This window comes from Ailuropoda melanoleuca, chromosome 5 (assembly GCF_002007445.2).
Source record: "Ailuropoda melanoleuca isolate Jingjing chromosome 5, ASM200744v2, whole genome shotgun sequence".
In the NCBI taxonomy this organism is placed as follows: domain Eukaryota; kingdom Metazoa; phylum Chordata; class Mammalia; order Carnivora; family Ursidae; genus Ailuropoda; species Ailuropoda melanoleuca.
In genome coordinates this window covers 2364395-2508573 of record NC_048222.1, presented here as the reverse complement: position 1 = coordinate 2508573, position 144179 = coordinate 2364395, and the positions used below count along the sequence as shown (strand labels likewise).

At 42.4% G+C, this 144179-nt stretch overlaps 7 protein-coding genes across 10 annotated transcripts; 3 read left to right on the top strand and 4 right to left on the bottom strand.

The window, feature by feature from the left end:
* Positions 1-5579: 5579 nt before the first annotated feature.
* On the bottom strand, positions 5580-6291 carry LOC100482328 (histone H2A type 1-A). Its single transcript, XM_011220444.3, is given in 2 exon segments — positions 5580-5925; positions 5927-6291. Coding segments are annotated over 2 exon segments (393 nt in total). The 3' UTR covers positions 5580-5897.
* A 266-nt stretch (positions 6292-6557) lies between these two features.
* On the top strand, positions 6558-7001 carry LOC100468404 (histone H2B type 1-A). The gene has a single exon (XM_019795911.2). The coding sequence runs from the start codon at positions 6615-6617 to the stop codon at positions 6996-6998; it is 384 nt and encodes a 127-aa protein (XP_019651470.2). The 5' UTR covers positions 6558-6614; the 3' UTR covers positions 6999-7001.
* An 8262-nt stretch (positions 7002-15263) lies between these two features.
* LOC100468151 (histone H2B type 1-A) lies at positions 15264-15664 on the bottom strand. Its single transcript, XM_002915831.4, has one exon. It carries the CDS (start codon positions 15650-15652, stop codon positions 15269-15271), a length of 384 nt encoding a protein of 127 aa, XP_002915877.1. The 5' UTR covers positions 15653-15664; the 3' UTR covers positions 15264-15268.
* Positions 15665-15764: 100 nt separating this feature from the next.
* Positions 15765-16310, top strand: LOC100482073 (histone H2A type 1-H). Its single transcript, XM_034660187.1, has 2 exons — positions 15765-15768; positions 15916-16310. Exons 1-2 carry the CDS (start codon positions 15765-15767, stop codon positions 16308-16310), a joined length of 399 nt encoding a protein of 132 aa, XP_034516078.1.
* A 22904-nt stretch (positions 16311-39214) lies between these two features.
* On the top strand, positions 39215-65498 carry SLC17A4 (solute carrier family 17 member 4). 4 transcript variants are annotated; one of them, XM_002915830.4, is made up of 12 exons: positions 39215-39282; positions 46420-46543; positions 56251-56456; positions 57054-57287; positions 57375-57462; positions 57625-57711; positions 59651-59769; positions 59890-60051; positions 62180-62312; positions 62395-62542; positions 63392-63482; positions 64456-65498. In XM_002915830.4, the coding sequence occupies exons 2-12, from the start codon at positions 46456-46458 to the stop codon at positions 64588-64590; spliced, it is 1491 nt and encodes a 496-aa protein (XP_002915876.3). In that variant the 5' UTR covers positions 39215-39282; positions 46420-46455; the 3' UTR covers positions 64591-65498. The 4 variants fall into 4 exon arrangements, with proteins under 4 accessions (XP_002915876.3, XP_034516131.1, XP_034516130.1 ...); XM_034660240.1 differs by lacking the exon at positions 62395-62542 and having other exon boundaries at positions 64456-64591; XM_034660239.1 differs by lacking the exons at positions 62395-62542; positions 64456-65498 and adding an exon at positions 62738-62894 and having other exon boundaries at positions 63392-63473.
* A 3474-nt stretch (positions 65499-68972) lies between these two features.
* Positions 68973-108906, bottom strand: SLC17A1 (solute carrier family 17 member 1). The gene is made up of 12 exons (XM_019795910.2): positions 108873-108906; positions 103085-103257; positions 97592-97825; positions 97420-97507; positions 96967-97053; positions 91550-91668; positions 91287-91448; positions 90184-90316; positions 89937-90084; positions 83613-83703; positions 76297-76436; positions 68973-69234 (listed from the first exon to the last, which is right to left on the bottom strand). Exons 1-11 carry the CDS (start codon positions 108904-108906, stop codon positions 76299-76301), a joined length of 1407 nt encoding a protein of 468 aa, XP_019651469.1. The 3' UTR covers positions 68973-69234; positions 76297-76298.
* Positions 108907-115564: 6658 nt separating this feature from the next.
* On the bottom strand, positions 115565-133172 carry SLC17A3 (solute carrier family 17 member 3). The gene is made up of 12 exons (XM_002915828.3): positions 133091-133172; positions 127569-127780; positions 127130-127363; positions 126957-127044; positions 122038-122124; positions 118025-118149; positions 117745-117906; positions 117326-117455; positions 117088-117235; positions 116709-116799; positions 115712-115848; positions 115565-115628 (listed from the first exon to the last, which is right to left on the bottom strand). The coding sequence occupies exons 1-11, from the start codon at positions 133170-133172 to the stop codon at positions 115714-115716; spliced, it is 1494 nt and encodes a 497-aa protein (XP_002915874.1). The 3' UTR covers positions 115565-115628; positions 115712-115713.
* Between the last annotated feature and the right edge of the window lie 11007 nt (positions 133173-144179).

The following is a 144179-nucleotide window of genomic DNA, read 5'->3' as shown; positions in this document are numbered from 1 at the left end:
TGATCAGAGTTCCCATGCTGAGCTCATTATTCACTGGTCCCCAGAAATAAATAAAGGGGGACGGCTCTGGTGGATACTGGAGCTGAATGTACTAAAATCCTCTGAAACCCTCGGAAGTTTCCTGGCCTCTCAGTGCCACTGATGGTTAGGGAGGGCAGACAGTCATGCTCTGGAAGGTCCTTTGGACACAGAAAATTGCCCCACCCCACAGGAGAATACCAGGTTTTTATCCAACCTGACACCAGGTTTTTATCCATCTGATAGAGAGCACAGAGGGGATTCATAACCTGCATGGTCAAACAGAAAATCTCTATCTTTGAATTCTCCTTCTGGGTTAGGAACCAGTGCGGAAGGAAAATACTGACTAGGAACCCATAAGCCTGGCTCCCTCATGAAGAGTATTAATTGTTCAACAATAAAATTGCTTGGGGTGGGGGGCTTGAGGGACCAGGAGGCACTATCTGAGAAGGGTGCTAAGTAGCTCAATCGTACTCCCTGCCCACAGCACTGTCAACAGCCCCAGATAGCTAGTGAAAAAAACCAAACGGGAACTACTGAGAATTGAACAAGGTGGTGCCCCCCCATCCATGCGGCTGTGCCCAACATGGCCACCATCTTAGGTACCTTGGCCACGGTTCTAGTCGTGTACTACGCTGTGCTGAACTTAGCAAATACCTTTTTCAGTACGTCCCTGGACATGAGTCATTAGCCAAAGTCCCCTTCGTGTGGGAGGGGCAACAGGGGCCTTTCAGGTGCTTCCCCAAGCCTACCTGAACAGTCACAGCACACGTCATGGTGATGTGGAAATGCTGGGGTTCAGAGCTGGCGGCCAAGAAAGAATTCTTGAGATGTTTTCGTCGGAAAAAGGTGTTTTTTCATTACAGCACTGGGACACGACCCCTGGGCAGAAAGGGTAGCCCTGGGGTTGTGAGGAGGGATTGATTATATACTTTGGAGTGGAAGGAGGTAAAGACAAAGGGAAGTTTCCAAAAGGACTTTCATCTGCTAAAGAAGACTCCCAGGCTCCTGGAGGCCTAGCTGTTGTCAAGCTAAGGTTGTTTTCCCCTCTAGCAAAGGAGTTTCCTGGAGGAAGGTCATAGTCTGCCTGCCTCAAGTATTTGTCCGTGGGCTGCAAGAGGTAAGGACATTGAATTTTACCTACATTTCCTTTTTGCCTCTGCTCTTCACATCAATGGGATAGTAGACAGAGACCTGTCCCTGTTCTCCCTCCCCACATCAGTACAATAGGCCCATTACACTGGTGACAAATGTGAAGACTTTCTCTACCGCGGGACACCCTGCAAGCTTTGCCGGAGCATCTGCAAGGGAGAGGGTGGGCAGAAAACTCAAGTCGCAGGCACCACCGTGAATATCTGGGAGTCAAACAGTAAGGTAAGACGCACATTGTCCCAGGAGCTGGGACTGATAAGATACAAACCTATCCAACCCCTGAGAACGTGAAAGGGGTGTAAGCCTTTTATAGGGATTTGGGGGTTTGGGAGGACTTTTATTCGCCACTTGGCACATTGCCTCTGTCCCTTATACCACTTGGTTAAAAAAAAAGGTGGGGGGCACAGACAGGAGTGGGGGTGAGAGCAGCAAGCTGCCCTTAAGAAGGCAAAGCTACCAGTGAAGCTGGTTAGAGCTCTGGGCATCTCCCAAGCAGGGTTACCATTTGCATTAGCTGTCTCTGTGACTCCAGAAGGTACGGGCCAGTCCCTGTGGCAGAGACAACAGGAGAGAGAACGCTTAGGATTTTGTTCCCAACTCTGGAGGGACGTAGAAAAAAAGCCACCAAACACGAAATGATACCTCATCTCACTATTTAAAAAACAGAAATTCACTCAGGCTAAGAATGCTGACAGCAAAGTATCGCCTTCACTTGCTCTGGTGCTAGCCTGGAACCCCTGCTGAGCCAGGACAGGGTTATTTCACACAGGCGAAGATAAGCAGTTACTGTACCACTTCAGGAAAAACTGGAAAGTAGACAGTCCTCCTAACACACTGATGTGTCCACCCAGACGCACTGTTTGCCAAGATCACTGTCCTCCCTCTGTCTAATCCTGATGGACAATGAGCGGACATATGACTCGACCTGGGCCAGCTCCCTTCCTCTGGGAATGTGGACCTTGGAAAAGGAAGTTGGTCTCTCTCCAAGAGGCTGAGGCCGAAATCTGCAAAATTAAGCAGCCATGTGGGGCCCCTCTTCAAACTGCTCTTGACCCTGGCCCCAGGTGACAATCTTCTGCTTTCTGAGTGGTCGATGCAACTAAGAGTACAATCCAATCAGAGCAGACCTGACGTATCTCATTTACATTCATTTGCATCTTGATTCTTTTTCCCATCAGAAATTGAGTTTACCCAATACCTCAGCTGAATACATGGTATAGTAATAAGCCCGTGGCTTCACGACCTGATACTCTCTTTTCCTCAAGCACTGTGTCTTTTATTTCCAAGTCTTTCTCTAAGTTGCCCATCAGGTCCAAGAAAGGCTCCAGGAAACCATCATCGATACCAGAAGAATGGCAGGAAATGCCAGAGATGTTACAGACACCCCTATTACATGTATCACAAAGTAGGTCTTGAAGAAGGTTCACCCCAAAACTGGCATCTCTACAGAAACCCTATGACTGAAGAACTTGTTAGTGACTTTAGAGCACCTCACAAGTCTACTTGCCTGGCACATTCATCACAATGGGCTCTTGACTATTGTGTACAGGGAATTCCAGATGGCTACTGCGTGCTGATGCCAAGAACACTATTTCCTGTCACCAAGTACCCAAGCTACAAATGAGGGGTTTTTTTAGAGAGAGAAAGCTCAGTTGGTGCAGGGGGAGGGACGATGGGGGTAGAGGCAGAGGCAGAGGGAGAGAGAGAATCTTAAGCGGGCTCCACGCCCAGCACAGAGCCCGACAAGGGGCTCGATCTCACCACCCTGAGATGATGACCTGAGCCAAAATCAAGAGGCAGGTACTAAACCAACTGAGCCACCCAGGTGCCCCTCAAATGAGTTTTTTAGGAGGACATGAGCCTCCAAAACTGGGGACTCTTTTCAGAGCCAATTATATTGTCATGTTAAGAGTTTTATTTCATCTGTTTTTAGATTTAGAACTCTTCTCTCATTTTGTTTTTGTTTTAGTAAGTTTGAGTTTAATGTCCTGTTCTTTTCAGTAAGTTTTCTAACTCGGAATAATTTTAGATTTACAGCAAAGTTGTTAAAGTTGTTAAGATAGAGTTCCTGCATACTCCTCACCCAGTTTCTCCTATTGTCAATATTTGTGCATTTCTCACAAAAAAGGAGCTAACATTGGCACATCGCAGTGAATTGAACTCTAAACTTTGTTATTTCAATAGGTTTTACCTAATGTTTTGTTTTGGTTTTTTTTTCCTGTTCTAGGATCCAACCCAAAATATATGACATTTAGTGGTCCTGTCTGCTTAGCCACCTCTGGGCTGACAGTTTGTCAGAATTTCCTCGTTTTTGATGACTTTCACAATTTTGAGGATTTATTGTCAACTATTTTGTAAAATGTTCCTCAACTTGGATTTGTCTGATTTTTTTCTCATGGTTCAATTGGAATTATGGGATTGTTGGGAGGAAGACCAAAGAAATGGAATACCTTTCTCAACATATCATATTAAAGGCACGTGCTATCGACAGGGCTTATCACCGATGCTGTGAACACTGACCACCTGGCTGAGAAAGTGTTTGCTAGATTTCTCTACTATGAAGTCACTTCCTTTCTCCCCTGCCTTGGCAAGGCTGGGGACTTAAACTACCTGCTTGATGGAGGTATATCTATATAAATTATTTAGAATTTTTCTGTTTACATTTTTCACATAGCCCTCATTTATACCATTATTCTTCCTTGATTTTAAAATTTCACATCAAAAAATTTAATTGCTCTGTTTGAAGCATTATTTAATTTTGTTCAGTATATCTGTGCAATTTTTCAGTCTTCAAAATTTTTCCTGCCTTTTGGGCCCCCTCAAATTGCATGCCTTCATTGATATTTATGTACATTAATTCAAGAGATGGTTAACTCTTTCATAACCCAATTTTCCCTAATCGACATATTATGTACTTTATTCTCATCTTTTAACCCTTACAGAACTTTATATTCTTCTTCATATCTGCTTCTATACATATTCTATGTGTAGATCTCAAGTGTGTGGAATGGCTTTTTTTTTTTAAAACCATAGAGATTCTTTTTTTCTTTTAGACAAGGTGGACTACTGAATATTTTGTAATTTTGCATTTAAAAGTCTAACTAAATGTTCGTTTTCCAATTTTTCTTGGTGTTCACAGTACAAACAAATCAACTGAAACTGTTCTGTGTTTTTTGTAGCTAAAATTTTTGAAAAGCTTGGCCAAAATTTGAAAATTTCAAATAATTATGATAGACATTCTTGTCATATTCCTGCCTCTTATGAAACTGACACTAGTATCTCTCCATTACACATGATACACCAAGCTTGGTTTTGAGATAGTTGTTCTCTATTTTAAGAAACGATTCTAGTCCTATTTTTTTTTAAGATTTTATTTATTTATTTGACAGAGAGAGACATCGAGAGAGGGAACACAAGCAAGGGGAGTGTGAGAGGGAGAAGCAGGCTTCCCACCAAGCAGGGAGCCCAATGCGGGTCTCGATCCCAGGACTCTGGGACCATGACCTGGGCCAAAGGCAAACACTTAATGGCTGAGCCACTCAGGCGCCCCATCTAGTCCTTTCTATTAAGCATGTGTATAAAACCACACACATCAAATATTCACATATGCCCTAAATTTTAAGATTAACTTGCTAACTTTTGGTTTACTAATATATGTCTAAAGATTTCAGGATACCAAATGATGCTAGCATGTTTGAAAGGAAATTCCTTTTCAGAAGATACTTTAAGAAAACCATGCATCCTTGCTGGATTGATGTGCTGTAGGACTGCCACCAGTTAAACTGGAAGCTATATTATACCTCTCCTGTTCGTTCTTCTTCATTTTTTTAAAGATTTTAAGTAAGCTCTACACCCAGCATGGGGCTGGAACTCACAACCTCCAGTGAGTCACATGCTCTGCCCACTGAGCCAGCCAGGCACCCCCTCCTGTTTGTTTTTATCCAATCACCACTTAAGTATAGTCCTTAACTCACTAAAATATTAGCGTTAAAGTTGCCGGTTTAGGGGCACCTGGATGGCTCAATGGGTTAAGCGAGAGATTTGATTTCTGCTCAGGTCGTGATCTCAGGGTCTGGAGATCAAGCCCAGGAGGGGCTCAAACTGAGTGTGAATCTTGCTTGGGATTCTCTCCCTCTCTGCCCCTCCCCCCCACTCTCACATGCATGTCTCTCTAAAATAAAAAAGTCACCGGTTTACATTAGCTCACAAACTGAGTGGTGGTTGTAATGACAGACTAATTATAGCTCCTCCTCCCGATAGCTTCAGTATGTGACTAAACTTTTTGCTGGCTGGGGTGCTGGGATGGCAGTGGGTTAGGTGAAGGGCTCGATTTCCACTCCGGTCATGATTCGGCTCATGAGATCAAAGTCTACAGCGGGATCTCCACTTAACGTAGAGACTGCTTCAGATTCTCCCTCCTGCTCTCTGCCCCTCCCACTGCACTCTCAAAAAAACCTTCAGATCCTTGCTGACCACTTACCAGGGAAGCTTGTTGAGCCTCAACAGCTTTACAACTCAAAAGAACCCGTTAGTAGAACCAAAGGTCATTTTGGAGCGCTGGGATTTTTACTAAGATTCAGGGCATGTGTACCTATATATACGCGTAAGCATCCCACATACATGGCAGCATATGCACAGTCTTCCCTGATCATTTGAGTGGCTCTGAAAAGAGCTTTTGGTTTTTCTTCCCCGAACATTGTCACTCATCGGGATTCATGACTTGGGAATTACTTGCCCTGGACTTTGTGGTGGTGACTCGGTCTTTTTGGGTAGCAGCATGGCCTGGATGTTGGGCAGGACGCCGCCCTGTGCGATGGTGACACCGCCCAGAAGCTTGTTCAGTTCCTCGTCTTTGCGGATGGCCAACTGTAAATGGCGGGGGATGATGCGCGTCTTCTCGTTGGCACGAGAAGCGTTGCCCGCCAGCTCTAGAATCTCGGCTGTGAGGTACTCCAGCACGGCCGCCAGGTACACCGGTGCACCAGCCCCAAAGCGCTCCGCATAATTGCCCTTGCGGAGCAGACGGTGGATTCGGCCCACCGGGAACTGCAAGCCGGCTCTAGATGAACTGGACTTAGCCTTAGCGCGTGCTTTGCCACCCTGTTTCCCGCGCACAAACATAGCTGGACGCACCGCAGGAAACTACAGCAACTAAAAAAAAAAACTACGGGGCCTATTTATAGCCTGACAGTAGGCTGTGATTTGTTATTTGATTGGCTGATGGCCATCTAGCCAATCAGAAAGCCTCACCAGAATCACCTCATTTACATTCACGCCACTACCTACGAACCAATCAGACCCTGTCTGCTCAACACGTCACTTCAGAACTGTGCGTATAAATACTGCTCTCGTTAACGTTCAGTGCTCTTCGCTTACTTGGTGCGGCTTGGAGCGGTTAGAGCTGTAACTGGAGAGCTGTAACGCTACAGAGCTGTACACTCATCATGCCGGAGCTGACTTCAAAGGGCACTACCATTTCCAAGAAAGGCTTCAAAAAAGCTGTAACCAAAACCCAGAAGAAAGAAGGGAAGAAGCGTAAGAGATGCCGCAAGGAGAGCTACTCTATTTACATCTACAAGGTGCTGAAGCAGGTGCATCCCGACACCGGCATCTCGTCCAAGGCCATGAGCATCATGAATTCTTTTGTCAGTGACATCTTCGAACGCATCGCAGGCGAGGCGTCGCGCCTGGCGCATTACAACAAGCGCTCGACCATCACGTCCAGAGAGATCCAGACGGCCGTGCGCCTGCTGCTGCCCGGGGAGCTGGCCAAGCACGCCGTGTCCGAGGGCACCAAGGCCGTCACCAAATACACCAGCTCCAAGTAAACTTGCCCAAGTAAGCGTCTAAACCTAAATTTAACCCAAAGGCTCTTTTCAGAGCCACTTACATTTCCTGGAGAAGGGCTGTGGCTCTGCTGATAGGGCTTGGTCCCTACATTGGGGCAAGCTCCGAATTCAAAAATCTGTTTGTAAAACTGGTAAAAATAGGTGCTAGCTCTATAACAGTGCAAGTTGCTCAGTCAGCTTAGGACCTGGCCGTAAGTACTGTTTCCAGTGGTGCCAAGATTCACATTTTATTCTAGGGCTACTAGTATTCACGGCAGTCCTGAGTACAGCCTGAAGCTGTGGAAAGCTCTTGGGACCCTAGGAAAAAGTGGCCTGGAAAATGTTAGTGGTTTGTTTCCTGTTTACTGCTGTGCATGAAAGAATTGGTCCTACAGCCTAACCTAGCTGCCCTCAAGCTGCAGAGTTGAAGGTGCCGAGTCTCTTGGTTGGAGTTAGGCTTCTCTGTTAGATGTTTTAGGCTGTTATTGGTAGAGGGCATGTTGACATTGGAACGTGTAAATGTTACCATGTGAGATACTCCGTAGTGGAACTAACTAACCTGGCTAACCACAACCAACTGGTAGACGGTAACTTTAACTGAATCTCCTCCTTTTTACATTGCTTTTCTACACCTTATGATCACTTGTTCTGTTGTAGGATTGATCATTAAGTGGTACTAGAAGAGACCAAGTATTAAAATCCATGCATGATTGAATTCAATGACCTTAAAACAAACAGATCAAATTACTTCCAGTCAACCTGTGATTTAACTGGAATCCTCAACTTGACTTAATTTTTTTATGGTTTAGAGATGTATATATGTTTTCTTTGCATTAAATAAACTTTAGTACCACCTGATAGTGCCAAGCCTGACACAGCTTTTACCTCAGATTATGTTTTGGCTGCAAGTAACAGGAAGTACCAAATGAATGAGTTGACACAATAAGTAATACCCACTAATCAGGATGCCCAAAGGCAGAGAAATTCCAGGAGTGAGATGACCAGAATCCTGGTTCCATTGCCCTGATTGCTTCAGCTCTTCTCCACACCCTGACTTTACCCTCATGCGGGCCACAGGTCCAAGTGTTCATGCAGATGGGAGGAAGTAAAGGCAGGAAGAGACAGTGTATTTCACCGGGCCTCTGACAGAGCAAGAAAAGCCTTCCCTGAGGACTTCCTTATCCTTTTCCTTCTTTTTTCTTGAGAGAGAGAGACTGGGGGGCGGGGCAGGGAGGGGTGCAGAGGGAGAGGTAGAGAGAATGTCAGACTCACAGCCCAGCATGGAACCAATGTGGGCCCCCATCTCATGACCCTGTGATCAAGACCTGAGCTGAAATCAAGAGTCAGATGCTTGACTGAGCCACCCAGGTGCCCCACCTTGTCCCTTTTCTAAACCTGAGTCTTGTCACAAGCTCTGCTTGAGCCATTCACCTAGGGAATCGGACCACGTGACTGGTATGGACAAATGAGTTTCTTTCATATAAATTTGGCATATTTTTTATTAAATATACTACTAGGGATTCTGGTTTTGTTCTTATTGTAAATGGTGTATTTCCCTATTCAAATCTAGCATTTAATTGTTCTGTATGGAAGTATTGATATCCATGCATCATTTTCATATCCTATTATACCTTGCTGAACTGACCTATATTCTTGTTGGCTTTCTGGTAAATTCTGTTGGGTTTTACATTTTTGTGATAATATCTGAAAATAAACATTTTACTGCCACCTTTTAATTAGTTTGCTTCTAATTTCTTTCTCCTGTCTGATTTCAATGGCTCATAGCCTTCATAATGATGTTAAATAGAAATGAAGAGAGTAGGCATTCTTGTTTTTTTGTCACTTTGCTGAAGAATCTTCTGGACTATTTCTCATTAGATATATTTCATAATAATGAGAAAGAATTCTTCTATGTCTACTTTATTGAGAGTCATAAGTTAAGAATGGATATTGAGTTTTAGAAAATGCCTTTTCAGCATCACTGGGGATTGATCATAAACCTTTCCTCTTTAGACGTATTATGATGAGTTATTTTTTTTTAAAGACTTTATTTATTTATTCGACAGAGATAGAGACAGCCAGCGAGAGAGGGAACACAAGCAGGGGGAGTGGGAGAGGAAGAAGCAGGCTCATAGCGGAGGAGCCTGATGTGGGGCTCGATCCCATAACGCCGGGATCACACCCTGAGCCGAAGGCAGACGCTTAACCGCTGTGCCACCCAGGCGCCCCTATGATGAGTTATTTTAATAAACTTCCTAAAACTGCATTATCCTTACATTTCTGCATAAAACTCTCCTTGGGCATCTTGTTCACTTAATGTTCTGCTGAATTCCGGTTACCAATATATCATTTACAATTTATGCTTCAATATTATAAGTTAGATAATCTCTATTTTCCTTTTTTGTGTGTAATCGTGTTCCACTTTTGGTATAAATTTTTATTCAATTCATGAAAATAATATGGAAGATAATGATATTTTTATTCTTTTAAAGATGTATTTATTTATTTTAGAGAGAGAGAGCATGCCCATGTGCGCAGGCACATATGAGCTGGCGGGGGGAAGGGGCAGAGGGAGAGAGAGCATACCAAGCAGACTCCCTGCTGAGCGTGGAGCTCGATCGATCCCATAACCCTGAGATCATGACCTGAACTGAAACCAAGAGTCAGATGTTGATGGACTGAGCCGCCCTGGCACCCCTAGAAAATAACTGTCTTTTTAATATTCTGAAACTGAACACATTGGAATTCTCTTGTCTTGAAAACTTTGATGAAATTCCTCTTTTAAAACAATTGGTACTTGGTGTCTCTTTTTCAGTTGACAGTTCTTTGCCCATTTTCCCTATTCTTTTATGAAACTGTTCTGCTTAGATTTGCTAATAATTTGTAATACATTTTGGTAAATTATATTTTACAAGAAAATCATTTAAAGATATCCTCTTAGAGATAAGCAAACTGGTCTCTAATGATTTTATCTCCACTGTGTTTGTAACTACAAGTCCTTTATTATCCCTAATTTTGTGTTTGTACTTTCTCACTTTTCACAAACCCTATCAGTTACAGGCTAATCTTTTAATTTTTTAAAATGTATTTATTTGCTATTTCTTTACTTCTGCGTTTCTTACAGTTTTACTGTACTGGAAAATTTAAAAACAGTTTTGCCATTTCTCTTTTTCCTAAGTATTTTTTTTCCAGGTTTTTCATTTTTTTAACCTTAGGCCTTCTACTGACTCACTTTATTTTTGTTTTTCCTAGCTTCTTTAGTGGGGTGCTTACTTCATAGAGACAATTCTCACACTGCATGGTTTTGATATAAATGAATTTCAGTTGCGACAGTTCCGTTAAATTACACCAATTGTCCAACGACACAGTACAAATTTCAGTAGTGAGTAGTTGCATAAATTACAAACTTCAGTGCTGGGTCTTCAGTTCACAAGTCACTGCACAAATAACAAATGCACATCGTGTTCTATCATGACCTATCACCTCACTTATTGTATTTATTTATTATTTAAAAGATTTTATTTATTTGTCAGAGAGACAGCACAAGCAGGGGGAGTGGCAGGCAGAGGGAGAAGCAGACAGCCCGCTGAGCAAGGAGCCTGATATGGGGCTTGATCCTAGGACTCTGGGATCACGACCGGCGCTGAAGGCAGATGCTTCACCAATGGAGGCACCCAGGTGCCCCACGTCACTTATTTTAAAATGTTCTGGTTTCTGGACACTGCATGTGTTACTCAGTTTACGCACAAACAGGAAGCATGTACTTTTAGTTGCCGCTTTGTCTCCCAGTGATAAATGTACATGACAAGAACTGATCAGCAAAAGTGGGATGTGGCCATCAAGATGAAAGTCTAATAAAAAAATAAAAAAGAATAATCCTGAAAGTGGAATTCAAGTTGAATATAAAAGGAGTTCCAGAAGAAACAGCTGGCAGTGAGACTGCTGGTGCTGTCACTATCGAGAGACTAGCTGTACGACCAGAGGAACTCAGTGACAGTGAACCCGCTGACATAAATCAGAAAGTGTTTGTGTCAAAAAGGATGAAGATGTTCCAGGGAAAGTGACCCTGGCAAAACGCTTTGTGCTACAGGATTTCTCAAAGATATTTCACAACATTGAAAATACAAAGAATAAAATGATGGAAGCTGATCCGAATTTAGAAAGAGCCATCACAATTCGCCAAGGTATAGAAAAGACGCTCCCTGTATCGGAAGGCGAGCGTGTTCAACTACTTGCAGTAAGTTCATAAAAAAGAAATGAGACTTTAATTCTTTAATGGTGTTAATATTTCAAATTACAATGTCCTAAGTATTTTTTTCCACTTCCCTCTATAATTATAATAGACGGTTAAGGGAGTTTTTAAATGTCTGGATAAAAATGTTTAAAAATTATGGAGTAATGATGATTTTTCCCATTGATTATTAACATTGCTTTGCATCATCATTTTTTAGGTTTTACACTACCTCAAGAACTGCCTGTATTTATGCTTTCTTAGTAATGTAAGCATTTAAACTATCTTTTTTCCTCTAAGCCATGCTTCCCCTTATTCCCACAGGTTCTGTAAATATTCTGAACTCTCATTAATATGTAAGACTTGCCGAGAGATACGAATTTCTTCATTCTCCACTAGGAACTTGGAAATGTTTGTTATTAGAAAAGCAAAGCTGCTGCCCAAACTGTCTTTCCTTAGATCAGACTTGCAGACCAAATGTGGACCAAGAACCCAGCTTTAGGGAGCTTGGTGGCACAAAGCACGTCGGAATGGGTTTGTAACTTCTGAAGACTTCCGTAATGTCAGACAAATAAGAGGAAAGCTTTAGTCCAAGACAATGCGTGGGAAAGCAGCTAAAACACAGGGTTTCTTGTTGTTGTTTCAGGTTTTTAAAATGTGTGTTTTAAGAAAGGTGCTATCTGCCTGTGGCCAGCACCTCAATCACTGAGTAATAGAGGATTGGCATGATGGAATTTTCTGGGGAAAGGGCCACAGCGCAGCTAGGGCTCTGCTTTAAATATAGTGAGGTTGGCTTTGGGAATTGGGGAGAGCAGACCCTGCAGGTGCTCCCCTCCCTAAGCACTTCTAGATGTTTACTCCACCCTGACATCACTGCAATGATTACCCGTTGGCATTTGCCCTGGAAGCAGGGCAGGTATTCGCTATCTCTAATTCTAGGTTGTGATGTTGTTATGCCACAGAACAGAAAACATAACAAGTGGCAGGAAGATGAGGGCTAGAAAAAGGACAGAGCACCTACGCCTGTTGGGAAACCCAGATGCTGTCATTGCCCTCAAGCTATCGTAATGCCTCTGAACCCAAAACAGGAGAAAGACCTCTGCTGGTGCAACTGTCAAAGGAGAAGCTTCCCAGTCTCATCTCAGATGGGACCGTGAGGTTTGCGGGGCAAGGGAAACCCTTCCGGGGAACGGGGCCAGAACGAGCCAGACCAACTTAAGTCCTCACCCTACTGCTCCAGCAGGCAGGCATTGCTCTTCCATGTGAACGGGATGGCACCATGGATACAACAGAACATGGAGATAGAAAGACTGCGAACCATCAAGAGGGACTGCAAACCCTTGTGGAGCGAATTTTGAGGTGGCTGCACAATGTCAGAATGGTGATGAGAAAGCAGTTGAATTTACTGGTTTGGAATTCATGGGGACCCCTACACTGCAGATATAAATTTGTGAGTCTGCCATAGGTATTTAAAGCAAGGGGTGTGGTTGAGGCTACCTAGAGTAGATTTAGCGCTATAGTGTCCAGTATGGTAGCCGCTAGCCATATGTGGTTATTGGGCACTTGAAATGTTGCAAGTCTGAACAAAGACACACTGTAAGTGTGAAATACACATTGGATTTCAAAGACCTAACTTTTAAAAATCAAATTATTATAATTTTATCTTTATTACATGTTGAAATTATAAAGTTTGATATATTGCATTAAACAAAATATTTGATTAAAATTAATTTCACCAATTTCTTTTTTCTACTTTAAATGTGGCTACTGGAAAGTTTAAAGTGACATATGTGGCCAATGTTTGTGGCTTGCATTATATAGAAATTGGACATTTTTGAAATTAAAGACCTATGCTCTGCTAAAGACACTGGCAAGAGAATGAAAAGACAGACCACAGGTGGAGAAAATATTTGCAAATCATGTATATGATAAAGGACTTGTAGTCAGAATACATTTTAAAAAATGCTTGAAACTCATCAGTAAGAAAATAAGCCCAATTAAAGAATAGGCAAAAGATCTACACAGATATCTCACCAAAAAGATCTACAGATGGCAAATAAGCATATCAAAAGATTCTCAATGTAACTGTTATTAGGGAAACGTAAATTAAAACAATGAGCTATTTACACACCTACTATTAGAACGGCTAAAATCTAAAACATGACATTACCAAATGCTGACAAGGGTATGGAACAAGAATTCTCATTCATTCACTGCTTGTGAGAATGCTGAATGGCACAGCCACTGTGGAAGACAGTTTAGCAGCTCCTTATAAAGCGAAACATACAACCCAGCAATTGTACTCCTCGTGATATTTACCCAATTGTTTGAAAAGTTGTTTCAACATAAAACCTGCGCAAAAATGCTTATAACAACCTTACTTACAACGGCTAAAAAATGGAAGCAAACAAGAACCCCTGAAATACGTAAATGGATAGACCAATTGTGGTCTATCCGTACAACAGAATTATTCGGTGATAAAAAGATAGTAGTCCACATAACAAAAATGGATGAATCCTAAATACATGCTACTAAAGGAAAGAACCAGCCAGAAAAACAATACTTTTCCACTCTAGAGTTGATAAGTATTTGGAGCTATGCAGAGACATGCTGTTTCATAAGGCCTTATCAGGGCAGCTGGGACCCCTGACTAGAGATGATTCCCCCTTCCCATACAATGTGGCACAGATGTCCCATCTATTAGCTCCTTCGAGGACTCCCAGCTAAAGCATTCTGGGATTCTGCAGGGGCATGTGACACTTCTTTACTACGAATTTTTACTATACATATTCAATCAAATGGTATTACAGTTTGTTTTAATTTTTGTTTTTTGTAAAGAAGATGTATATACATTAAATCTTCTTTAAAAGGGAAGAAAATAGAAATCAACAGTCCAACAGGATTCTAGCTGAACCACAGGTTTCTGGGAAGTAGTCATAATAATTTGATCCCTTCTTTTTTGTCAATTTCCATGGCCTTTTTCAGTGATTTTTAAAAAATGCTTGTGGGCTCTCTCAGAAGAGTCCAGACGATTATGACAGATTAGATCTTGTACCCAATGTCTTCTGCCGTGAATACTGGGCATCCTATTTTGATAAAAACCATTTGACCCGATTTAGAACATCACGGTATTCGAGTCCAGTGATATAAGGCACAAACGCAATTTAATGGTCTAATCACAATATAAAAAACAAATGACCTTATTAGAACTTGTAAGTTAAATGCAAAAGAGTTAATTCAGTTAATGTCACTTGTTTGCCAGTTAGCCACTTATCGGGTTTCAGTGTGAACCAGCTGGCACGGCAAGATCTCCACACTCCCATCAACCTGTTCTCAATAAACAGCCCAGTTTAGAAACCACAATAAATGTTCAGATGAAATCAGACCAAGAAACTCTGGGCTTTGGGCCTCAAACAGCAGCAGCTTATGGGCAGCTAGCCGGATCCATGAGTTTTTTCACACACCACAGCCAATGTAAAGAGGAAGTAAAACGGCTGTGACTAATGCTCCAATACTAGACCGTCTTAAGGTCTGTAAGTCTCAAGGTCTATAAACTCTGTCCACTGCTCCAGACTTTCACTGTCATCTGATACAAAATACTTTGAAAATTTTTTACAGAAAAGCAAGCCATATTCCTTATGGCCCTCGGGCCCGTGTAAGGACCTCCCTGAGGACACAGGATTAGTGGAGCCACTTTCTGTTCAAAGGACTCCCTTCTCTGAACTGCTGCCCCTAGATCTCAAGTCTAACTGAAATGCATAAACTAATTCAGTTAGGTATTTGGAACTGAAAGATAGTCATACAACCACCCCAGTGAGACCTTACCTACTCTTATTTCTCAAACATATTATATGGTGTGAGCAAAGCGAACTTGGCAAACAGACCAAGAAATCTATTTGCTTGTTACACCAGCAGCTTCCAGGTCAGAAAACCTACCCACGTACAGTTCACAACTAAGCGCCTACAGTCTTTTGTAAAGTGTGGGTGGCTCTTAAAAGAGCCTTTGGGTTATAAAGCTTGTCTGGTAACTGGAATCGTTTTACTTGGAGCTGGTGTACTTGGTGACGGCCTTGGTGCCCTCGGACACGGCGTGCTTGGCCAGCTCCCCGGGCAGCAGCAGGCGCACGGCCGTCTGGATCTCTCTGGACGTGATGGTCGAGCGCTTGTTGTAATGCGCCAGGCGCGACGCCTCGCCTGCGATGCGCTCGAAGATGTCACTGACAAAAGAATTCATGATGCTCATGGCCTTGGACGAGATGCCAGTGTCGGGGTGCACCTGCTTCAGCACCTTGTAGATGTAAATAGAGTAGCTCTCTTTGCGGCATCTCTTACGCTTTTTCCCTTCTTTCTTCTCAGTTTTGGTTACAGCTTTCTTGAAGCCTTTCTTGGAAATGGTAGTGCCTTTCGAAGTCAGCTCCGGCATGGTCGGTGAACAGCTCCAATGGGGCTAACAAGTGGCACTTCAAGAGGCCAACCGTGGTATTTATAGGCACAGCGCTCAATGACGTGTTAGGCAGCCAACATCTGATTGGGCAATGGGTAGTGGCGTGTTTGTAAATGAGGTGATCCCAGGAACGTTCTCTCATTGGTAGACTATCGGCCAATCAAACAGCACCTCACAACCTATCACCAGACTATAACGGACCTAACGGAAATTTTCTCCGTTATCACACGGCAGTTTTTAAGCTATATCTGGACGCGGGAAGCAGGGCGGCAAGGCTCGCGCCAAGGCCAAGACGCGCTCCTCGCGGGCGGGTCTCCAGTTCCCGGTGGGCCGTGTGCACCGCCTGCTCCGCAAGGGCAACTACGCCGAGCGGGTCGGGGCCGGCGCGCCCGTGTACCTGGCGGCCGTGCTGGAGTACCTGACGGCCGAGATCCTGGAGCTGGCGGGCAACGCGGCCCGCGACAACAAGAAGACGCGCATCATCCCGCGCCACCTGCAGCTGGCCATCCGCAACAACGAGGAGCTCAACAAGCTGCTGGGCCGCGTGACCATCGCGCAGGGCGGCGTCCTGCCCAACATCCAGGCCGTGCACCTGCCCAAGACTGAGAGCCACCATCATAAAGTCCAGTGGAAGTAATACCTCACGAGCAGTAAAGCTTAGCAAGTGAAAACAAACCCAAATTGAACCAAAGACTCTTTTCAGAGCCACTCACGTTTTCTGAGAAAGCTTAGATTTACAAAAAAGTTAAAAGAATGGTAACAGATTCACCCACAACAAATAAGGATTTAATTGGCCACAACTCTTTTAACAGGACGCTGAAATTATCTAGTTAATGGTGGCAGAGGCCTCTGAAGCAGTTCACCTTAATGCACAGTAATTTTTACAACGGAACTTTTTCAGCCCTCTAGATAGGGCAACCATCTTGCAGGCACTTGGGGGGCGGAAGTGCCATTCTCGTGGGGAAAAGAGCAAACATAGACTACAGCTGTTGTGACAACAACAAACTAAGCACCAAACAAGGGGTATGGTTGGCTTTTTGAGAGTTTGTGGATCATCAGAACACTGACTTTATTCCATTGGGTCATCAACCCAATCCCACCCTCTGCTGCTAGAATCCATAAGAGGGCAGTCAGACAGACTGGTCTGTCACTTAAGGTTTCTTCTCTTGCCCCACGAGTCTTCTAAAATCCTGAAATTTGTCAGAACTGGACTACATTCAACTTTCTACTTAGTATAAATAAAACTGACCTCTATCTTCCCATCTTAAACATTCTGGGGGGTTTGTACATTCTTACACAGTCCAGCTGAACTCACTAGTATGTTAATCAACCAATAATATAAGACCATCCTATAAGAATGGCACCCCGATAACACAATGCTGGCACTAATAACTAAAATTGTTGCAGTCACTGGAATATAACAATATTATTGGATCACTGACAGTTTTCTCTTTAAAATCTGGTGGCAAAAATTTGGGATTCCCCAGATGAATCCCTTCTTCCTTTGTTATCACAGAGAAATTAAATTCTACATGATAGATGTCATTTCATTCCTAACACCTTTCTTCTGATTCTCCTTAATCCCAGCCATTCAGGTTCTGCCTAGATTCTGGGCTATCTGTGTTCTTTCGGGGAAATTTGGAATCTTGTATCATCTTAAGGGCCCAGGTAGGGCCTAAATCCAATAATAAGTGTCCTTGAAAGAGACCAAAGAGAACACACAGAGAAGGGAAGATCATGTGAAAGTCAAAGGCAGAGATTGGAAGTGATATGGCTACAAACCAAGAAACACTAAAGATTCCTGGAAGCCACCAGAAACCAGGAGGGAAGCATGGGACAAATTCTCTCTCTGAGCATCCAGAAGGAACCAGTTCTGTTAACATTTGATTTTGACTTCTTCCTGCCAGAACTATACAAGAATAAATTTCTGTTTTAAACCCTCCAGTTTGTGATAATTTGTTATAGCAGGCATAAGAAACTAATACCCTCTCTTTTAAGAGGATGCAAAGACAAGCTATAGACTCAAAGAGAATAGCTGCAAAGCACATATCTTACAAAGGACTAGTATCTAGGATATATAAAGAACTCCAAAAACTCAATGGTAAAAAACTACTCAACAATCCGTTTAGCAAATGGATGAAAAATGTAAATGGACACTTCACCAAAAAGGATATACAGATGGCAAATAAACACATGAAAAGGTGTTCAATAAGATACGTCATTAGGTAATTTCAAAGTGAAACCACAATGAGATGCCACTACACACCTACTTGAATGACCAAAATCCAAAACACTGACACCACCAAATGCTGGCTAGGAGCTGAACTAACAGAAAACTATTGTTCATTGCTGGTTACAGTGAAAAATGGTACAGCCACTTTGAAAGACACAGTTGCTTATAAAAGTAAATGTCAGCCATCTAGATCTATCTAAGATCATATATATATGAGCTATCTAGATCTATCTAAGATTATATATATATATATATATATATATATATATATATATATATAATGCCTCCAAAACATTTATAGCAGTTTTATTCACAATTCAGTTCAATAGATGACTGGATAAATAAACTATAGTACATCCATATAAGGAAGCATTATTCAGTGATAAAAAGAAATGAGCTATCAAGCCAAGAAAAGGCAGTAGGAAAGTGAAAGAAGCCACTCTGAAAAGACGACATACTGCACGAGTCTACGAACATCCTGGGAAAGGAAAAATAGATAAGAACAGTAAGATCAGTAGTTTTCAGGCTTTGGTGGTAGAAGGGGGCAGAGATGAAGAGATGAAGCACGGAGGATTTTTAGGATGAGGAAACCATTCTCTATAATACTATATGATGGGTATGTGACATTATGCATTTGTCAAAACCCACAAAACTAACTGCACAACACAGAGTGAACCCTACTGTAAATTATGGATTTTCATTAATAATAATATACCAATAGAGATCATTAACTGTAACAAATGTACCACACCAACACAGAGGCAGACGAGGTATTTGACATATACGCACTTTCTGCCCAAGTTTTGTCAACTTGAAACTGCTTTTAAAAATAAAGTCTATTGGGGCGCCTGGGTGGCACAGCGGTTAAGCGTCTGCCTTCGGCTCAGGGCGTGATCCCGGCGTTCTGGGATCGAGCCCCACATCAGGCTCCTCCGCTATGAGCCTGCTTCTTCCTCTCCCACTCCCCCTGCTTGTGTTCCCTCTCTCGCTGGCTGTCTCTATCTCTGTCGAATAAATAAATAAAATCTTTAAAAAAAATAAAGTCTATTTTTTAAATTTTTTTAAAGGTTTTATTTATTGGAGAGAGAGAGAGATCATGAGCGGGGGGGAGAGGTAGAGGGAGAAGCAGACTCCCCGCTGAGCAGGGAGCCGATGTGGGACTTGATCCCAGGACCCTGGGGTCATGACCTGAGCTGAAGGCAGATGCTTAACTGACGGAGCCACCCAGGTGCCCATAAATTCTATTTTTAAAAAAACAATCCCAAAAGATTACCTACTATATAATTCAATTTACATAACATTCTTGAAATGACATAAAGAAACAGGAACTATATTAGTGGCCCAAGAGTCAAGAGGGAGTGTGGGTAGCAGAGAAGTGTCTGTGCTATAAAAAGGAAACATGAGGGATCCTTGCCGGGGTGGAAGTATTCTATATTGATTATATCAATGTCAACATCCTGGTGGTGACATTGTACTAAGCTTTGCAAGATGTACCTTTTGGGAAAACTGAGTAAATGCTACATGGTATCTGTAAAATTTTTTACAATTGCATGTGAACCTACAGTTATCTCAAAATAAAGTTCACTTAAAAATTTTTGTAGGATGCAGTTAAAGTCATGCTAAGAGGGAAATCTAGCACTAAATGTTCACATTAGAAAAGGAGAAAGTTCTCAAATCACTACCACAAATTTCCACACGAAGATATAGAAAAAAAAGAGCAAAATAAGTTCAATGCAAGAAAAAAGAAAGAGAAGAAAAGAACTCAGGGCACCTGGGTGGCGCAGTCAGTTAAACATCTGACTATGTTTTGGCTCAGGTCGTGATCTCAGTGTCATGAGATCCAGCCCAGAGTTGGCCTCCATGTTCAGCACAGAATCTGCTTGAGTTTTTTTTCTCTCTCTCCCCCTGCCCCTCCCGCTCTTGCTCTCTCTAAGATCAATCAATTAATCAAAAAAAAAAAAAAGAGAACTCAATGAGATTAAAAACAGAAAAACAATAGAAAAACCGTAGCAACAGAACTCTTTTTAAAAAAAATCAAGACAATTGAGAAGCTCTATCTAGACTGATAATAGAATAGAGAAATTACCAATCTCAGAAATAAAACAGGGGGATATAACAGATCATTAAAATGATAATAAGGGAATACTGCAAGCAACCACAAACTAGAAGAATTCACCTGAGACAAATTAGAAAAATGGAATATTCTTATAACTTTTAAAGAAATGGAAATAGTAACTAAAAACCTTCACTCAAATAAAATCTGTAGACCCAGATGGTTTCACTGAAGAATTTTACCAAATGTTTAAAGAAGAAATAGCACTGATTTTACACAATCTCTTCCAGAAAATGAAAGAAAAAACACTTCCTAACTCAATTTATGATTCCAAAATTAGCCCAATACTAAAATCATATAAAAACAGTACAAAATAAAACTATAAACCAATATCCCTTATGAACATAGAAAAGAAACAATAATAGCAAATCAAATCCAACAGTGTATAAAGATCAAGGAATGCAAGACAGGTTCAATGTTCAAAATCAATCAATGTAATCTACCATATTAACAGTATAAAGAAGAAAACTATGATCATAGTACTGAAAGCAGAGAAAATGTTTGACAAAATTCACTATCCTTTTCTGATTAAAAACTCTCAACAGAGTAGGAATAGAAGAGAACTTCCTGGGTCTGATAAAGTACATCTTCAAGTATCCTACAGATAAATCATATTAATAAAGAGAGAGTCAGTGCTTCCCCACCTAAGATCAGGAACAAGGCAAAGACATTCATTACCACCATTACACTCAACTTCTGAATTCCTTCATAGCACAAAAGAAATTAAAGGCATATGGATTCGAAAGGAGTAAATAAAACTCCTTCTACTTGAAGATGACGGGATTGTCCATATGGAAAATCACAAGGACTCTACAAAAACAAAACAAAACAAAACAAAACAAAACAAAACAAAAATCCACAACCAAAACTCCTAAAACTTAATACTGAAATGTAAAGGAACTATAATATCAAACAATTTTGAAAAGAAAGAATAAACTGGGAAGAATCACTCTCCCCAGTTTCAAGATTTATTATATATACTATGGTGATCAAGACTGTGTAGTAAGAAAGGGATAAATAACCCCCCTAAAATAAATAAGAAAGGGATAAATAGTTTTTGACACTGATGAAAAAGAAATTTAAAGGAGGAGAATAATCTTTTCAACAAACAATGCTAGACCAATGAGCAAAAATAGGAAACACAACCTAAGCCTCACACCTTTCACAAAAATTCGCTCAAAACTGATGGTAGATTTAAATGTAAAATGTAAACAGTAAACCTTTTAGAAAGAAAGATAGAAAAATCTTTGGGATCCAGAGCTACGCAAAAAGTTCTTAAACATGAAACCAAAACCATCCAGGAGAGGAAAAAAATTGTCAAATGTCATCAAAAGTAAAAATGTTTGTTTTGTGAAAGTCCTATAAAGAAGATTAAAACGAGAAGAATATATTTGCAAACCATAAATATGACAAATTTAAATTTAGAATATATATTTTTCCAAGCTCAATAGTAAAAAAAAAAAAAAACCCCCCAAAAAAAGTATTCCATTAAAAATGGGCAAAAGTCACAAAGAGACATTTCACGGAAATTAATAAACATTAACACCAACAACCATTAGGGAAATGCAAATTAAGACTATGGTAAGATATCAATATATACCTACCAGGCAACCGAAATAAAAAATAATGACAACACTGAATGCTGGCATAAATGTGGAGAAATTCCACGTATTACACATTGCTAGTGAGAAAATAAAATAGGTATAGTCACTTTGGAAAATTTCTTGGCAGTTTCTTAAAAAGTAAAAGGTATGTTTACGTATGTTCCTGTACTCCCAGTGCTGAGCATTCTTCCCAGTGAAATGAAAACCAACATTTACACAAAGACCTCTGCTCACAGCAGGGTTTTGGTTTTTTATTTTTTGCTTTGTTTATTCTGTAATAGTCAAAACTTGGGAAAAACCAGAATGTCCTTTAAAAGGTGAATGTTAAACTGGCTGTTCTTTATCTCTACCATGGAATACTACCGAGCAACAAAAAGGAAAACCTACCGATACATGGAACAACCTAGATGCGCATCTGCGGAATTTTGCAGAGTAAAAATACGGTAGGATTTCATTTATAGGACATTTCAAAATAAAATTATCAAGTGCATATTAATGCTCGCTCCTATCTCATGTCCTTGATGGTCATCACATGGGAAACACCCATTTGATGAAAGAACTTCAAGGTCTGAAGAAAGCCTTCGCTTCCAGTGAGACTGCCCAACACGACCCTGGGCTAGCAGAAGCAGCATGCCTCCCCCAGCTGCCAAGGTTACCCAGGAGAACCGACGCCCTCTACCATCGCTGAACTCTCAGGGCAAAGTTGCATTAAGATCTCGCCCAACAAACAAAACTCCTGTTTATAGGCCTCGCATTTCTCATCGCCTTCCCTAGAGACTCACGAAAACCCCTTTGAGAGTCAACCACTGGGACACGAGTTGCCCTCTAAGAAAGCCTGGGGACTTTCAGGGACTTGGTGGAAGGGGTTCACGTATAGTCCATGCATTCAAATGAGGTTTGAAATAACCACGTCTGATTGGACGAACGATAATAACAGAATATACGTAAAAGAAGGACGGCCCATTCGACACTCTGGTTGGACAGATGCCTAGACGACCTCAGCCAATCAGAACATCTCCCAGTGAAGTTGCCCGAGGACCCTTCCCTTTAGTTGTGCCTTATGTGCTCTTATTTCTGTTTCCCGTTTTGAAGGTGGAAGCCAGCAGGCAAGGCTGACAGCAAGGTGCGCTGTGTTCCCCCGGCGCTGGCGAGCGGCGAGCCCGTGGGGATGAGGGTGGTTTCAGGAAATGCCAACATCCCGGCAGCTGCCAGGCCAGCGCCGTGCAGGGCGGGCGGTCCGACCATCACCAAGAACACCAAGGGCCACCACCGCAGAGGCAAGTTAGTAAAGTCCAGTGAGTAGTACACACTTCGGGGCAAAGGACACAACAGCAAACCAAACACCAAATCCTCTTTTTCAGAGCCGTGCACCCAATTTCAGAGAAAGAGCTGTGGCCAGATTCCCAAGAACAACATACATTTCCGTAAATCAACCCATTTAGTTATGTTTTCTTCAGAACTTTCCTGTAAACTACTCTGTGAGAATGGGTTTTACTTGAAACTTTGTCATCAGATTTTAAATCCTGTTCTAACTTTTCTCATTTAAAAAAAAAAAATGCTCTAGGTGACCACTAAATTGATTTCAAGGTGGGGTAGAACTCGGACTTGAAAAACGCTGGGACAATCGGCGCCAAAAGAGAAGTGCCCATCCCCCAGCCTTACAGCCTGCAGAACTGCTCTCCTTGGCCCCAGCTATGCCCCCAAAGATGGGAACGCAGCCTGAGTCGAGCCTAGGAAAGAACTTCCGAGATTTTCAGCTCTGCCCCTTGAACACACTTTTTCTTTTATGAGGATATGAATAAGATTCTGGAGCTGCTGAGGAAGGGTTTCCTGGCTCTCTGAAAATACTGAAAAGAAAAGTGAAATGGAAGGGAACAAGAAAAAGGGATTTGGGACGTTTGGGAAAGAGAGAGGGCAGCATTTTAACCCAATCTCAGCCACCGTGCTTGTTCCAAAGACCCTTAACTTTTGAGCTGCCCCAGTCTACTTAACACTAAATCTCCCCTCTGCTTTTGGCCCTTTAAAAACTACTATTTCAGGGGCGCCTGGGTGGCACAGCGGTTGAGCGTCTGCCTTCGGCTCAGGGCGTGATCCCGGCGTTATGGGATCGAGCCCCACATCAGGCTCCTCTGCTACGAGCCTGCTTCTTCCTCTCCCACTCCCCCTGCTTGTGTTCCCTCTCTCGCTGGCTGTCTCTATCTCTGTCAAATAAATAAATAAAATCTTTAAAAAAAATGAAATAAAATAAAATAAAAACTACTATTTCAGTCTGACTGCAGTCACTTGCAAGAGACTGTGTCTGACAAATCAAAGCCAAAACTAACTCTGCCCGTGGAAAGTTCCGCTCCCCATATGCTAGCATATTAATTCATTCTGTCTTTAATTCTGCCCCTTCTTTTTTGTAGCAACAATACTGATGCCTTTGCTCTTAATCTTTATGTTTCATTCAAAGAGAGGTGAAAATTAGAGTGGGAGAGAGAGGAATCTGAGGCCTTGAACCCATTGAAAAGCTTTAAGATAAATGGTTGAAGCAGAAAGTACTCACACAGAGTCTGAAACTATGCCTGACATTCCTCAAGAGAATACTGGGTATTAGGAAAAAAGAAACGACTCTTGCTTTGGTCTCCAAGCTAAGATTAGAATGCTGAAGTGCTTGAACAAAGGGGAAGGAAAATAAAGAAAATTTAAGGGAAATTTTTCTAATAGATGGCATTATGGCTTTAAAAAAACCATGAATGTACCTTAATTTAAAAAAATACTTTATTTCTAAAAAATGCTAACCATCATCCGAGTGTCCAGCGAGTTGTAATCACTGATCACAGATCACCGTAATGAATATCATGATACAGAAAATGTTGGAAATACTGCAAAAATTACCAAAATGGAGACGCAAAGTGAACAAATGCTATTAGAAAAATGGCGCCAATAGACTCACTCCACACAGTATTGCCATAAACCTTCAATTTGTAAAAAACACAGTATCTGTGAAGTGTAATAAAGTGAAGCACAATGAAATGATGTATGTCTGTTTGCAAAACCTTGAGGGAAAAAAACCGTAAACACTCCTAAAAGACTCAAACATGGGGGGCGCCTGGGTGGCACAGCGGTTAAGCGTCTGCCTTTGGCTCAGGGCGTGATCCCAGCGTTCCGGGATCGAGCCCCGCATTGGGCTTCTCTGCTGGGAGCCTGCTTCTTCCTCTCCCACTCCCCCTGCTTGTGTTCCCTCTCTCGCTGGCTGTCTCTCTCTCTCTGTCAAATAAATAAATAAAATCTTTAAAAAAAAAAAAAAAGACTCAAACATGGACTTGAATAAATAAGACAGCATCCTGTACTTGTGGACAGAATGACATAACATCCTACAAATGCCCAATTCAGCATATTCTTATTTAACTAGATGAAAAGAAAGTTCACTGGGAGAAAGCAACGCAAATGGCCCTTAAATAGGAAAAAAAAGTTCATTTATAAGCAAAATAAAGGGCAAATTTTAAAACTATATAGGGAATATCCATCCATTCCTGCCTATCCGAAGGTCAAAAATCCCACAACCCACCCAGCTGAGGAGAAATGCACATGCTTACACATTGCTGGTGGGAGTGTAAAACAATGTAATATGTACAGTGGAGACATTTAGTAAAATCAAACAACATATGCCTTAACCTCTAAGAATCCACCCTGCAAACACAATTGCACACACGTGAAATAACAAAGATGAACCAAGTTGCTTGTGTACCATTATTATAACATAAAATATTGGAAATATGTTAATGTCCTTCAGGGGAAAGGATTAACACTCTCCAGGTCAGACTCACACTAGAGCACCTGGGAAGCCGTAAAAATGAATGGGAATCATCTTGAAACTGGGGATGCAAGCCCCCAGAGACCCCACAGTTTAGACGTATGGCTCCTAGCTGCCTCTGGCCAGAGTCACGTAGCCCTGTAAAAACCCGTAAAATTGCCACAAGAAAAACATAAAGTTGACTCCCCCAAAAGTCTGTGGGATGCGTTTCTGCCTGAGATAACAAACGTCATGCGCCATGTTTGCAAGAAAAAACAAGAACACTGCAGCTTAATACTAGTCACAGGATATAGAACTCCTGCCCTGAACCTCTAGCTATGACGTCACCACAGCAATCTGCCAAGAATGTTCCCCAATTTTGGGTCCCTAAAGTGCAAGGACCAGGCCCTGAAGCAGAACGACCACATCACTCCAACCACACGAATACCAGAAAGGAAGATGCCACAAGGGACAAGATGATGAAGAAAGGAAAAGTTTCAGCTGGCCTAATCCCTGATGAATCAAGACATTGATCCAAGTCCCTGACACCCTCACCCTGAATTTTCACCCTTTAAATCCCCTGCTTATAAGCCAACGGGCAGTTCAGGGCTTTTGAGCATTAACTCCCTGTTCTCCTGGGTGGCACCACACCAATCAATAGCTTATCTTCCTTTGCTGCAAAAGCTTCATGTCGGTTTTTATTGGCTTGTTGCGCATCACGTGGATGAACTCTCCCCTGGTTGGGATCCCTTCTTGTGCTAGTAGAGAAAGAGCTCTATGATATATTGTGAAGTGAAGAAAGAAGGAAAAAAAACTGTGTATCAAGTGCTACTTTTGTGTAAAAACGAGGGAAATGTGAACCATGTTAATGTTTCATACGTTCAAGAAATAAAATTAAATCAAAAGGAAAATAAGCAAATTCTGAAATGGAAAACAAACTGAAATGAATAAGACTAATTATATATCGTATTGGTAACACGGTCACACAGAGAATAGATTATTTGTAATGACTTTTGAATTCAGTTCTCTGATGATACATTCTTGGTCAGGTGTCTTCTATTTCTGCTGGAAACTTAAAAAAAAAATCCCAGGTTCTGTAAACCAATAGAAAAATACAGTAACTTCTATCTAGAATGTCTTGAAGAAAGTATGGATTAAACTTAAAAGTAGGGCGCCTGGGCGGCTCAGTTGGTTAAGCGTCTGCCTTCAGCTCAGGTCATGATCCCGGAGTCCTGGATCAAGCCCCACATCGGGTTCCCTGATCAGCGGGGAGACTGCTTCTCCCTCTCCCTCTGCCTCTCCCCCTGCTTGTGCTCTCTCTCACTCACTTTTTCTCTCGAATAAATACATAAAAACTTTAAAAAAAAAAGTAGGATGTATCTGTAGCTATTACACTGTAAATAACCCAAAATATTTTAAAAATATTTCTCCAGTATTCAAAAACTATCCGATTCAGCAAGGTAGTTGCTCATGTTATTGACATCTGAGTAATATTCTGATATAAATTTTTCTGATTTGGTGAAATTTTTAAAAAAGAAATAATAGAAAATAACCAACATTCATGCCAGCACTAAACTCATTGGTCAGTGGTGTGAATGATTTCTGTGATGAAATGGGTGGTAGTCAGAAGCAGTTATCAGTAGTTTGATTTTGTGACACTCTTTTTGGCAATAAAATTGTAAAAATGATTAATAGCTTTTGCAAGAAATAGCAATTCATTTGAAGTTATATGTCTAATCTGAAAATCAAGGAAACACTTTAGCTTAAAATTTATTTCTAAACTATATAAAGAAATATTTAATAGAAATTTTTGCATCAACCTGCAAGCAGTATCAGGAATTTTATTAACATGTGTGTGTGTGTGTGCGCACACGCTTACTTTTCTCATAGAGCCAGTCATTAAACATTTACCAGCACAACCCTGTCTAAACTATGAAACTGAGTAAAAAAATACTCATTTAAAAATGGAGTCAGGAGGCCAGAAGGGGGAACTCTGATGCTTTATCTATTCTGTTCCATTGCATTCCCAACAGGAAGAAGCATACTTTACTACTCCTACAGGAGGAAGGAAGAATTTCTCCTTGCCCAGCAACAAGCTCAGCCAATAAGAAAATACCACAACTAGCCAATGAGAAACTGTCACCACCTTGAACTCTCACTTTCCTCCAATGGGCTTTCCTTTAAAGCAGGACCTTCCAACCTCCTCCTTTTCTCTACCCAGTAATATTCCTCTCCTTTGATTGCTGGATTTGCCTATAGTTTGCCACAGCTTGTGTGTCCCAAATTACAATTCTTCTGCTATGCCCAAATAAACTGATTTTTCTGGTAAAATAACTAGCTGCTTTACTTTTAAGGCTGACAAAACCATACGTTTGAGAGCATCCCCTAAGTGAAACACACAACGAGAGAACAAGGAGAGGCAAAAGAATACTTTTAACACTCACTGTTCTTTGGCTTCAAATCCCAACATGTTTCCTGAGAGGAGGGAGGCCAGATCATGGGAAGAACTCCTTTTCCCTGTACTAGAGAAAACAGAGAGGAATTAAAAATCTGCTCATTATTCCTGTTATAGCCTATCCTTTTCCCCAGGCTCCAAATCCTTGTATCTCAGACCCATGGAATAACAATCATTTAAGTAGAAAAAACAGATGATATGGCCCCTTTCCAGAAAGGACTGATTCAGGGCTCACAATACTCCAGTCTTGCAGCTGAAAAATCCTAAAGAGCAAAGTGCATGGGCACCATGAGGGCATTTATCGGTTTTTCTCCTTAGAGCTCCTCCTTTATTTGAGAAACTGCCTCTCTCATACCAGTTAACAAATCCTCAGAGGCTTTCTAGAAACAGTGTCTTGCATAAGACTGCTTTGGCAGAGCTAAAAGACATGCCTGGAAATAAATTCACATGTTTGACTTAAAGACAGAGGGGAGCACTCACGAGCATATTTCACAACCCTAAAACTAAGTAGAATTAATTGTAATCAACCTGGTGAAGTCGAGTGTTTATCACATCTGCAAATAATAAATTCAACAAAAAGATGCATCAGGTCTTATCAAAGGAACTGTGTGATTCAGAGCCATTATAAACAAGGAAGACATACTTAATCACAGCATGTATTTTGGAAACTCAGTTGTTATGAGAACACATTGGTTTCCGATGATCTTTAAGTAGCTTATCTGCAGCTGGAGGCCTTGAGAACTGCCTCATGGGGTTCCTCCCCAGAACACACGGATAATTCAATACTGGTACATCCATAAAGATGATTCACAGACTTCTTAAGTCAATACGCTACAGCACTCTAGTCCTAACAATGGTTACTAAGAATACATTTGAAAATGATCATTATGGGTACTTTAAAGTTAAAAACCCTTAATAAACTGAGTATACTAGGATAAATTCTAAAAATTATTGAACGGATTAAAAAAAAAAGCCCAACATCCTATGTTCAATAGTGAAATAATAGTTTCATTGTCATCAATGTCAAGAACCTGCAAAAAACAGTCCTTGTTCCCACCATATGTCTTGTGTATATTAGACACAATTATTAAGTATAGCATTTAACCATGGTCAACTCTAAGGCAATATCATCCCTTCCCATGACTTAACTGTATACCTAGTGTGGTAGCCAGCTTCCAAGATGGCGGTGCTTCTTTGGCGAACAGGTTGTAATAGATAAAGCAGCTTCTTTTAGTCAGAAAGGGTCAGAACATAGCAACTGTCTGATTCCCGGCAACACACTACCAATATGAAGAGATACTTTCATTTATCACAACTCTTATTTTATAAATTCACGGTACTCTATAAAAACAATCTCTAATTTGCATGACAAGGGTCTCCTCTCAGTTCACTGGGAATATCACCAACAGAGGAACTCCTGATGTCCATGGCTGCAGAGGATGCGGGTAGGAAGTGAGCCCACCCAACAGTCGTGAGCAGCACTGCCACCCCTTTCAGTTAGGGCATTTGTGGGGCTATCCTAGGGTAACAGAGCAAAGTACAGCTGTTTTGGCATCATGACAACAACACAGTGCTTGATAAAGAAAAATAAATATGTAGCTAATAGTGGCTGTGTGGGGGACCTTATTTTAGCGCTTGTCTTTCAATGATGTAAGGAGCTGGGCTTACAAGGTAGTGGGATTAGTAGCAATAGAAGGAGGTGGGTAAACTTTCAGCCTTCAACTCAACTGTCTCATGGCAGAGTACCCCACAAGGTGGTACATGGAAGTCTGTTGCTGGGAATCAATCAGTTGCTATGTTCTGACACTTTCGGACTAAAAGATGCTGCATTATCTATTGCAACCTGATCGCCAAAGGAGCTCCGCCATCTTAGAAGCTGACTAGCACACTAGGTGAGGTGGTACATGACAAGTACCACCTTACTCCAAGGCTGTATAATTTCTCCAAGTATCTTCTAGTCAGGAGTAACCTTCCAAGAAACCTAGTATAATAGGGGACTTATGATGTATAATAGGGGACTTATAACATGTAACCAAAATATTTCCTTTCAATTCATCACCAATCATATCGAGAACCCAGAGTTGGTCCTTATTCCCCTTTTTATTCATCATTCTTCTTCATAAAAATTAATTTTGCTCTGGCCTATGGCTCTTGAAACAGTAGTCAAATGAATTATATGACTGTTTTGCTTTGGGTAAATATTCGAATGTAACAACTCTGTCTTATAATTTTGATATACTGGTCATCAACTTCCAAGTTTGAGAGAGAATCTTATATTTAAGAGGTCTCAAATTTATGTAAATAAAATGTACTTCCTTCCTACTGAAAAAAAAGTGAAAGATTAGTGATTTGAAGAGAAGCCATAGCATGCAAAAAGCAAAACCCTACAAGCAGTTAAGAGGTATAATGAAATCACAGGTGACTGTAGTGTGATTATAGTTTATCGCACTTGGTCCAAAGGATGCAGTAATATAAAATCACACAGTATAAGCCACATTACCGAGCTTTTTCCTTAATGAGATTTTATTTTTTGCTCTTTCAAAAAGAATCCATTTTATTAAAAATTTGAAACTGTTTTTACTAAAAGTTACATGACAGTAATTTCTCTGACATAATCTCATTTGAGAGGGAAGTGACTGGGGAGCAGAGCAGTCAGGGCAGAGCTGATATGGAAGGTCAGCAAGTACAAAGACTTCTCAGTTCTTCTCTAGAACTAACATTTGGGAAAACTCCATACTGTTTTCCAGAGTGGCTGCACCACTTTGCATTCCCACCAACAGTGCAAGAGTTAAAAAGAGCCCTACTACCATCCAGCAATTGCACTACCAGGTATTTTACCCAGAGAATACAAAATACTAATTTGAAGGGGTACATGCACCCCAATGCTTATAGCGGCATTATCTACAATAGCCAAATTATGGAAACAGCCCATTCATCAGCCATTGTCTGATGAATGGATAAAGAAGATGTGCTATATATATATATATATATATACACACACAATGGAATATTACTCAGCCATCTAAAAGACTGAAACCTTGCCATTTGCAATGATGTACAGGGAGCTAGAGAGTATAATGCTAAGCAAAATATGTCAGTCAGAGAAAGACTAACACCATGTGATTTTGCTCATATGTGGAATTTTAGAAACAAAACAAATGAGCATAGGAAAAAAAAAGAGAAAGGCAAACCAAGAAACAGACTCTTAACTCTAGAGAATGCACTGATGGTCACAGAGGGGAGGAGGGGGGATGGGTGAAGTAGGTGACAGGTGAAGGAAGGCACTTGTGATGAGCACGAGGTGTTGTATGGAAGTGCCGAATCACTATTACATGTAGGTTAACTGACTAGAATTTCAATAAAAACTTGAAAAAAAAAAAAAGAATCGCATTTGGTAGAAAGATTTTCATAAATTTTGGGGTTGTTTTACTTTAACAAATTGTTTCTGGAAGGGTTTGCTCATTTTTTTCACATGAATGCTACAGTTCCTGAGAATACCCTTCTCATCTTCACAAGTCATTTTATATCTTAAGTTGCACACAAATAAATCATTTATTTCATTGCCTTCCAATACAATGTCCTGAAGCCCACTGTTCAATGAAGAGGGGTTATCTTTTTGACTATGAAGTACTTTAATATTGACTTGATAGTCTATTTTTTCCAGAAAACAAATTGGATATATATGTATAATGTATGAAATTTACATAGAAATTTCAAACAGTACACCACAAAAATTACATCTAACCCAAAAATGTCATGATCAAATATCTCCTTCCCAACATTCTTGTTAATTTTTTATGTTATCTTATTAACTATTTATTGTTAAATAAAAAATAAATTAAAAAAAACATAAAGTTTAACATAGATTTTGCTTTCAAATCAAATGTAACACTTGTGCTAAAACAAACACAACAAAGACCCAAAAAAGTGGTAAATTCAAAATTTGCTCAGAGGGCATATGTGCCTACTTATTACTTATTTTACTGAAAAAAGTGCTTAGTAAAACAAGACTAAGGGTATTCGTAACATATGGGCCAAATATATCTCAACCTTAAGTCCAGTATCATGTTTGATGACAAAATATTACACTGTTTCCAGGAAAGATGAGATGTAACACGAAATCTTTATATCACCGTCATTATTTGATGACATTTTGTGATTTACTTAGAAATATTAGTCAAGGAATTTTCCAGGTAGGTTATTTATTGCACAGTATACAAACACCTAAAAAAAAAAAAAAGTGAAAACAGAAATGACCATTTTAGCAAAGCCGCCAAAGACATTTCTGACAGAAAACAAAACAAACAAACAAACAAAAAGCTTTTTAACTATGAGGCTATGAGGTAAGACAATGTAATACATACACCCAGTAAATTACCATACACTTCCAAAGTTACAGATTAGGGGCACACATAACAAAAATGTATAGTAATGGGAAGAAAAGTCTCCAGCTCTTTAAGAGGATTAACCTAAGAGGGGCCTGGGGGACTCAGGTGGTGAAGCTTCTGACTTTGGCTCAGGTCTTGGGATCCAGCCCCAGGAGCCCTACACTGGGCTCCCTGCTCAGCGGGGAGCCTGCTTCTCCCTCTCCCTCTGTGATCTCTCTCACTTTCGTTCTCACTCAAATAAATAATAAAATCTTTTTAAAAAATGAGGATTAACCTAAGATGAGAAGAAACGACATAATTTGATAGCTAGGAACAATCACGTTTACAAAAGTAACTTGTTCCTTACATTAAGCACATGTGTGCTCTCTCCCTTTCTGTGTGTGTGTGTGTGTATGTGCATGTGTGTATGTGCGTGTGTGTATTGGCTGTGGGTTTTTTCCCCCTTCCCCCAAAAAGTCAGAAAAATTCTGGAAAATATGAAGAGAAAATGCAATCACAGCTAAATTACACAAAAATATATTTTATTTTTATTTATGTAGAAAACATAATAGTATGGTCAACCCTAAATGAGAAACATACCCGAAATTGATCAATATCTATCAATGTATTTCCTACATTAAAGATTAGATGTCAACTCTGGAAGACCATTAAAAATGACCAAGTAAGGCCAAACTATGATCCAAACGGTTTGATATTCAATAATAGGCAAAAAGACAAGTCTATGGTTGTATCAGTCCATCCAGTCAGGAGAGAGAAACCACACAGTGAACTGAATGAGGAAATATTAGTATGAAGAATTACTAACTCAGCACACTGGAGAAAGGAGGGGGTGGCATGTGAGAAGTAAGAGCTCTAAGTGACAGAAGACGAGCTGCCCCCCCTTGGGCTGAAGGGAGGACCAAGCAAGGGGATCCAGACCTTACTAGGGAGGGTGCCTGTGGAGCTCACTGGGTTGCAGAGAAGCTTTCGGAGCTCTGCACCTGCAAGACTGGCTGGAAATGCAAGCCCAGGAGTGTGAGGGAAAGCTCCCCACTGGGAAGGTTCTGCAGCGGCCTGAGAGAGGGCGGGCTGAGGGCTGCAGGCAGCTGTGCCCTGAGGGAGCCATAGTTCAGGAGAGCAAATGCTTCTCCTCCATGGTGTCTCTCCAGCGCCCCTGTCTGATGAAGCTTCAGTGTCAGCTGACAAAGGCCTAACATTTAATGAGGGCCAAATCCACTGCCCAGAGCAGCCCAATAGTAATTGAAGCTGAAAGCCAAAAAATCAATTACTGACACAATGGTCAAACACGGGGCAGGTGGGCCCATCTGAGGACAAGTGTGGGGAAGCCTCACAGCATTCCTGACCTCATCTCCAGGGGTCCCTCTCTCCAATTCTTGCCACCGCAGCTCAGAATGACCCAAAGAGGTGAGACCCACGGCTTCTTTGTTATCATCCTGTTACCTTTATAAAACTGCTCAGAACTGAACATTAGTTCAACTAGGTTTACTTCCAAGGCCATTCTACAAAGAAGAAATAGAAGCAACCCTCTAACACATACCCCACGGGAAATGCTATCCTTTACCCTGGCCATTCCCAAATCACCAGCACTACTCTGTCAGGTCCGCCAGCCAAACGTAAGAGAGCTACAGAGTTGTTCCTTTCCGATTCTATTTCCCAACTCAACTGAGAATGTCCGTGACTCTCAATTATTGTTTATGGACGTAAAAATTAAGGTCCCCACAACAGAAGGTCCTCTCCTTATTGCTTGTCACAGAAACCCAAGACCTGCACAAGCCACGGCTGCTCTGAACGGGCAAACTAGAAAAAATACATCTATTCACCTGCTCAGAGAGACAAAAAGCTTTTCTCTCTTGACCCATATTCTAGATGGTAAAAACAAAACAAAACAAACCAAATAAAAGAAACAAAACAAAACAAAAAAATCTTCCTCCCAATAAAATTAATAACTCCAGGCTTCTGCATATGTTAGTTTTAGATTCACATATATGCTATTTACATAGTCCAAGAAGACTAATGTCATAAAATGTACATAAAAGTGGCCTCAGGTCGGTATTACTTAGCAGAAGCAAACACAAAATCTCTCTGGAGGAATAATACCTTAACCCCCGACAAGTTTCCCTGGAATAAAGTTACAAAACACAGCCAGAAACAATCCAGGGTGAGCAAGAGTCAGGCGAACAGAAACAGGATAGAACACCCTTCCCCAGAACTTCAGATAAGAGAACAGCATGAGAAATTTTACACTTTAAGAAAATAGAACGTAAGAAAGCACAGTAAAGACCTGGCCAATAGGTGGGAAAGGCAGGAGGAGCAAATAAAACCTAAAAAAATGGGAGTCACTGAAAATAAAACTCAGTAGAGGTGAGTTTCGTGCCAGATTAGGCCCTGCTCAATTCTCGAGCTGTAAAGAATGACTCAAATGGAATTCTATTTTTTTCCCAATGTATAGGCAAGTCCAGAACTGGTACTAGTTCAACGACGCCAAAGCAAAACAGGCTTTTCCTCTTCTTCTCTTCTGCTCACGTGGAAGAAGACGTAATTGCTCACAGATATTTGCAACCTCCCTTGGGGGAAGGATTGTAGTTCTCTGACATGTGCTGTCCGTCTGGATCACATGACTTGCCTGGATCAATGGACTCTGAGCAGAAATGACATGTTTCATTTCCAGCCGTAAGTTTTTCCACATACTCTGTTCTCTGCCACGACACTGGCAGTATTTCAGAGAGCGGTTGTCCGTCAACCTGCCCTCAGCAGGGAGATCACGTGGAACGGAGCTGTGGCCAGTCCATGCCACACACGTGACATGAAGAAGGAAATAAGACACCACGGGTGGAGGCTTGACCTGTGGGCACAGCATAACCACACCTTTTCTAGTCAATACAGAAATTAATGCAGGACATAAGACAGGATGTTGCCACAGACTGAATACAAAGCCAAACCAAGCATAAACAGTTTTTGGCATTGGCTTCAGGGATGGGATGGGGACAAAAAGAAACTGTTATTAAGGTTTAAAAGGACAGTTGTACTTTATACAAGTGAAACATTTAGAAATGTTTACTTATGATAATTTACAGGTAGTTTCCCTATTGAGCTTATTACTTTTGGTGAAGTTTTTGGCAAAATACATGCAAATTGTGTGATCTGCTGCTGACTACCTTTGACAGAGTACTATAGAAGAGGGCAATCTGGAAAGCTATCAGCTGGTTGGCGAATGGGAATGAAAGAAATTGAGAGAAACTAAAAGTTCTAGACTTGCTGAGTTGAAAGAAGCTACTTCTTCTCAACTCCAACCATGAATAGGTAAAATAGAGAAATGATTTGAATAAGAAAGTCCTTTTTAAGCTTGGCCTTGTGCAAATAGCAAATCAAAGTGTGACCTTCTCGTCAATTGTTAAAAAAAAAAAAAGAAAATCTCTCAGTGGACTAGGATCATATCCTGTAAATAACTTAAGTTGGCAAAATGGCCCCAAAAAATGAAATTAAGGTGACGGTTTTCCTATTGAAATGTAATAGGCTCAAAGTATCCAAAATCAAGAGGGGGGGGAGAAAAGGGGAGGGGAGGAGAGAGAAGGAGAGCACATTGAGAATCCAATGTCAAGAGGAGTTGTAGGTGTGACTGTTGGCATGTGTAACCAAATATACAAGAAACTGATTAACATTCTGAGTAACAGAACACCAAAGGGCTACCAACCTGGATAACAGAGGCTAAAGGAGGCTATGACTGATCATGTGTTAAAGTGTCACTTGGAGTCCTCCCCTTTTTTTATTATCAGAGGTGGGCCGAGAAATCTCAGTCTGCAAGGACTCTTCCAATATGGCCAAAGAGGATAACAGAAAAGGAAGAGCCACCCAGAGGGACGAGCCAAGAGCCACGAAGAAAGACATTCTGGGGGCACTGCTGTCCTCCCCAGCATATGCAGAAGCATCATTGGGGACCATGCCCCAGCTCTTGTTTTTTTTTTTAAAGATTTTATTTATTTATTTGACAGAGAGAGAGACAGCCAGCGAGAGAGGGAACATAAGCAGGGGGAGTGGGAGAGGAAGAAGCGGGCTCCCAGCAGAGGAGCCTGACGTGGGGCTCGATCCCATAACGCCGGGATCACGCCCTGAGCCGAAGGCAGACGCTTAACCGCTGTGCCACCCAGGCACCCCTATGTACCAGCTCTTGAAATAGCCTCACAATTTCAGACTTCTTTGAACTAGCAACTGTGTGTTCCCCCTGTTGGCAGTTGCCTTGTCTGTATTCTAGCCTCACACACTGAGTGTGTGTTGAACAGAAGACATCTTGTTAATTCATGGGTTTCTGGAACAAGAGAAGCCACATTCGGACGGATGAGAGAGTATCATAAAAATCGTGAACATCAGGCCCGGTGCTATGGTTAAATGGGACTTTTGAGTTGGCTGTCCTGGGAAGGAGGGAAGTATATTTAATGTGCAGAAAGGAGAGTTCATTGTTCACAGTTTAAAAGAAACCTGGACTGTGATATTAGTGGTCGAAAATATTCCCTGGCCTGCCTTTGAAAAGGATTGTTATTTCTCTACCTCGGTTCTGCTTGGCTTGGCCACATGACTTGCTTTGCCCCATGAAAGGTGCATGGAACTGACATCCAGGCAAAACTTTTACAACTTTTTTAAGCCAGGACCCAGTTCACCATAATTTATCTTTTAGTTCGACCATGAGACCATCCATGTTCCAGATAAAGCTCATTCATCAAACTGAGTCCCAGAGTCAGGAAAACATGGTAGAGAGCTACAGTCAGACTACAATGGACGTGAACCTCCAACATCACATTAACCTTTGTTGTTATAAGCAACTGAGATTGGGGGCCATTTCTTCTCACATTCCAATCCAGCTTCTCCCGACTGGTAACAGCCACCAGCTTACTGGCTTTCATCTGCACTCCTGTTATCTCGTGGTCCTCCCACAGTGCTACACGGTCAGAACTCACGTCTACAGTCAAGACAGAAAAAAAGGGACAAAAAAGATGAGGCACAGGCCTACTCTTTTAATGCGTCCATGGCCAGAAATGTGTGGTTCCAAGGAAGACACAAAAATGAGGTTTTTGTTTTTATAGCCGTCAATGGTAGAGATGAAATCAAGGACATAGAAATTTAGAAACTCTGCCTATAAGTCATAATTTTTATAATTCATTAGAAGTAATTTAAGTAAAATTCTGTGCTCAAATTTCCTCTCCAACACTTCCGCTACTATTTCAGAGTTCTCAAGCAGTTGTCCCACACATCCTGCCCAGGTCACAAAGGTGCGTTCGTGTGGTTTGAACCTACCTCTTTAGATCTGTGTTTGGAGTTGTGCTCTTCAACCTTTTTTCTTCTTTTAATAATCTTTTGGGATTCCTATCCAAACATCCTATTAGAGGTTTCCTAGAAAAAAATATTTTCAAGTGTTTTACTTTTTAAATAACATCATAAAACATTTGAAATCAGCTTGGGGATTTGGGCATCTTGGAAGGAAGAACAGTAAATGTAAAGGCCCTGAGGCAGGAAAGAGCTTCATGGGGAAGGCAAAGGGAAAGTGGATGGAACAGAAGTCAGCAAGCAGCATGGCCAAGTCTTGAAGTCTGGAAGCATGTTAAAGAGATGGAATTTGGTCCATTTTGACTGAGAAGGCTTTGGAAGACTTTAAAGCAGTAAGCGATGCATTTACATACATACAGATTTATGTAAGTTACAATATACGTATTTACATTTTCAATATTCTGCCTGACGTGTGGAGATGAACTGAAAGAGAGAGGTGAAATGGTGGGGCCAGGTGAGGGTCTGTTTTATTTACCCTAGCAACAGGTGATTGCATTAGGAATGGAGGAAATGAAAAGCAACGGGATTTGGGAAAAGGTCTGAAGGCAGAGCTGATAGGACATGCTGGTAGAGAGAACACTCGCCGAGGGAAAGAGCAGACCTATTGAGGGAAGACTCCAAGGTTTAGGGCAAGATGAACTGGTGAAATAGTGATGCCATCGGCCAAGATGGGGAGTCTGGGGCAGGGGTGGAGATGGAGGGGGTTCAGGCCTTCTTGCGGTCATGTGAAGACTGAGATACCCACTGGATACCCAAGGAGAAATGAGTGTGGCTGAAGAGCTGAAGTTCTGGCTCGGGAAGGGGTCCGAGGAAGGGCAGGTAAAGAAAGGAGACCATGTGGGTTCACCTGGGAGTGAGTTTGAACTGGGAGGAAATTCAAGGCCACAGTACTGGACACACCAACATGAGAAGTTAAAGAAAACATAAGAACCCGCTAAAAGGATTCAGGAGGACCCAATAAGGCATGAGGAAAATTGAGCCTGAATCATGGGTGACAATCCAGGGAAACAGTCCGGGGAAGGAATGAGTGATGAAAGCTAGCAGGCTTAACAGATAAAGTCTTGGGACTGGCCACTGGATTTACCAGAATGGAAGTCAGTGATGGCTTTGCCAAGAGCTTTCTTGTCTTGAGTGGGGCAGGGGGACAGAGTACAGTATGGGTGAGTCTTCTGAAATGTTCTGCCATGAAAGGGAGCAGAATCACAGGCTGTGACTGTTCCCAGAAAGCTCAGTGGTCTTTGCGCCAACAGCTATAATCAGTAAACCACAAGTCACTTGAGTCAACCAAAATGGGTGTTACGTCTCCACTCTGTGGAGAGCCTAGTTCTACTAAACAGTCCTGATGGAGACAGGACTCAAAAGGGACAGGATGTACCCCATCCTAATAAGAAGCATAATGAACAGCACTGCAAACAGAGGGGATGGGGTGTCAGGATCCTATAAGCAGGAACACTGATCCTGGCTGGAAGATTAGGGAAGATGGAAGCGACCTCAGTTGGCCTTGAAGCCTGAGGAAGATCTAATGAGCTTGGTCTACTTGTCAATTAATAAAAGTTAAAAATTAAACCATTCACTCCAAACAATCTTCCCATTGGGTAACATAAAGGCTAAAGGTTTTGAGGTAATCATTTACCTGCTCAGGATGTAGGGCAATGTAGAAAATTTTGAAAAGCTTAAAGGAATTTATTGGAAAGGAGCGAGGACCCCGCACTCTAACTCCCACAGGTTAGCCTTCTCTCTTTCCCCCTAATTCTACTTTTGATGATGGGAGTGGGCCTTTCCCTCATTTGTTGCCCTGGGGTGGATGTTGTGGGGTGGGGAAGAGAACTCCTCTTTCCCACGATAATTCTGAAAAGTAAGAGATGATAACACCTTATCCTAAAAGAAACAAGAGCTGCAGAACTCCAGAGAATAAAACTTCAGGGAATCAATTCATCCAAAAGAATAGTTGCCGAGACAGAGAGTCTGAATTATCTGAAGCATGCGGAAGTGAACCAGCAATTTTAAACTATGCTTTTAAGGGTTAATATCACCCAAATATTGGGACCAGACTAGATACCTTTAGCTTAAGACTGATATATTGGGCTTATTTTTGTGGGATGCGTTAATAATAACAATAGTAATAATAATAATAATAAAACACTGGCTACATCTGTGATGAGACAGTAAACGTAAAAACTGACTTTTGGCAAAGGAAGATTTTTATCAGGGCTAAAAGATTAAGTTAATCAAAACAGATGAGACCTCTCCAGTGAATTTATGCAAATGGAATCCCACGGCTTTGGGCAGTGGTTATTAGGTGAAGATTTGGGGGCAGAGGACTCTGATTTTGGAGCTTTGAATACAAGCCACAAGCCGCTTCTTGTATGGAGGAAATGTTCAGGGCTGAGACCAGATATAAAAACACGTGAGCTCCTAATAGCCCATCACGGGGCCTTAAAAGCCTCACTCCACAGTGAACTAGTGAAGAGCAGACGAGCAAGACAAGGAAGGGTTCATGCAAAGAATAAACACAGAATCAGTCTTGGCCATGGAATCGGACAGTAAGTTGATAGAATGACTCATTCAGTACCTTTGCAGGTTGTTCCTCATTTTCTTAGTCGGTACGTAAATAGATAAAAGGGATGACTTTCAAATTTATATTTCTCCCTGGGCACCCTGTCTCAAGCTACAGATTCACAGGCACAATGTGTACTGGGCTGTCTTCCCTTCTGAGTCTAACAGGCATCTCAAACCCAACAGCGCAGAGTGAAACTCTTCTTTTTCTTCTGGAAACGTACTTCCCTCCCACTCACTTTCCCATCTCTATGGTGCATAACACCATTTACTCATTTGTACAAGCCATAAATCTAGAAGTCTCCAGGGATCTCCCCCATTCTCTCCTCCCCTAACCACCTCATTAGCGATTCTTGTTGACTTTCACTCTAAAACAGATCCCCAGTCCAGTCTTTTGCACCATGACCAGCCTCTCCCATACATCAGCTCTTGCCTAGGTGACCACAACAGCCTCTTCCTGACTCTCTTGGTTCCCGGTCTTGCTCCGTAGAGACCATGCATCACCACCCAGCAGCCAGGTGAATCCAGTTTCCTTATCCAGCCTGTGGGACCCCACATGGTATGGCTGCTGACCACCACTTTGGTCTCCTTTCCCATATCAACTTCTCACTCACTCTGCACTGGCACTGGACAAACCTGCTGGCTCCTTTGCCAGGAAGGCTTTTGCTCAGAGCTCCTTTCTTCTCATCATTCCCAATTTAGCTCAAATAGATCTTTCCCAAAGAACCAGGTAAAGCACTGCCCTCTTCTTGCTAGTTACCTAGTGGCCATCACTGTGACTCTCATTTTCTCCACAGCAAATGACATTCTCGTGTTTTCCTTTTCATATTGTACCTCTCCCAGAGGTCTCGCTGGGGTTGACGAGGCAGTGGGAGTTGGCAGTGGAGGATGAAGGTAGGACAAATCCGACATAGGGCAAGGGATCCAGCCGTGGACAGTATGTGAGACATCACTGCTGGTTACCAGACAAGCTGGCATATGCTTCTGTCATAGTAAGTATAGACGGGGGCAATTTAAAGAGAACTAAGCGCTTGAGCCATAAATGCACGAGAAAGAGCAAAGATGTCTGCCTTCGGCTGAGGTCATGATCCCAAGGTCCTGGCATCAAGCCCCCTGAAGGGCTCCCTGCTCAGCAGGGAGCCTGCTTCTCCCACTCCCACTCCCCCTGCTGGTGTTCCCTCTCCCGCTGTGTCTCTCTCTGTCCAATAAATAAATAAAATCTATTAAAAAAAAAAAAAAAGAGGAAGAGCTAAGGAAGCATAACATTCCATTCACTGGTTCAACAAATATTTACTGAATCAATGAATGAACTAGTGGTCAGTGAGTTCTCAGGCCCTGGTATGTGCGGAGTCCTTACAGTTATCACCGTGGCAAAAAAGTTAGTCTGAAAGCTAGGACTTCAAGTCTTGTGACTGATATTCTCCTTTCGGTTCAACTAATTGCCCTAAATGTGTACAGACATGATAAACAAATCATTTTTACAGCAAAATATTCCATCCCTTCATCTGACAGACTTCTTTTCAGAATTACCAGGGTGACTCAGAATAAAAAGTCCATTGGTTACTTTCAGATTCCAAATAATCTCATGTTGTGATCAGTAGGTCCCGTCTGATGAAAAGCACAAAACTCCAAACTTTATCTAAAAATAGAGCTTCTCGGGGTGTCTGGGTGGCTCAGTCAGTTAAGCGCCTGCCTTCAGCTCAGGTCATGATCCCAGAGCCCTGGGATTGAGTCCCGCATTGGGCTCCCTGCTCAGTGGGAAGCCTGATTCTCCCTCTCCCTCGGCCCCTCCCGTACCTCCCACTTGTGCTGTCACTATCTTTGTCTCTCTCTCTAATAAATAAATAAAACCTTAAATAAATAAATAAATAAAGTAGAGCTTCTGTCTAGATAAAGGGGATTGAGAGCACACTTATTGAGATGAACGCTGAGTAACAGAACTGTTGAATCACTACATTATACACCTGAAACTCCAATAACACTGTATGTTAATTATATTTTTTAAAAATAGAGCTTCTCTCTATCTCCAGCTTGGACCTCGGTGGGGTTGGTGGTCACTTGGTTTGGCTTCTTGCTCCCTTTCTCTGTCAGCTCCTGCCCTCACCCCTCTTGCTGGCTGAGGCTTCTGATCCTTCTAGGCCGGGGTTAGGGAGGCGGAGGGGTGGCTGGAAAGAGGGGGAAGTGGCTCCTGACTGGGACTCTTGTGACCTGGCCCTGGCGCTCTGGGCTCGGGTGGACGTTCATGGCTCCATCCTTTAGAGATAGCTCCCCACGGGGGACACCCCACGGTCTCTCCCTTACTGTGCCCCTGTCAGCCGTTGGGCTTCCTACCATCCCTCCATCTCTTCTGGGGCCATGTCCCCTATAGACCGTTCCACTGGGTATGGCTGGAAGCTGGGTCCCTCCTGCGTCACCCGCATCTGGCTCAGAAGGAATCCGCCACTCTCTGTGTGTCTCCGCACCCGCCGCTGGGGGGACAGAGGCGTCACGAGGTCTCAGTGTGGCGTGGGCCCTCTCTCCGCTCTGCACAGCCTCGTGCCCGTGTATTCTCAGGCCGGTGTCACGCGCCAGCCCCCTTCTCTCTCTCACACACAGGTGCACACACGAGCCTCCAGGGGACAGACGTCAAGCTGCCTGGGTGACCCCCCTCCTTGCAAGCAGCCCCTGGTGTGTGACTGAGAGTGAAGGGCAGTGCCCTCCCCCTCTTCCCCAAAGGCAGGGTGAAGAAGTGCCAGGCCAAACTGGCTGCTCTCTCTAAAACAATTCTCTCAGGGTCTTCATCTCAGTCGGGTTGTGCCCTGGGAGTGGGCTCAACAGCCCTCTTCTCAAGTCCTGGAGGGTGGTCTCCTACCTCTTTGGGCCGGAGGCAACACTTACTGTTTTCCTCTCGAAATAGTCTGGGGGCTTCCACGCTAAGCAGGAAGTGCCATTTTAACATCCAGTTACACACACACGTACACACACACGTACACGGACGCACATAAGGCCCCAGACATTGTGATCACAGGTACTTTTTTCTGTTGTTGTTTTAAATGCATTTTTTGAAAGATTTTGTTTATTTAGTTAATAGAGAAAGAGAGAGAGCGCGCAAGCAGGGGGAAGGGTAGAGGGAGAGGGAGAAGCAGGCTCCCCGCTAAGCAGGGAGCCCTACGTGGGACTTGATCCCAAGACCCTGAGATCACGACCTGAGCTGAAGGCAGACGCTTCACCAAGTGAGCCACCCAGGCGCCCTGTGTATCTTAATTTTAAAACCAGCGCTAAGGACAATGTACAGGAGAGCTGTCATTGTCTCAATGTTGTGATTTTTCTTTTCATAATTTTCTACTCACTTATAAACACGTAAATTACATAATGTGTGTATACAATGTTTTACTTATTTTATTACCTTGGTACTCACTGTTCTATAACTCACTATTTTCTTTTTTTGTAAGTTTTTGTTTTAATTCCAGTTAGTTACCATACAGTGTAATACTAGCTTCAAGGGTACAATACGGTGATTCAGCACTTCCACACATCACCCGGTGCTCGTCCAAGCACGTGTCCTCCTGCATCCCTGTCACCTGGTTTCCCCATCCTCCACCCCCTCCCCTCTGGTGACCATCAGTGTGTTCTCTGTAGCTAAGAATCTGTTTCTTTCTTTCTCTCTCTCTCTTTTTTTCCTTTGCTTGTTTGTTTTGTTTCTTAAGTTCTACATACAAATGAAATCATATGGGTTTTGTCTTTCTCTAACTTGTTTCACTCAGCATTATATTCTCACATTGCAAATGCAAGATTTCCTTCTTTTTTATGGCTGAGTAATAGTCCATTATATATATATTATATTATACATTGTATATATATACACAATATATATATACTATATATATACACAATATATATACTATATATATACACAATATATATATACTATATATATACACACAATATATACACAATATATACACAATATATATACTATATATATACTATACACACACACACACACACACCACCTCTACTTTACCCATTCATCAATTGATGGACACTGGGCTGCTTCCATATCTTAGCTGTTGTAAATAATGTTGCTCTAAACATCGGGCTGCATGTATCCCTTTGAATTTACAACTTGCTTTTTTCACTTAATCTGTCCTTTAAATCTTTAATACTTATATAGATTTTATTAGTTCTTTCTGATGTATAGTATTCCAAAAATATATGTACTTTAACTATTCAAACATTAATGACCATGAGTTAGCTGCTAATTTTTCACTTTTACCAACACCACTACAAGGACTGTCCTGGGACATGCTGTTGTGTGGCTGTTAGTTTACTCCCTGGTGGACACCTGACGCAGCAATACCAAGTGGAAAGATGCCCTGACTCCCACAAACAACAGCTTGGTTCCCCATACATTTGCCTAAACTAGGGATAAGTCTTTCAAATATTTATGGAAGGGGACAAGTAAGAAATAAGATCTTCTTCTAATGTTCATGTCTTTGAGAGTAAGGCAGGGTGCATTCCACCATGTCTGTTCTTCATCTGTCATTCTACTGGTGGTTACATACTCTCACCCACTTTCTTATACTTTGTCTTTTTTTTAATTATCTTGAAGTTTAAAAAGAACACTGCTCCCTTATCTGGTATCATACTGTAATTACTTTCTACCCCCCCACCATCAATGACCTCTTACGGCATGTATCATTACCGATAAGGTTCATGCTTTTTGTATCCTGCAGGATTCTTATGATATGTCTAGGTATCGCTTTAACTTCATTTCTCTGGCTTCAGACTCATTGTGATTCCTGAATCCGAGAAATCTTATTTCATCTATTCCGGAAAAGCCCTAACCGTTATTTCTTAAAGCATTGCCTCTCTGCAATTCTGTTCATTTTCTTTTCCCAGAAGTCTTATTCAACATATACCAGACCTTTTAACTCTATTTTCCAAGTCCCATAACTTTGCTACCATACATCATCTCCCTCAGCTTTAAATCTGTGTAATATACTTATTCTGTTTAATATTCTGTATAATTATTCTGTATAACTTATTCTGTATAAATGATTTTATTCTGTATAATTCTGTTCTACCTTCTATTTCACTAATTCAGTCATTATCTTATTGTCTAATGACTAATGACTTCGTTTCTAATTTCAATGCTTAAATTTGTTTTTTGTATTTCAAGTAGTGTCTTTCTTAAATATGCCTGTTCTTTTGGGTATCTTCTTACGTTTTAGTCTGTCCTTTATTTCTTCAATTATTTTAAGCATGCTTATATAAGGCATTTATCAGTTTATCCGACCCTTGGAAGTTCTCAGCAATTTGTTCCTGCGATGTGTTTTGTCTGAGGACTTGCCTCGGATGGCTGCTTCTGTGAGTGCTTCTAATTTGGGATCTGGAGTCACATTAAGTGGAGCTTCACCTGTAATTCTGTGTGATCTGCATTAAGGAAATTGGCCTGGGCCCAGTTCTTGGTTCAGTTTTTCAGCCGACAGAGTTCTCAGACAATGAAAACAGTGTGGATTGCGACCCAACTCCTCATGCCAGTTATGAATTTTCGGAATTTTAAGAAGAGGCTCTTTCTTTTCAAACCACAGCTCACGACGATGTAAGCTATCGCTGTCTCACTGTTGCAATGGACAAAAAGCCTCTTTAATTCAGTTTCGAGCCCCTTTGAGGGCTCTGGCTCTATCACAGGATCTCCATTATAATCGCCTTGCTGGCAGAGGTCTAAGGCTTCCTCCCTCATCCCAGGGACCTAGATCTCAAGACCCTGCATCACTGAAGTTGATGTCTGCTCCCCACCGCAGTCCAGGGTCACTGAAGAATTAGCTCATGCCCCAAACTGTTCATTACATCCACGGGGGTATCTCTTACTATCTTTGGAGCTATGTATTTAAAAAGATGTTAGCCATATTTTATCTGGTGTATCTAGATGTTTATAACAGGCAGTTTTCCAGGTAATTTAAGAAACTGGAATCTTCCGGATGAAATTTCAAAGACGACTGTCAAGTTTTAACATCCAGTTGATACATATATCAGTTGAGAGACAAAGGAACACAGAACTGGAAAGAATATTACAATCCGTTAAGGTGATCCAGGACACACCCTTCATTTGAGAGAAGCAGAAACTAAGACCCAGGGTAACTGTGACCCTCCCAGGGCCACACAATTGGCTAGTGAGTCTGGGCAACAAATCGGGTCTCCTGAACACCAATCTAGCACTTTTCCCACCAAGTATCTCCTCCTAATTCATAGAACTGGGGCAGTGCCATGTGTGATATGGGACACTTGTCGCCCTGCATTTGCTTTTGCATTCTTTTATTTCAGTTGGTGAATACCAGTCCCTGGGAGAAAAGAACCAAAATGTCTACTAGAGCAGAAGCCAAGAGAGTAGCTGTTATTTCCAGTGATGGTAATTTAAATACGGCTCACGCGCAAGCCTCCAGGAAAGGTAACATCATGTACTGGCTACGGATAAAAGTGGTATCTATGTCACCTCGATTTCCCTTTTGGTGGTATACAGCACGATGCTCCCACCAAATGCCAAGGGCTCTATATAGCTTTAAAGCTTTTTTTATGGAGAATTATTTCACTTCTTGTGAGAAACCTTGAAGGGATATAGGTATCAAGACATTATTTATAGATGAATGAAAAAATTCAGAGCAGATGCTAAGTAGAAAATAGGGAAACTGGTCTTGGGTTTTCTGATTCTAAGGCCAGGAGCATCCGATTAGATTTCTCTGTTCACATAGATCCAGCCCCGCCTCAGACAGAACAGGCTTTTCCTCTCCACCGTGTCATAAAAGTCACTTTTCCTCCTCCACGTTGTCTATATCGCAACTTGGTGCTTTTCTATAACATGTCCTAAGAAAATCTATCGAACACCTTATTTTCTGCTAAACTCTTAATGGTTCATAAGTACGTGATTCATTAATTTGCTTATGGAAATAGGCTTTTCATAAGATAACACCTGTCTTAGCCTTAAGTATCCCAAGAAGACATGACAATTAAATGTACTGTGCTATCCTGAGTGGGGTTCTGGAACAGAAAAGAGACATCAGGTAAAAACCAAGAAGTCTGAATACAGTGTGGACTTAGCTAATAATCCTACATCCCAGTAAGTTCATCAATTGTGACAAACGTACGTAATAAGAGAAGGCCCATAACAGGGGAAAGTGGGTGTGAAGTGGACAGGAACTCAGTAATTCAGGGGCGCCTGGGTGGCTCAGTTGGTTGAGTGACTGCCTTTGGCTCAGGTCATAATCCCAGGGTCCTGGGATCGAGTCCTGCCTCAGGCTCCCCGCTCAGCAGAGAGCCTGCTTCTCCCTCTCTTCCCCACTTGTGCTCTCTCTTGCTATCTCTCTTTCTTTCAAATAAATTATTAAAATCATAAAAAAAAGGAACTCAATAATTCTGGAAGTCCAAAACTGTTCTAACATAAAAAAGTGTATTAAGAAAAAAGAAAATGAGGGGCACCTGGGTGTCTCAGTGGGTTAAGCCTCTGACTCTTGGTTTCAGCTCAGGTCATGATTTCAGGTTCATGAGATCGAGCCCCGCATCTGGCTCTGTGCTCAGTAAGGAGTCTGCTTGAGATTCCTGGTCTCCCTCTTCCCCTCCTGCCCTCTCTCTGAAATAAATAAAAAAATCTTTAAAAAGAGAAAAAGAAAGTGACTACATACCTAAAATACTTCAGGCTGTAGATTGAGATGGAAAGCCTAAAATCTTTCTTTACAAAGCTAGCATGTCAAAAATTACACGCACACACATACTCAGAATAATATTCACCCAAATTCAATTATTATGCTAATGTAAAATTCTAGCCAAAATATTAGCAAAATAAATCATGTGTTTTCATTACAAAAGCCTATTAAAATGAGATCATTTCAAGAATGTAAACACAGGGGGAGGTTAAGATGGCGGAGGAGTAGGGGACACCTTTTTCAGCCGGTCCCCTGAGTTGAGCTGGATAGGTACCAGAAGCAGGAATATCCACGGAATCAGCCTGAGACGCAGGAAGATACATCTGGATCTCTACAAATGAACATCTCCAGCGCTGAGTATCGAGGTACGAAGCGGGGAGCCGTGAAACCGCGCACAGATATCGGAAGCTAAACAGAAGGGGGAGGGAGCCGCCGTGTCAGGGCGCCGGGAAGCGGTAGCCACCTGCAAGGGGGAGTGGACAGACCGCGGACCCGCACGCTTGAGACAGCAGGCTGAGAAGGGAGCTCCGGGAGCGCACGCGGGACGGCTGGCGGTTGGCGGGCCACCTGCACGGGGGAGCAGGCGGACTCGCGGACGGCACCCGCGAGACAACAGACTTAGAACGCGAGCTCCAGGAGCGCGCGCGCAGGGCGGCTGGCGGGCCACCTGCACCGGGGAGCGGGCGGACCGCGGACCCGCACTCTGGAAACGGCAGACTGAGTCCGTGAGCCGGGAGCGTGCACCACCAAGCATCTCACGGAGCTCCGGAGCTCCGGTGTGCTCACTGGATCGAGGCTGAGACCGGGAGCTCCGGGAGCGTCCGCGGGGCGGCTGGCGGCTGGAGGGCCACCTGCACGGGGGAGCAGGCGGACTCGCGGTCAGCACCCGTGAGACACCAGACTGAGACGGGGAGCTCCGGGAGCCCGCGCGGGGCGGCTGGCGGCGGGCGGGGTTGGAAACACAAAGGACAGAGACGTGCCGGCCCTGGAAGTGAGGGCTGGGACGCCGGGTGTGGGGCGCACAGCCCGGGATGCTGCAGGGTTGAGCAGCACCAACAGAAACAGAGTTAAAGTGGCCAGAACATCAGTGGAGAACGATCCGCGATCCCTCTGTTCTGAGACAGAGGCTGAATTTCAGCCGCTGCTGCTCTCTCAGAAGAGGCATAGCAAACCGCCAGGGAAAGCCGCCAGAGAACAAAAGCCCGGAAATACCGGCTCACAGGGTGCCCATCCCCATCCCCCCTCGCAAGGGACACAGAGACTCTACCCAAACAGGGTTTTCTGAGTACCTGCAGGCAGGCCCCTCCCCCAGAAGGCAGGCTGAAAAATCAAGAAGCCCACAACCCGGAGCGCCTGAGTGGCGCAGTCACCAAGCACCTGTCTTCGGATTAGGGTGTGATCACAACGCTCCGTAAGGAGTCCTTCATCGGGCTTCTCCACCGGGAACCTGCTTCTTCCTCTCCCACTCCTCTGCTTGGGTTCCCTTTCTTGCTGACTGTCTCTCTCTCTCTCAAATAAATAAATAAACTCTTTAAGGAAGAAGCCCACATCCCTAAGATCTCTATAAAACAAGGGCGCACGGCCTGGGTCCCAGTCAACACTTGGGCTCTGGACAACCCTGCAATCTCTCTTCATCAGAATGACGAGAAGGAGAAGTCCCCCCCAGCAAAGAAAAGATAATGAGTCTGTGGCCTCTGCCACAGAATTGGCCTCGGCCACAGAATTAATACATATGGATGTATCCCAATTATCAGAAATGGAATTCAGAGCAACAATGGTCAAGATGATGAGTAAACTTGAAAAAAGCATCAGAGAAAGCGTTGCTGAGAATATAGAATCCCTAAGGGCAGAAATGAGAGCGAATCTGACAGAAATTAAAAATTCTATGAGCCAAATGCAGTCAAAACTAGAGGCTCTGACGGCCAGGGTCACCGAGGCAGAGGAACGCGTTAGCGAATTGGAGGATGGGTTAGTAGAAGAAAAAACGAAAATAGAAGCTGGTCTTAAAAAAATCCACGCCCACGAATGTAGATTACGGGAGATTACTGACTCTATGAAACGATCCAATGTCAGAATCATCGGCATCCCTGAAGGGGTGGAGAAAAACAGAGGTCTAGAAGAGATATTTGAACAAATTGTAGCTGAAAACTTCCCTAATCTAGCAAGGGAAACAAGCATTCGTGTCCAAGAGGCAGAGAGGACCCCATCCAAGCTCAACCAGGACAAACCTACGCCACGGCATGTCATAGTGCAATTCGCAAATATTAGATCCAAGGATACAGTATTGAAAGCGGCCAGGGCAAAGAAATTTCTCACGTACCAAGGCAAAGGTATCAGGATTACGTCAGACCTGTCTACAGAGACCTGGAATGAGAGAAAGGCTTGGGGGGGCATTTTTAAAGCTCTTTCAGAGAAAAACATGCAGCCAAGGATCCTTTATCCAGCAAAGCTGTCATTCAGAATTGATGGAGAAATAAAGACGTTCCAAAATCGCCAATCATTAACCAATTTCGTAACCACGAAACCAGCCCTACAGGAGATATTAAGGGGGGCTCTATAAAGGTAAAAAGGCCCCAAGAGTGATACAGAGCAGCAAGTCACAACCGATACAAAGACTTTAAAGAGAAATGGCATCATTAAAATCATATCTGTCAATAATCTCTATCAATCTAAATGGCTTAAACTCTCCCATAAAACGCCACAGGGTTGCAGATTGGATAAAAAGACATGACCCATCCATTTGCTGTCTACAAGAGACTCATTTTGAACCCAAAGATGCATTCAGACTTAGAGTAAGGGGATGGAGTACCATCTTCCACGCAAATGGACCTCAAAAGAAAGCTGGAGTAGCAATTCTCATATCAGATAGACTGGATTTTAAACTAGAGGCCATAGAGAGAGATACAGAAGGGCACTATATTATTCTTAAAGGAAGTATTCAACAAGTGGATATGACAATTATTAATATATATGCCCCCAACAGGGGAGCAGCAAGATACACAAGCCAACTCTTAACCAAAATAAAGAGACATATAGATAAGAACACAGTAATAGTAGGGGACCTCAACACCCCACTATCAGAAATAGACAGAACACCCTGGCAAAAACTAAGCAAAGAATCAAAGGCTTTGAATGCCATACTCGACGAGTTGGACCTCATAGATATATATAGAACACTACACCCCAGAACCAAAGAATACTCATTCTATTCAAATGCCCATGGAACATTCTCAAGAATAGATCATGCTCTGGGACACAAAACAGGTCTCAGCCAATACCAAAAGATTGAAATTATCCCCTGCATATTCTCAGACCACAACGCTCTGAAATTGGAACTCAACCACAAGGAAAAACCTGGAAGAAACTCAAACACTTGGAGGCTAAGAACCATCCTGCTCAAGAATGACTCGATAAACCAGGAAATCAAAAAACAAATTAAACAATTTATGGAGACCAACGAGAATGAATACACAACGGTCCAAAACCTATGGGATACTGCAAAGGCAGTCCTAAGGGGGAAATACATAGCCATCCAAGCCTCACTCAAAAGAATAGAAAAATCTAAAATGCAGTTTCTATATTCTCACCTCAAGAAACTGGAACAGCAACAGAGGGACAGGCCTAACCCACTGACAAGGAAGGAGTTGACCAAGATTAGAGCAGAAATCAATGAATTAGAAACCAGGAGCACAGTACAGCAGATCAACAGGACTAGAAGCTGGTTCTTTGAGAGAATCCATAAAATTGACAGACCACTGGCAAAACTTGTCCAAAAACAAAGAGAAAGGACTGAGATTATTAAAATTATGACTGAAAAGGGAGAGGTCACGACCAGCACCATTGAAATTGCAAGGATTATTAGAAACTTTTATCAACAGCTATATGCCAAAAAACTAAACAATCTGGAAGAGATGGAGGCCTTCCTGGAAACCTATAAACTACCAAGACTGAAACAGGAAGAAATAGATTTCTTAAATAGGCCAATTAACTATGAAGAAATTGAGTCAGTGATAAACAACCTTCCAAATAATAAAACTCCAGGCCCAGACGGTTTTCCTGGGGAATTCTACCAAACATTCAAAGAAGAAATAATACCTATTCTCCTAAAGCTATTTCAAAAAATAGAAACAGAAGGAAAGCTACCAAACTCATTCTATGAGGCTAATATTACCTTGATCCCCAAACCAGGCAAAGACCCCCTCAAAAAGGAGAATTACAGACCGATTTCTCTAATGAATATGGATGCCAAAATCCTCAACAAGATCCTTGCTAATAGAATCCAACAGTACATTAAAAGGATTATCCATCATGACCAAGTGGGATTCATACCTGGGATGCAAGCATGGTTCAACACTCGCAAATCAATCAATGTGATACATCATATCAACAAGAAAAGACTCAAGAACCATATGATCCTCTCAATTGATGCAGAAAAAGCATTTGACAAAATACAGCATCCTTTCCTGATTAAAACCCTTCAGAGTGTAGGAATAGAGGGTACATTTCTCAATCTCATAAAAGCCATCTATGAAAAGCCTACTGCAAGCATTATTCTCAATGGGGAAAAGCTGGAAGCCTTTCCCTTAAGATCAGGAACACGACAAGGATGCCCACTCTCGCCACTATTATTCAACATAGTACTAGAAGTCCTTGCAACAGCAATCAGAAGACAAAAAGGGATCAAAGGTATCCAAATCGGCAAAGAAGAAGTCAAACTGTCTCTCTTTGCAGATGACATGATACTCTATATGGAAAACCCAAAGGAATCCACTCCCAAACTATTAGAAGTTATAGAACAATTCAGTAAGGTGGCAGGATACAAAATCAATGCCCAGAAATCAGTTGCATTTCTATACACGAATAACGAGACTGAAGAAAGAGAAATTAGGGAATCCATCCCATTTACAATAACACCAAAAACCATACGTTACCTTGGAATTAACTTAACCAGAGACGTAAAGGACCTATATCCTAGAAACTATAGATCACTTTTGAAAGATATTGAGGAAGACATAAAAAGATGGAAAAATATTCCATGCTCATGGATTGGAAGAATTAACATAGTTAAAATGTCCATACTACCCAGAGCAATCTACACTTTCAATGCTATCCCGATCAAAATACCGAGGACATTTTTCAAAGAACTGGAACAAATAGTCCTTAAATTTGTATGGAACCAGAAAAGGCCCCGAATCTCCAAGGAACTGTTGAAAAGGAAAAACAAAGCTGGGGGCATCACAATGCCGGATTTCGAGCTGTACTACAAAGCTGTGATCACAAAGACAGCATGGTACTGGCACAAAAACAGACACATCGACCAATGGAACAGAATAGAGAACCCAGAAATGGACCCTCGGCTCTTTGGGCAACTAATCTTTGATAAAGCAGGAAAAAACATCCGGTGGAAAAAAGACAGTCTCTTCAATAAATGGTGCTGGGAAAATTGGACAGCTACATGCAAAAGAATGAAACTTGACCACTCTCTCACACCATACACAAAAATAAACTCCAAATGGATGAAAGACCTCAATGTGAGACAGGAATCCATCAAAATTCTAGAGGAGAACATAGGCAACAACTTCTATGACATCGGCCAGAGCAACCTTTTTCACGACACATCGCCAAAGGCAAGAGAAATAAAAGATAAAATGAACTTATGGGACTTTATCAGGATAAAGAGCTTCTGCACAGCCAAGGAAACAGTCAAAAAAACTAAGAGACAGCCCACGGAATGGGAGAATATATTTGCAAAGGACACCACAGATAAAGGACTGGTATCCAAGATCTACAAAGAACTTCTCAAACTCAATACACGAGAAACAAATAAACAAATCATAAAATGGGCAGAAGATATGAACAGACACTTTTCCAATGAAGACATACAAATGGCTAACAGACACATGAAAAAATGTTCAAAATCATTAGCCATCAGGGAAATTCAAATCAAAACCACACTGAGATACCACCTTACGCCAGTTAGAATGGCAAAGATAGACAAGGCAAGAAACAACAATTGTTGGAGAGGATGTGGAGAAAGGGGATCCCTCCTACATTGTTGGTGGGAATGCAAGTTGGTACAGCCACTCTGGAAAACAGTGTGGAGGTCCCTTAAAAAGTTAAAAATTGAACTACCCTATGACCCAGCCATTGCACTACTGGGTGTTTACCCCAAAGATACAGACGTAGTAAAGAGAAGGGCCATATGCACCCCAATGTTCATAGCTGCATTGTCCACAATAGCCAAATCATGGAAGGAGCCGAGATGCCCTTCAACAGATGACTGGATTAAGAAGCTGTGGTCCATATATACAATGGAATATTACTCAGCTATCAGAAAGAACGAATTCTCAACATTTGCTGCAACATGGACGGCACTGGAGGAGATAATGCTAAGTGAAATAAGTCAAGCAGAGAAAGACAATTATCATATGATTTCTCTCATCTATGGAACATAAGAACTAGGATGATCGGTAGGGGAAGAAAGGGATAAAGAAAAGGGGGGTAATCAGAAGGGGGAATGAAACATGAGAGACTATGGACTATGAGAAACAAACTGAAGACTTCAGAGGGGAGGGGGTGGGGGAATGGGATAGACTGGTGATGGGTAGTAAGGAGGGCACGTATTGCATGGTGCACTGGGTGTTATACGCAACTAATGAAGCATCAAACTTTACATCGGAATCTGGGGATGTACTGTATGGTGATTAACACAATATAATAAAATAAAATTTAAAAAAAAAAAAATGTAAACACAGATATTATTTAACGATAATTATAATGAACTTACATAAACATAGTCAATTCTCATCACAGCATCTTGAGGTAGGCTCTATTTTTTTTTTTTTAAGATTTTATTTATTTATTTGAGAGAGAGAGAGAGAGCAAGAGCAGAGAGCCTGATGTGGGGCTTGATCTCAGGACCCTGAGATCGTGACCTGAGTGGAAGGCAGATGCTTAACCGACTGAGCCACCCAGGCGCCCTGAGGTAGGCTCTATTATTGACCCCATTTTACAGGTGGAATACTGAGGCTGCAGATAGCTCGGTAATTTGCCCAAGAACACATAGCTGTAAATAGAGCAGATCCAGGTGTCTGACTCTATGATTCAAATACATTTCATTAAACTCATGCATTCACATCAAAATAAGAAAGAGGAATAGGAAAGCTTCGTACAGTAAAAGCGCAAGTCCCACCAACAAGCAGCACACTTAATGGTGTGATATGGGGAGCATGCCCGGTAAATTCAGATATGGCAGGGGTGCCCGCTGTCACCACTCCTATCTAACATTGTTAATGAACTGCCAGTGAATAATTTACCCAAGAGGATGAAATGTTACGAATGACAAAAATAACCATGTATTGTTTCCCACTGTTAGTACTTAACACGTGTGTGGGCTTGGCTTTCTGCTCTAAACCCAGAGGAAGGAAACATGAAAATAATAGAGAGAGGACTCGGTTATAGAAACAAAAAAAATCTCTTAAGAAACTTGTGTGGGACTTAACTGATGAGAACTAACTCTAAGATTCCAGCTCGGACTAGAGAAAAGATGTGAATCCACAGGGAGCCACCCCTGTTCTCGGCTAGGAGAAGACGGCTCTTCGCGGGGCAATCCCTCGCAATGTCATCTGCCATAGCTATACAATGTTGATCAAAACTCCGAAGTAAATTCATGTGGATGGGGGAGGGGACAGTCTCAACTGAATGCCCCCAGAGTTAAACCGAAGGTGGGGGTCTGTGCTGCCGTGTCACCACACAACAGGAGACAGTGCTGCCCAGGAAACAGGGCACCCACAGGCCTTGAGGATGGGATCATAAATTATACCTCTGGAATTTCTCCAGAGGGACAATCGATCAATCCTTCTAGTTGTTACCAAACTAATGCACCTGGACTCAAGTCCAGGGATAAACCCAGACCCCTCACAGATCACTGGCAAATTTCATGCAAGCCCAGATTACGGTATCCAGATGAAGCTGAAATGGCTTCTGGAGTCTAACCTACCCGACCTTTCGAGTCTCGTCTCCTCCCAGCCCCTAACCTGTTCATTTGTGCGTTCTCTGTTAACAGGGTGGGGCCCTTGGGAGTAATTCCCAACAATCCCTCGCTCTTACTACCCGTATCCCACACAGCACTGCCTCCAGCTGGTTCTCTGGCCAATTTCACCTCTTTCCAGTCCATTCTTATGAGCTCACCCCAGAGCCCTGCCTCAAAAACCTTCCTAACACTCTTTCTGGCCAGTTCCACACTTTCTTCAAGTCTCTGCTCAAGTAATGATTCTGAGGAGGTTATGGAGCCCCTCACCCCCTGGGGGACAGGTGTCCACCAGCCACCTGCAGAGCAACACCTGCCCTGTCTCTATTTCTCCTCCCCACACACACTGCAGTCTTCTCCCTCTTCCAGACTTAGGAAAGGGGGAAGAAAAGCGCCATGATTATGACTTTCTGTGCCCCTCCGTCTCAGGCTTTTGCTCAGTCCGACATGGGCTAGCCGTCATCGTGCATCTCTGCAATTTCTCCGTTAACTCCCAGAAGATGAGCCTGAGCATCGCCATGCCCGCGATGGTGACCGGCACAGCCCGGCCCGGCCTGCTCAACGCCACCGCGGGAAGGCCTTCCACCGACTCCCAGGACGGCTGGAACGAAACCCTACAGCAGCTGGAGGCAGTGGTAAGTTTAATGAGACTCCAGAGCCTTTCTCTGACTCACATGGCTTGACCTGAAGGGCTATTTATGAAGCATCTACTATGTTCAGTGAACTATACTACACAAGCACATGATACGCAGCTAAGGAGAGTCCATCTCTCCTCTTAGTGTCGAGGAGTGGAAGCACTCCTAGAAGTAGGATGTAGGAAACTACTTTCCTCTTTAGTTGACATACATTCCTACCCTACAAGGATGAAAATCACAAAATAAGTTTCACAGATGTTTACTTTTACTTTCTTCCTTCACGTATTTTTAAAGTCACCTTACCTATAACGCTTTCTTCTTTATAGCCTCTCTTTCTTTACGGGATCTCTTACATTTTAATGGGTCAGTTAATTGTGTAACTAGGGAAACTGTGTGAAAGGAAAGAGTATGTTGGGCATATGTTTGGGTTTTGGGTTTTTGTTTTTTTTTAATGAAATTGGTAGACTGGAGGAACTGGAGAGAAGTAGGAGGAGAGAGGACCGCCAGTTATTTTATTTTTCGCCTCTCAGGTTCACATGATAAAAACTGTCAACTCTCTGGCCAAAGATCAACAGTGAGATTCTCTTTGTCCCCTAGGCTCCTATGTATGACTGGAGTCCTGAAATCCAGGGGATCATTCTCAGCTCTATCAACTATGGCTCATTCTTGGCTCCAATCCCTACCGGCTACATAGCTGGAATATTTGGAGCCAAGTACTTGGTGGGCGTCAGCCTGCTTCTTTCCTCAATCCTGGCCCTCTTGGTTCCACTGGCAGCTGATGCAGGAGCGGTCTCGCTCATCGTCCTTCGGATTGTTCAAGGCATAGCCCAGGTACCAAGAAGCTTTCTAAGTGTAAGTGGAATATTGGTTCCAAAAATGACCTCAGATAGTCAAGAATGGAACTTTTTTTTTTTCCAGGTTATGGTATTAACAAGCGAGTATTTAATTTGGGTCAAATGGGCTCCCCCACTAGAAAAGAGTCAACTCATCAACACTGCTTTATCAGGTAATCGATACTCTAAATTGTCAGCTTGGGTGCACTGTCCCAGAGTACTCTGCAATGGCCTCGCAACACAAGCAAGACCTTATCCTCCAACTACCCTGTCTCCCTGCTCGAAAGCACGACCCTGACTCTCTCACCCAAAACACCCCTATGCCTTCTGTTTAGGGGAATTGACGGGATCCTTCATTACTTTGCTCATCGGTGGTTTCCTCTGCGAGACCGAAGGGTGGCCTTCTGTCTTCTATATCTTTGGTGAGTTTGGGCTTCGCAAAGCTCAGGATTTTGTGTTGTGACAGAGGATGCGGGGCATGATTTTCGTGATCCAAGTCACCTACGGTTAACCAAACTCTAATAGATGTGAGCATTTCTATAACTATATAACTAAAATTGATAACGTTCAGAGCTAAGCATGTGGTGAATCTTGCAAAATGACATTTAAATCTCAGGAGCCTGGATGCATAGCTAGAATGACCTAATGACTTCAAAGGCATCATAACATTCCGTCCTGCTTCTAAACTGAACACGCAACAAGCCCCAGAGGGATTTCTTTCCTAAGACGTTGAAAATGGTACCTTGGGGGGATGATACTTTTCATTATGCTTATTTAATTCATTTTTTAAAATTCTATTATTACAATCAAATAATTGTAAGACTGTGACTTAATCGTAAAATGCTGATTGGCGCAGAAACCTGCAAGACAGGGTAGACGGTGTGAGGCTCAAGAGTGGACGTAACGCATTACGAAACGCTGCAGAAGGTCCCAAAGACACACGGAGCGTTCCAGAGGCTACGTTCTACTTCTTCACAATTTGCCTTTACCCAAAATAAGATTTTATTTATTTATTTGACAGAAAGAGAAACAGCCAGTGAGAGAGGGGACACAAGCAGGGGGAGTGGGAGAGGAAGAAGCAGGCTCCTAGCGGAGGAAGGAGCCCAATGCAGTGCTCGATCCCAGGACCCTGGGATCACGTCCTGGGCCGAAGGCAGACGATGAACGACTGAGCTACCCAGGCGCCCCTGTGTTTAAGTTTTAAAACATTCTCTGAAGTCCCATCTGCAACTTGTGTGATCCAGTAAGACCAGTGAGCACCACTCGTGCTTCCGTTAGAGGGTAATGCTCTTATACCAAGAGTTCCTGTAACATCAAGTCAATATATTCACTAGAAAAAATTGTGTGAAGATGGGTTACTTTAAGCATGGTGACCTGCAAAGGCTTTCTCAAAGGGCAGGTTACAGAAACTATTCAAGCAATGAGAGAGGCTTACTCTGCTCATGGTTTCCAGAAAGGTAAGCTACAAATGTATATCTACAAGGAAGGAACTCAGTACAACATTTGTGGACATCCTCCACCCGCGATCTACAACAGCGGTAATTTTCGTGTCTATGCCTCCCTACTTGATTTTAAGTTCCTTGATGGCAAAATTCCATCTTTGTATTCTTATACTCTCAAAACCTCACAAACGCCTGGTGTAGGGTAGTTCTATACTCTATGATAGCTCTTCAGTCTCTATTTGTGAAGGAGTGTGTGAAGGACAAGCTACCTAGTAAAAAGAGCTATTAAGATTAGGGCACGTGTGGTGATGAGCACTGGGTGTTATATGCAACTGATGAATCATTGAATATGGCTACATCAAAAACTAATGAGGTATTATATGTTGGCTAACTGAACCTAAGAAAAAAGTATTGGGAAAATTGGTGATGTTTATATAAAATCTATAGATTAAATAATATTTTCATTAAAAAAATAAATAAAATTGGGGCACCTGGGTGGCTCAGTCGGTTAAGCGTCTGCCTTCGGCTCAGGTCACGATCCCAGGGTCCTGGGGTGGAGCCCCACATCTGCTCCTCCCCCTTCTTGTGCTCTCTCTCTGACAAATAAATAAAATCTTTAAAATAAATAAATAAATAAGTAAAATCTACACTCTGCTTCAAAAAAAAAGATTTCTTAAGATCCTAAAAAAGAAAATTTTAAGATGAATTTTATTTCCGCTCAATACTGGTAACACTGGGCTGTCCAACGGTGTCGCAATGTGCACGCAAGGGGTGGAGAAGCACCCTCCACACACATACAGCACACATCCAGGCAGGAGTGGCGTACGGGGTCAGTCACTCTGTCAACCACAGGCATCATCTCAGTGCAGAGTCAAGCGGAGACAACTCCCATCAAGGGCTAATGGGATCCTCTTCCTAGGTGGAATTGGCTGTGCCTGTTCTTTTCTCTGGTTTCCTCTTGTTTATGATGACCCCACAAATCATCCGTTTATCAGCACTGGTGAGAAGGACTATATCGTGTGCTCACTGGCTCAGCAGGTGCGTTTGATGAACCTCTCTGCCGTTTCCCTGCTTGTCCCGGTGTCTCGGGGTGAAGAGGGCCTTAGAGCAAAGCTCTTGTCTTCTGATGGAAGGGTATTGATATTTGCTTTCTTCTAGGACTCTTCGCCAGGCTGGTCCCTTCCCATCAAGGCTATGATGAAATCCCTACCACTTTGGGGCATTTTAGTCTTTTATTTCACTGAATTCTGGATTATTAGTATTTTGATGGCATACACGCCAATATACATCAACTCTGTACTTCATGTTAACCTCAGAGATGTAAGTATAGAGAAAGCTCATTCTGTTCTTCTGTTGAAACACCTCATTACATAATCCTCTGTCTCACTTATGGCCACAAACTCGGGGGTATAGGCCCAGGAACTTAGTGTAGGAAATGCAACCTGGTTGCGTGAATTCTGAATCATTTCACTGTGACCTACTGCTTATTGGGGAAGACTGGGATGGTTCTAGGTAAGCTTGATGTTCACACAATGTCATATTTCTTAAGGGACTGATGGAAGTTATGTTCAGTCCAATCAGCTGTTGCAAACAAGATAGTGTGCTGGCAACATAAACAACACAGTGTTAACAAAACAAACTTTGCCTTAGAGAGGACTTGACAGGGAGCATTAACAACACGTGCTGAAAACAAAAGCTTATCACTAGCACATAAAGTCCCAAATAGGACTCCTACCAAAAACTTGCAGATAACGGTCTTCTAAGACATTTGTTATTCAAGTGTGATGCATACAGAGAAAAGTGCACATATGTGTACAGCTGAGTTTTCACCAAATGGACAGGTGTCCTAACAGGTGGACAGGAGCCTTTAAATTCCTACAAGACAGACGTCTTCAAAGTGGCAAAGAGTACATCAGATTTCAGAGCCTATTAGCGGCAGCTCACAAGGTTACTGAGTCACTGCTACTTTCTTGTGTTTTGGACTCAAAAAGCAGTGCTTGCATGTTAACTGGGCTCCTCTGGTGAATACGGTGCTAACTGGCCAACAGAGAGCTGACTTTCGGAGCAGAGGTCAGAGTCTGGGGTGCACACGTGCAAAGAGGCTGGAGGTATTGAGGTCAGAAAGCCCCAGGGTGGAATGACCATGGGTGTTCACAGAAGAGGAGGGCCAGAAGCAGGCAACAAAACCGGAACCTCAGATGAGACCATCAGGGGCAGGAGGTCCAGACAGACATCCCTGAGGCCAGCTGTTGGGAATGGTTTGTCTCTGGTGAGAGGCCAAGTGGGGTCCCCATCTCAGAGGCCAAGGCTGAGGAGAAGGAGGATGGGTGAAGGACTGGAGAGGCCAGTGGAGACCAGTCAGTTGAGACCAGGCTTTCTCAGCTTGGAAAGTCAAGAGGCCTCAACTCCTGTTGGTCTCAGGGTGGTTTCTCCCTAAGTCACAAAACCTTGGTGGTTTCAGTTTACTCCTCCATAATATGAACAGCTGGGACACGGTGACAGTTAAAGCCTTTCCATTTGGGGGGTTATACGCAACATTTCTTTCCTTGCATTTTTTTTAATAGCACCGTAATACAGAGGCTGAGCTAATCAAAACAGGGTACAACATTTTAAAAACTATATCCAAAGATAGGAGTGAAAAATCTTCCTCCCACTCCCATCCCATCTGCCCTGTTCTCCCAGCCCGCTCCCAGCCACAGATCACTCTGTTTTATTCATTTCTTATATATTCTTCTGCTGTTTCTTTATGAGGACGCAGGCATACATGAATGTATCTTCTTATTTTGTCAGTTTTTTTTACACAAAACATTATGTGTTGTGTATGCTGTTATTCTTTGTGTATTACACCACGGTGATCTTTTCATATAGTCCACAGGCACCTTGGTGAGACATTTGGGTTGTTTCCACCTCTGAGCAACAAACCTTGCTCGTCAGCCACACACCTGTGCAACTATTTCTGCATGTCTGAGTTCAGGGTAAATGCAATATAAACTTTCTATCTATTGCCAAATTGCTCTCCATAGTACCCAGTTTCCCACAGCCTCCCTTAGATCTGGTCAAAAAACTGTTGGATTTCTGCAGATTTTTGCCAGTTTGATCCATGAAGAGGTAGTTCTTTTCACTATAAGGTTGGACACCTTTTAATATTTTTAGGAGCCCCTATTTTCCTTTTTCTATAAATTTTTCCTATCTTGTGCCTATTTTTCTACTGGGTTTTGTTCTTGTTAAAAATCTATTTCCAAGTGACCTTTACATATAAAGAGAACATTAGTCTTTTTTTTCTAATTGAACTATATGCATATTTTCTCTCAGGCACCAAAACTGTGTTGGCTGATCCCAGTACCCTGAAATTTGTATCCAAGGAGACGTGTATATAGAGAGAAGCTATGCACATAGACAAGCCCCCCAAGGGTCAATGTGTGTCATGTGTGTTATCTCTGGTCCTCAGAGTGGAATCCTGTCGTCCCTGCTGTTAGCTGTTGCCTTTATCAGCAGTATCCTTGGAGGTCTACTGGCGGATTTTCTTCACTCCAGGAAAATCTTCAGACTCGTTACCATCAGGAAACTCTCCACTGCCATCGGTAAGGACACAGATGGATGCTGGGGGGGTGCGGGAAGCTCAGGGTGGTTTTTATTCACTCTGTGTCTGTCCTCCTGCGGCAGGGGTTCTTATCCCATCTGTGGTCCTCGTGTCCCTGCACTGGGTCCGGTCCAGCATCAGCACCAGTATGGGCTTGTGGGCACTGTCTTCCAGCGCCACCACCTTCTGCCAGATAGGAGCGCTGGTGAACTTCTTGGATATTGCTCCTCGGTAGGGACCCCTTGGCCACATCCTCACAGAAGCTCAGCTCAGGTCCCACGGCCCTAAACTCGCTCTGATGGCCCAGTTCCACGTGGCTGATCTGTGCCTGCCGCTGGTCACAGGAAATGCCGGCACCAGCCCTACAGCCACATAACTCCTGGAAGGGACCCAAAGCCGGGCTACCACCTGCACTCCGTTTTCCAGGTGAAAACGGCGAGGCAGTGGCCACACTCACAGCTCCACTGGGGACAGGCGGGGACTCACAGCCATATCTCTGTCGGGGAAGGCAGCAGTCACACGGGGCTGGACTGAAGGACCCGTAAAACCCTACAGGGCCGGCTCACATGAGGCTTTACTGAAGGTAAAGTTTGACTAACGGAGAGCAAGAGAAACACTCACCGCTGACAGCTGTAGTGTCAAGGAGGCCTGGGACTTCCCATGTAGCTCCCGGGATCCTTTCCCGGTCAGCAGAACATACTCAAGCTTCAGATAACCAACTGCCATGACACCTGGGAGACGCCCTGGCCTCAGGGGAACCTACGTCTCATCCAGTGAGGGGTCTTTTTTACCCAAAGACAAGGCTGCAAGATCGGGGTCCACAGCAGAAACTAAGAGAACGTACAGACGAGATGCAAACCATCCATCTGTACATTTTGTATAAATGAGGTTGACAAGTTAGTACAGGTGACGCTTGGGAGTCTCAGACCCTCACCCGGGACGACGCTAATCACTAGTCAGCACTTCACTCAGGCTGGGCCAAGGGTCGGCACTGGGCGTCCCCAGAGACAAGCACAGAGTTACAACAAGGAAGCTGAGGTGAACGGTTTGCTTACACTGGAATATTCTCTCCTGCCTCAGGTACACCGGCTTTCTCAGGGGACTATCACAAGTCTTTGGTCACCTATCGGGAGCCATTTCTTCCACTGTCGCTGGATATTTAATCAGTCAGGTGAGGTCAAACACTCTGATGAAAATGTTCACGAGAGAAACCTACAGAGGTCACTCAGGAGAGGTCAGACCGGAGACACTTTTGTTCCTTCCCCACGGGGCTCAAAGCTCAAGAGTCCTGAGCCCCTCGGGGCCCCCAGGCTCAGCTCCCGGTGGACAATTACCACAGGCTTAGGGCGTGGAGCGATGACGAGAGCTCAGCTTTATGAGTTCATGCTTCAAGAGTTTTTATTTGTTTGTTTGTTTGTTTTGCTTTAAGAGTTTTTAGAAGGTAAGTGTTTCATGCTAATCATCAAAATTTCTAGCACTATTCATGGCATTTCTTGCAAAGTATAGAGGGGCCAACCATTCTGGTTTGCCTATGATTGAGGGGTTTCCCTTCCAGTCGCTGACTAATACTGTCAGGAAAAGGCTTTTAATAAGGAAATCCTCAAACTGAATTTGTTTCCCTTGTCATCCCTTCATACATCCACTCATTAATTCAAACTTAGCATATGTCATGCAATGTTCAAGTGAATAAAACAAACAAAAGTCCTGCCTGGTGAAGCTTCTATTGTAGGAAGGAAACTGATGGAAATCTAATGATTTCATATGTACATATCCATCATATCAGATATGGGAAACTGAACGGTGGCAAAGTGTGAAGAGAAGGGGAGGAGAAGCGGGCATGTAGGAGGGGGTGGGATTTCAATTTTAAGTAGGGTGGCCTTGGAAGGACTCACTGGAAATGTAACATTTAAGTAAGGGCTGGACGCAAACAAGGGAGTGAGACAAATGGCTATTGGGAAGAGGACTGTTCCGGCAGAGGGAAAGGCCAGGGCCCAGGAAATGACCTGCATATTCCAGGAACAACCAGGAAGGCCACAGAGACCGGAGCAGAGCGGGCTGGTGAGCCGGACAAGCGCCAGGACCTTTCTGAATAGGAGGGGCAAGAGCCAAGAGACCATTAACACTTTGTAATTTCCTGCTTCCAGGATTCAGAGTTTGGCTGGAGAAATGTCTTCTTGATTTCAGTTTCTATTAATGTGTCAGGCCTGGTCGTCTACCTCATCTTCGGCCAAGCAAACGTCCAGGACTGGGCTACAGAGCAGATGTTCACTCAATTCTGAGCAAACCAGATGCCTCAGAGCCAAATGCTTAGCCTTTCATCGTTTGCCCTTACGGATGTTCCCCCTTGGTACCTGCTTGACTGGTCAGCCATTTAACTTGCATTGCCTTTGTTTCCAGTATCTTTTCAGAGAGCTTGGCTGTGTAATACTGAAGGTTCTGACTTCAGAGGTTGCAGTGGTGGGTGGGGGTTGGGGAAGGCCGGCTATTTAACTGTGAGCTCTGGAAAGCATATGTGTGTCTGAACTTCTAAGTGTTCTCCACTCTGCCCACTATTATTGTGACTTCAGAGGAATACATATTTGGTCTCTGCTCCCCCACTTTCGGGAAGAGAGCTCCAGAATTTCAGATTAGTGAAATCTCAGATTTCTTGAGTGGTAGAGATGACAGGAGCACCTTTTGTCATAATATTTGGACTTGGTCCCTGGTTCTCGACACAAGAAGCTTCTAAGACCCTCGGATTTTCTGGAGTGACGAGAGTGTCTTGGGTATTCTCTTGAGATGACTGGTGGCTGGGGGCCACCCATAGCTTCTGGAGGCCACTGAAGCTGCCCATAGCTTCAGGATGGGGGCCGGTTTCCAGGAAGACCGAGGCATGATTAGAAGTTTGGAACTTCCAGCTCCACCATCCCACCTCCAGGGAGGGGAGAGGGGCTGGAGATTGAGTTATTCATCAATTGCCATTTACTCAATCACACCTATCCAATAAAGCCTCTAACAAAATCTAGAAACGACAGGGTTCCAAGAGGTTCTAGCTTGGTGAGCACAGGAAGGTGCTGGGACAGTGGTGACCCAGAGAGGGCAGGAAAGCTCTGTGTCCCTTCCCACATTCCTTGCCCTGGGCATCTTTTCCTTTTGGCTGTTCCTAAGTTGTATCCTTTATAGTAAAGCAGTAGTAATAGTAAGCAAACTGTTTTCCTGAGTTCTGTGACTCATTCTAGAAAATTATCAAATGGGGAGGGGGTCATGGGAACCCACAACTTTGTAGCTCAGTCCAACAGAAGTGTGGGTACACCGGGTACCCACTACTTTGGTGTCTGAGGTGGGGCGGCCTTGTGGGACGGAGCCCTTAACCTGTGGGGTCTGCGCTAATGCCAGGTATTAGTGTCCGAATTGACTTATACGGCATCCAGCTGGTGACCCCCAGAGAATGAGAGAACTGCCTGGTGTGGAAAACCCACACATCTGTTGTCAGAAGCACTGAGGACAGAAACCCTTTTCCTTTAGTTGTCCTGGTAAAAGCATCTGGGGACAGAGGACAATTTCTCACCAAAGCAAAAAAAAGAAGCTGGAACCATGGGAGTGAGAACAGAGGATCGCAAGAGGAATTGTGGTCCAAGCATCCAGACGATGAACCCCGAGAGCTGTCTTCCAAAGAGAGCCCCAAACAACGGAAGCCATAGTGTACACAGTCCAACATCCTAGGCCAGGAGGTCGGAGCAAGGCACGCTGCCCTCACGTCAAGGGAGGACGGACACGGGGCCGTTCTGAGGCTCAGCCTGAGCAAGATGCCCGGGAGAAAAACAGCAAGGAGGAAAAATGATGTAGACTGAATCCACTAGACGCAGAGAAATGCTCATATGTATGACTAGTGGCAGTGGGGTAGGAAACCTGGACTCTTCCAGATAACTTGCTTCCTGTGGATGCTTGAGCTGGGATCAGAGCTGCCTCCGTAAGGCATGTAGGGCTCGGGCATCCCCCAGATGCCACTTTTCCCAACTACCTTCTTTCTGGCCATCCTGACCTCTGCCCTGCCTCTGGTTTGTGGATCCATGTAGATCCCTGGGTCCTTAAGTAACAGACACTGTCCAGGGTTCCTCCTCTGCCCTCGAACACTTGATCCTGCTGCCACAGCTGTCCCAGACGCCTGTCCTCTGCTCCTCTGACTGCTGGAATCCCGCCTGCCGTCGGGGGGCCTCACTCCACGGTCACCTCACTTACTTACCATTTCTTCCTAAAGTGTGTGCGCAAGACCCACGCTGGCTCGGCCCCACTCCAGTCCTCAGAGTGTGTGCGGTGTGTCCGCGTTCATTACTCCCCCCCACGCTGGCTCGGCCCCACTCCAGTCTGCAGAGTACGTGCAGTGTGTCCGCTTTCCTCATTCCCCCCCACTGGCTGGGCCCGACTCCAGTCTGCAGAGTGCGTGTGGTGTGTCCGCTTTCATTATTCCCCCACATGGGCAGGATCGGGACCATGAAAAAAAGCGACAGCATCAAGCCCTAAATGAGTATTAACGAACATATCACATGGGTTCCCGGCAGAGACTAAAGTCAGACCCAGCTTCAGGGAGGACAATGTCTTGGGGGAGTGGAGACACACACGTACGGGGATGAGGACAGTGGCAAAGGAAATAGAACGGGGAACCCGGGTTATCAGCAGGGATGAGAAGGGCACCTGCCCCAGTGTGAGGGTGAGACGGGACCACCGCCTCTCAGTTTCAGTGGAGAGGGGACTTGAAGGACCATAGTTAAGAGATGCAGGAGGCCAACAGAGGAGAGCACTCGGGAAAGAGGCCGCAGCACCAGCCAAGGTTTGCTGACCGGGGAGCAATCCAGTGCGGCCAGAGTACCGAGCGCTGGGTGGTTGGTGAGGAGGCCCCAGAAGTGGGCGGAGCGAGAACACACTGTGGGCCAGGAGCCGCCTTGGTCTTTCTCCTGAAATCAACAGGAAACGTGCGAGCGGACGGGTTGTGATCCGGGTTCTAGTGTTCCAAGGCCTTTGCACAAGAGAACAGGCTGAAGTAGGAGTCCACGGCGCAGTCCGGGAGCAGGCGCTGGATCCCAGAGGAGCGGCGGGTGTGGGGAGGAGTAAACAGATTATTCGCTGTAGAAGATACACCTGACAGACCCAGATTCTGAACGGGTGGCAAGGGTATGGGGCAACTCCTAGGTTTGGGTTTGCTACTGGACGGATGGAGATGCCTGTGAGGCAGAGATCACACCCAAGTGAAGATGACAGGAAGGGGAGTAGACACGCGGGAGATCTGGGCTTCACGTGTAAATCCAGGAAGCTTCTAGATATAGCTGGTGATTGAAACGCTTAGCACAGTGGAGGCTGCCCCAGGCGACAGGATGGCGTAAGGAGGGAGAGCCTGCAAAGGAGCCTTACAGAACGCCCAACACTGAACGGCCAGCCTGGGGGATAATTCGCCTTTTTAAGAAAAGGAAAAAAAGAAGAGCCTAGAAAGAGAGAAGGAAAACCAAGAGAATAGGGTGCTCAGAGAGGGAAGAGAGGAGTGGTTTCAAAAAGGAGTGGAGGCACCCGTGCCCTCTGCAGGGATCCGGCTAGAGGACGGGGCAGGCAGGGGCGAGCAGCTGGCGGCTCACTGGGCTGGCCACCAAGCGCAGGGACGAGACCAGCGGCCAGCTGCAGGAGGACAGGGCGTCAAGAAAGGAGCTTAAAGTGAGCCTGATTCCAACCCCGGGGGAAGAATCTAGTTGGAAGAGAAAAAATGGACTCTGCTAAAGAGCACAGGAGGGCAGGTTCCGGAGAAGGCTGAGTAAGGGAGGACCGTGCCTGAAGCCCCAATGGGTGGATGACAGGAGATGCCCGAGGGCTGCTCCTGCGCTTTCACAGCTGCCTCAAGACTGTGTCCTGAACTCAGGGCACCTCCAACACCCCCCCAGTTCCTCCCTCCACAGCCGCCACCCCGGGTTCATTTGCGACAGTTCCCTCCACCCCCGCTGACTGTAGACTCGGGAAGTGCAGGAACCATGACACATCCCTTTGTAACGTCTTCAACACACAACCACCGTGTCAGTACGTGTGTGTGCCCGTGTGTGTGTCTGTGTGTGGGGGTGTGTCTTCAATCACCGTGTGCCTCAATGCCTGGAATGGCCTGTGGTGGCATGGGAGACCAGTTAGGGAAGAAATGGGTGAGATGGTAAAGGACCCAATTCTTCTTTAATTTCCTTTGTTTTTCAGAACACAGAATTATCTAAACCTACGAATTCCCTTCCTTATCCCATCTAGTGTTGAGACTGAGAGACTGGGTCTCTCCAATCCACGTTTCCGGCACCAACACAGCCAACCCTGGGCTTTCAGCAGCCAGGATCACGGGGTTGGCAAATCAGGCCAGAGTCTCCTACTTGTCTCTGGGCCTCCCGTGCAGGCACGTATTCCTCTCCTTTCCTTCAGTGGACTCCTCTGTTTTTTCCTCACATTTCGCTTTTAGTTGCTTCTAGAAACAAGTTTGCTTTCTCCCTGGGACCTGACAAGTACAGTTTCCCCCGAAATGGGCTCCCTTAAAGTATAGAAACCTTCTTAGATTTTCCACTGACCCACACATCTATAACCCAGAGGAGTGAAAGCTGAAAACTGGGGAAAAGGTCTTTCGGAAAATCTTAGAATAAAATTTATTTTCTTGTGCTTGTTTATTGGTTGACTAAGCAATCATTTATAAAGCAAAGAATGTGGAGTGGAAGACGAATAAACCTACATTTAAAATTCAGACCTGCTACCTGGTACCACAACGTATGGTACAAAAGAGACGCACGCAGGGTGTGGGGCAGGGCTGGCCTCCTAGGAGGGCACGCACCATCGTCTTCCTTGGGCGGCTGACTGCCCCTCAGTCCCCGCTCCCGGGCTGGTCCCTCTTCCCTTCAACGAGGAGGTGAGTCCCAGGCTCTCCCAGGGTCTGCTTTACACTAAGTTTTGTAGAGAAAGAAAAAAGTGCACACAAATGTCACTGGTGAGGAAAGCTTTAAACACAGTTCAAAGGACTAGTCTGGCCAAGTCTGTTTTTCTCGGGCTGTCTTCCTCGTCGCAGTGACAGCTTATCCTAGGCATCTGCCTCCCTGCTCTCCTCCTAACATAAAAATAAATACGACTGGTGGACAATTCCGGCCTCGAGCTAGGTGCAGGCACACAGGAGGAGACCGTGCATCACTTGCTCTGTCTGGGAGGTGTCCTGAAACACTGCGCATCTCGGGGCTCACAGCTCAAGCGGTTTGATGTTGGGGCTCCCCCAAGAAGAATACGTTTTATCGACAGCAATGACAAGGCATGCTTTTTGTACTTCAGCAAATGCTTATTTTTTGAAATGAAGACTTCCCTTTGTGCCCCCACATGCTCCGGTCCTGCTCAGAAGCATCCCCGGTCCTTCCAAAGAACAAATTGCTAGAGCCTGTGCCGACTGGCAGACCGGACTGAAACCCAGCCTCATCTGGTTACAAAGGCCAGAAAGGGCTAGTGCCCTAGACACATCCTTCCTCTGCCTAACAGATTCGTCCAGGGCTGCAGAGCGAAGGCCACAGAGGTCAGGACTGTTGGTACAGGACAGCCTGGCGTAACGTCCTGAAGCCTGACCGGGGGGCGGACCATGTGTGTGCTGGCTGACAGCCTAGCACAGGGTCTGGAGCTGACGCAGGTGACGAAGGCCACTGCCCATCAGCACCAGTTAGCCAACCCAGGCGAGCCTCACACGGGCCAATCCCCTTCCTGCTTTCTGTAATTCTTCACCTTTCTCACTCTCCTGAGCCCCCACTCCTCCCCCTCACCATTCCTTTGTCCTCCCTTTAAAATGCCCCTCACCTCTGTATGAATAAACATTTGACTTTGGATCTCTCTAGGCAATAGTATATTACTGATTAAAATCTGTCCTTACCACTTTAAATAGCATTTACCTTTGTTTATCTTAGATATTAGTCTAGAATGTCAGCACCCAAGAGAGATGAGGAGGGTTTCCATGGTCCAGGAGGGGTGCCCCAGTGTAGGGTGTCAGAGCATGAGCAAGAAAGCAGGGAAGAATACACGATGGGGAAACTGGACAGCTACGTGCAAAACAATGAAACCGGACCACTTTCTTATCCCATACACAAAATACGTTCAAAATAGATTAAAGACTTAAATGTAAGATCTGAAACCATAAAATTCCAAGAAAAAAAACATAGGCGATAAGCTCTTGACATTGGTCTTAGCAATATTTTTTTTTTATCTGTCTCCTCAGGCAAGGGAAACAAAAGCAAAAATAAACAAATGGAATGACATCACACTAAAAAGCTTTTGCACCGTGGAGAAAACCACCAACAAAACAAAAAAGGCAACCTACTGAATAGAAGATATTCACAAATGACATGCCTGATAAGAAGTTAACACCTAAAATACATAAAAAACTCATACAACTCAATATGTTTTTAAAAAACTAACAATCCAATTAAAAAACAGGCAGAGGACCTGAACAGACATTTCTCCAAAGGAGACACCCAGATGGCCAACAGACACATGAAAAGATGTTCAACATCACTCAACGTTAGGGAAATGCAAAACGAAACTACAACAAGGTATAACCTCATAACTGTCAGGATGGCTACGATCAAAAAGATAAGAAACAACAGGTATTGAAAAGAATGTGGATGGAAAGAGTCTCATGTACTGTTGGTGGGAATGCAAACTGGTGTAGTCTCTATGGAAAACAGTACAGTGGTCCCTCAAAAAATTAAAACCAGGACTATCACTGGGCTGCCTGGGTGGCTCAGTCGGTTGGGCGTCTGACACTTGATCTCAGCTCAGGTCTTAATCTCCAGGTCATGAGTTCAGGCCCCGTGTTGGGCTCCATGCTGGGCATGGACCCTACTTAAAAAAACAAAAAACAAAAAAATAATTTAAAAATTAACAAATTTAGCAATCTACTTTGACATATTTATCTGAAAAAAATGAAAACACCAATTCAAAAAGACACATGCACCCTTAAGTTTTGCAACATTATTTACAACAGCCAAGATATGGAAGCAGCCCAAATGTCCATCGATAGACATATGGATAAATAAGATGTGGCATATCTATACAACAGAATATTACTCAGCTATAAAAAAGAGTGAAATTTTGTCATTTGCAACAACAGGGATGGAGCTAGATGCTAAATGAAATAAGGCTGAGAAAGACAAACAGCAAATGATTTCACGTGTTTGTGGAATCTGAAAAACAAAACAAAAGGCAACCAACAACACAAGCCAATTCAGAGATACAGAAAACAAGTGATGATTGCCACAGGGGACTGGGTGGAGGGAGGGACGAAACAAGTAAATGGTACAATCTTCCAGTTATAAAATAAATATGACACAGGGATGTAACGTACTGCATAAGGAATGTGGTCAGTAATATTGCAACAACTTTGTATGGCAACAGATGGTAACTAGACTTATTGCCGTGTCCATTTTATGCTGTAAATAAATACCAAGTCACTACACTTTTTTTTTAAATCACTATGTTTTATAACTAAAACTAATACAACATTGTATGTCAATTATCCTTCAATAAAAAAATTACGTCAATAAAAATAAACTAACCAACTTATTAAGAGTAGAACTAGAGTGGGCATCTGGGTGGCTCTGTCAGTTACAGTGTCTGCCTTTGGCTTAGGTCAGGACACATGGTCGCCTCTCTGCTCAGCAGGGAGTTTGCTTCTCCCTCTGCCCCTCCTCCTGCTCCTGCTCTCTCTCAAATAAATAAAATTTGGAATACTAACATTAACCCATTATTTAAGTTTGTTCTGGAAATTCTAAGGCCCATGAGTCTAGAAGGGGGGAAAAAAGAGATAAAATATCAAAAGGGAGGAAAGAAATTTATTACTTCCAAATGACGTGATTATCTACGTAGAAACCAGAGGATCAACTCCCAAACCATCCTAAAAAGATAGCTTAGCCACAGTTAAGTTTTTAAGTTAAAAAATAAATATATTCTGGGGCGCCTGGGTGGCACAGCGGTTAAGCATCTGCCTTCAGCTCAGGGCGTGATCCCGGCGTTATGGGATCGAGCCCCACATTAGGCTCTTCCTCTATGAGCCTGCTTCTTCCTCTCCCACTCCTCCTGCTTGTGTTCCCTCTCTCGCTGGCTGTCTCTATCTTTGTCGAATAAATAAATTTAAAAATCTTTAAAAATAAATAAATAAATAAATAAATAAATAAATATATTCAAACAATACCTTCTCTATATCCCAGCCCAAACGTGTAAGAAATTAAAATAAATAAAAAACATTCAGGAAATATAAATCAATTTTTTAAAGAAATGTATACTAAATATAGGAAGCAAATTGCAGCACTGGACTGAAGAAACACTGAACCCACATTGAATGAGGTTCTCTTAATGGACATTGTGCTAGTTCAGGGATCTTAGTTTCTCCCAGGTGGATTTAGTGCTACCTAATGCAATTTGGCACAATTTAAATATTACATGAAGTGCTTATTAAAATGGCCCAATGATTATAAACTTTCCTGGGAGAATAAACAGCTGATATTATACAATATCATCTTCAAAAACACAAATGAAAAATGTTTGGCCTGATATTTACATACATTAAAAGTTTAGACCCATCAATGTATTACATAACAGGTCCCAGTAACAACAGATATTAAACTATATATTAAGCCCAGAAACATCTATAAAAATATAGAAGTTTATTTTCCAAAAGTTGGTGTTTTATTTTATATTTTTTAAATATTTTATTTATTTATTCGAGAAAGAATGAGAGAGAGAGCATGGGGGGGAGGGTCAGAGGGAGAAGCAGACACCCCGCTCCACGGGGAGCGTGACATGGGGCTCAATCCTGAGACTCTGGGATCATGACCTGAGCTGAAGGCAGACACTTCACTGACTGAGCCACCCAGGTGCCCCCCAAAGGTTGGTATTTTAAATCAGAGGAACAAACGTGAAGTATTCAAAAAAAAAAAATGATGCAGTTAAAACTCACTGGCTTGGGAAACAAATCCAAATCCCTACTTCAGCTGCTCACTAATGTCTGTAGATGAAGTAAAGACAATAAAGAAACATGAATTTCTAGGGGCGCCTGGGTGGCACAGCAGTTAAGCATCTGCCTTCGGCTCAGGGCGTGATCCTGGCGTTATGGGATCGAGCCCCACATCAGGCTCCTCTGCTATGAGCCTGCTTCTTCCTCTCCCACTCCCCCTGCTTGTGTTCCCTCTCTCGCTGGCTGTCTCTATCTCTGTCGAATAAATAAATTAAATCTTTTAAAAAAATAAAAGAAACATGAATTTCTAGGAACTCTTCTTTCCCTCCTTTGCCCTCCATGTGAGCTCAGGACTCCTTGACGGTCGCAAGGCCGGGGACTCCCCAAATTGGCTGACACAGCCCACTTACAAAGCTTGCGGGAGCACTGAGTAATACAGGGAAGTCTGCAATCACCATAAACTAATATAATCAGATGCTCACGCTACTGGAACTAAAATTTAAAATAAATAAAAATTAAAAATAAAAAGCTTTCAGGAAATTAAACTCTTTCAATAGGCCTTGGCATACCGCTGGCCGACTGGCCAATGGTGTCAGAGGGAGAAGCCACAGGACCGAGTTCACCCATGGGTGCCCCTGCGAGGGGAACCTTTTCTGTCCCTCCTGTGGCTTCATTCCGTCCCCAGCTTCAGAGAGCTGCAGTACATTCCGTTTCTCTTTACAGACCTCAACACACTCACCTCAATCTCTTAGTTCAATAAAATCCGTGTATATCACAAAACATAACATGCAACAATTTAAAAGATTCGAGGCCCACAGAACTGCACCTTTTCCTGGACAAACAGACCCTCCAGCAAGGTTCGTACTGTAACGCAGACTCCTGGAGAGCCTCGCCCACAGCGCTGAGAAGAGTATCTGAAGTGCTGTGCGGTGTTCCAGGTACAATTGCCCCCCCGCCACCCCCACCCCTGAAAAAGGCAACTAAGCAGATACAGAAAATGAGGAAAACAAGGGAACGACCTCACGCCAGAACCTACAAGGGCTATTTGCTAAATTCGAAACAAAGAGGACCCAGAGGAAAGGTGACGCGAGTGAACTCACAGCCGCCTGCTGGACTCCTGAGCTCTGCTCCTTCCTGGAGCGGGAAAGGAACCCGCGTGGGCCGGGAGTGCGGGGCGCTTCCAGCCACAAGCAGAGGGCGGCCCAGGCCCTTCGGCCCACACTGGCTCTTTGCTCGAGGGGAGACACGTGACGATGACTCAGCCCTTTTCCATCTCCCCCCCCCCCCCCCCCCACCCCCGCTTTTTCACTCAAGATGCAAGGTTGAAATTGACCAAGTTTGCAAGAACGTGTGGGTCTGCGCGGGAAACACTGTGGACGCTGCAGACTGCCTGCGCGCTGCCCTTCCTCCCACAGCCCTGAAGATGCAGGTTGTCCAAGAAACCTTCCATTCTCCTCTCAGCAAAGCCAACAGAGAGCGGGGCCAAGGGAGACGCCTCCGCAGAGACCCCACTCCCGGTGCTGGGATCCCCGCACCTGCTGTCACCCGGGCTGGGATGCGCAAGGCGGACTTCAAGCTCCCAGCCCTCCGGCTCCAGCCTGATGGAACATGCAGAAGCCACCAAGGTACACAGGAGACGGGAAGTTCCACCCGTGGGGTGTGTGGGGAATTACCAGCTCAGGCGGACTCGGTCCCAGCAGGAGAAAAGTGACTAGAAAAGTCCAGTGCGTAAGAAATTTTGGAAGGGAAAAGAAAGCAGCAAAATATTGCATGCTAGTGAAAAATGGACGCGTTTTCAAAGAAGATTTAATCAGAGCGTGGAAGCACAACCAGCATTTAAAATATACCGCAAAGCTGAGCTACCAGCGGCAGGCCAGGGGGCAGGCGTGGGAGGACCACGAAGACAGGGGGGACATTGCTTTAAGGGGATAGGAAATCAAATCACAGAAAATGCAGTCTATTTGTAAGGGTAACAAATGCTGCTGGTTTAAGCTCCTCTCTGCAAAGGAGGCAGCTCTGAGTGGGTGAAATATTTGTAAGAAACACATATTAAGTGAAGTGACTCAGAAAGGTAGAATTTAAAGGTGAAACTCTATTCTAGAGAATCTGGAACAGGCACACACACAAAGAATTTGAGATCACTTCCTGAGCCAAAGCAGATGCTTAACCACCTGGGCCACCCAGGTGCCCCCTTGTCCTTAGGATTCACCGCATTGTGCGTTCTGTAGTTTCTGTATTTTTTACAAAACAGTAGCTGTCTCTACAGGCTTGACTGTACCCAGTTGGTTGTAGCAAGACCTTGGTGGTGGTGTGTTCTTTCCTCAGGATGTACACAACGTGTCCGAATCTCTCTGTGATGTTAGCAGCAGCTGACGCATAAAACCTAGATCCCTTCATTCACTGGAGTTTGCAAACAGAATTTTCTACAAATACCAATTCTTATTTATGTATTAGCTGAAATAACCCTATAAAGAGACAGGTCTACCCTTTATTTACTACTGACAGAGTTTCAAGAAGAAAGGCACAATACCAGATTCTCTTTTGACCTTTAAAGGACCCTTTGGTCTCCGTCATTCATTCTAATCAGGGTCAAATGCATGGGTAAATTCTCAGACCTTATGTGGTTTGATCCCCTGGTAGCATTTGAGGTGGGTGCTGGGGACCACCTTTCTCACTCTCTTCTGAGATAGCTCACTCTTCAGCTGTGCTTTCTGCTCCGAGGGCCCTGCCTGTCCCCTCTAAAGCATCCCCTTGTCGTCTTCACCCTTACTGTCAGAGAGGCCCAGGCTCCCAAATTTCTATGTCCTGGCCCCACTCTCTCCCCAGAATCCCGGAGCAGCACCTCCCCTGGGCTGACTGTCCATCAGGACACCAGAGAGTTTTAGACGTGATGTGGTCCCCTTCTTCCCCCAAACCCGAACTCCGCACCCTCTTAGCAGCAACAGCCTGCTCGGGCATCACCCTCAACCCCACCCTCCCTGCACCCCCAGTTTCAAAATATGACCTCGGGCTGATCACTGCTTACCTTCAGAGGCGCGTGTGTTCTTGTCTGTCTGTGGCCCAGTCCTGAATTTCTGCTTTTCCAAATACGAGGCAGAAAAGTAGGCATATCACATTAATGAGTGCCATCAGAAAGAAAATTTTAAACCAGGCGGATTCTGGATCCTGAGGGATTACAGTGCAAAGTGATTATAAATTCGTGGCCTTGAGGTATTTTGTAACACTTTCAATATAATAATAAAATTAGTATAGGTTCAACACAAGTCACTTAATAGACATAGAAAAACACACTCATAAGGAGCAAAAAACTTAATTTCACCCTACAAAGATAATTACTATTTATCTATTTTTTAAAAAAGATTTAATTTATTTCAGAGAGACAATCGAGTGGGGGGGGGAGCAGAGGGAGAGGGACAAGCAGACTCCACACTGAGCTCAGAGCCCCACGTGGGGCTCGATTCCAGGACCCTGACGTCATGACCTGAGCTGAAATCAAGAGTCAGACGCTTAACTGACTGAGCCACCCAGGAGCCCCTTATGTTTCTACTTTTTGATTTACGTCTATGTACATATAAATTCTCATGTATAAAAATAACATTATGGGGGCTCCTGGGTGGCACAGCGGTTAAGCGTCTGCCTTCGGCTCAGGGCATGATCTCGGCGTTTTGGGATCGAGCCCCACGTCAGGCTCTTCCGCTATGAGCCTGCTTTTCCTCTCCTACTCCCCCTGCTTGTGTTCCCTCTCTCACTGGCTGTCTCTATCTCTGTCAAATAAATAAATAAAATCTTTAAAAAAAAATAACATTATGATGTACATACTGCTTAAGCCAAGAACGCATGTGGTTTTTTATTTAGAAATATAAACATGTTAGCATATCAAGAAATATTTGACTGTATCATAACCTTTACTGACTGATTAGTAATCCAGAGTTTAGATTTATAAAATTTATAAAACATCCCTATTTCTTCATATTTAAGTTGTTTTTCACTTTTTGCTGCTATAAATCTGAGTATGTTGGTAGTTCATTACATACCCACCAATGTTTTTGAATAAAATTTATGAAATACCTTTTTTATTTATAACACATTTTCTTTTTAAGCCTAACAATATGATCAGTTTCATTAATTTTGTAATATTGAGCCACTTTTACTTTCATAGAAAATGCCTTATTTAGGCATATATTTTAATAATGCTGGTGGATTCTATGCACTGGTGATTTATTTCATTTTTGCATCTATAATTCAAAGATGACATTGAATTTTAATTATGTTTGAGATTTGTTTTACCATTTTGCTTTTTACCTTTTTTATCAGCCGAAATTAAATTTTATGTGGTTAAATGTATAATGCATCATGATGGGGTTTAGGTGTCTGATGCCATGCTTTTGAAGGATATCCAACCCAAAGTTTATACAATTATTAAGTCCTATTTTACTTTAGCATCCTTATTGTTTCCTTTCTTCACTTACATTTTTAATCATCTAGAATTAGTTTTAGGGTCAGATATGAGAACAGTATAATTGTATTTTTCTATAAGTGGGCGCCCCACTGTTTTTTTTTAAAAAAAAAATCCATCTCCTCTGGTTTGAAATGAAACTTTATCATACAGAATGTATTTTTTTGGAACTTGACCAAATCATCATCCATTTTATTTAAAATATAATTAAGAGTAGAGGCGCCTGGGTGGCTCAGTCAGTTAAGCGTCTAACTCTTGATTTCTGCTCAGGTCTCCATCTCAGGGTTGTGAAATCAAGCCCCACGAATGGCTCCATGCTGGGTGTGGAGCCTGCTTAAGATTCTCTCTCTCCCTCTCCCTCTGCCCCTCTCCACTCCTACTTGCTCTCCCTTTCTCTCAAAAAGAAAATTAAAATTAGAATAATATAATTAAGAGTAGACATTGAAAAAAATAAAACAATGTTTCCTTCACACAAGACATTTAATATATTTAATGTTAGCAATTTCTCTAATTAAAACATGCCAAGCTTGACAGAAAGTCAAGAAAAGGACCAAGATGTGCCCCAAAATTTAATGATAAATAATAAAGTTTTCAATAATTTTAAGTTAATAGAATTCATTGTGATTTGGACCTGAAGTCCAACATAAAAACTTGGGGTGCCTCCCTCTTCATATAGTTTCACTGATGTTGCTTTAAAAGGTGTACAGTTTTCTTCATATGGAGTTTGCACAGTTTTCAGTGTTTTTCCCCCATAGGTACTTTGTAATATTGGTTGATTCTGTGCCTTAGATATTTATACAATATAATATCTAACTTTGATTCCCCCCCCGCCGGACAGTCTGTTCTCTGTGCATAATGTTACTTTGTTCTTCTGCATTTATACTGTATATACCTGTAACTTACTTTTCTTGACCAATTGTGTTTGCTAACATTTTCAGAATTCTGCACAATAGGATAGGTAGCATTTAAAAGGGTATGCAAACAATGATACTAATAGCTTTTATGGGTTGAATACATGAGAGTCTGATACTTGCTTGCATGATCTGATTTGGTAAGCCCCTAAACCCCATGAGGTTTCTCTGTCATTTTGGCCATTTATAGCTGGAGACACCAGGACTTGGAGTATAAGAAATGTTTCCAGGTCGCATAGCTTATAAGTAGCAGAGTTGAGGTTTGAATACACACTGTATATATTTTTAGGAATATGAATATATTTGTTCATCCGGTTTTCCCAGATTTTTAGCACAGAGTTGTTCTTAATGTTTTTAGCTTTTAATCTACAGCATCTCCAAAAAAAATTTCTCCTTTCTCCCTTCGTATTTCCAACATTTGAATCTTGTCTGTTGTATCCTGCTCCAGAGAGATTGTCTACCTGATTAATTTTTTCAGATTACCAAATTTAAGTTTTGTGTGTCTTCTCTACTGTTTTATTAACTGCCGAACTTATTTATTTTACCCTTGTTTTAATCCCTCTTTTTCTTTGGGGTTGCTCTGTTGTTTTTCCCAAATTCTGGAGTTGAATGCTTATTAGCATATTTATTTTTGGTTGGCTTTCTTGTGTTTTCTTTTATAAATGAGGTCAAGTTATAAATTACCCTAAATGTCCAATGTATTTCCACATGTAACAATTTCCCTGTCATTCAGTTTTAAGTGTTACTGAATTCACTTTTTGATGTTCTTTTAAACCTAATAATTATTTACTATTATGTTGTTCAGTTTGTAAACATATGTTATCTTTTTAGAGATCCTATTGGTATTAGTTGTGATGTTACTGCACTTTGGTTTTCTATAGAATATTGATCCTTTGAAATCTAATTTATCATCCTCAGTAGAAGAAATGAGCCACATCACTGAGCTTGCCAATATGGGCAACCGATGATCTAAAATGTTATTTCTTATTTTCAAAATATGTGTGGATTTTTCTGCTTATCTGTTCTGTCTTTGATTTCTATCATAATTTAATTGTGATTGGAGGACACATTTTGTGTAATTACAGTCCTGTTACAATTGTTAGAATTTACTTAATGGCCCAGTATGTAGTCAACGTTTGCAATGTTCCACTACACCTTGAAAGGAATGAGGATTCCATATATGTCAGTTAGGCCAAGTATGTTAGTTGTGTTGCTCAACTCTTTCATATTTTTACAGATGTTTTTCTCCTGCAACAATTACTACAAGCCGTGTATTAAAATCTTTCAGTACATCTATCTTTGTATCTCTTAATGGCAGGGATTTGGGTTTGTGGTTACACTAGGGTACACAGCAGGTTAGCAAGGAGCGAGGCACTGCATCTCCTCATCCCCAGATCCTGGGTGGTAGAGATGCAGTCACCATTTTGATTGTTGCCAGTTGCTGTGTCAGGGAGGGAATGGCCTCCTGCTTCTTAACGCTTCTCTTCAGAATTAACACACACAACTTCCTCCCATATGTCATTGGCCAGAATAACTTGCATGAATACATTTAACTTCATGCAAGTGGGAAAAGCCAAGAGAAGAACCAGAGAAAATTATGTTGCAATAATTAACTAATAATTAGCTGCACTAGTTAGAGCTCCTAGTCCACTCTTCTTGTCACCAGATATTTGATACACTCACCTTACTCCACACAGAGCATGCTAATCAAGGCAGACCCCTCCAAAATCATCCCCCACCCGCCCCCCACCAGTCCCTACATTCCGTCACTTCGGGACCTGATCAGAGAACACTCATGCGCACCCGGAGGGGTAGCCCTCAAAATGTCCACCTAGCACAGAGCCGACATTACTGGAAACCAGTAGCTACTGTTTGTCTCCCACTCTTCCTTTTCTGGAAGGAAGTATTTACGATGGTTAATGGAGGACGGCGCTCCCGCAGTAGGCAGCGTGACGGAGTGCGGGACCCCTGATAGGCTCCTGCGCATATCCCCCCAGTGAGGACAGGACACAGTCTGCACTTTGAACTCGATGCCATAACTGGATGGGACTTGGGGTTTGTGTCGCCTCCCTTACGTAGGAAGTGAAATTGTTCCACCCACACCAGGGAGAGGGAACTGTTTGGTGACAGGAGGAGTGAACCGATGTGACATTTTTGGTCCTCCTTCCTAGCACACCATAGGACCGCACTCCACAGCCCCTGGAAGTCAAGGCTAGCCGCGCTTGCTCCGGACCATGACTCGGAGCAGAAGGGTGAAGAGCCCCTGCCTCTTCACTGCTCCCCTCTGCTCTGCCCCGGCCGCTGGGAGTGCTTCGAGGACCCGGCTCCCCAGTTGACCCGTCGTCTGGCTTGAGATGGGTCTATCAGCTGAGAAGGAAAGACCTCTATAGTTTTGCTGCTGGGATTTGGAGTTCTTAGCAGCGCTGCTGTGTCTGTCAAATTCATCCACTGAGTTTCTAATTTTGTTTGTACAGTTTTCTGTTTTAAAACTTTAGTTTTAGTCTTTTTTTTTTTTTTTTCTCACACATCCTCTGTAACTTCCTATGGTTTGGGCATCCTACAGCAACTTTCGAGCTTCATTTCGGCAGTTACGGGAGCTGGTGGTACCAGTCTGACCTGTCTTTGGGGTCCCTTTCTCTTGCCACTCTCGTGTGCTGTTTGGCCTGCTGGTTTCCCCCATTTTGCCGTGTCTCCTTCGTGTGCCTGGTCATCTTTGGTTGTGTGTAGGAGATTCACTTTTAAAAAACTACTTCTGGTGACAGCTGGGTTGGTGATGCCTCTCCCCGCAAGCACTATTCTTATTTGCGTCCTGCAGACCGGTCTGGGACACTGGTAAATGGGAACCCCTTTAAAGTATGGTTGGATATTTTCTGTTCTTCCCAAATGCCTCAAGCAGACTGTGTGAGGACTGCTTTAGTTCTATTCACCTTTACTCCTTCCATGCAACTCTTGGAAGGTCTCAGACTAAAACAAGAGTTAATTTATCAGGTCCTCATCCTTGGCAGGCCCTCAAAAGCAACCAGAAAATTTGCTTTCCTCGGCCCAGGGGAAAAGACCCCGTAGTTCTCTGCCTCATTCTTTCAGTTCCTGGCTTCTCCCACATCTTGCCTGTTCAAGTTTTCCATCTCTCTGGTTCTCTGAAGCTTCACAGAAGACTCTTTACATTTTCCAAGCTTTTAAATTGCCTTTACTAAGAGAATTGGCCCAAATTACTTACTCTCTCATTAATGGAATCAGAAACTTCACTAATTCTCTTGTTAGCTGTATTTCATCTGAAATTTTTTATTTCATTTTTTATATTTTTAATTACCAGAGGTTAGCTTTAGCTCTTTGTCAGATCTTATGCTTCTTATTTATATTTTCAGTCCTCTCTTTTGCTTCTTTAAACATGCATAGATTTCCAGTATCTCTGAGGATCCAATTCCAAGGTTTTTTCATTCTTCTCTCACATGACACCTTATTTCCTCACACTTTCGGTGATTTTTGATTGATTGTAAAATTGTTCTCACTAAACCTTAATCTAAAAGAAAATCCTAGAGTATGAATTTAGAGTGAGTTTCTCCAGAGAAATTTTACTTCCTTCTACTAGGCATCTGTGGACTTCCCGAAATTCAATGCTTGGCTTACGGCATTTGAAACAAATAGAGTTTGAATTTGGGTCTCAAACCCTTGTGAAAATTGGTTCATTGTTCCAGACATCCAGAAGGGTCTTTATTCAGTTGTTCCACTCCCTTTGAAGCTGAGGCTCAGACAAACAAATTTCCTTACTGGGCAGAGACAACTTTGGACTATTCTGGAGCACGTTTCTTCCCACCTTGTGGAAGTCAGCAGAGAAGTTATAGCTCACCTAACAACTTTTGAAAGTCTGCTTGGCACATCCCAGTGAGTTAAATGGAGGGACAGGCTGAGTGGGCTCTCTATTCAGGCGGAGAAATCAGCCTGGTCTCCTGAAATCCTGCTTTTCTAGCCACTTGTCTGTCCAGGGAGATTCCATGGCTATGGTGATTTTTCCTGCCTTTCTGACACCGTAAGTACATAGAACATGATGATGGTGGGCTCTCTTTGGGAAATTTGGCCATGGAATTGCAAACCATCTCTTCTTGGCCCAAGTCATGGGATAAAGAGCATGTGTAGGAATTGTCTATACACGGCTACTTCTCAGCTCGGAGCTTTTCCTTCAAATAAAGCAAGTTTGCACGTAACCTACGTGGTACTATGGTGTGAGGGTGTAGTCCTTTGTGATTAGATTTATGCCAGCGTTTCCAATCTGACTTTTTTTGTTTGTCCTATGAGTGGTTTTGGGGTACTATCTCTTATTCTTGGTTTGTTCATCACAGCCAAAGCTACAGATCACCCAGCAAGGGTTACTGCACCAAAGCAGCCCACGGCTTCAGCGGGCATTGACCTCTCTGGGATCAAATTCTTCCTTCGTTTTTCATCTCCGAAATTTTCTCTTACATCTTTTTCAAGATCAGGTATGCATCAAAAATGACTGTTTAAATTTGATAGGGCATTTTAATGTTCTTAAGAGAAGGATTTCAAGTAACCTTGTCCACAACACTTGTCAAAACACAAGTTGCTCTTTAGAGAAGGGTTTCTTTTGATCTCTATTTGCTCTTGATTTTTCATTCTTTTTCTAACAAAACTGTATCTTGTTACTTATATTACCATTCACCCAGTCAAATTCCTATTTGGATCAAGCCACACACTCATTGTTAAAAATCACAGAGGTCCATTTCTGTTCCCAAAACCAATGACTGAAATGTGCCCAGCACAACTACTTGACATCCAATGAGAAAGAAATTACATTATCTGTAGATTTGGAGGGATGTCTGATCTAAGTTTAATGTGAGCGAATATCTCATTACTCACCTCCTGCTGATGTCACATCTACAATTGTTTGTATATATATTTCCTTCTACTCTGTATAAAGAATATTATAAAAGTAATCACCCATGTCCGGAGGCTTCTTACCTGATTAAGGATTACTCCACACAGAGAAGAAGAAATTAGTCCTCCTATCATCCCAATCACCGCTGTAACTCCTTTAAGAGATCCGTAATAACTATACAAAAAAGAACAACAGAACACAAGTCAAGTCCTACAAATGCTGCAGGAAAAGACAACCTGACAAAATGAGGTTTAAGAGCAATAACTGTTGATTTCCTGAATTTTTCATCCCTCCTTCTCAAATTCCATTAAAATGTCGAAAAACTTATGTGAATAGGAGTAACTTTCTGGTTGCAGTACAAAGTCAGAGAGGTTGGCTTTAACAGTAAAAACGATTTAGAGACTGAGAAAGTGAGAATGTAGTGGAGGGAAAGCCAGCAGGATTAGGAAATCTATGAACACAGTTGAGAAATTCAGAAGGTGATGTTTATTGGCGATAAGGACTGGTTTAGGGTTAATACAAAAGTGAAGGACTCTGTTCACCTGGTCTATTCCCACGGTCCCAGAGCGACTGGCCCCGGTGATTGCTCCCAGTACGTGGACGAGGAAGCCAGAAGCTTAGTTCCGAAGCAGCTTGCTTAGCCAGTCCCGGGTGCCCAAACCCAGCTCAGCAGAAAGTGAACTACAAAAGCAGGCAAGCCACGGAGAATGATGGATAGAGGAGGGGTCAAATCCACCAGCCACAGGGAACAAAGTGCCTTTTGGAGAGCAGAATGAGTGTCTTACCAAGAAATTAGTTCTCTCCAGGGGGAGAGTCTTTGCCTTTCCTGTTCAAAAGATTTCACCATTAAAGGTTCTGTGCTAGTTTTTCTTTCCTTTTATGAGAATGAGGGTTTTCTGTTTTGTTCTGTTCATTTTATTTCCTGAGGTCTATTTTATTCCTATTCTGCCTTTACCTGTTGAATATGGGAGGTTGTGTATAGTTTGTCTATTAGTTTCAATGTCCCTTCATCAGAGAGGCATCCCATACGGACCGACAGTCCCTGCATGTTGAGCTGTATGAGGTCACAGGGTGGAAATTTGATTTGTTTTTTTAGGGGGAGCTGGAGAATGTGTTCTAATGCGTAAAGAAGAATGTTTATGGTTATTAGCAACGATAGGTGCAGATTGGGACAGAAACCACCGATTTTCCCCAGAATTTATGGTTCCCCTTTTCATTTTAGCAGTAGGACCCCTAGGATTTTTGTGGGAATAGGGCTACATATGCCTTTTGTGAGCCTTTGTCACATTTGACTTCATGAGCCCCTCTCCCCATAAAAATATTAAAAATTATATTTTATGACTGTGTGTGTGTGTATGTGTTTAGGGACTTTTTGGTTTCATCTAAATTGTCAGATTTACTGGCAAGAAGTTGTTCATAATACTCTATTATTTCTTCTCTATATTCTAAACTGACCATAATGCATGCTTTGTCATTACTAATGTTAATAATTTTTCTTATTCAGTCTTCATTATTTTATTACTTTTATTAATTTTCAAAGACCCAACTTCTGATACTATTGATTTTACATGTAATTTTTTGTCCTAATCTTCATAATTTGGGGGAGGGGTTAATTTGCTGTTTAGCTACTTGAGATAAGAAACATGATTATTGATTTTAATACTTAACTGTTCTTCAATATATATGTTTAAAGCTATACATTTTTCTCTGGGCATGATTTAGTTAAAGCATTTTCTAATTCCAATTGTGATTTCTTCAACTTAAACATTACTCTCCAAGCAAAGGGGGTTATATATCTTTTGCTTTTGATGGCAACCTTAATTCACTGTAATCAAAGAATATATTCTTCATGATTTCAAGCATTTTAAATCAGTTGCAGCCTGCTTTATGACCCAGAATATCACCAATTTCAATAACTGTCCCATAGGCAACTGAAAATAACTTAAATCCTCTCCTTGTTGAGTATAGTGTGGTGTTCTAAGTATGTCAGTCAGGTCAGCTCTGTTAATTTTTGTTGTTGTTCTAGTCATCCATATCCTTACTGATTTTTGTCTACCCCTGTTTTTGTACAAGCTATTGAAAGAGGTTATGAAAATTTCTTCCTTCATTGTAAATTTGTCTAGTTCTTTGAGTTCTCTCAACTCATAATGAATATAAATTAAAGCTGTATTGTTGGGGCGCCTGGGTGGCACAGCGGTTAAGCGTCTGCCTTCGGCTCAGGGCGTGATCCCGGCGTTCTGGGATTGAGCCCCACATCAGGCTCCTCTGCTATGAGCCTGCTTCTTCCTTTCCCACTCCCCCTGCTTGTGTTCCCTCTCTCGCTGGCTGTCTCTATCTCTGTCAAATAAATAAATAAAATCTTTAAAAAAAAAAAAAAAAAAAAAAAATAAAGCTGTATTGTTGGTTCAAACAGATATAATTCTGACATTTTTCTCTTCACCACTATGAACTAACATCCTTTATTTCTAGTAGCGTTCCATTTTTTTCTGATACTCACATAGTTATTTCAGGTTTCTCTTGGTTAATATTTGCTTGTAATACCTTGTATTCTTTAATTGCATCCTTGCTGTAGTCTCATGTTTAACGTGTATCTTTTATTTGCAACATAGAACTGCATTTCCTTTATTTTTGACTTTGACAATCTTGATACTTACGTGGAGTATTTCATCTGTATTAAGTTAATATAATTACGGATATACTTGTGATTATCTTTATCTGTTCACTATTTTCTTTTTGACCTCCTTTTTTATATTCCACTTTTTCTTCTAGATTCATCCATTTTATTTTTCCTTCTGTGACATTATGTGACTGTTCTTTTCAAGCATTGAAGATACTATAACGTACTTTTTACTTAAGTTTTTTATGAATTATACTTTTACTGTTTTCTCTGTGCCACAGTTTAGAACATTTTTAAGATTTTAATTTTTTAACATTTCTGTTTATCTCCCTCCTGCTCTTTGCATTATTTCATCCTGTATTTTAATTCCTTAATGCAGTTTGTTTCAATATGCATTTCAAACTCACAAGTTACTCTCTGTTGTTTTTACATATCAGTAGTCTCTGTAATTACACATATACTTACCCTCCCTAATTGCTCCTCAGTCCTTTTAACAGATTTCAGTAGGGATTTCTTTTTACCTGAACATTTTCTTTTAGTATCTCTTTTAGTGAAGATCTACTGGGGACAGTTTGTCTGTTTGTCTGAAAACATTTTTATTTTGCTTTGATTTTCGAAAATATTTTCACTAGGCATAAAATTCTAGGTTGACATTTATTTATATATTAGCACATTATAGAGCTCATATCATTAACTTCTGGTTTTCATGGTTTCTATTGAAAAGTCTTATGTCAGGCATATTGCTACTTGAAAGTGACATGCCTTTTGCTCTAGTTCCTTTTAAGAGTTCTTTGTCTCTGGTGTTAGGCATTCTTTATATGTATATACACACACACACACATATACACACACACACACACATATATATATTATAATTTACATTTCATCCTGTTTGAAATTCACAGAGCTTTGTGCATGTGTGGTTTACTGTCTTTAGTTACTTTTGGATTATTTGGGGCCGTTTTCTCTTAAAATATTGCTTATGTCATGTTTTATCTTTTTCTTCTGAGACTCAAGTATGAATTTGTTAACCTTTTTACTTAATTCCACATTTGTGTTATGCTCTTTTATTTTTTTCCCCTCTATATTTCAATTCAGATGTTTCTTGTGATATGTCTTTCTACTTTACCAATCCTGTCTTCTCTTTTGGCTAATTTGTCATTAAACCTATTTATTAAGATCTTAATTTCAGACACTTTATTTTTTCAATTCTAGAACTTCCATTTGATTGTTTATATAGATTCCAATACTGGTCAAATTCTTTATCTTTTCTTCTCATTTCTTCAGTTTTTCCCCTGGTTTCTTGGGTATATTAATCATAGATATTTCATAGTTCTTCTTGCCTACTAACTTTAATATCTGTATAAGTTGTAAGACTATTTCTAATGCATTTTGTGGTTATGGATCTTATGGCCCTATCCTTTGTTATGCCTAGTAATTTTTATTAAATGCAGGACGTTTTGAATAAGAGGTACAGGGACTCAAAGCATATGTTATGTTTTGCAAGAAAAGATTCAGCCTTTTCTCTCGTAGATAGATTTGGTGAGGAAGGAACGGATCACTTTAATCTAATTAACAGATGAACTGAGATGAGGCTAGGTTTCAATTTTGCTAAGACCCCATACTGTAGTACAGATTCCTTCGGTATTGCCCTCCATGCTGTTACCTGGAGAGCTCAGTATATCCAGCCAGGTCCCTCCAGGCCTTGGTAGATCTTGTCTCCTTAGTATAGGTAGTATGGGAAATTCTGCCCTGCTTCTCATGGTTTTGCTTAGATTTGGGTTTGGGTTTTTTTTTTGTTTTGTTTTTTTTTTTTTTTTGCCATTTGCCCCATTGAACTTCAGAATCAACAAATATCTCAAAGAAAGAAACTGACTTTATGTTTAAGTTCCCTTAATTTTCAGTGTTGTCACTCCAGCCCTGTGCAACCCAAATGCTTGACTAATTTCTCTATGCAGAGCAGCAGGCTTGTCCCAGGGCCAAACCTAGATTACCAGCTTTTTGCCAAATGACCCCAAGGAAAGTGGCGGAATTGTCAGCTCAGCTCAGAGGTGCTATCCTCTTGTGTCTTTGGTTTTATAGGCCTCAGCTGCTCTCTGATGCCTTTTAGTGAATACTTTGGGTATTTTATTTTATTTTATCTTTTTAATTTTTTAAGTAATCTCTAGACCCAACGTGGGGTTCAAACCTTGGTCTCGAACAATCCCAAGATCAAGAGTCACATGTTCCACTGACTGAGCCAGCCAGGCACCCCTACTTTTGGCATTTTATTTGACCTTTTCAGATTTTTCCCAGTTGGAATGTCAGTCATCCACAGCTGCCCAATGCTATGTGGAAATTGAAGAGTTTTCTCAAATTTTGCTTTTCAGTTGTAAAATGTTAGGTGCATAGAAATTTAGAATATTATATATTCTAGTGAATTAAAGTAATTCCTTTTTTTGGAAAACCTATTTTTTTTTATAATTTATTTTATTTATTTATTTATTTTATTATGTCATGGTAGTCACCATACAGTACATCAGTAGTTTTTGATGTAGTGTTCCAGGATTCACTGTTTGCGTATAACACCCAGTGCTCCGTGCAACACATGTCCTCCTTAATACCCTTCACAGGGCTAACCCATCCCATCACCCTCCTCCCCTCTGACACCCTCAGTTTGTTTCCCTGAGTCCATAGTCTCTCATGGTTCATCTCCCCCTCTGATTTTCCCCCCTTCATTTTTCCCTTCCTTCTCCTAATGTCCTCCATACATTCTTGATTTCAGAGTGCATATGGCTCAGTTGACATTGTGCTTTTCTATATCAAATAATCCTTATCTGTTTTTATATGATTCCAAGTAATCAGAACACCTGTGGGCATTTCTAAGGAGGGTCTTGGAACTGAATAAAACAAGTGGATACATGTCCTCATTACCCTGGCACTCACCTTGTCTAGATATAATGGACAAGATTCTTTATAAGAATCAAGACAAGTGGGTTATTCTTCACTGATTTTGCCTCTCTACCTCGTGGCCGCTGCTTTGCTAAACTTCAGAGACTTCTGTTCCTACTAGATCCATATTCTCCAGGGACTACTAGCCCTATACAGCACAGTGTAAACAGTGTCCCCCAGAGCTGTGCAAATGACAGGGCTGCTTCCATCAGTCACACTTAGCGTAGCTTGAAGACAGGCATCGCAGAAAGCTAAAGATCTTGCCAGACAGATCTGGATTAAAACCCCAGGTAAGATCCCAAACCAGTGGTGAGATGTTAGGCTGACAAGTGTCTGATGCTCGGTCTCCTCAGTTCTACGAGAAGCATTGCTGACCGGTGGCTGTCATGAGGGTCATAACATACAAACCTGCATTCAGTTACAACGGCAGTGCGGAGGGGGAAACCTGTGTACAGTGTTTGCTGTGGGCCAGGCACTATTCTGTGTACTTGGCCTAAATTAACTCATTTCTATGAGTCAAGCGTTCTCTCATCACTCCCATTTTATAGGTGTGAAATGGGCCCAGAGCAGGTAAGTCATTTGTTTGAGGAGAGTGGTCATGCTGTTATTAAAACTGAACCTTCTGACTTCAGAAGTGTGCTCTGAATCTATGACGTATGTTTCATAGAGTGTAGCCCGGTGAGTTCAAACATGAATGTACCCTTAGGTACATAATGATTACTTACATCATATGAATGAACTGTGTTGATGTTGCTTCTGGAAGCATTTTGGCCTGCTGGCCACGAACTCCAGCAAAAGAGCTGGAATCTTAAAACACCCTGGAGAGCTTGGATACAAGACAGAGATTTTTAAACCCTACCTGGGAGCAATATCCAAGCCATTTATGAGTACTCCGGCCATACAGAAGGTTCCCGTTGAGCTGGCAAGGATCAGGAAGACGGCTGTGCTGGAAAAGCTGAAGCTCAGGTAAAGGAGACACACGCTGAAGAAGGCAGGCAGGAGCAGCCCTGGGGGTGATGCACACGACACCGTTAGGGGCGTCCTGGACACGGGGCGGGGGGGCGCGAAGGGCCGCAAGGTGCTTGAGCGTCCCGGCTGTTCCTTACCTAGCGTGTTGAAGAGGTTCCGGATGGTAACTAAGCGGAGAAGATTCCTGGACAGGAAGAAGTCTGTCAGGTGACCTGATAGGATACCAAAGCTCCAGGCGAGCAGATAGGGGAGGGCCGACAGCAGCCCGTTCTGGGAAGTAAATGTGAGGGTGAGCGTGATTGGTAGAGTCATGCCTGCGCTAAAACTCAGGATCTAAAATTTGTACTGCCACACCAGCAACCACCAACGTGCAACCCCAGAGTTCCCGCTTGGGGTCACACCTCCCAAAAGAAAGGGAAAAAGAGTTTGGGGGTCAGGAAGAGTTGTCAGATTCAGTCTAGTTTTCTCTTCTTAGTGTCACGGGACCTGAAAGTACTAGAGAATCGAGATCAGAAAACCAGTGTCAGGAATGGGGAATGCGGGCCCTGGGCAAGACGGTAGACCTAGTAATGACAGCAATTACAGACAATCGTATGGTGCTTATTCTGAACCGCTGCTCGTAATCCTTTCAACCCGTCCATGGTCTCATGGAGGATAACACTGAATCAGAGAGCGCTTGGCCCCGAGGCTGGGATACTGGAAGTTGGTTGATGAATGGCACTTTTGTCATTCGGTTTCTATAGGAGTCTTTTCTGATATTATGGCCTTGAACATAACGTTCAGGGAACAGTGATTCTCCCAAGTCAGACAAGCAATGTGAGTGCCCATCCTTTCAAAGCAAGACCCAAGTCATGGGTTCTCAACCCAGGACTCATTGCCTTATCCCAAGAGATAGGCTGGGTGTGAGCTGGGCAGCGTGGCAGGGAAGGATCCCGGTCTCTGTAGGGAACGATGGTGTTGAGCCTTAAGTTATACTAATTAGGGTGATCATGCAGTGAATGGGAGGTAGGGACTCGTGGGAACTTGAGTGAGTGTGTTCTGTTGTGAGAGTGCCAGATACTGTGCCTACACCTTTTGTTCTGGGAAACGTTAACGTAAGAATTGGAAACATTGAGTCTCCAGGTACAGAATGTCAGCTAAATAGTGTAGGGCTGAGCAAGAGCCAGGATTGGAGTCATAAGAAACAAAGAAATGAGCATAGTCCTTCATAAAGTTAAAAGGAGAACACAGGTAGACTTACCTCTTTTATATTCACATGAAGCTTGGAGTTGATAAACGTCGGAGTGTACAAAACCATGATGTTATTTGTCCAGTGAAAAGCAAAAGAACCGAAAGCAATGGCCCAGACTGGAAGAGACTTAATCATAGCTTTGATTGGCAGAGGCTGTGTCCTTGAGCTGACCTGGGGAAAAACCATCAACTGTTAGCACAGGAGGAGGAGCGGGAACAGTTTCATTCGGCACAGAATCTGGGAGATACCACAGTGCAGCATCTGTGTTCTACCTGCTGGTTGAGGGAGGACAAGATGTATTCCTTCTCACTGATGCTTATACAGGGGTGGTCCTTGGGGTCATCATAGAACAGAACGAACCAGAGAAGACTTAGGGCACAGCCACAAGCACCTATCAAAGCAGGACACGTTAGAATCGAAATTTCTTCTGTCTGTATTAAGTCTCTTTCCCAAATTCGCATTTGTCATTATCGGTCAGAGAACCTGGACCTCCTCTTTTTTCTTTAAAACTTTGCAACAAGGTTTACATTTTTGATGGTCCTCTGTATCCGCAGCTGTGTCTGCCTACAGAATGAATTTTGCAGAAAGGGCAACAAGCCCTCTGGCCTCTCCTGATTGGGCCTCTGTATCCTTCCAGTAATCATAGCGGGACTCCCTGCTCTTAGGCCCTCATCTCTACAAATTCCCAGTGTGTCCCATTGTGAGCCCTCACAGGGCTTGATGATCACCAAGCTTTGAGAGCCAGGTCTTGGCCATGCTCCTAAGATTCAGCCCAGGCCTGAGGGACTACACACGTCCTCTGTGAGGAATCGTCTGTTAGGACAGGGAGTATGTAGTACTCATCAGTCAGTCTTCCAGAAATGCATTCATTCATCTGACAAATATTGATTAAATGCTAGTTATATACCATTCACTATTCTAGGTACGGGGGATGCAGCAATAAATAAAACACAAAAATTTCTGTCTTCATAGAGTTTACTTTCTAGCGGATGAGAAAGAGATGATGAAAAGTAAATAAGTAAACGCTATCAAATGCCAGTGACGAGAGCTATGGAGAGGAGTTACAGGGGGAGGAGGTGAGGAGTGCCATACTCAGTGAAGGCTGGGACATGGATGTGGGGCAAGGACACTCCAGGCAGAGGGAGCAGGGAGTGCTGAAGGCCTAGGCCATGAGGCCATTGCGACCGGAGAGGAAGCAAGGGGAGGGTGGGAAAGCTCGAGGATGAGAGGTGATGGGATCAGACCACGTGGAAACCTGGAGCCGCTGTGAGATCTTAGGGTTCTACAACGCTCTTTAAACAACATTGAAAGGATGTTTCGACCATCTACTATTTCCGTGTCATTCTGTGATCTGAGAACCGAATCCCAAGGTGAAATACAAGTGGAGAGGAGTGAATATCTAATAAATACATGTACATTTCAATATATTATTTTAGTCAACTCAGAAACTCATATGGGGCTATTAGCTCTTTTTCAAAATGATGTTCAGAAAGGTCTGCATCCTTGCCCAGGGACACACGGCTAATCAGTGGTAGCTGACACTTAGCATGAATTGTATTTTCAGGGCAGGAGTACAGTCCTCGAGGAACAGCCTGGGGCAGAGCTTTGAAGAAAGACAAGAGTTAATGGCAAGTGGAAGAGGCTGAGTCTGCAAAAGACTGAGATGGAATGGCCAGAAGCACAAAGCCCAGAGCAGGGAGCCAGGCAAAGGCCCCACTGGTGATGGATTGATTGAGAGCACAGGTCAAGCACAGGTGGACTGAAGAGCTTCCACTTGCTTTAAGGGAGGTTTGGCCATTGTGAGGCCTGGGGCAAGACTATACATGGAAATGCACATGAATGTTTAAAAGTTGTAAATGAAGTTATGGATTTGTTAAGAAACTTAAATAAAATATGACTTCTCATCCTATATTGACAAAAATGTAACTTCAAAATGACTTCTGGTTTCTGACCCAGCATGTAAGGAACTTGAGAGTCCTCCCTCCCATCCTCATGACAAGAAACATGTTGAACAAAGTAAAAATCAGCAACTCTTCTTTGATACATTAGAGAATTGAGGTCATAGAGCAAATTCCTGTACCCAAAATCGGAGAGACAGGTGGATACAGAGAATTACAACTTCCTGGAACAGAAACCCAGAAGCAGAAAAGGGCATGGGAACCAGTACCAGGGTGGGAAAACCTGGCAATTGATTAATTGCAGTAGGCTGTGTGTACAGGTTTGAGAGGTAAAAAGTCTGGGGTGGGGGAGTACTGGACGGAGCCTTATACTTTTGTGAGTGAGTTTTACCTCCAGGAGACCTAACCAGGTTCTCACAGTGAAGATCAGAGAAAAATCCCTACATCCTTTCAGCAGGGGAAAGGAAAAGTCGCTGTTTTGAATGATCTCTAGAGCATTCTATTCTTAGCAAAGCCTACTGTCAAAGGAAACTTCTACCGGAATCTAATCAGCTTAAGGGAAGGGAAATCCAACTGCAACCCCCTCTGGCCTCCTGTCTTACATAATGGGGGGAACACTGGGAAGGACTTCTGAAGGTGAAGCCCAGAGGCTCAGTCTCACCAAAAGACCGAGACTAATCGTCTGACTGTAGAACGCTGTCTTCCCCCCCACACACCTTACCACCACATCAGTAGTTTCCCTGTATGTAAATGCAGATGAGGAAACTATGTGTCAAACCTTAAGAAGTCTATGAATACATAAAAACAGAGAGGAAATTACAGCCTCTGAAACTTAGAGCTATAGCAAACAGTGAGCAATGCCTAACCCCCAGCCAAGCCAGATAAACACAAAACCTCACATAGAAAGACTGTTTCCCTTCCTCTTATCTAGCACATCTTGTTGAGCTTTCAACAACAAAAAAATTATAAGGCATACTACAAGACAAAAAAAAAAATGTAGTTTGAAGACAGCAAGCATTGGAACTGATTCAGAAATGCTGGAGACACTGGAATTATCAAATCAAGAATTTAAAACAACTATGATTAATAATGTTAAGAGCTCTCATGGAAAAAGTGGACAACATACAAGAATGTATGATTCATGTAAGTACACAGATAGAAACTCTAATAAGAAAATCATGAGGAAATGCTAGAAATCAAAAACACTAACCTAGAAATGAAGAATGCCTTTAATGGGGTCATTAATAGACTAGGCATGGCCAAGGAAGGAATCATTGAGCTTGAAGAAATGTCTGTAGAAATTTCCAAAACTGAATTGCAAAGAGAGAAAAAGAATAAAAACGACAGGTATCCAAGAATTGTGGGACAATTACAAAAGGTGTAATATATTCATTACGGCACTATCAGAAGGAGAAGAATGAGAAAGGAACAGGAGAATTGTTTGAAGGAATAATTAGAGTCTTCCAAAATTAATGACAGACACCAAATCACAGACACAGGAAGCTCAAGAGAACACCAACAGGATAAATACAAAAAAAATTTACACTGAGGCATATCATATTCAAACTACAGAAAGTCTAAGACAAAGAAAATTTTTGAAAGAAGCCCAAAAAAGAATGAGATTTCAACTTAGAATTCTTAGATGCCACTGGTCACAAATCCCTGGTCGCTGTGGTCTGAGGCTTGACCTCCTGTTCCTACCCAGATCCTTTCCCACCCACAAGAAATTTCGATCGGTTATGTGTAGAAATTCTTGCCTTCCCCATCATGCTCCATTTACATCTTCTGCAAGCAGTTTTGCCTGCCCCTCGTTGGCCAAATCTAAATTCAGTGGATGTGCAGAAGAGTCCTGCCAGGTCTGAAAAGCCTTGGTGGTTTTTGAGCAAACAGTTCTGGGAGTCATGACTAGGAGTGATGGCCATGGGCTCTGAAGAGTGTATAATCTCGACCTCACAGACTCTATGCAGAGGGCCTGGCTGGAGGGGGCCCAGAATGGGTTCAGTGCAGAATCAGGGCAGCTCTGATAGAAGCCGTAAGTGATCTCGTCGATGATGACAGGACACCTGGGTGGCTCAGTTGGTTAAGCGACTGCCTTCGGCTCAGGTCATGATCTCAGGGTCCTGGGATCAAATCCCACACTGGGCTCCCTGCTCAGTGGGGAGCCTGCTTTTCCCTCTGCCTGCTACTCCCCCTGCTTGTGCTCACTCTCTCTCTGACGAATAAATAAATAAAATCTTAAAAAAAAAAAAAAGGTGTTTCAATGGCAGAATGGGTCAGACATGAGTCAGACGTTGAGGAGAAGTCTGGGAGGTTGGGGCAGTGGGTACAGATAGGTTGAGCAACAATTTCCACCGTTGAAAGGGAGGTGACATGAGAGAGAAGGCGGGGGGAAAGGGAGCCATTTTAGAGATTTAAGGAGACTAGAGAAGTTTGAGATAATTGTGGAGGGAAACACAGCAGAATGGATGTTGTTTTAAGCACAAATATGAGCTTGTGAACCGATTTGCTCCTTTGGGAACCTTTCTCCAGCAATTAGGAGCTGCTCAAAGGCAGACGTTATTTTGTTCTTTAAAGCAGTGTGGATTTGGATTTCTTTAATTTTACTGAGAATAACCTTCAAATGGAACGAAACTTCTTGGTTTTAGTCTTGCTTCTGCCACGAACTGGGGCCAGCCATTTTGGCTCTGTGGGCATGGCGGGACGCCTCGTGGTAAAGACTGGGGGAGGTAGACGACTGAATCCCTACCCTGCTACCCTCTGAGCCCTTCCCCCCATTCCAGGTGCCTCCATAGGAGGTGGTTCATGGGAAAGCTGCTGTCCTAGGACAACGCATCGTGGCTCTCCTGAGCTTCACCGAGCCCCCCATGAGAACTGCAAATGCCGTATGTTACCGTACGCATGTTTGTGACGTTAGAATAGGAATACACCATGAGCATTGGAGGTCATCCAACCTTTGATCAGCACTGTTGGGCAGCATTAATTACTGAGCTTGTCTTTCATGGAGGCAAACCTCACCTCCCTGTAATTTCTGCTGGTTGGTTTTACTTTTGTAATACAGAGCAGGTGTGCATTTCTCTTCTACGCATGCTCTCTCAAGTTTTCTTTTTACCAGGCTAGACAGTCCCAGTTTTTTAGGCCCTTTCCTGGTGCAGGGTTTGGGTACTCTCACTATACTGATTGTTACTCACTACCGGAGACTAATTTAGTCATGAAAAGCAATGGCATCTGGAGGACGGAAGGCATGTTTTCATATTATGGCTTCACCATTTGCTCAGTGTTCATTGGATATCTTCCGTTCGTCCCTCTAAACCCACTCTTTACCCTTCGGTACCCTGCATTGGTCACAGATGGCTGGCTTGAATGAACATTAACAGGCCTCTGGGTCAACTGTGTTCTAGACTGATTTGGCAAGCAGCCCGAGAAGAAGGTAAGGAAGAGAGAGTTGAGTGGGATTGAGGTGTCTTCCCTTATGTATCTCCTTCCCAGCATTGCTTCAGTCTGTATGGTCCTTTTTATGAATAGTGGGTCATCCCTTTCCCCCAGGGGTTTCATAGAAGGGGTATGGATCTCTAGTACCTACATTATAGAACTGCAGAGGTTATGTACAATAACACATGTATAGTTCTGCCTGTAATGTGAAAGTAATGAATATTGACTTCTCTCTTTCCTTCAATGAGATTCATGATTTTAAATGTCATTAGCTTTATATAAATTATTACATTATAGTCAGTTTTTATTTTTAATTTTTTTAACTCTGAATAATGACTGGGATATTATAGAAAGAGACTTACCAAAAATATAGAAGGCCATAGGCCAGCCCAGGGATTGGCAGATGAATCCAGTCACAAGCAGAACAATGAAGGACCCCAGCAGAATTCCTAATCAGAGAGTATAAAGAACACCCTTAAGGAATACAGGCATCTGAGAATAGAGAGAATGTAGCCTCATGGTAGCAATAAAAAGTGTCCAGTGAAATACACATGTAAAGCATAACACTGAGAAGAAAAGAATAAAATATTCACTTTTCTTTTTTTTTTCCTGTTGTTTGAGATAAAGAAGACCTTTCTTCATTCTAGACCTTTCTTCATTCTAGACAGTTTCCATTTCTTTAAAGCAAGGAGGCTGAAGCAGATGGTTTGCAAAGCCCTGAACACTTCAAAACACACATCTTTTACAGATCTAGGAAAAACATGCTAGAATGACATGACAGCGGGATTCAGCCATTTTAGGCCCTACGTCATTACCTGATAGACTCAGGGAGGTGAGTCGGCCTCGTTCCAAGGGAGGAGCCCACTTGACCCACATGGCGTGCTGAGCTATGGATACCGACCCCTGAAATTAGAACGATTGGGTCATGTGATCTCTGATACTTTCTGTGAATTTAAACCCTGTTCAGTTTTTGCATTATCTTAATACCTGGGCTGCTCCCTGGGCTACTCGGCATGCCAGGAGGAAAGCTTCTCCACCTCCAGCTGCCATTGGCATTAACAGGCTAAGGAGAGAGCTGAGGAATAATCCAACGCCGATCGTTTTCTTGATGGAATATCTTTCAGACAAGTATCCAACAGGAATTTGTGTGATGAGTACACCACAGAAGATGGAACTGAAGATGGCGCCCTGGATTTTAGGACTCCAGTTATACACGGGGTTCTGGAAGAAACAAGGAGACACATGGAGACTCTCTGCATCCTGAAACAAGGAGACACATGGAGACTCTCTGCATTACTGTGATATTCAGGGATGCAGGGGACCTGGTCTGCCAGCCCACTCAGTGTACAGGAGCTCCCCTCTGCCTCATTCTCGATCATGGGATCTTTGCTGTTCCTTTCTAACATCTTTTCCTGTGTGTACTGACATGTAACAGTAGTATCTTCGACTATAACGTAAAGTCCGTGCAGTCAAGGGCACCCTCTGTCGCCCCAGGACAGCATGGACACTCAAAACTTGTTTCTTGAACGTTGCTACCCTGCGTGTCAACCCTTCCATAGAGTGCGAGGCCCACCGCAGTCATGAATGTCCTCTTGCCTTTATTCCTCCTCTGACTCCTCCATTAAGTTCACCTCATTCACAAAACAGCATTTCCTCGCATCCAGACTACCCCCAGAGAGAAAAAATAGTGGTAGATCAAATCACAAAGAGAAGGTCTCAGGCTGAACTGGAAATAATTGGATGAGACAGTGAAGCAGGAAGGCCATTTCTCTTTTTTTGGCTTCGTTTCTCTTCTTTTCTAAGATGTTCTAAATGTCTTGTTTTTCCGTAATCCTTCCCTGAGTTATGTCAGCTTACTTGTCTTCATTTGTTCACTGGCAGAGCATAGCCTGCTGTTGCCTGGCCATCTCGGCCATCAGCTCTTGTATGCTCTTCCCTGCGGTGCTCCTTCCATAACTATAATTGCTTCACTTGCTTTTAGGTTCCTTTTGTAATTTCAGGTTACAATTTGACCTGCTCTAGGGAAACGGTTTTCTGGTGAGTCTTCATATTTTGGAATAATCACATGCTATCTTCTCTCATTTTTCTCAGCAAAGAGACTTCCTTTCCTGGGGCTCACATTTGAAGACAATCAGATTCCCTGGATTACGGCGGGAGGCTCTAGAGCGCCTCCACAGCTCGAGCTCCCTCCTGTTTTGCTATAGTGAAGGATTCAGTATATGGCTCCTGTGAGCAGCCGTTTCTCTAGAACATGGAGTTCTCAATATTTAAACCAAAGCAGTGGAATACTACAAATATTTACAGAATATAATTCAAGAGAAAATTTAGATTAAAAGTTTAACAGATTTTTGAGGTACAAATGACACAATAAACCTCACGTTCAGCCTTTGGCATGAAGTGTACAACTTGATAAATTTTTAATTATGTGTATACTCGTGAAACCGTCACCACAATCAAGGCAATTAATGTATTCTCCACCTCCAGAAGTTTCCTTACTTCTTTTGTAATTCCTCCCTCCTGCTTTTCTCTCAGCACTAATCTGCCTGTCACTATGACATAGTTTTCATTTTCTGGAAGTTTTATATAAATGGAGTCAAACACTATATACATACAGTTTATTCCACTTGGCATACTTATTTTGAATTTCATCCATGTTCGTATGTCACTAGCTCATTTCTTTTTAGTGCTAAGTATACTCTGTTTTATGGATGTAAGACAGTTGATGAACATATTTATTGTTTCTAGTGTTGGGCTATTACAAATAAAGCTACTGTGAGCATTTATGTACAAGTCTCTATATGGACATATGTTTTCATTTCTCTCCAGTAAATACCTGGCACAGAATGGCTTGATCATACAGCAGGTGTGTGCTTAACTGAAGTGATTGTACCCTTTTGCATCCTCACGAGCAATGTGAGAGATTTCCAGTTCCTCTGCGTTCTTGCCAACACTTGATATGTCCAACCTTCATAGTTTTGGTCGTTTGAATTGGTGTGTAGTGATAAACCTTTGTGCTTTAATTTGCTTGTCCCTAATGGCTCATGATGTGGAACGTCTTTTCATGAGTATTTGCCATCCATCTATGTATCTTCTTTGGTGAAATGTCTGTTCATGTTTTCCGTTTTTTTGTTTTTTTTTTGTAATTGGGCCTGTGCTTTTTGTTTCATTATTATTGAGTTTTGATACAATTCCCTTATTAGATATGATTTGCAAACATTTACCCCTGTCTCTGGTTTGTCTTTTTATCCTCTCAACAGTTCTTTTAAAATTTGATGGAGTTCAATTTTATGTTTGTTCTTTTGTGGATCATGAAAAAAACCAGGAGTTCATATGCGTGTGAGTCTATTTCTGAACTCACTATGCTATTTGAGTGACTATTTTTTTATAAGCTATACCACACTGTTTTGATTATTATAGCTTTATGACAAGTCTTAAAATCAAGTATGTGATTTTTTTCAACAAACATTCAAAGACAATTCAGTGGAAAAAGAAGAGTTTTTTCAACAAATGATGCTAGAACAATGTATATCCATATGTAAAAAATAACCTTAAACACAATGTATGTAAAAATTAAGTCTAAATGAATCCTATATTTAAATGTAAAACCTGAAATTATAAAAGTTCTAGAACAAAACAATTTTTTTTGCCTTGGGCTATGCAGAGGTTTCTTAGATGTAAAAACAAAAGTGTTACCCACAAAAGAAACTTACTAGAACTTCTTTCTGCAGAAGGAAAATGAAGCAGCTCAGAAACATGGATCTATATTAAAAAATGAAGAGCATCAGAAAAGAATAAATGAAGATATAAAATATTTTCTTTTGAAGTGATCTAAAAGATAATTATTTGTTTAAAGAAATAATGTAATCTTGTATTACATTATTTATGTAATATATAATGTAATTTATATTTATTTATATATGTATTTATAGCATGTAGATAGTGAAATGAATACAGCATTTTCACAAGAGATGGAAAGCAAAACTGGGAATGCTGTGTTATAAGGTGTCTGCACTGCAAATTGAATCACATAAAAGACTCAAACTGGGAGAAGGCAAAAAAGAGAATAAAAGGAAACAAAGAACAGATGTAACAAATAGAAAACAGTTAACCAATTTTGTATTTGTCTCTTTCTTCTTTCACTTCTTTGCCTTCCATATTTTACTGCTCTGTTGTTAGGGACATGCATGTTTAGTATTATTATGCCTTTTTGGAGAACTGACTCCTTTATCACTAGGTAATACTCCTTTATTTCTAATAATCTCCCTTGCTATAAATTCTGCTTTGTCTGAAATTAATATGCCTACTTAAATTTTCTTAGGATCTCTCTTATCAAATCTGAAAATTTCTGTCTTTTAACTGGCATATATAGACCATTCACATTTAAAGTGAGTATTGGGGGTGCCTGAGTGGCACAGTTGGTTGAGTGTCTGACTCTTGGTTTCAGCTCAGGTCTGATCTCAGTGTTGTGGGATCAAGACCCTCATCAGGCTCCACACTCAGCATGGAGTTTACTTGAGTTTCTCTCTCCCCTCTTCTTCTGCCCTTCCCCACCGTGCTCTCTCTCTGAAATAAAGAAAAATCTTAAAAATAAATAAATAAAAATACAGTGATTGTTGAGGGGTGTCCAGATGGCTCAGTCAGTTAAGTGTCCGGCTCTTGATTTAGGCTGAGGTCATGATCTCAGGGTCGTGAGATCAAGCCCTGCATTGGGTTCCACTCTGGATGTGGAGTCTGCTTAAGATTCTCTCTCTTCTACTCCCTTTGCTCTTCTCCCACCTGTTCATAGGCTCTCTAAAATAAATAAATAAGTAAAGTGATTATTGATTAAAATCTGCCATCTTTTAACATTTCTTTTATGGCAGGCCTGCTGGCAATAAATTGCCTGTTTTTATTTGCCTGAAGTAGTCTTTAACCTCTTTCACTTTTGAGGTAATTTCATTGGATATAGAAGTCTAACTTGGCCGATTCTTTTTCTTTCAACACTTGAAAGATTGTTTTCCCTCTCTTCTTATTTGAATGGTTTCTGATAAGTCTTCTGTAATTCTTATCCTTGTTCCTCTGTAAGTAAGATATTTTTCCCTCTGGTTTCGTTCAGGGTGTTCTCTGTGTCTTGGTTTTCTGCAATTTAAATATGTATATCTAGTTGGTTTTTCTGGTTGTTAATTATTATCTTCTTACTATCCTGTTTGGTGTTCTCTGAGCTTCTTGGACTTGTGGTTTGGTGTCTGCCAGTAATTTTGGAAAGTTCTCAGCCATCAATTTTTCAGATATTACTTCTTGCCACTCTGTATTTCTTTACTTCTGGCATTCTAGCCATTTATATGGTATGCTTTTTTTTTTTTTTTAGATTTATTTGAGAGAGAGAGCAGGGGAGGGGCGAAGGGAAAGGGAGGAAATCTTGAGCAGACTCCCCACTGAGTGTGGAGCCTGACATGGGGCCAAATCTCAAACTGGGAGATCATGACCTGAGCTGAAAGCAGGAGTTTGATGCTTAACCAACTGAGCCCCCCAGGCACCACTATACCTTTTGATATTATCCACAATTCTGGGATATTCTGTTAAGCTTCCCTCCCAACCCCTCCATTCTCTTTCATTTCAGCTTGAGAAGTTTCTACTTACCCATATTCAAGTTTATAGATTCTTCCCTCAGCTATGTTGAGACTACTGATGAGCTTGTCAAGGCACTCTTTATTTATGTTACACTTGCCTTGATTTCTGTTTCTTTTTTATTCATTCTCATAGTTTCCATCTCGGACATTACCCATCTGGTGTTATGTGTTGCCAACTTTTTCCATTAGAGCCTTAACATATTAATTATAGTTATTTTAAATTCCCTCTATGGGAATTCCTACATTTGTGTCATATCTAAGGCTGGTTCTGATGATTATGTAAAAATAAATAAATAAGGTGCAGTACATTGCATATAAAGTGTTATTTTTAATGTAAAAAGGGTGAAAATAAGAAAGTATGTTCAGGTTTGCCTATGCATTCGTAACAGAACATAGGAAGAGTAGAATGAAAAAATATTCTTCCCATTCATTTCCTTTTTTTTTTTTCTGTACTACATCTTCTGACAGGTAGAAACTCATTACCTTCTGGAGATGAAATTAGTGAAACATGTAAATATACTGCATATTCAAAAACTTTTCAAGAAACAGTGTGTCTTCACTTCCACTCTGGTTTGAAATGCTTGCTCTCTTCTCTCTTGTCCAAACTTCTCAATTAGGGACCCTAATGCTCGGTTTTTATTCTTCTTCACGTAGAAGGATTCACGTAACAAAGTCCTTCACAAATACTAAGGCGTGCTGTAGTCATGGACCGTGTTTAGTTAGGTTACTGCTAGCACGGTAGTGGAAGACTTGAACTTCTTTTTCTAATGATCACTGTCACACCAATTATGATAACATTCAGTCTCTACACAAATTGAATTAGCAAGATAGGATTTTAAACTTGTGACTATGAACAATATTTTTCACATACCTTTATGTGATCCAGGTGCTCCACAGTGGAGGTGTTGGGCAAACCGTGAGGCTTTGTGCTATTCACCATGGCCACCATCGTGAGGCTCAGACACATGCGCTGTGCCATGATTACAACGTTACAGAAATGCAGGAGGAGAGATAAGCCATAGCGGAAGGAACAAAAACGTGGAACTAAGAAGTAAAACAGAAAATGTCCATTGTTAACACAGCTGAGATAAAACCATACAGCAGCTTTAGGAAGGGCACTCAGAAATTTGAAACCGTATGTATATTGAATCAATTATATATACCATATATATATATTCAAGTATAGCTGACATACAGTATTATGTCATGGAACCCTAGATACTAGTTTAAATTTGTTATTATTAAATTAAATTTAAAATTTTATTGTACTTAATGGCCTTTAAGAAATTATGATACAATAATGAGCTGTGTGATTGATATAATAGTCCCATACCTCCCTACGATATAATTCCAACAAGAATCTCTTAGAAAATTAAACCAGTCCTCCAGATACTTTGTCTCATGCTTGTTTTAAAAGGACAACTTACAAATACTCTGGGTTAGTCTTAGAAGTAATTCCCCTTAATAATAGCAAAGACTTTCTTTCAGGGAAACTGTTTCATTCTCTAAATTTGAATCAATAGCGTATGAATAGTCATATAAGCACATTGCAGAGAAAAATTGCATTTAAAAATGTAATGTACTTATTGAGGTGGTTTCAAGCTAGAATAATCAGTGTAGTGTTGGTGTAAGGCCAAACAAATTCATCTATGAAAGAGAGTAGGGGTCTAGAAACAGATACATAGACATGGTCAAACGCTTTTGAATGAATGCGCTAAATGCAATATAGTGGAGGAAAATAAAGTCTTTTTCAACAAACGGCATTTTCCCAAGAAAAATAGCAACATAGGTCTACAAAAAGACTTGTACCAAAATGTTTATAGCAGCTTTATTCAAAATAGCTGAATGTTTAGAGCAGATGAACATACCGTGTTATGTTAATACAATAGACATTACTCAAAAATAAAAAGGAAGGAAGTAGACACTCAGCAATCTGGATAAACATCAACAAAGATATGCTCAGCCTAAGAAGCTAGACACCAAAAAAGTACATACTAGAGAGATCTATTTTTATGAACCTAAAAACAGCCAAAATTAATTTGTATGTTTAGATATTATAACAACAATTCCTTCAAGGCAAGAGAACCAGTAAAAACCTAACGGGATTTTAATATAACATTCTAAGAGTCTTGCTCACAAGTCTGTGCATTTGTCAGAACTCATCTAAAGGTACATCTAAGATCTGTGATGGTATTGTATGTAATTATACTTTGATTAACTATGATCACATATCAGATCGGCATAGATCCAAAAGCACACTTGTTGGCCAGCCCCAAAAAAGAGAAGAGAGAACCTCCATTGTTACAACCCAATTATGGGGGATAATTTGGTGTCTGTTTAGTTATATTTTTTAATTGCCTGTGGTTGTTGTAAAGAAATGAATTAGACTTTTAAAGATAGATACTCTAGCCAGCCAAAAGTTGCCGTTGTTTCTAAAATACATCTGCAAATTTGGGGAGGTTTTCTATGTTGGGAATATGGAAATAATGATGATTTTATTTCTTCTTTTGTTATCCTCAGATCTTTAATTTCATGTTCTCCTTGGATCAGAACCACCAGTGTATTGTTAACTGACCGGGCATCCCTGGGCTTTATACCATTGTTCCTCATTTACACGGAGTGGTTCTAATGTTTCTACATTTCAGATAAGGCTTTGTTGAATGTTCTGTTGTAGATAGGCTTTACAAAGTGTGTTCGTTTTCTATGGTTGCGTAAAAATTTCCACAAACGGGGGCACCTGGGTGGCACAGCGGTTAAGCATCTGCCTTCAGCTCAGGGCGTGATCCTGGAGTTATGGGATCGAGCCCCGCATCGGGCTCCTCCGCTATGAGCCTGCTTCTTCCTCTCCCACTCCCCCTGCTTGTGTTCCCTCTCTCACTGGCTGTCTCTATCTCTGTCAAATAAATAAATAAAATCTTTAAAAAAAAAATTTCCACAAACGTAATGGCTTAAAACAACACCCATTTATTAACTCACAGTTTTGTAGGTCATAGTGTTTAGTGTGGTGTGGTTGGGTTTTCTTTTCTTTTTTTTTTTTTAATAATAATTTTTTATTATGTTATGTTAGTCACCATACAGTACATCCCTAGTTTTTGATGTAAAATGCCATGATTCATTACTTGTGTATAATACCCAGTGCACCATGCGATACGTGCCCTCCTTAATACCGATCACCGGCCTATCCCCGCCCCCCACCCCCCTCCCCTCTGAAGCCCTCAGTTTTTTTCCCAGAGTCCACAGTGGTTGGGTTTTCTGCTCATGGTCTCAGAGGCTAAAAATCAAGGGTTCAGCCTGAATGAGTTCTCAGCTGAGGGTTCTAAGCAAGGATCCACTTCCATTCTCATTCAGGGTATTGGAAAGAGCTCTGTGTTCTGTGGAGGCAGTACTGAGGTTGCTGGCACCCTGTCGGCTGGGAGCTGCTTACAGCCTCAAGAGGCTGTTCCTGTGACTTGTCACATGGCCTCCTCCAGCTCCAAATCAGCAAGACTCTCTCTTATGTTGAACTCTCTCACACTTTGAATCTAACTGCTTGGTCTCCAGCCTCTCGACCCAGATTTAAGGGCTGGGTAATTTCCTGGATAATTTCCCTATTTTAAGACCAGCTGATTTGGGACCCTATTTAAATCTGCTAAATCCTGGGGCTCCTGGGTGGCTCAGTCATTAAGCGTCTGCCTTCGGCTCAGGGCGTGATCCCAGGGTTCTGGGATAGAGCCCCACATCAGGCTCCTCTGCTGGGAGCCTGCTTCTTCCTCTCCCACTCCCCCTGCTTGTGTTCCCTCTCTTGCTGGCTGTCTCTCTCTCTGTTAAATAAATAAAATCTTTAAAATAAATAAATAAATCTGCTAAATCCCTTCAGGCAGCACCTAGCTTAGTGTTTGCCTAAGTAACTAGTGGAAGGTGCTTATACACCAGGGTAACCTTAGGATTCTGGCTACCACCACCCACCTTCTGGTCCTTAAAGATACATATTCATTCCACATGCAAAACACACTCACCCCCTTCCAGGGCTCCTTAAAAGTTTCATCTCCTAATACAGTCTCAGCTCAACTCTGTCTTCTCCTCAAAATCTCACCAGCGCAAAGTCACAGATCCTACCACCCAAATCATCTACAACAGATGTGAAGGAGGTTCACACTGGAGTGTGATATTTCTGTATCTGTGGACTTGTGAAAGGAGAGGCAAGCCCTCTGTCCCCAGTACTCCTGCCATACAGTGGGGGGCAGACATTGCGTAATTGCTGCAGAAGTTCCAGTTCCAGAAGGGGGGAGGGAGGGTAAAAGGGTATTGCTGACTCATAAGGGTTTTGAAGGTCAGCTAGATAATTGTTGAATGTACTCCTAAGTGGATTTACACTGATGCCTGGAAAATTCGTGTTCTGGACTGATCTCCCTTTGTAAACAGATAAAAATATTAGATGAAATATATTTAAAATAAAATATTTCAGGGCACATGGGTGGCTTGGTTGGTTAAGCACCTGACTCTTGATTTCAGCTGAGGTCATGAGCTCAGGGTCATGAGATGGAGCCCTGATTGGCTCCATGCTGGACATGGAGCCTGCTTGAGATTCTCTCTCCCTTTCCCTCTGCCCCTCCCCCCTCTAAAAATCAATCAATCAATTAATCAATCAGATAAAATATTTCATTAAAAGTATGGATGATGTGCCAGGAAAAATGAAATATTCAGGCCAGCAGTTCAGTGGAAACAGGCCCCTCAAAGCATGAACTGATCATTGAAGGCCGATTTTTCCTGAAGACGTTTAATACCAGCTTTTTAAAATTTGTTTTTGTTTTTTGCTTCCCAGAGCACAGGGACAACAGGAGTCAAGTGCCAATGCCCTGGCAATGGGAGGGTCTAGTAAGAGACCCTCTTCTCAGACGCTTAGTTGCCAAAGACCTACTGGCTCAGTGAGGGCTGAACACACCGACACCCACCTTGCCAGGGAGACTGCAGAGACTTGCCCGGGTGAATGAGCCCTGGAGCTCAGCAGAGGGAAGAAAACAATCCTGTCATCAGCCAGTGCTTCCTTTGGCTCGCAGTCTAAACCTCACCATCCTCGGGCATCAGAAAAAAACCTCTCCAACCACACAGCTACACACACACACTGAGGATGGCCGGCTCCAGAGCTTTCTAACCTAATCTTTAAAATCAAAAGGAAAGTGAATGGACCTGGAAAACTAACAGAAACGCTATGGGAAGAGGTCCCTGGAGGAGAGGGGGAAAAAAATCCTTCCAGGGAGCAAAGGGGAGGCAGTCCTCACCAGAGGACTTGATGTCATTGTCAGTTAGGGATGCCCTTTCGTGTTTATTCACTATCTCCTCCACATTGCTCCAGGAAGAACATGAATTAATTCTAAAGAAGCCTTGAGTTAAAAAGTAAACCAAGAGAAAGAGGATCCGAAGTGCTTGGTATAAGCAACACTCAGATCGTGTGTGTCCAGCTCATGGATGGTTAGAGCCAAAGTTACACCCCTAGGGTATTTATCAAAAGAGAAGAAAGACTTCAAAGACAGAAAATTAACAAAGGAACAAATCCAAAGAAGAAAAGGTAGGAAATGTTAAGAAAAAGGGCAGAAATCAGTGATATATATATATCTATATATACAAGTCTATATCAGTTTATATGCTTCATATGTTTATATGTTTTGTATATTTGTATATAAATTTGAATATAAATTAAATGGGCAATAGAAAACTATCAAAATCACTAAATATCAAAAATAATACAAGAAGAAATTTAGAAGTTAATGGACCACTCGTCTTTACGGGAATTTAAAAAGAGTATAACCTTTTGCCCACTCCCTCTCCTGGGATTGTGTTCCCCATGACATGCACGTAACTCTAAGACAATAGCGGTAATTTCTTATTGTCCTTCCCCTGCCGTGCTCAAAATAAAGTTTGCCTAAAAAAGTTGTCAGGATACACAAAGTGCTGATGTCCAAGGATGCAGTGACTCAAGAACGTTCATCCTGCCTAGCTTCCGTCCAGGGATCTGTCTCTTTCTCCTCCAGATGGAACAAAATAATACACCTCTTTCTGATCCTCTCCACCAAGTCATTAAACTGACAAGTATACAAGAATCAAAATTACTTACAGTATATGAATTCTTTTTATTTGGGGTTTTTCTAATGGAAAACTATAACGGGATTAATTTTTTTCACCTCCTTTCCTAAACATTTGTAAGACCCTTTATATGTTTTTTCTAAGCTTGCATTTATTTATTTATTTATTTATTTTAGAGGGAGAGCAAAAGCCAGGGAAGGGCAGAGGCAGGGGGAGAAAGAGAATCTCGAGGACTTGGGGCTCAATCCCACAACCCTGAGCCAAAATCAAGAGTCGGATGCTCAACTGATTGAGCCACCCAGGCACTCCTAACCCTTTATATGTTTTTATAGGAAAATCCTCTCACCTAGAATCTATGTCTTTTTTTTTTTTTAAGAGAGAGAGAGCTCTCATGCACGTCGGGCAGAGAGAGAGAATCCTAAGCAGACTCCACGCCCAGCGCTGAACCCTAGGCGGGGCTCAGTCCCACGACCCTGAGATCATGATCTGAGCCGAAATCAAGAGGCAGAGGCTTAACTGACCCTGCCATCCAGGCGCCCCTATGATGTCATATTTAAGAAGGAGAAAGCATATGCAGTGGGATAGAGAATGATTTCTACCTTTCCTGGCAGGGAACTGGTTATCCATTTGCATAAGGGGTTCCGGTTTCTTCTCTTCTTGCTGAAGGGATTGGTCTCCCCTGCAAGTGTAAAACACATTGGTGTCAGCGTAATGCAGGGAAGAACTGACCGAAAAGCACCCAGTCCTCCTTCCTGGTGTAAAACCTGCTTCAGAGGGAGGCTTGCTCCGCATATCAGTACCGATCTAACTGGACCACGCGCTTCTTTTGACAGGGCGCTTTTATGCTGTTCTAGTTGACTAAAAATATACAGGCTCCCCCGAAAACTATTAAAAAAGAACAAAACCCCTGCCAACCCAACAGTCTATGTCCAGTGAAAACATCCCTCAAAAGTGAAACAAACACACACCGAGGGAATTCACTGACAGAGGACGTGCCCTGCCAGGAATGTTAAAACATGTTTTTCAGGCAGGAAGAGATTGCTCAAGGTCAGAAACTTGAACGCACCAAAAGAACGTTGGAAAAGGAATAAGTAAAAGCAAAATAAATTATTGTTCTTGTATCTCAATAGGGCTGAAGAATAACTCTCTGCGTATGAATTTGGCCTCCTCGAGGAGAGCCAGGTCGGCCTCGCACACCCTCCTCCCTGGACACAGCAGCCACTGCACTAACAGGCGCTCGTCATGTGCTCGCTACACCTGGAGTTTCAGCCGCATCGGTTCGTACGACCAGATGCTCAAAGGATAAATTCCTAAGGTTGGATTTGCAAAATATTTTGAATGAGCAGCTGGTCCACCACCATTATCCCGTGCTGAAACTTCTTCTGTTTATTTCAAAATACACACGTACACAAACACACACACACCCACATACCACACACATGTTCTCTGCGCACACGTATGTAAACTACACACACCACACCACACACGTCACAAGCATACTTGTGCATCCCTTCCACCACGCACACCACAGACACCCCGCGCCACTCGCAGATACACACCACCATCCACCTCACACCAGTCCCTAGAAATGTGTTCCTTTTACTTTTCCTCAGGAAGAACCTGCGGAAATAGGTTCTTCCGCCAAACTCCCTGAGCTTGCTAAATGCCCTTGATAAGATCTTTAACAGAGAAGTCCCCCTCATCACTCTGGAGAATTGTTCATTTCATTTAGTAGCAATGTAAGCGTAAGACTGACCTGACTCAGGACAGACAAGCGATTCCTTCTTCCCCTGTGAAGACTTGAACTTTAATAAGTACTGAATTTCTGGATTTGCCAATTTTAGCCCCATTAATCCTTCACCCAATCCTTTGACTTTATTATGTCAAAGTTAAAAGGCTTAATTTTTAACTTCACTTTTTCCTTTCCTTGAATCTTCAGGTAAGGAGGGTGAGTCTTACAATCTTCCAGTGGACTGGAAATCTCTTGGAAATCTGCCATCAAGTTCATGACCATATAGCCAGACATCGCTGGTCTCCTCCTGCCAGGAGGGAGAACCAGACTGTTGCATAAGTGCTCCCAGAGTAGATGTTTTCTCTTGAGCATGGCTCTGGGCATGCAGTACTCTTCTGACAGGAAGGCTATGGCTTTTCAAATGCCCCATAAATGCCCTATTAGCTTTTTGCCTTCCTGTCTTCCTTTTTTCCCTCCTTTTCCTTCTCTCTGCCCTGTCCTTCTCCTCCCCTGCCCTTCCCTTCCAGTCCCTTCCCTCCCCTCCCCTTCCCTTCCAGCCCCTTCCCTTCCCTTCCCCTCTCTCTCTTTTGCAAAGGCCACACCTGCCCAACATTCAAGCTACTCAGAGAGAGGTACATCTTATGAAGCTATATCCTCCAAAGCAAGTGACATCCCCCCATAGCTTCTGCAATGACTAAGCTCTCCTGGTTCCGCCACCCAACCATAGTGATACCCAGGAACGTTTTTACCTTGGAAGTCTTTAAAGGCAACCTACTGATCACATAGGAACATCTAAGCCCTTAAATCAGGGATTTTGCATGATATGTAGTTTCTTACATTCTTAAGCATTTTTTAAAAGAAATGTTATTATACTTAGGAAGTGTCTAATACATGTTTGCCACATAGCAGATACTCTATTTTGACCCATTTTCTCTCTAAAGAAACACTGAAAACCTTTAACCTATTTGCCCAAAATACTCTGATGTCTTATATAATCAGTTGGATTTTTTTTCTTTGTGAGAAATCCAGGTTCCAGCTATTCCTGCGTGTTTGTACAGCTTGATGACAAGGCTGGCAGTTTCTCGCCTTCTCCGGCCTTCTATTGATTGAGAGCCCCAGATCAGCTGCTCAATGTCCATATTTTAAATAAACAGCATTCCCATCTGGTGTCAGTGTCTCAGGTTCTCGTTACTGATTACCCAGGGGGAACGATCTCCTTGTGTGCTGGCCCCAAAGCTTCATGTTGATCTGTGATATGCTCTGAAATCACTTCTGGATTCTACCTCTGGATTCTGTGTTTCTTACTAAGTTTTTAAATGTTACATTGTGTTCGAAATTTCCGAACATACAAGAAACATAGAACAGTTTAATGTAACTATGCCCATTAACCAGCTTCAACAATTATCAATATTGGATATATATATATACATATGTATATATATATATATCTCCAATGGTGGTTTTCTGTAGTATTTTAAAGTGAATCTCAGATATTATGTGATTTCTCCCATAAAAAGTACAACATTGGTATATAACTCATTACTGCTTTAAAAAACATAACTAGCATGCCATCAGCTCATCTTTTTTATTTTAAGATTTTATTTATTTATTTGAGATAGTGAGTGAGTGAGAGAGCAGGAGCAGGGGAGCAGAGGGAGAGGGATCAGTAGACTCCCCGCTGAGCAGGAAGCCAACGTGGGGCTCGATCCCAGGATGCTGGGATCATGACCCGAGCCGACTGAGCCACCCATCGGCGCATCTAATAAGTAATAATCTCTTGATATCATCTAATAACTAGTCATTATGAATATGTTTCCAATTGCTTCAGAGTTATCCTTTTATACTTTATTTATTTAATATTTGATTTATTTAAATGAGGATCCAAACAAGATCCCATAACTCTTAATGGCTTTCACCTCTCTTTAACTCTGTCACCATCCCTTCCTTCACTTCATATTTGCTGTTATGTAACAACAACAATAGTAACAAAACAGGGTCATTGCAGAGTGACTCTCATGACTGATTTGGCTAATTGCTTCCTTTTAGTATCATTTGATAAATTTTTTATCCCTTATGTCCCGGAAACTGCTGGTACCCGGAGAGGCTTGCTTGGATCCAGGGCAAGAATACTTCATGGGGTGCTGGATACGGCCACAGGGGCAGCTTGGCTCATTTGTAGTGAGATAAGATTGCTCAGTGGGTTCAGATCTTCTCAGCTTGATTTATCCACTAATGAAGTTCTCATCAACCTTCACCTGTGGACTTTGATGGTTAGTAAATGCTGCCCTGATCCATTATTTTATTAGAAGTTGCAAATGGTGTTTTTCTAATTCTATTTTGCCTTCTTCATGTAGGAACTGGAGCCTTCTACAAAATAGGAAATTTGCTTAATTGAATATTTGGTTACCCTGAAATACAGATTTAATAGGAAAGCCAGGGGCACCTGGGGGGCTTAGTCAGTGAAGCATCTGCCTTTGGTTCAGGTCAAGATCCCAGAGTCCTGGGCTCAAGCCCCGCATGGGTCTCCTTGCTCCGCAGGGAGTCTGCTTCTCCCTCTGTCCCTCCCCACTTCTTGTGTGCACCCTCTCTCATAAATAAATAAATAAATAAATAAATAAATAAATAAATAAATAAATAAATCTATCTATCTATCTATCTATCTTAGAAAAATAAGAAAGCCAGGATACTTTATGAAGTTGTAGGATAGTAATTTACTGCCTTAGCAAAGTTGACCAAGGAAAGTTATGATTTCATGTGCTTTACTTGATGTGTTTCAATCTGTTGAGTCCCTGGTTTTTGATGCTTAAATTGTCCCTCCTTTGGCCAGTAGGAGGCTCCTCAAGCCGGTTTCTATCTATTAAGACCTGACCCCGGCTGCCTGGGATAGCTTCCACGTTTTCTAACACATGCACATGTGCAAACACACACATTCCAGGCTCCTCTAGCGTATTTTGTGTTCTTGAACCTGGGCTTTCCTATGGAGTGCCGGTTCCCTTCAGTAGCAGATAACATCGGAGACCACACCCCAAACATTGAGGTACTCCTTGCTCCTAGGTCTTGTTTCTAGGCCCTTTCAGTGGAAGAACTTAAAAGAAGTATTTTTTTATGAAAAAAAAATTACGAATTCTACCTGATATTTCCAATTCAAATTGAACGTTATGGTGATTTTTAAAACGTCTTTGACTTTATGCTCCCGAATTTTTGTTATACATTAAATATCCTGATTCCTAATACATAGAACTACTTTTTTGCCTTGTGATAATGTACCTATATTAATGTTCACCAGACTTTTATTAAGTGTTTCCACCAGTGACTCAGAAACGCGTGGCACAGCTTCGGAGACTCAGGGACCTCAGCACGTTGGTCATATCCATTTAGTCTCAGCAACAACATCAAGAACCCGTCATTAACGAGGCGTCTGAGTGGCCCAGTGGGTTGAGCATCCGACTGTTGATTTCAGGTCATGATCTCAGGGTCCTGAGATGGAGTCCTGGGTCAGACTCTGTACTGAGCGTGGAGCCTGCTTAAGATTCTCTCCCTCTCCCTTTGCCCCCCACTGCTCACACATGCATGTGCGTGTGCTCTCTCTCTCAAAAAAACCCCAAACCAAAAAACGTGTCATTAACATGGGACATCCTTATAGGAAGGGGAAATTTTGACAAAGAGACATGTGCAGAGGGAAGATGATCTGAAGACACGGGGGAAAGACATCTCCAACCTAAGGAATTCCTGAGGCTCCCAGAAGAGAGGGACAGAGCCGATTCTCCCTCAACACTCGGAAGGAACCAACTCCACTGCCAAATTCAGACTTCTACAACCGTGAGGCAATAAATCACTGCTTTTATAGCCACCCAATTTGTAGGACTTTGTTATGGCCACCCCAGGAAACTACTACACATGCCCACTTGATTATCTCGTTATCGCCACTAACACAACATGGCCCCAAGTGAACGCATTATCTTCCCTCTAAAACGACTCCTCTTCCTGCATTCTCTGGCATAGTTGTTCCGACACTCTGTATGCAGTCTCTCGGATGAGAGACCCAGACTCAACTCCTGTCTTCTCCAGCATCCACCTAACCAAATGCCATGACCTTTCAACTTTACCTCCTAAACATTATGCATGTCTCTCTTCTTCTCTCCATGTCACTATTGCTTGTAGGGTACCCCTCAGGCTCCCTCACGTGGCAAACACGACCTTCATGTGCTGATCACACCCACCTCCCTAAACTCATCTTCTCTTCTTTCCTAACTGACCATGCAGGCGGGTCATTCCTTTCAGAATCCATCCTGTTTCTTGTTTCCATGCTTTTGTATGCATTGGGCTCCAGTGTGAGAAATCTTACCATAAAAACAACCCATTTCATTCAGGAATTCCTTGTGGAAGGAGATCCTTCCCTGTGCTCTTCCGCTTGGGATCAGAACCACTTGTGTGGTCTCCCCTAATGGCCTGTTTGTACCTCTGGTGTTGTGACTGAGGCAGTGCCCTGGCAGCCATTATGTCTATCCTCCACATTAGACTAGAGAATAGTGACTGTGTCTGGTTTGCTCTCATGTCCCAAGGGCCTAGATTCTAGAAGAGCAAGACCTCAGTCATTGTTTGTGAATGCATTCAGATTGGCCTCTCTCCCCTTGCCCTGGTTTTTCTCTCAGAACCAACCCGTCACATCACCTCGACATGAAGTGACCTCATGGCTCTAGCATCTACGTGGTAAGGATCACCACGGGAAGCAACCAAGGAAAGATCCCCGGCCCCCTGCACATGCTCTGGCCCACTGATACCTACACATTCCCATTTTACAAAAATACTGCTCCGTTTCCCATTTTGAGCTTTATATCCGATTCGACTGCTGACGTAGTTGGACCCCAGAAGGTCACTAGGTCAGATTCACAATAGGTAATTTGAAGACAGTGTTAAAAGAGACAACTTACACAGGACTGGCAATGTGGCGCAGGCCAAAAGAGGCCTGAAGGGGAAGAGAGAAGCCACCGGAATGTGTGGAGGGACCAGTAGCTTTGAACTGTAGGGGAACAATCTGCCACCTGCAGATCCTGCAGGGAGGGACTTCCGGGGTAGAGATTCCCTGTCCTCACTCTTCAGCCTCCACTGAAAATCCAGCAGGAGGCAGCAGACAAGGCAGTGTGGGTGCAAACTGTGCAGGTCAGCCTCTGGGGGGCCTCACAGGATGAAGAGGGGAACTTCCAAAGTGAGGGAGAAGTGGACCACGTCCAGTCCAACAAATATCAATTCACATTCACGTTTACAAGTAGGAAAACCATTGTCCTACTGAGGTTACTTCCCTGGATAAAGAGCTTCCAAACATTGCTTCCTGTTTTGAGATCCGAAACTGTGAGTCTGGCCTATTGGCTCTGATCCAGCAGTTCCTCCGAATCCACTGGTAATTCTACGAAGACGACAGTTTGTTCTTGGCTAGCACTTTATTGGCATTTTCGTTTTTCTTACATTTTCCTCAAAAAAAAACCTTAGTAACATAAAGAATTGATCTCAGATTTGAAAAGAACTGCAGCAAATGAAATTCTTTCTGTTGGTATTTTCGTCACCAAAGGCTTCTCATTTGTGAAGGAATGTGCCTGGTGATTTCCATCCTATCAGGGTGGGAGAACTAAGGAAGAAAAGTAATATAGAATTAAAAATTTAAATAGTGCTTCTCTGGTTAAATCCATAGACGAAATCACCATCCTTTACCTTCATAAACGAGTGAGTTTCCTCTCTTTAGCCCAATCTTGGACTTCTGCGTCTCCAAATACAAGGTAGAAGGTCAGGCCTGATAAGTTAATGGCGAGCAACAACAGGAAGACATTTCTCCACCCAAATTCAGGGTCCTGAGGACACAAACCTCAAGTCAACATTACCCCTTTCATCCTTTTCTCTATGAGACCATCTTAGTAGTTTAGAAGACCATGTTTGCTAGTGGGTTTCCGCAGAAATTCATTCCCTGAGAGCAGCGTGGTATTTGAATAGAAATAATACGTTCAAATAATATGTGCATTTGGAATAGTCTTAATAAATGGGATTTAGGGACCTTTACAATTAGCTTGCAGAACTGCACTTGTCACTGTTTACCAAAGTGCCATACGTTTTCTCTGTGGGGCAAATCCTGACAACAGCAAATATGCTGAGTGTTTTCTTCTTGCATTGCAATGACATGGTGGCCACATTGCAGGCTTTGGAGTTAGACATGTCTAAAGAGGAAGAATTCTGATTCTATATCCTCTTAGTGGAAATACTTATCCTATCAGATTTTTTGGCTTAATCATCAGGAAGTGAGGATAACAATACACCATCCTCACAATTGGTGTGAGAATCAATAACCAAATGAGATTCCTGTACACAGGACACCTCTAATCATGCCTGCATGTGTCACACACGCCAGCACGTCTGCTTTAATTATCCTTTTGCTTGGGGATGGTTGTGCAAATGAAAATTCCAGAGTGTTGCGGAAGACACGGCAAGTTGCATCTATGCATGGAATCAACATCTCATAACATCCGTGTGGCTGTGTCATCTCAGTTTTAAAGACTGAAAGAAATTGTTCTACATTTCTCTGTCCCAGTTTGATCTTCATGACAAAGGTGACCCACGACATAATTGTATTTTCTAAACTGCGGATGCCGTCTTTATGCTACTGCCTTTATAAATAGATTTGGCAGAGCATTTTAACAATCTGTGACAAGAAAACTACCTGATTGAGGAGAAACCCGTTGACAGAGGGTGCCAGGATTCCTGAGATGTATGCGAATGCTCTCGTGGTTCCCATGAGAAAACTGGAATGTCTGTGGGTGAGAGGAATGTTCCAGGCTAGATCCAGAAATGCTTCACAGTGTCCTTCAGCCTTGCTCTTCTAATTACATCAAAAAGGACTTGCGTTGTGTTTGTTCAATGAGAGGCACTGAGACAAATCGATAATACCCCTCCCCCCACACACCTGAAAAAATGGCCACAGGATCAACTGCGATCCTTGCCTGTGATTTATTTCTTCCCAAAGTTTGGGGCTCCCAGAAAGCTTCGGGCTAAATCTTTTTCAGAATACGTGAATATAAGAGTGGAGATTACCATCCTACCTTGGAGCAATATCTAAGGCATTGATATAGACCCCTGACTGACTGAAGGGGCTTAGTCCGCACGACAGTGTTAGCAGGATCATTGTCGTGATGTAGCTGGGGGTGAGGAAGGGCAGAACCACAAGGAGCACTGAAGATGGGAAATTTCCTGGGGAACGTGGAACAAATTGAACAATGAGATACATCTTTGGCTCTTGTATGCTTTGTGAATCATCTGCCCCTCAGGCTCTGTTCTTACCTAGAAATGTGGCAGCTTTCCTCACAGTAATGAGCCTAAAGTTCTTGGTCAGGAGGAAATCTGCCAGATGGCCTCCCAGCATCCCAGTGACCCAGGCAATGATAAAGGGAAGGGCAGACAGGAACCCATTCTGAGGGGGGAAAAAAATTGAGTAAACCATCATAACTGGGGCAGTGAGCCCCCACCTTTTGTTGATAAACCACTGGTCATCATACTGACAATCCTGAAATCTCACTCTTAAGAAAGTCATCACCTCTCCAGTCATACCCTTAGAAAAGCTATTGGCATTAGTGTTATATATTAGATTATTTAGTTGTAGGTGGTAAAGGATAAATTCTTCTGGAAGGAATGATTTGTGAAGACAAAGTGATTGGTGGGTCGTGCATACTGGAGAAAGGCACGGAAGGAAATGCACTCACATCTCTTATGTTAATGTTGAACACAGAGCCGATGTAAGTCGGTATATACACAATCAGTGTGACTATTAGCCACTGATGGCTGAAGCCGCAGACAAACATGGACCAAATCGGGAGCGACCTGAGCATGGCCTTGATGGGGAGAGGCTGCTTACAAGGGCTGACCTGAACACAAATGTACTGATTAGAACAGTGAGAGCTGAGACGGGCTCACGCATGCGCCTTAGGCACCCTGAGAAATCCAGAGGCTGACACAAGCTCTGGAGATGGTTGGAGTCCTTACCTCTATCTGGTGGGCCAAGGAGGACAGGATATATTCTTTCTCTGTGACGTTTATCCATGGGTGAGACACAGGGTCATCGTAAAGCAGAACAAACCAGAAAAGGCAGTAGACACAGCCCATGGCTCCTGCAAGCAGAGCATAACATTGGTAACTGAGCTTGGTTCTGCTTTCTGGGGAATTTCTTTTCTGTCGGGACATTTTCAAGGGCAGGTCCTGGGAAAAGTCCTGGCTCATAATATCCCCTTTCCATTTCTCAAAAAAATTCACATGAATATCACAGCTTTCTAGAACTCTCTTTTTTCTCTTTTTCTTTCTTTCTTCTTTTTTTCTTTCTTTCTTCTTTCTTTCTTTCTTTCTTTCTTTCTTTCTTTCTTTCTTTCTTTCTCTTTCATTTCTTGATTATTTGTGCAAATGAAAATCACAGACCCTAGGGATGGCAGGAAACTTGGTAATTCAACCTTTTTAATTTTACCAAAGGAAAACTATTTCTTTTAACACTTTTGACACCAAATGTTTGGGTTTTCCCCATGAAGAAATTCTCCAATTCTCTGTAGACACCAGCGTGGCTCAATTTTGACATTAATTATTGGTCGTTAGCACAGACCCCACAGGGTGAGGGCTCGGTCTCATAGGACTGCTCCTCCCCCCACTTCAGATGCCAGTCACAAGCAGTGGGGCCCCGGATTACCCACACTTCTGACTTGACTGCACAGTTCGGGGTTCCTACAACCCCCCTCTCAGTTTTGATAATTAATTGGAACAAAGTCAGCTCACAAAGCGCAGGGAAACATTTGCTTATGCTTACCAGTTTGTTATAAAGGCTATTATGTGGGACAGAGATGAACAGCCAGATGAAGAGATACACAGGACACGGTCAGGAAGGGTTCTGAGCACAGGAGGGTCTGTCCCTGTGGAGTTGGGATGAGTCACCCTCCCAACAAGTGAATGTAGTCACCAATCTGAAAGGTCTCAGAACCCCACAGTTCAGGGACTTTTATGGAGGCTACAAAATGTAGGCATAACCGAGTGTTAACTCATTGTGCAGCCCCTTTCCCTCCCGGGGCGTGGAGGGTGGGGCCGGAGGCTCCAAGCTTCTAATCAGGGTTTGTTCTTTCTGATGACCAGCCCCCATCTTGAAGCCATCCAGAGTGCCACCAGGAGTTGCCTCATTAGAAAAGAAGATCCCTCAGGAAATTGCAAGGGTTTTAGGAGCTCTGTGCCAGAAACTGGGGCAGAGACCACATACATTTCTGCCGGCGTCCCATGAGCCATTGTAAGAGACGAAAGAGGTATTCTTACTTGCGTTTCCCTAACGACAAAGTGTGTTGAGCACCTTTCCCTGGGTTTATTTTTCCTCTCTCTATCTTCTTTGGTGTGAAGTGTCATTGTCCACTTTTAAAACATTTTTTGTTGTTTTCTTATGATTGAGTTTTGAGAATTATTTACACATTCCAAATAAAAGTCCTTATTATATATGTGCTTTGCAAGTATTTTCTCCCTGTCTTTATTATCCTAATAATGGCTCATAAAGGCAAGTTTTTCACTTTGATGACATTCAGTCTATCAGTTTGTAATTCTATGAATCAAGCCTTTGGTGGCCTGTCCAAGGAATCTTTGCTAACTAAAGAACAAAGATTTTCTCAAATGTTTTCTTCTAGAAGGATACTAACTTTAGATTTTAAAATTAGGTCCAGGATTTATTTTGAGTTCTTTTTTTTTAAATTTATTTATTTGAGAGAGAGGGTGAGCGAGCATGAGTGGGGGGATGGGCAGAGGGTGAGGGAGGGAGAGAATCCCAAGCAGACTCCCTGCTGAGCGCAGAGCCTGACTCTGGTGATCTGACAACCCTCAGATCTCGACCCAAGCCAAAACCAAGAGTCGGACACTTATCTGACTGCGCCACCCAGGTGCCCCTGAGTTCGTTTTTGTATAGGGTACAAGATAATGGACCAGACGCCATTGGGGTTTTTTTGTTTTTTGGTTTTGGTGTGTTTGTTTTGCTTTGTTTTGCACATGAATATCCATTTTTTAAGTACCATCTGTTAAAAAGCCTATCCTTTCTCCATTGAATTCCCATTGCACCTTTGTCCAAAATCAGTTTACCTTTTGTGTGTGAGTCTGTTTAGGACTGTATTCTGCTCCACTGATCTATTTTCTACCTATATGCTAATACAACAATGTCTCGATGGCATAATCTTACGTCTTGACATCAGGCAATGTTAGTCCTCCAACTTTGGAAGTCATTTGCAAAATAGTTTGGCTGTTCTAGAATCTTTATTTTCATGAGAATTAGGTTTCAGTGCAAATTTCACATTTTTTGTCCTATTTATCCTTATGTTACATATTTGTTGATGCTATTGAAAAATGGTACTGCTATCTTTAATTTAAATGTCTGATTCTTTCCACTTTGGCATGTCTAAAAATGTCCTTATTTTGCCTCTGAATTTTTTCCCTCTGGCTCCAGAGTTCTATGTTGACAGATTTTTTTTCTTTACAGGACTTGAAAGATGTTTCGCTGCCTTCTTCCTTGCGTTGCTTCCAACAGGAAAGCTGCACCCCTTCATTGACCCTGTTTCTCTGTATGTAACGTGGTTTTTAGCTCTGGCTGCTTTTAAGATTCTATCTTTATCACTGGCTTTGAGCCATCTGACTACCGTGTAACTTGGTGTCATTTTCTCCATGTTTCCATTGATTGAGGCAAATGGACCTTCCTGGGTCTGTGAGTTTGCAGTTTTCATTGACTTTGGTGACTCTTCACTCATGATTTCCTCAAAGACTTCTTCTGTTCTCCCATACCACTCCTCTTCTCTGAGCACGCTACTCTGTCCTGATGTTCTCGTTCACTATTACTGTTTTTCTCAGGGTGGTCCCTTCTGGATGATTTATGCTGCTATTTTTAGGTTCCCTAATCTGTCCTTAACTCCATCCATATATTATAGTTTTCATCTCTAGAAGTTAGATTTGGGTCTTTTAAAAAAGATTTTTCCATGTCTCCACTTAACTTCCAAACAAATAGACTCAGGCTATAGCACAGTTAGAATAACTGTTTATTTTAATGCCCTTGTCTGCTAATTTTAGTATTTGTGTCCGTTCTGGGTTGGTTTTCATTGATTTTTTAAATTCTTCTTCTTCTGAATTGTGTTTTCCTGTGGTTTTTTTTTTTCTATGCCTGGTAATCTATGATTGGAACCAGACCTTGTGAATTATACCTAGTTGGATGCTGAATATTTTTGTCTTCCTATACATATTTTCGAACTTTTGTCTGGGATACGGTTAAATGACACAGAAACAGTTTGATCTTTTAGGTCTTGTGTCATCATTTGTCAGAGGGACCCACTGCAGTGTTTCCTCTGGAGCTAATTATTTCTCACTAACGAGGAAAGTCGATGGTGAATATTCTGCCCAATGGCCTCTGAACTGTAAGTGTTTCCAGTCTGTCTTGTGGCAAGAGGCGCCATCTTTGATTCTCCATAAGTACTGGATATCGTTCTTTAATCTTTCCCAGGGATTTTTTCCCTCTGGGCTCAGATGATGTCTTCACACCCGTGCCCTAATGAGTGCTCCACTTAGGATCAAGGTGGGGGGGGGGCTGCAGATAACTGGGTTTCCTGTTCCCTCTTTTCTGCCTCACTCTCCGAGCTTTTAGCTTTGTCTCCTCGATTCTGTTTCTGTGGAGTTCCCTTTTCCCGTGCCCTGCCTCAGACCTCACCTCTCACAGGTCATTGTTACTCACTGTCTTCACCCTGTTGGTGTTCAATGTTTTTTCTCTGCTTAGGAAGCTTGCACCTAACCCGGGCCCCCACACGGATGTACTTAATCTGATACACAACCCACAGCAGTGGCCGCATGTTTTTCTTTCCTCTCTCATGAACCACTGTTCTGCAAGCCTGTCCCCTGCAGCCTGCAAGGGAAGAGCACGCCCAACCATGTCGTGCTAATGTGTTATGGCGGGTTAAGAGCATCACAGACTGATCCTTGGAAGAAGCCCTGGGGATGGGGAGACAGTAGCTTACCCAAGATATAGAAGGCAAAAGGCCACCCTAGGGTTTGGCAGATGATGCCACCCAGGAGGATGATGGTGAAGGTTCCCAGTGTCATTCCTGCAAAGAGACAGAGAGTAAGCTGTAGGGCTCTGGACCGCCATTGAAGAAACAGCAACAGAATGACAGATGTTAGCAGCATCACCAACCATAACGAGACAGGCATATTGAAATACATGAACTTCAGATGTGTCACTCCACATGTTCTCCTGAGGACCCATTTTTCTGGAAGTTCCCCCAATAACATTGCAGATGACAGCTATGCTGCTTCCTTTCGAGCTATTTTAATTTTTAACTACACAAGTCATGTGACATATGCTTATCGTAAGAGTAAATTACCACAAAGAACCAAAGTTCCCCTCATGTGCCCCCCAACCCATTCCCACTTTGGTCTCTAATGTCAACCAGTGCCCATTATGTGGTATGCAAACGTATATAGTACATATTGACACACACGCTTAGCTCTTTGTAAAGGCATTTATGCACCATGTAGACAGAAAGCTAGATTTGTCTGTGAAGGTGCCAATAACACTGTTTTAATTTCCCTGGCCTCACAGAGTATTCTCATACATAGTAGGGCACACTTCCTTTTTACAACATTTTCAAAACTAGGCTATTATTTCTGAACGTAGATTGAATCATCATTTCTGAACATAAGCGTATATTTTTTTGGTACAATAGAATAACATCAGTGGACTTGCTCAAACACTTTGTGCATTTTTCATTTTGATAGATACTGTCAAAGTATCTTACAAAAAGCCTGTACGAAACTAAATAGTCAAAAATACTGGTTTTTCCCCTCATCTCCTTGAGAACATTGGACATCTCAAAGTTTCCAAAAAGTCTTCCAAATATGAATGAAAACAGTATCTCATTATTTCCTATTTTGGGTGAAGTTGAGTATCTTTTCCTATGTTTATAATTGTTATTTATTCTGTGGACAGGGAAAGGCAGCATTTGAAAGGAGGCTGCCTGCCTTCAGGGCACAGTAGATGAAGATAGAAATCAGTACCTTTTCCACCACAAAGTCCACCAAATCTTCACGTTCCCCTTGAACCCTCTGCCTTCATGCCAGTTAGAGTAGGGGACAAGTTTCTGATCCATCCAAGACCAGATCCCTCCAGTCCCCTGGACCACGTCTCCTCCAGTCTAGCCCAGGCCGAGGCCACTGCGAGGATACACCCTCACGTGTGTACCCTCACTTAATTCCTCAGCTCTCCAGTTCTCACCCATCCACATACACAGACTTATCTTCCTTCATACAGCCTGGGCTCCAAACCAAACCAAACTTTCCACCTCTTCAGAACTCCCTCCATGTACTTTGACAGTTTTTTGCTTCTTTTCAGAGCAAAACTTCTCCAAATGTTGTGCTTCCTCCCTCTGCTCCCTGCCCTTCCACCCCTGTCAAAGCCTTTAAAGACCTCAGGCTCACCAAATCCACAATTATTGTCTCCAGACCACCATCAGGTGGCTCCATTGACCCGTCACCTCGGACTGAATGCTGTCCAAGGGCCCCTGGGAGGCTCCCCAGTCCCCTCTCCTTCTCCTCTGTCTGAAGCCCAGATCTTAGAGGGTCATGGGGCTATTTCCTTGAGTTTCTTCTCTGGGTGATCACATTCAACTGAGGACTTCGAATACCATCTGTATCCCAAGAAATTTTGGTATGTCTTGTTATCTGTCATATTTCTGCTGAATTCCAGACTATAATTTGATCTCCATTCATAGTTCATAGCCAACCCTTGATTTACATATATTGTAGATTAATGCTCAAATCTATCACCTGTCTATGCAATTTGTTCCACGTGTGCATGTGTATGTGTGTGTACCGTAAGTATATGTTTTCCTTTTCTGACCTTTATGAAAGTGATAGCACCCTAGCTGTTCTCTTTAGGACATTGCAATGTGTACCTTAAACGTGTTAATTTACCCCATTTGCATCTTATATCTCGCTCTGTGTTTTAGAGTAGTTCGACTGGACAAGTATAGCACCTCATTTGGCCTGTGAGCCTATCTGTACCATGACCGCTGGGATAGCTTGCCAGGTAGTGTACTTGGGACCAACATTACATCAAGGTGATTTTCCATCAGTAGCCATGCTTTGTTCATTCAACATTTGTTTTTCTAACACTTAGCCGTGTTGCTTTATGCAACTGCAGGGTGTGTTTGTTGTTGTTGTTTCACGTCTGTATGATGCTGCATCGTCTTCAGACTGTTTGTGTGTGTGTGTTCCTATCACCTCAAATATGAGCTGCCAGTTCTGTTTTATCTGCTTAGTCTTCTTCTCTTAAGTGGCTACAAAGTTTCCTGCCTATAGATGTGTCTTTGTGGTTCCCTGGAGAGGAGGCTAGAGTATGTTTTATCCCAGAGGCTGACAGTACCTGGGCCCTTCCATTGTTGGGTGTCTTTCTGGGAAGTCTTCCTTCAGCCTCACGGGCTGGGTCATCTTATTCACCAGTACAGCCTGCTGAGAATCCCCAGAATGACCAGAAATGGCCATTTCTGTAAGAACTAGTGAGGCAGGTGGGTAGGCTTAGCCCATTCCACCTGCAGACGGGTTCCTCCAATGGCTTCCTGCGGGCGCCTCAGACAGCCATTGGCTTTGTGTTCTCTGAACAAGAAAAGGTTTCTAAAGGCCAGTAAAGACTACCTGTTTGGGGACACTAAGATATTCCCCTAACACCAAACACAAGGAAGTCTCTGGCACTTGCAGACTTGTGGATTCTGAAGACTCTCCTAGACAGTCAGTTGACCTACTCCAGTAGCTCCATGCCTGTATAACTGGAAATGAGAGAGAAGGGAGCTGTCACTTTTATAGGATCACTGCCTTCCTTCCAAGATTTAAAACTTTTCCTCCATGCTTTCCATCTCCTGATTCTTGTATTGTATTCTGGGATAATCCATCAACTTATTTGTCCAACTTGTTAATTTGATGGTTGTCTCCCTTCATTTAGGTATTCAGACCATTCATTGCAGTTAAAAATATTAGCAATTATATTATTTTATCAACAATTATTTTATAGCAATCTATTTTCTAAGTTATTTTTTCACATTTTTAATTGAAGTATAGTTGACATATGTTCGTTTCACTGTACAATATAGTGATTTGACAATGATACACATTGCAAAATACCACAGTAAGTGTAACCATCTATCACCATACAATAATAATATTATTGACTCTATTCCCTATGCTGTACTTTTCATTCCCATGATTATTTATTTTATAATTGGAAGTCTGTATCTGTTAACCCCCTTCACCTATTTGACCCACCCTCCCACTCCCACCCGCACCTCTGGCAACCACCAGTTTGTTTGCTATGTTTATGTGCCTATCTCTCTTTCCTGCTGTTATTGTTATTTGTTTGTTTTGTTGGTTTTTTTAGATTTCACATATAAGTGAAATAATATGGTAATCGTCTTTCTCTGTCTGACTTGCATCACTTAGCATAATAAAGCTTTAGGTCCATCCACGTTGCTGCAAATGGCAAGACTTCATTCTTTTTTATGACCAAATAATATTCCCTAATGTCTCTACCACTTCTTCCTCAGCCATCCATCTATCAGTGGACACTTGGTTTGCTTCTGTATCTTTTCCTATTGTAAAGATTGCAGCAGCAAAGATATGAGTGTGCAAGTATCTTTTGTACGAATGTTTTCATCTTCCTTAGGTAAATACCTGAAGGGGAATGACTGGATTGTATGGGACTTTTATTTTTAATTTTTTGAGGAATCTCCATACTGTTTTCCATGGTTGCTGCACCAATTTATATTATCAGTAATAGGGCACAAGGATTCTCTTTTCTCCACATCCTCACCAGCCCTTATTATTTCTTGCCTTTTTGATACTAGCCATTCTGACAGTTTTTTTCTTTTTAAATAAATGTTATTATACATATTTTCTGGGATCTCTCCCATGCTATTAATAATGTAAAATTTTCTTTTAATTTCTTCTTCATTGGGTTCATTCTTACAGTTTTTGAGTTTGTTCTCTCTCTTTTCTCTTGGTTTCTTCCAAATGTTCACAGATTTGGAGGTGGAGGGTCCAATCCTTATTTACACTTAGAAGCGCCATTAGTCAGCTGTGATAACTGATGTGAATTTCCTTCATCCCAATTGGTAGACTATTCCCCTATTAGTGAATACAAGCTCTGGTGAGAGAAAATAATCCCCCAGAGTTGTAAAGGGCTCTATGGGAGGTATGAGGTCAGTCAGGTTGTGTGTGTGTGTGTGTGTGTGTGTGCGGCCTGTTTTCTGGGCTGAAGAGTGCCCATAAGTATCCGTAAGTTAGCTGGAGAGTTACCCTTTTCTTACCTAGCACCTACTTCATCAATTTCATGTATGTTAGCCCTATTCTTTCTGTTTTTCATTCCTCTCCGATATAATGTAGAGTTCTTTCTTCAGAATATTCATTCCAGATACACTGTCTAAGCAAATCATGATGAGAAAGCAGTTCTCAGAACACCAAAGAGCAATTCCAAAGAATATTAAGTTGGATGCATACCTTATACATAAAATACTAAAATAGACTCCAACAAATCAGAAATTTAACTATAAAAAATGAAATCATGCAAGTTCAAGAAAAAACACAGGTGGATGCTTTTATAACATTTCCATCTATGATTCAAAATCTAGAAGCAAAGAATGATCAATTTACCTACACAAAAATATTTTTTTTCAGAATAGGAAAAATCATTATAAGCAAAGTCATGTTACAAATGACAACTTGGGGAAAAACAACGAAAGTCATGTCAGAGAGGATCCATCTCCTTAATTTATAAATACTTGGTCAACACTGAGGAGAAGACAAAGAAACATTCAATAGAAAAATTATCAAATAACCCAGTGTGAGAGTGTTGCATTGTAATGTAATCACTTCAGTTGTGTGTTTTTACCTGATAAACCAATGGAGCAGAGTCGACTTCGTTCATGGGGAGGACCCCATTTCTCCCAAAGTGCATACTGGCCCCCAAGTACTGATCCCTGAAATCAAAATAGTTAGAGATCTTGATGTGTGGTGCCATATAGAAGTTCCTATCCAGCTCATAGTTATAAAATACCTGGATACCTGGGATAGGCTCAGGAGTATTCGAGTTGCAATGAGGGAAACTAGTCCAAGCTCAGCCGCCAGAGGGGTGAAGATATTGAGGATTGAGGATGCAAACAAGGAAACACCAACCACTCGCTTCGTTCCTACTCTTCCAGCCAGGTAGCCACTGAGAGTCAGTGTCAGCAACATGCCGTAGCTGGCAGAACCAAAGATGATGCCCTGAATTTGAGGGCTCCAGTTGTACACAGGGGCCTTACGGAAACAGAGAATGCTGGAATGAGCCATTTGCAGGAAGGTGTTAACACAACGGAAAACACCTCTTTAGATCTTTCACTTGCTTTCAAATCACTATTTTCCCCAATAAAACTTTTTAACATAGAAGCTCTAAAAAAAAAAATAAACATACAAACAAACAACAGCAAAAACAAGAGCACAGCTTAAATCGTGCATTGCTTACCCTTGCAGGTAGACTGGCTGGGGTATCATTCAGGCCGCCAAATGAATCACCAGGCAGCCCCTCGGTGGAGCCATTGAACTGGAACCGATGGTCCGTGCTGTTGACCATGGCTACCATGGTGATGCTTATGACAGCTAGCTGTGCTGTCGCTATGAAGTTGCAGATATGTATGATAAAGGCTACCCCATAGCGAGTGGAACATAAGTTCAGACCTGGAAATATTATACATGACATTAGTGCTTTCCTTATAAGCCATCATTTGTTTCTTTCAAGTTGTAATACCACAGGCCATCACCTGATGTTTTCAATGGCACTCTACTGGCTTTAGAAAAGGAGGATACAAAAGGAGGAAATCACTGAGTTGAACCAAAGGTGTTTTAATTTATTTTTATTAAAACAATTTTTTTTTTAATTTGAGAGAGAGAGAGTGAGAGAGAGAAAGAGCACGAGCCAGGCGAGGGGCAGAGAAGCAGATTCCCTGCTGAGCAGGGAGCCTGACGTGGGACTCAATCCTAGGACTCTGGGATGGTGACCTGAGCCGAAGGCAAACGCTTCACCAACTGAACGACCCAGGCACCCCCAAATGTGTTTTTGTACCACAGCTATAGAGACAGTGACTTGCTCTGAGGCATCTGTGTTTCCTATGATTCTGTCTCTCCCATTCCTTGATTATTGTATTCTATAGTTGATGAAATTACTTAGAAGTAAGTACATATATAGTAAAATATACATTTTATATACATATAAATAAAATATGTATATGTACATATTTACATTTTGTAATTTAAATAAATTATATGATATATATTATATGTACTATATAATAAATTGTATATATAAAACATAATTTTTTTAACTCTGAAGGAGTTTTTCCTTGGTGTAGATGATTATTCTTCAGGCATTGAGGACAAGCTTTCATTTAAAGTTTAAAATTAAGAGGTGCCTGGGTGGCTCAGTTGGTTAAGTGCCCCACTCTTGATTTTGGCTCAGGTCATGATCTTGGAGTTGTGGGGTTAGGCTCCATGCTCAGTGGGAAGTCTGCTTGAGATATTCTCTCTCTCCCTCTCCCTCTACCCCTCCCATCCCCGTGTGCACACTCTCTCTCTTTCTCTCAAATAAATAAAAAGATCTTTAAAAAAAAAGATTCTCCCTCTCCTCTGCCCCTCCCACCCCACTCCTGTGCTCTCACTGTCTTTAAAAAAAATGAAATAAAATAAAATAAAACAAATAAAGTTTGAAATTAAACCCCTGGAATTATTTTCTCAGGGAAATTGACAACCACAACTATGAAAAAATATAGCAAAAAGAAAGAAAGAAAAAAAGAAAGAGTGGAAAAAGAAATGAGCACAGCATTCAAACCTGTTTTTGTATTTCTAGGAAAGATGGCTATTGCTGGGAAGAAGCTATTGCAATACTGCAGAGGACAAGTGAAGACTGTTGGACGGGGTGGTAGCAGTAGAAGAGCGAAAATGTAATCAGACCCCAGATGAATCCCCGGGGGAGTCACACTAAATCTTGGTTTCAATCAAGACTCGTGAACAAGGACACTGGAGAGGTTCTTGTTCTAAGAACTAGAAGACTGGTTCACTGAGGAGGGAGTTCTGTGGCAAGAGAAGGTTTGGGAGGAGTGGGGATGATCAAGAGCTTATTATTGGACTGACAGAGACCCCTTTTAGGCACCCAAGGGAAGGTGTTGAGAATGTTGTTGGACACACAGCTCTAGAGTTTAGAAGAGATATAGAGGGTTGAGGTCTATGACTGGGCATTAGGAACCTACACATGATACTCGAAGCCATGATGTTTGGGAAAAGAGAACACAGAGGGAAGAGAACCAACGACTGACTCTGGGGCTTTCTAATGTTTAGAAAGGCTAAATAAGTGGGTACAACCAGCAAAGGAAGCTGAAAGGGAATGGTCAGCGGGTTTGGAAGAAAACCAGGAGGGTGTGGTGACCCGGAAGCCAAGAGGAAAAGGGCTGCAGGGAGGAGGGAGTCAGCAGGTCGGTCAGATGATCCTGATAGCTCATGTAACGTAATGACTAAGGAATAATTCACTTAATCCTCACGCCAATCTTTTGAGGAAGCTACTACTACTATCCCCATTTTATGGATGTACCTATGCTTGACATAAGTACAGAGAGACCAGCTAGCAGTGTAGTTCAGGTGTCTATGCTCTTAACCATTGTACCGCAAGTATATGATGGCTTTTATTTTGTCCTAGATGACTCCACGAGAATAGCTTTGCTGTAAACCCAGTGCACTCATCTGTGGGGTTTATATGGTGATATGGTGTGGAAAGGGAGGTCAACACCCTGTGTCTTCAAGAAGTCCTCAAAACTTCAAGGAAGGAGGTGCCTTGAGATAGCAAAAGAGCATTCCTTGCAAAGCCATACTGTTTTCTCTTTAAGTGCAGCAGAAGACTTTGTAGTGAATGGCAGGGGAGGGGGAGGCAGAATTTGGACGAGTGAGAAGCTCAAATATAATATTTTTATAAACGTTTCCCTCTTGATTCAGGGACGAGTGGTGACTTCTATGTCAACCAAATCAGCTAATAATTTATGAGTTCTCGTGGTCTCTGATCTCTCCAAGTTGCCTTGGGGTCCTAGAGACCAAAGGCTACCGTAAAGTAGTTTCAGCAAACCACGAGACTAATGGCTCACGAATGAGTGGGTTGAACATTTGCCTTATTAAATTTCTGAAAGATTAACTAGAGGATATATTTAAAAGGCTTAGCCTGATGCTTGCTAAGTATTAAGTATTCCTTGATACTACATGTGTCCTTAAAGATGATTTCTGTCCTGTGTCCATTCTGAATGAATAGTTCCAGCCATGTTCACCTAATAGGTTGGTGTCAGTGTCGTGCTGGCTATGAAATATTTTCAAGGATTACCCTTAGCTACATGAGAATGTATGAGTTTGTGTGTGTGTGTGTGTGTGTGTGTGACAGAGTGTGTGCCAATTAATAAATATCCTGGAGTTATCATATTTACCACTGGTAGAGAGCACTGATACCATGAAATCATGCACTTTTGAAACTGGAAGGTAATATTGAAGAACTCAATACTACTCTAATCAGAGTTGAGGAGACTTGTTTTTTAACTTGATATGACAAACAGATCCTAAGGTGACTCCAGTGGTGCTCACCTCGTGGTGTTCACAAATTTGTGTAATCCCCACCACTTGAATGAATTGCTTCCAGCCAGCACAAGTGGTGGGATGCACTCTCATGATTACATTACATTATATAATACTCCATTTTAGCAAACTGAAGCTAGAGCCCTTTCTCATGGGCTTGATAAAGTAAGCAGAAATTTGGAGAAGCCCACATGGTAAGGAACTATGGGCCACCACCCGGACAAGAGAGTGGCCTCTAGCCCAAATCCTGCCCAAACCAGGACCTTCAGCTGTATAGCTATAAGGAGATGAGTTCCCCTAACAACCTGAATGAGCTTGGAAGTGGGATCTTCCCCAGTCTAGCCGCCAGTTGAGAATGCAACCTGGCCAACTGCTTGATTGCAGCCTTATGAGATGCGGAGAAGAACCGACTAAACCAATGCATGTCTTAAACTCTGACCCACAGAATCTATAACATAATAAATGTGTGTCATTTTAGGCCATTAAGTTTATGGTAATATGTTTCAGGAATAGAAAAGGAATACAGCTGGCAAAAAATAATAAAGATGAGTTATATATATTAATAGACTACACAAGAGGTTTTTTTGGAAGGGAGGGCAAGCATTGAAAGATATTTGGATGATGCAGCAATGAAATTTGTCACAAGAGTAAAATAAGACATCAAAAAGCAGAAAAATCTAAGGAACAATAAAAAAACATGCAAAGAAATCATACAGTGAGTAAAGGACATTGTGGCAATTGATGGAGGAAAGGTAAATTCTATAATTCTGAGATAACTGGTTAAATATGTGGAAAAATAGAGTTGGAACAATATCTCTTAAATCCAAATAAAGTCTAGATATAATACAGTAGCAGTGCATTTTGTCAAATTAAAGATGCCATTGATTTTAAGATGTGTCATTTTTTGTTCTACTAAAACTCAATTGATCAACAAATCAAAAAAAATCAAACTTAACAGATTCAAAACTGAATGCCTGAGCTCCCCTCCCCAGCTTGTTCCACCCAGATTGTTTCTCAACTCAGTGGATGGAAATTCCAACCTTCCAGATATTTTGCGATTATCCTTGATTTCTTTGTTTCACACCTTAGATCCAATCTTTACACTGAAAATGTGTATAGTATCAAATCCCTTCTCACCAGAGCCATTGCTATCTTTTGGTTTAAAGCTGCTTCCGGGAGGTTCTAGCTACCAAATCCTTGCTTGGATTTTTGCAATAGCCTTTAACTTGACTTCCTGCTTCCAGTCTATCTTCAGTACAGCAATTGGAGTGTTCTAGTCATACCATAAATTAGATCGCCCCCTCTTCCACTCAAAATCTTCTATGTGGCTTCACTTTTATTCAGATGAAAAACTAAGGTCTCTGTAGTGACCAATGGAAATGAAATATTTATGCCCTTTGCATCAAAATTTTAATTTCTTATGAATAAACACTGAAGAAATAATAATTCTAACTGTAGACAAGTGTTATGTTAAAGGATGTTTATATATAATACATATATGTAATATATGTATAAAACATATATGTAAAATAGCTAAGTAGCAAAACAAAACTGTATAACTTAAATAACCACAAGAAGATTTTTCAGGTAAATAATGCTTTATCTATTGGACATATTGGAATAATAATATGCTTCCTTGGGATGCCTGGGTGGCTCAGTGGGTTAAGCACCTGCCTTCAGCTCAGGTCATGATCCCAGGGTCCTGGGATCAAGTCCCACATTGGGCTCCTTGCTCAGGGGGGAGGCTGCTTCTCCCTCCGCCTGCCTCTCCCCCCTACTTATGCGCATGCTCTCTCTCCCTCTGACAAATAAATAAAATCTTGAAAAAAATAAATAATTTGCATCCTTTAAGAAGAATGATTATTATAAAGCAATATGGAAAAGTATGTGTGGTCAAATTAAAATTGTCTTACTTTACCTAATTAAACAATACGGTTATATTTACAATATTACATGCAATGACAAGCAGAATATACAATACTAGTTGTATACAAATTTGGTAGCAATTATCAAAAAAATGTATATGGACCAAGATTAGAAGATAATCATCAAACATAAAAGACTTGTTTTTTATTTATCTATTTTATTTTATTTTACTTTTTCTTTAATTTTGTGGGCAGCAAAGCAAGGTATATCGAGCGATAGCAAAGTGATAGTACAAAGGTCTCGAGGAGGGCGGGACCCGAGAGGGTTGCCCAAAAGACTTGTTTTTTTAGTACAGTGGTATTTATTTCCTTCATATATTTGAAAAATACCCATTAATATTACCTGATTTTAAAAAAGAATCAAACGACTTACAAGGTATCAATTCATTTCTTTGTATTATGACACTGTGCATAAAGAATCCACCATAAAATCCTAAAACCAAGTAGTCGTGGTTGAGTTTACCTTTCTTGGGAACGAGCTTCTCATCCACTTGCATGTCTTGGGAGCACTTCCTCTTCCCAGCTGTGGCACTCAACTCTGCCATCGTGTTCTTTCCGCCTGAGGTGTTTCACCTATCGGACAATATGCACCCGCAGGTGTCAGCCAAGAGAAAGAGACTCCGCTGAAACATGTAAATGTTGGGCAACAAGCAAACCAAAGCCAGGCCATTCCATCTGCGTTGGGTATAGGGGGGGTCATTATTCCCTCTTGGCTTACGACAACAGGTGCACCACACTTCAGGTGTGGAACTGTCTAGTACTAGGATCTAGAGTGTTCATTGTGTGCCAGTTTAAGGGTACTGGCTTTGGAGCTAGGCATTGCCAAGTTCAAACCCAAGCCCATGATTTACCTGATGTGCCAAATGCCACCAGAAGCAAATGTGTATGTTTCAGTTTCTTATCTGTTATTAATAATAATAAGCAACAGCACAATCGCAGCAGCCCCTGCATCAAGGCTGACAAGGGTTCAGTAGACTGTGCATGACTGGCACTCAACAAGTGGTTTTGCGTGGTTTATTGTCATGCTTGTTGGAGCCACCACACATGTGGGTCACCTCAGAGCTGTGTTCTTCTGGAATCCTCTACCATACCCGAGAACCTGGCTTCTAGTGCCCCTGATGATTCCCATATGGCTTCCCCATTTGACCCACTGAGAGTGTGGCTGTATGTATGTCACTAATACTTGGGGACCATATTTGCATGATGTGATGATACCATTTTAATCCCATATTATTTCTGGCCACAGATGTTGAAGTGTCTACAAAGTTCTGGAAATAACTAACATGGAGATCTTGATACTAGTAGTCGTTTGGGGTCCCTACAATTTGGACTCATGACTGCCTGAAATGAACAATATTTCTGTCGTAAACAAGATCTGTTTGGTTTAAAGTTATAAATATCCTCTTGTTTAATAAACAGGTAGTTGGGATTGTGAAGTTGGTTTTAACTGACCCACAGCATGAAAAAATGAAACCATGTATATAATCCAGCAGGGAAGAATGGACATAAAACTGGATGATCAAAATGTCATTCCTTAGCAATTGGGTCTGAGATCAAAAATAACTCCCACATGTTTGAATACACTCCATTTTAGCCGCATGAACGGAGGCTTAAGACTCTGAGTCCTCTCAGCTTTTAACGTTGGATCATGTTCTTAGTTTTCCCTTCCTTAGACTCTTTGATGAGGGCCATGTGACATCTGACCATTGTCTCACCAAGAAGTTCAATAATTTCTGGATGGGGGGTGGTCATTTTTTTGTAGTTGCACCTTACATGGAGGTTCTAAAAAGAAAAATAAGACAACCAAAGAGGCATCCTCAGGAATGTTAATTTATAATAGGGAAAAAATATATAAATAGACAAAGGCATGGCAGAACCTGAATTAAGATAGGAAAATAAGAGAACCCAAGAGGCAAGTACAGTGGAAGGCAGTGGGTGCTAGAGTCAGCTCACGCGGGCCCACAAAAACAGACTGTTATAGTTCTAGGAATTTTGCAAGCTGGTTGTTGAAAACAGCAATTACTGGCAATTAAATTATATAAATTCAGAATTAAATAAATTATACTCTTAAAAGGTAAGAAATGTTTACAGCTTATGATTTCGTAATTATTTCACTGCATTTTACTCTCAGGTACACTCTTGGGATCATTCCCATCTCCTGCACCTATATGGTGGGAATACGATATAAAGACATGCTGCTGCATATTTCTTCCTAACTCTGAATTCGGTGATGTCATGTTGGTAGCTTGATATTGGCCACAATTGAAGATTTCACACACACACACAAAGGCAAGTGCTACAGATTTGGGCTTGATTTGTTGATTTCCTGGACTTAAGAAATTTATTAAATAATATTATGTTAGAGCTAGACTCATTATTGATGAATTGAGTGATGTTTTTGCTGAACTAATTATGAATCAAAAATTTAGTTGTAGTCTGATTTTGTGGCACTATGGTTAATGAAAATTCAGAGTGAATTCTGCAAGAAATAGAAAATCACACTGAAGTTATAGATGTAACTGGAAAACAAGGTAAGCATTTTAACTTGAAACATGTCATTTTTAAAATGATATAAAGATATTAGTATCATAAATTTTATGTTAACCCTCAAGTGGTATTATGAATTTTATTAACGTGAAGTTAAATTGGACAATTTATGCATTTTGTGGATAGTAACACAGAACAAATCCCTGTAACTATATAAAAAGCTAAACAATGGAAAAGGGGAACCCTCTTACACTGTTGGTGGGAATGCAAGCTGGTGCAGCCACTCTGGAACACAGTGTGGAGGTTCCTCAAGACATTAAAAATAGAGCCACCCTATGGCCCAGCAATTGCACTACTAGGTATTTGCCCCAAAGATACAAATGAAATGATCTAAAGGGGCACCTACATCCCAGTGTTCATAGCAGCAATGTCCACAACAGCCAAACTGTGGAAGGAGCCAAGATATCCTTCGACAGATGAATGGGTAAAGAAGATGTGGTAGAGGGGCGCCTGGGTGGCTCAGTCGTTAAGCGTCTGCCTTCGGCTCAGGGCGTGATCCCGGCGTTCTGGGATCGACCCACATCAGCTCCTCCGCTATGAGCCTGCTTCTTCCTCTCCCACTCCCCCTGCTTGTGTTCCCTCTCTCGCTGGCTGTCCCTATCTCTGTCGAATAAATAAATAAATAAAATATTTAAAAAAAAAAAGAAGAAGAAGAAGAGATGTGGTATATATATAGAATGGAATATTACTCAGCCATCAGAAAGGATGAAATTTTACCATTTACATCGACATGGATGAAACTGGAGGGTGTTATGCTAAGTGAAATAGGTCAATCGGAGAAAGACAATTATCATACGGTTTCACTCATATGTGGACTATAAGAAACAGGGCAGAGGATCACAGGGCAAGAGAGGGGAAAACTGAATGGGAAGTCAACAGAGAGGGAGAAAAACCATGAGAGACTTTTAACTCTAGGAAACAAACTGAGGGTTGCTGGAGGGGAGGTGGGTGGGGGGATGGGGTAACTGGGTGATGGGCATCAAGGAGGGCACGTGCTGTGATGAGTACTGGGTGTTTTATGTGACTGATGCATCACTGAATACTACATCTGAAACTAACGATGTTGGCTAATTGAATTTATATTTTAAAAAAGCTAAACAACAATAAAAAAAATTTGGACTACTGTAATTCAGAGTGCTGAAGCAGGGGATGGTTCCAGTTTGATGCATATAATTTGTATGAGAGAGCAATAATTCAACAGTAGATCATCTATGATATTTAATGACAACAAATATATTGAGAAGAACCGGCAGATTGAGATTCAATTTCATTTGTCAAATTGTGCTTGAGTTTCAAGCATAGGTTGCCTACAGACACAGAGTTTAGCAACAGTACATGAAAGTTTTACACCTTAAACATATAAAATGTCTGTTTGTTAATGATACCTAAAATAAACCTGGGGGAAAAAAGGACGGTATTCTATGGGAATCAATTGACTATATAGAACTTATAATAACAGTATTGTGTATTTTATTATTATCCACAGACTGTGTGCCCCTGATTCTTTCTATCAGTAAGATTTATAATATATCCATCTGTGCTGGCACGTGCATTTTCCCCCCTGGAAAGTCAGTTGTGAAATATTCACCAGCGTGCCACCAGGGTAAGGAAACCCACCACACATCTTCCCCTTGGGCCCCTGTACTTAGTGCAATAATTTATTGATGAACCTATGTTTTTGATTTGGCCACCAGCATTTAGACATTTTCCTAGAGTGCTTTCTATCACTTCACACTCCTCTTTCAGGAATTTATAGGGAAGCTTTTCCCCCACCCCCACACCCCCAGGAAGCCAAGGGCCAGTTTCCCTGTGGAAGGAACAGATATGAAATCTGGTGCCTGGGATACATGTTCATTCCTATTTTTTGTTCTAGCATAAGATGCTTGGGCCAAACTCCTCTACAAAAATGAGTATAAAAGGAGATTCATTAGGCCCTCCAACTTCCCACAGAGGTGATGGTTCTCACTGGAAAGAACAATAAGGACGGATTCCATCCTACACAAGCACTGTAATTAAATTCCAAGTGTTATTCAATTCCATTGACCCGTGGCTCCTGGACCAATTCTGGGAAATAAGGACCCTTACGTGCACCTGGAGCTTGTTGGCATCTCCAAGGCTGATGCGATCTGAAATGTGTCATATGCTGCCCATTCTGTGGTTTATGAGCAAACAGGTCATCGCCTGCCTGGACAGCGTGCTTCACACTACCTGGATTTCATGTCCTGCAATCTCCTTTCCACTGTGCTCTGCACCGTTTTCTGGGACCCCGAGAGATTTGAGGCTTGAGTCTCATGAACTGGGGTCTGTCAGTGACATCCTATGCGGCCAAACTTTGAACATGATGCCGTCATTATCTCACGGACAAGCAAAAACACAGAGCGGTTCCGGAGTGATCTCGAGATTGAGGTTATTTGATTCTCTGCTTTCATGCCTGGACCACTTAGCAGCTGGCCTCTTAAGATGGAGAGCGATTTCCCATCAGCTGGGTTTGATGCTAAATTCCACCAGATGAAAATATTATGGGATGTCATATTCCTGGTTTACCACAACTTTGCCTATTCCCAAAGGTGCGCCTCTTGGGCCTGTCTATCACGACAGGACTGAGTTCTCGAGCTCTCCAGCTCTAAGTCTGTTCATGCAGGATGGCAGCCCTGGTGAACCCTCTCTATTTTGCGGACAATATTGGTCCATTTTCAAGTTACATTCAAGACTTACATGCATGAAATAGAATCTCAGTATTTATTAACAATGTGCTCAGACGATCTGCTTTCACACTACTGGGTATTTACCCCAAAGATACAGACGTAGTGAAGAGAAGGGCCATATGCGCCCCAATGTTCATAGCAGCACTGTCCACAATAGCTAAATTGTGGAAGGAGCTGAGATGCCCTTCAACAGATGACTGGATTAAGAAGATGTGGTCCATAAATACAATGGAATATTACTCAGCTATCAAAAAAGAACGATTTCACAACATTTGCAGCAACATGGACGGGACTGGAGGAGATAATGCTAAGTGAAATATGTCAAGCAGAGAAAGACAATTATCATATGGTTTCACTCACTTATGGAACATAAGAACTAGGATGATCGGTAGGAGAAGAAAGGGAAGAAGAAAGGGGGGTAATCAGAAGGGGGAATGAAGCATGAGAGACTATGGACTCTTGGAAACAAACTGAGGGCTTCAGAGGGGAGGGGGGTGGGGGAATGGGATAGGCTGGTGATAGGTATTAAGGAGGGCATGTATTGCATGGTGCACTGGGTATTATACGCAAGTAATGAATCATGGAACTTTACATCGGAAACCGGGGATGTACTGTATGGTGACTAACATAGTAAACAAATATTATTAAAAAAAAAAAAAGAAGAACGGCTTTCACAGAAGCAGAAACTTAAATAATAACTCAGGTAAAGTAATCTCAAGTACATTTAGCCTTCTACTGTCTCTATTCTAGACCTCCAGGATTCACGCCTTGTCCGGGAAACCTGAATCCTAGCCGATGTGACTATATCTATGATCATCCTCCCAGGAGACTTTATAAGCATTTACTCACACAGCTAAGCAGGTGGTTGGGCACAGGCAGTGAATAGGAGTCCATATAAGGGAAAGTTCTGAGAGCATTTGGCTGCCAAGAAAGCATGTAAACAAGCATCACTCCAGTAAAGCTTGGTGACCTCAAAAAGGTTTTGTGGTAGGATGCCCCATCAGTGGGGTTGCAATGATAGCAAGTCGCACCCTGGCTAGCCTTCAAGGCCTAGGACTGTGCAAAAGAAACAACTTACACTTGACACACACATATTATATATCAGCGTGTCATATATGTGTTTTGTATGTTGTATATGTTTTGTGTGTGTACATGTGTACGTGTATATATACATCTATGCGTATATATGAAACATTTTTAAAGATTTTATTTATTTGAGAGAGAGAGAGAACTCGTGCACACAAGGGGGGGGAGGGACAGAAGGAGAGGGAGAAGCAGTCTCTCCTCTGAGCAGGGAGCCCGATGCAAGATTTGATCCCAGGACCCTGGGATCATGACCTGAGCCAAAGGCAGACGCTTCACCGACTGAGCCACCCAGGCAACGCATATGCAAATTTTTTTTTTAAACAGCAAACTTGATTTTCCACTACTGCCCAGAAAATTGCTGGTTCCCTGGGTCACAGACTATATATGGCACCCTGAGAAGTTTCTGCTTTGAAGAATATTCATAGGGAATCACACTGACGGTCAGCTTCCTGCGGACCATTAGGTTTGAAGGCTGTGGGTGTCCTAACAGCGTCCTACTTACACGTCTGTGAGGCCTCGAGTACCATCAATAAGCCGCAGCTCCTACGTTGCTGCCTTGTGGACTCTCCCTGACTAACTCCTCTCAACTGCCCTCAGCCCACCCTCCATCTTTCGCTGACCCCAGTGACCCTCATTGTCCCATCTCTACATTTTTCCCCTTCCATCCCCCGCCATCTTGGTTTGGTTAGCTTTCCCTCATCTCCTCCTTCATGACTCAGCGTTCCTCTAGATGCCATCTTGGACCAGAGCCACCTCAGCCCTGTCCATGTCAAAGTCCTGGATCCTAGTTCACATGGGAGGGAAATCAAGGGGACGAACTTGATTCCAAAAGGCTGGAGTCCTTCAGGACCCTAGGAATTGCCTGTTGCCGCCATGAGCCTGTCCGGGAGAAAAGCCCAGTACAGACTTCTTGGTGGCAGCGAATCTTCGTGTAGGGGATGGAGATGTGGTTGCTCGTTTTTTCTTCTCTGAAATATTTCTTTGCAACCACCCTGCAGCTCTTCCTGTGTGTCCCACCCGCTGTGGGTATAACGAGTTATTCTAGCTGCTGTTGCAAACTACTGTACATCAAACCTAGATGGAGATGTTGACCCTCTTTGTCCAGGTCAGCCAGTTGGTAAATAAAAGAGCTGATACTTATTGACGAGCCCCTGAATTTAATCCCCTAAATTCAGCTTTTAAACACCGCACAAGAGTGCCTGTTCCTTGGAAATGTCTTGCACAGCTGACATTTTACGCATGTTTACGGATGGTCAGGCACAAAGCTTCGGCTCCCTGCTTACACCTCTCTTCCCCCTGCCTGGTGAAGAAAATAGGAGTTTTCACTCACCTTTTTAAAAATCAGTATGAGAAAAGCTGGGACTTGGGGAGTACATAAAAATTGTCAGTTGTTACACAGAAGGTTACCCTTGGAGAGTTTTCGTATCAACACCGGGGTGAGCGACTTACCGACTTCGTGTCTGAGGGAGGCCGTCAACTGAGGACCTGCTCTTCCTTCATGCTCGGCCCTTTGCCTGTGGGCAGAGTGAGGAGGATTCTTCACTACCCTGGGGCTGGAGCTGCTAATCATTAACAAGATTCATCAAACTAGAGATCGAAGGAAAAGTGCTTCTTGTCCAGCAGCCTCCGAGGAAGTTTCCAGAAATGTGTGCCTTGAGAGCCTGGAATCCAAGCCCCTCCTCAGCTCCACCTCCTGATGCGAGCAGCTGAGTCTGCTCAAAACCTGAGGTGTGTCCTCTAGCTGTGGTCTCTTTAAGGACTTCAGTTCTGCTCTGAAAAGGTTAAAGAAAAAAGAGATTATAATTAAATACAGAAGTTGGATACGTTTTTCTTCTTTGGGCTTTTTTCCCTTTGAAATTTTGTTAATTTTTCTCTTTGAAACGCATGAGATATAATATTACAGATTAACTTGGACTTGACTCTTGCTTTCCCTGGTCATCTCTGATTTGTGCACGCACGCACACACACCCCAACAACGAAATCATTTCACAAAAATTAGTGAGGTTTCTCCATATTCTTTGATTTTTACTATCTATAGGTGTGTTCCTAAACTATATAAAATAATGCTTTCTCTTATTTCTAAATTTGTATACTTGCTGTCATGCAGTATGGACTTTTCTGTAACTCACTTTGGACAATAAACACCATGAATTTGGAACACTCACATGGGCACAGTGGAGGTCAATCCCTTTCGATTTGTTTTGCTTGACGTGTTTTCATCTGTACCCCCATGAGGTTGAAAACATCCTCACTGCTCTCCAAGCTTGTTTGGAGCTCTGCTTACCCTCATCTCAGAAAGGAGGCAACTCTTTCAGATTCCCAGCTTTCCGTAGATAGTTCCGTTCTAGCTCCCTGCATGCTCAGAGCCTGCACACCTTCTCTGTGAGAATATTCGAGTCAATCTCCAGCCATTGGAAATTAAACCTGGCTCTGCGCTCCCGGGGACCCTCCTTGCTTCAAGTCCTGCTCATCACCTTGACTTTAAGTTCCTTTTAGTTTATGGCCCCAGAGGAGCTCTCCTTGTGATTTTGAGTTTGACTCTTTATACCTATTTGAACTGTATTGTGGGGGAGTAAACCACCTCCCAGCACCCTGGTGGGGGAGTGGGAGCCTGGCAGAGCCCACCACTGAGCTCAAGAATTCAGAAGGAGGAGCCTGAGTCTTAGGAATTCAGAGCTACTATTTTCCAACCAGTCATTACGTGTCATTCTCACACTTTTTTTCAGGTAAGTTTTTTTTTTAACTTCTTTTTAAAAAAGATTTTATTTATTTACTTGTAAGTGAGAGACAGAGATAGGGAGAGAGAGCACAAGCTGGGAGGAGAGGGAGGAGCAGGCTCCCTGCTGAGCAGGGAGCCTGGATCCCAGGACCCTGGGATAATGACCTGAGCCAAAGGCGGACACTTAACTGACGGAGCCACCCANAAAAGAAAAGAAAAGAAAAAGAAAAGAAAAGAAAAGAAAAGAAAAGAAAAGAAAAGAAAAGAAAAGAAAAGAAAAGAAAAAAAACAGATTTGTCTATTTGCACTTTGGGAATGTAAGCACCGACAATCTCAGTTCACTATGCGGGGGGAGGGATGTTAATTCACCTTCCTGTATAAAATTTTTTTCCCTGAGTCATGTTTGAGGGACTCTGGACCTTGAGATAAATGAGTAACAACTTCTGAATTCAAGTATCATGTGAAATACCGCTGATTCCGAATCAGTACCCAAGTCAGAAAATGTGGCTTTGGTTTTGCGTTTTAATTTTTAACTTCATTTTAAAATGCCCCCTGGGTTGTTTGTTCTTCCATTCTATGAATTGGACTCGGTAGAAATAGATTCATGTTGGCGTTGTGTGGGAAAAATCCAACTTTGCTAACGTCTATAATTCATTTTTTAAAACCTGAATATAGGTTGAAATATTTCCTTGACTTAGATTGTAATATCCACCTTTTTAAAATTTATGCTTTCCTTTTGAAAAATGTTGGTTTTTAAATTACTTGGTTTTCGTCACATGGATTATTGAGAAGATAAAGGGCACATGTCTCCTTTGATCAGGTTCAAATAATCCTCAGAGCTGTTTTCATAAGACGATTAACAACTGTCATTAATAATTAGCCACATGACAATGCATCGTGATGTGGGCTCCAATCCTGAGTAACGTTTCTGAGGACTCCGGGGCACCAGCCTGCCATGAGCGTAGAAAGCCCCTTGTTCTGGTCTAGGAGTCCGGGAGGGGCCTCAGCAGAGGAAATACCCCCCCTTGTGCACCCTCTGCCCCAAGCCTCACAAGGTCAGCAGCGACTCAGGTGATGGCCGAGTGGCTTTCAAGCCAACACATCTGATGAGTTTAAATCCTGAAACAAAAGACTTTGCCAAATAGTAATGGTTATTCTCTGGAGCCTGGCTGCTTTTTCAAACATACCTTTTTTTTTTTTAAAGGTTTTATTTAGTTATTTGAGAGAGAGAGAGAGAGAGCCACATGAGCAAGGGGGGAGGGGCAGAAGGAGAGAAAGAAGCAGACTCCCTCCTGAGCAGGGATCCTGACATGGGACTCGATCCCAGGACCCTTAGATCATGACCTGAACCAAAGGCAGACGCTTAACTGACTGAGCCACCCAGGTGCCCCTCAAGCATACTTTAAACCATGAACCCACATGCTGTATTGTTATGTCCGCTTAGAACCTTTCATCTTTGTCATGGTTCTGGCAAATCCTTTTGTCTCCAAGTCAAACTCCTGTTTTGCCTTGCTGTCCCTATGGTAAATGGGGTCATCAAGCTCACAGCGGGACCTCATCTCTGAGTTCTTCTATCAGCTGAGCAGCATGCTGGGTCTCCCTCCGCTCTACAAAGTGTTCAGTTATGTGCGGGATTGCTGCACGGCAAACACTCGATGCCTTTTCTTTAGACACGGCTTTCTTCCTGTCTTCAGTGGCTCCTATTCTAGCAACCCCAGTACCAGGAGCACTGGGCTGAAAGTGCAAAATCATATCCTATCAAGGATAGCATCCATAGGAAAAAAGTACAATTGTGACAAATGTAATTTTCAGGAGAAGATATGGAAGAAAACTAGGAATGCTAATGTGATAACGTGTTATATGCTTCCAGATAGGACAGTAAACAAAAGAAAGTGACTATTTGTATTGTATCCTAACTATCAAGTAAGTAAGACAGTGTCACATTTTCTGACCAGCATGGGTTATAAAAATACAACACACTGAGTTTTTATCCAGGCACCTTTACTTATTGCCTGGTACTTGGAGCAAACGTATTTTACCTGTTGATGCTCACTTACTTGGAGATCATTGAAAGAAACAGGAATAAATCATACTAATAAACAAAACCACACAGCATAATTTGCACGTTATAGAACTCCGATAAATGAAAGCCAATGGCCATCATCGTTATTATTGTTACCACCTCTGAACCGTCATACAATGATATTCATAACCGAAAGCTATTGAAAATCTAACTTATCCAAAAGAATCAAATATAATTAAAGCAAAAAGTTAGAGGTAGTAATCTTTGTCAAGGAAATAGCTTGGCAAGATTACTATGTGCCATTCAACAAAATGAAAAGGAAAAGCATTCCTGGGAAACTGAGAATAAAACTAAATTTGAATTAAATTCAAATTAAAGAGTATCTAAAAATCCTAGAACAAACATTCCACTCAAAAGTGAACCCCCTGTTAAAATTCAGTACATAAAAGAGGTGCTGGTTTCTACAGCTATT

Bases quoted from the DNA above. Each gene is read 5' to 3' on its own strand.
- LOC100468404 (XM_019795911.2), top strand. From the start codon at position 6,615: ATGCCGGAGCTGACTTCAAAGGGCACTACCATTTCCAAGAAAGGCTTC.
- LOC100468151 (XM_002915831.4), bottom strand. From the start codon at position 15,652: ATGCCGGAGCTGACTTCGAAAGGCACTACCATTTCCAAGAAAGGCTTC.
- SLC17A4 (XM_002915830.4), top strand. From the start codon at position 46,456: ATGTCTACTAGAGCAGAAGCCAAGAGAGTAGCTGTTATTTCCAGTGAT. The intron at 62,313-62,394 runs GTAAGGACACAG...CTCCTGCGGCAG, and splicing joins GAAACTCTCCACTGCCATCG to GGGTTCTTATCCCATCTGTG. The intron at 63,483-64,455 runs GTGAGGTCAAAC...TCCTGCTTCCAG, and splicing joins CTGGATATTTAATCAGTCAG to GATTCAGAGTTTGGCTGGAG.
- SLC17A1 (XM_019795910.2), bottom strand. From the start codon at position 108,906: ATGCAAATGGATAACCAGTTCCCTGCCAGGAAAG. The intron at 83,704-89,936 runs GTAGGGTTTAAA...TTTTTTGTATAG, and splicing joins GGCTTGGATATTGCTCCCAG to TTATTACGGATCTCTTAAAG. The intron at 76,437-83,612 runs GTAAGAAGCCTC...GTAATCCCTCAG, and splicing joins GTGGAGTAATCCTTAATCAG to GATCCAGAATCCGCCTGGTT.
- SLC17A3 (XM_002915828.3), bottom strand. From the start codon at position 133,172: ATGGCAGAGTTGAGTGCCACAGCTGGGAAGAGGAAGTGCTCCCAAGAC. The intron at 117,907-118,024 runs GTAAGGACTCCA...ATTTGTGTTCAG, and splicing joins CCTTGGCCCACCAGATAGAG to GTCAGCCCTTGTAAGCAGCC. The intron at 117,456-117,744 runs GTGAGTGCATTT...TTCCCCCCTCAG, and splicing joins TCAACATTAACATAAGAGAT to AATGGGTTCCTGTCTGCCCT.